Source organism: Podarcis gaigeae (assembly GCF_964106915.1).
Source record: "Podarcis gaigeae genome assembly, chromosome: 2".
Classification (NCBI taxonomy): domain Eukaryota; kingdom Metazoa; phylum Chordata; class Lepidosauria; order Squamata; family Lacertidae; genus Podarcis; species Podarcis gaigeae.
This window is the reverse complement of record NC_139679.1, coordinates 89644504-89788682: the sequence shown is the minus strand read 5'-3', so window position 1 is coordinate 89788682 and position 144179 is coordinate 89644504. Positions and strand designations below refer to the sequence as shown.

Here is a 144179-nt window from a genome sequence, read left to right as displayed (position 1 = left end):
GGAGAAGTGTGTCATGTTTGAGATTTCTATCATGTTTGACTCTGTGTCCTCATTGATGTACAGAGCAACGGTGCCTCCAGTATGCCCTTGTTTGTTTATTTGGTAAACTTAAGATCACTTCTCAGACAATAAATGCCTTCCAAAGCAAATCAATAAAATATTAAGGCCATTTGAGGCATATACAAGCTCCTTCATTCAAAGATCAATAAACAAAACCCCATGCCATAAAATAAATAATACAAACAGTAATAACTAGTCCAAGTACAGCAGAGACAAAGTCAGCCAAAGGCCTAGGTAAATAAGTACCGTAGTTGATGTCATATTTTGGGGTGCAGTGAGTTTGATAGAGTATTTGTATGTCCTGAGCATGCCTTCTTTTGGGTTGCCACATAACAAATTACTGGCAGATGTGGCAAGAGATCCTAATGTCCAGGCAAGTGCCAGTAGGAGAAGACACTCTGTGTGTTTAGGACTGTAAGCCATATAAGACTTCGTGTCAATAATGAGCACTTTGAACTTGGTTCAGTCGCATATAGGCAGTCAGTGCAACTGCTTCAGAACTGGTAGAGTCCCCCATTTCCCTGCCCTTCCCATAAAGTTCATATCCAGAGATAGCTGGTTACTGAAAGAATGGAAAAAGAGAGAGAGAGAGAATTCAGAGTACAAGCACCCAAAATACAGATGTTTGCCCAAGCAAAACTCATTATGGAAATCCCATGATCTCTACTGAATCCAGAAAAATCAGGATTTCTTTCAAAAGGGAGTGTTGCTAATCATACTACATGTTTTCTTAAGGAAGTAGACCACCAATCTGAATGCAGAGGTGCTGATCATTATGCTCACAAATTGTCATTCCAACCCAATCAGCTTACTCAAGAGAAAGCCCCACTGATTTAAGCATAACATACCGGTACTTCCAAGTAAGCATTGTACTGTAACCTGAGCCATACATATGGCTCATCCCTAACCCTGTTTCCTGCGAAGCAAATTCCAGTGTTATTAACGGGACTTACTTCCAAGTAAATAGGCTTGCAGTCTTTTTTTTTTTTTTTTTTTGCATTTCAGATTACTATTTGAAATACTGTCATTGTATCAAACTCATTTATAAGAAAATACAAAACACGGTTATATAGGAAAAAGAAAAAGAATGAAGAAAGAAGAACCAAGAAGACCCTTTATCACATTTATGTTGTACAGTTCATATCATTTATCCACACAAGGAACAGTGCCCTGGTTCTTGCTAGAGTTCAGCAGGCAGGCAAATTACTTGGCAAAATGTCAAGGTTGATGGCTGATAACACCCAGTCCTTTTAGAGTTAGGATATGACTCAGAGCCATGGGACTTCCTATGAGAATAAGAAAAATGGAGCAACAGAATCTAGTTTGCTTGGCCTTACTTTTGCAGCTGCTCCACTTGTTAAAATCCACCAGCGGCAATCTTCAGGTCGGTTAATATACGGTTCAGAATTTCTGCTTTAAGACTGTATCCTCAATGAGTGAAGGTGTATTCTGATTTATTTTCTAATAGCAGTGCATCTTAAGACTCATATTCGAAAAAGCAGTAAGAAATGGCTGCACCAGTGTTTATGCTACTGCTGTGATAGGCAACAACAACAACATGTTGCAATGTTTTATCAGATGAAGTGTCAGATTTAACAAATTAAAGCTTTCGTTGATTAATCAATTAGACTATTTTTCTTCTGACTTGTTACTGTAACAGGGAATGGAATAGATGGACTTTAATACTAGGCTGTAAGTCACCTCAAGTTCCCTTATTATTTGTTTAATTAAAACATTTCTGTGCCACCTTTTTATTTCAAGTTCTCTATTGGTTCACAGTGATATAAATACATTCTGAATAAAATCAATACATTATAATACAGTAAATATATTGACATCCACAGTAAGCTGGATGATTACAACAAAGCTTGTTTTCAATGCCTGTGTGAACAAACAGGTTCTTAGCAAGCATCCTTCAACATTTCAAAAAGATACATGGTTTATCAAGTACAACATTATTAATGGAGTGTCAGCCACAGGGGTAAAAAAAAGAAAGGCATTTGCTGGAATGTTAAAAACTGGTGTGTGTGTTCTTAAGTGATGCACTCCTCCATCTTAAGATCTGTGACTGTGTGTAACTTATCTGTGTGAATAGACTGGGGTCGGTGGCAGAAGAGCAGACAGAAAATGGAACTGCAAAAAAGTTCAGAAAAAAATACTGATTTATGTGGCATCTAATCAGCTTAAGATGGTTTTGTACAGGAAAGTGAGTTCAGTAGTAGCTGGAAACTAGAATGCAACTGTCTGATCAGGCTTTGTGTTGATTTGATCAAGGAAATAGGGGCATGTGCTTCAAGAATAGTGCCCAAAGTTAGATTTGGAGGGATTTGATAATGTGTTTGGATGGCATGCATATTTATGGTAGGATAAAGTAAAGGCCCATAAGGCTTTTAAAAACCATGTAATTAGGAAATCTCTGTACAATGTATGGATAAAATATAAAGATCTCTTAGAAAGGGAGACACCCAGATGGCTCTCTCCAATGGAGGTGAGGGCCCAGAAAAAGCTAAATATGGCTCTCTCCAATGGAGGTGAAGGCCCAGAAAAAGCTAAATATGGCTCTCTCCAATGGAGGTGAGGGCCCAGAAAAAGCTAAATATGGCTCTCTCCAATGGAGGTGAAGGCCCAGAAAAAGCTAAATGTGGATATCAAGTGGTTGAGATTCATTTTTATTGGAGGATAAAGAAGGTTTTAAATTAAAACCATTTGATCAAATTAAAGATAAGATAAATTGATTCCATTATCACTAGATTAATGAACTGTAGAAATTAGATTAGAAAAATGGTTTTGCTTCAGAAAAATCTAAGTTGGAAATGGAGTTTTTGGATTCTAAAGTTAAAAACTTGACTAAAAAGTACAATTTATTATTGGAGTGGCATACAAAGGATGAACAAGTTAAATCAGTGATGATAGATTGGGCAAGAGATGTGGGACATAATATAATGTTTGAAGACTGGGAAAGACTGTGGAAGAAAGGGGTTAAGTTTACTGCATGTACGGTGTTAAAGGAAAATATAATGAAAATGATGTATAGATAGTATTTAACTCCTGTAAAACTAGCAAAGATATACTACAATTGTGATAATTGATGTTGGAAATGTAAAGAAAAAGAAGGTACCTTCTATCATATGTGGTGGACTTGCCCCAAGGTGAAAGACTTGTGGGAGAAGATTTATAATGAATTGAAAAAAATGTTGAAATATACATGTATTAAGAAACCAGTGGCCTTTCTTCTTGGAATAGCAGGTTTGGAATTGGCCAAAAAAGATGTTAAGATATTTTTGTATGCCACAACTGCAGCAAGAATTTTGTTAGTGAAGAATTGGAAAACACAAGAAATCCTAACAGTGGAAGATTGGCAAATGAAGATGATGGATTTTTCGGAGCTAGCCGACCTGGCGGGAAGAGTCTGTGACCAGAAGGAGGAGGATTACCAGGAGGAATGGACGAAATTTAAAGACTATTTAGTTAAATATGTTAAGTTAACTTAATTGGAAAGCGTGCAAATATCAGACTTAGGATTTAAATATGTGGTGTGATTAATTAGTATGTTTAATGCCAAATTTGGAAGAAAGAAAGATGTTAAGTGATTAAGTTAATTTTACAAGAACATTGGTTTTGGAAAACTGATAAAATGATATACATTGAAATTCAACCAAGGGGATATGGGGAAGTCACTTAACAATGTTACTAATATTGGTTTAAATAGTCTGAGATTTATGTTTGTTTGTGTATTTGTTTGTTTGTTTGAAAAAATTATTGGAAAATTAATTTTAAAAAATGGAAAAAAGAAAAGAATAGTGACCAAAGTTCATTCATTGGGGGTAAAAACCCCCGAACAAACAGCCCTTCATACACATTGTGGTTTGTGGAGAAAAAGTATTATGCGATTTTTGAATACTAATTGATTGATATTAGGATGAACTATCAGATTCTATGCATTATCCAGATGCATTTCTGAATGCTCAGGGGTATTTCACTAGCTCCATTCTCTATTGGTAGAACTACACATTACATGATTAAGCATGTTTGCCGAACATGCGTTTCCCAGATGATGTTTCCGGGGAGAGTGAGTTTAATGTCCCCGTCACCCATCATGCTTTCCCTAACATGGTGGGGGGTGGGGTAAAATTTTAATGGGAAGTGAATGTATGTGGTAGTTGGTTAGTGGGAGAAGGGTTAAATATCTCCCCATTCACCCACTAATTTTCCTCTGCAAATGGATTCCCACCCTGCATTACTGTAATGTGCAGATCTGTGCTATTCTGCTTCTATGGGGGGGGGGGGGGCTGCAAGGTCAAAGTGGCTGTTTCCATCAGTGCCCTGACTTTATGACAGTTGAAAACTCTATCCATTATTAGATCAAAAAGATTTGTCCCAACTGCATGAAATTTAGCATGCAGAATCCAGCAGGTGCTATGAGCAGCAGGCTAAATTTCATTGGGGGTGGAGGAAATCGAATTTAAAAAAATACCCGAGAGAAATACCATTTTTAAATGTTGCTTTGATTTCCATCTCCCCTTTTTTGGCACATCCAAAATATACCTTCTGTTTCTCCTTTTGCTGCTTTAAAGAATTTAAGAATGGTGCAAGTGGGGGCGGCGGCGGCGGTTGAGTCTTGACTTTTATGGCTTGGTGAAAATCCATTGTGTTGTGAGGTTTAAATCCAAGTAAGGGCATCCATAGGCTTCTTGCGAGGAGGTGTCAGATAGACGTGCCGGACACTAATAAATCAGTGTCAGATTCACTCTTCCCAGGGAGAGCACAGCTTCTTCAAAACAGAAAGATGGCAAGCATGAAACCAAGGAGGTTTGCAGCAGCAGAATTTGGGAAGTGGTGGTGAGGACAAGTGTATGTACCATGGTTTTTGGTGCATGAGTGAAATTTTAAAAAGCCTCAATTTCTCTTAAATCAAAGGTGTTTTGATCTGTGATGTCAGTATTCCCGTTTACACTTCTCTCATTTTACACAGGCAAGGAGCGATGACAAGAACATTATTATGAATTTCTGGTATTCATTTACTCCTTGCCCTCTTCTGCTCTAACCTGTGGTATAAAAATAGCAACAATTAAATGAAACCATATAATTTACCACACCTCTCATTACATTTTTTTTTTTTGGGGGGGGGGGGAATAGAAACCATAGAGTATTGAGTCCTGACTTTATACCGTATTTTTCGCTCTATAACACGCACCTGACCATAACACGCACATCGTTTTTAGAGGAGGAAAACAAGGGAAAAAACATTCTGAATGAAACAGTGGATGTATCATTTTTGTGCTTCATGCTGTGGCCACAGACATGTGATCTGATGGTGAATTTGGGGTGACCCAATGCAAAAATCCTGAGAATCCCTGTGGATCCATGCCTTGTAACCACGTTTTTGCACCATTGTAGCCCCAGGCAACAGTGGGTGCGTGATTTTTGGGGGGGGGCAGGCTGTAGCCATGTACATGCTATGTGCTCTGATGGTGAATTTGGGCTGACCCAATGCAAAGATCCTGAGGATCCATGTGGATCCATGCTTTGTAACCACGTTTTTGCATCATTGCAGCCCCAGGCAACAGTGGGTGCGTGATTTTGGGGGGGGCAGGCTGTAGTCATGGACATGCTATGCGATCTGATGGTGAATTTGGGGTGACCCAATGCAAAGATCCTGAGGATCCATGTAGATCCATGCTTTGTAACCACATTTTTGCACCATTGTAGCCCCAGGCAACAGTGGGTGCGTGATTTTGGGGGGGGCAGGCTGTAGCCATGTACATGCTATGTGCTCTGATGGTGAATTTGGGCTGACCCAATGCAAAGATCCTGAGGATCCATGTGGATCCATGCTTTGTAACCACGTTTTTGCACCATTGCAGCCCCAGGCAACAGTGGGTACGTGATTTTTGGGGGGCAGGCTGTAGCCATGGACATGCTATGTGATCTGATGGTGAATTTGAGGTGACCCAATGCAAAGATCCTGAGGATCCATGTGGATCCATGCTTTGTAACCACGTTTTTGCACCATTGCAGCCCTGTTTTTGCATCAGATCATTGCTATGTGATCTGATGGTGAATTTGGGGTGACCCAATGCAAAGATCCTGAGGATCCATGTGGATCTGTGCTTTGTAACCACGTTTTAAGTGGGGAGGGAAGGAAAAATATAGAAGGGACAAGGAGCACGAGAGGGGTGTGTGGAGAAGCAGCTGGCTAAGAATGCAGGAGAGGGGTTTAAAGGGGGGAGGAAGGAAGGCAAAAGTCCACCCACCCACTCAAGCCAGCCCCCCCCCTCTCTCATCTGCATGTTTTCCACTGCCTGCCGAGTCCCCAGACGCAGCAGCAGCAGCAGCAGCAGCAGCACCGGAGCAGGGACGCTCTGCTTTCCTCTCTACTTGCCTGGAGGGGAGGGGTTGCCTGGAGCGGAGGGGATTTCACTGCTCTTTGTTCCGTCTGAGCAAACAGCAACCAAAACAGAACAGGGTGGGCAGTAAGACCCTGAGGCAGAATGCAGGAAAGCAGCAGCCTCCTCTCCTCCGTGACGGCGCAATATGATTTTTGCCTGATTTTTGCCATGCACTTGGGACAAACGGCTCCAGGGACCACACATTCGCTCTATAACACGCACAGACATTTCCCCTTACTTTTTAGGAGAAAAAATCTGCGTGTTATAGAGGGAAAAATACGGTATACTTTACAAATCCAGGGGAGCAGGAGGGTCAGTTTAAACCAATAGGGACCGAACAGGGATTGGCTCACATCAGATAGAAACAAACTGGAGTATTTCTCAGTTACCTCCAGAACAACAGAAGACAAGCGTTATCTGGAAAGGCTGATTTGATTTATTTGCCTGATAAAAAAATACAGCGGAGCCTCTAGGCAGCATTAATGGAGCCAAAAGACAACCTTTGCACTAACAGATTGTAAATCAAGATGAATAAATCAGCCATCCACCTTTTGCTCTTGGGACCTGATCCTGTAAGTCAAATGTAAAGCTCAATGAGTTCAGAGGTGCTTACTCCCAGGTAGACAGGGGTAGGATTTTTCTGCAAGAAACTTACCAGCAAATGCCCCACTGAAATCAGTGTAACTTCCAAGTAAACAAAGAGCTAGGCTGTTAGTGTGAGATGCCCCTTAGGGTCAAGCACACTAGATGTGTGTTTCTCCCCAAGGTATAGTGTGATAGAGTATAATGCGCCAGTTACTCTGGGAGTAGTGCAGTGTTACCTTAAGAGATCAAAGACCTTATTTTAAGTTTCTTTTAAACCTGCAGTGGCGTAGCGTGGGTTGCTGTGCAGAGGGGGTGGGGTGGGATGGGTGGGAAACGGACAGAGTGCCCATGCACATTCAACTGCCTAAAGGCATCCATGTCACCCAGGAGATTGCAGCTGCAGAGATAAGAAAATAAGAGGTTGTCTGGAGAGGTTACTTTCTGGTTTGCATGGAGAAGCTGTCCTCAACAGAGCCCAGCGACACAAGAGCACAGCTGTGCTGAGATAGCACCGGGTGCTGAAATTTTGTGCCCAGGGCAACTGCCCCTGTGACTCTCCGGCTACACCACTGTTAATCTGGGACAGGTAGAAAATAAGGACTGCCCCTGGTAACCTGGATGGTTTCAACATATACCCTCCCATTGCTGCTTCTCTGCTTCCAATACAGTGGTACCTCAGGTTAAGTACTTAATTCGTTCCGGAAGTCTGTTCTTAACCTGAAACTGTTCTTAACCTGAAGCACCACTTTAGCTAATCGGGCCTCCCGCTACTGCTGCACGATTTCTGTTCTCATCCTGAAGCAAAGTTCTTAACCTGAGGTACTATTTCTGGGTTAGTGGAATCTGTAACCTGAAGCGTATGTAACTCGAGGTACCACTGTAGTTTGCTCCCAAAGCAGTCTCTCCTGCTAAAAGGAAGACATCGTGCTATTGCTACATACACTCAGGCCATGCCCTAATTTTTCTTTCAGCTCCAGAGCCTAAATTCAACTAGGTCTCCCATGTTAATGAGCTAAATCTATTTAGTTTGAAACCTAATTATGGGATTGGAAGTTGAGTCTTGCTCCCTGTTAGCTGTGAGGATTTTCCTTGCGTTTTCCTTGATATATAGGTTGCGTGTATGCTATGGAAGGGAAGGGAAGTGTCTTGTCTGAATTTTCCAGGACTTCCAGATACTATGTTTAAGAATCTAAACATCTGGGAGCAGCCTCCACAACAAACTAAAACAAAGCCAACAATAAACGGAAGCTAGCCTGGCTCAGCTTCAGAAACCTGGAAGTCCAGGTGGGGAGAATGCTCTCTGCATCCTGGTTCCAGCTTTTAAGTCCTGGCCGGGGAGTTACTTAACCTCTTCACCGGTTGCAACAGAAACAAAACAAAAGCATGTTGGGTGGTAGGTAATCTGCCAGACATTTGGATGTGAGGTCTATTTTAAAATTCACCAAAGAATGAAAAACAACAAAGAAGGAAGTGAGTCATTGCCAAAACACACACACACTAATAGAGATGAGAAAACAACAAGGGGGGGCAGTTTTATCTGGCACTTCAGCAGACAAGGGTACCACAGATGGAGGAATGGAAGCATGGCAAAGGGGGAAAATGTTAGATGAATGTGTGACATCCCTGCCACCAAACTGCTTCCACTGCTTCCCACAATGCCACCCTATGACGGAGCCTAAAGGAGTGACTGAATACCAGAAATATATATTTCTTATCAGAAGACAGCAAAAGTGTGCCTGACATGGAAGCTGAACACCATTATGCTGATGATATAAACACAGTTGAAGGGAATATAGGGGTGGCAGCACTGATTTGCCTATGGCGATGAGCTCGGCCTGCCCTGGCTACATCTCTTTCAAAAGCGCTAGCATTTTACTTCAGCAATAAGGAAGCGGCTGCCCTCACTCATTTATTCACCCTTAAACTCAGTCCACATTTGAAATGTACAGGAGGGGAAGATCTTAAAAATAAGGATGGGTTATCACTGCAAGAGCTGAAAACCATCCCAGAGACTTTGAAAGAAGTCTCACTAGTGCGCTTTTGTTCCACTGAGCTAGACAGCTGGTCAAACAGAAGATTCTGAAAGCTTTTTCCAAAAGTGTCCAAACAAATGCACTTCACTCACAGCAGGAATGGGAACCTGTGGCTCTTCAGATGTTGCTGGACTTCAACTCCCATCATCCCTGATCATTGGCCCTGTTGACTGGGGCTGCTGGGATCTGAAGTCCAACGGGGGGGGGGGGGACTGCAGGTTATCCATCACTGACTTACACTTTAGCCATCAAAATATATATAAAAATAAAAATATTATACAGTAGCACCTCAGAGACCAACTATGTTTGTTCTTGGTATAAGCTTTCGTGTGCTACTGGACATTTTTTATATGGGCTGTGCTCTGCTGCCCAGGAGGACTCTCCTGTGTGAGTGTCTGGGGGCCCTGCTCCTTCCTGCCACTTACCACCTGGCCCAGGGCAGGGCCTGACGGGCCTCACTAGGACAGTTGCTGTTACTGCTGGAGGGGTGCAGAGTGCTTTTAAAATGTTTTAAAATTTTCTTTTGAATTTTTTGTATGTGGGGGGTGGATGTTTATTGGGCCTGGGAATTTGTTTGATTTTATGTTTTTGTAATTTTTACTGTTTTTTGTTTGTATTGTTTTATTGTTTTTTATTGTGGTTTTTTTTAGGTGTTATTTTGTTCTTAAGGGGAGGGGTCAGGGCTGCCGGGGAGTAGGTCCCAGCCAACAAAATGGCTGGGGCATGTTCCACAGGGGGGGATGCACTGGGACAACCGATTTCAGTGATCACGGGTAGGAGGAGGAGTTACGCTAAGACCAGACCATGTCATTACAGAGGAGGCAGGTTTAGTCGTTGTCTGAGGACTATCCCTGCCTCCGGGTCTGGTCCTGACCAGATGGATACTAGAATCAGCAAGGGATACCCACATGACCTGAAGGTGCTGCTGTGCAATGCCAGGTTAATGATTCATAAGACCACTGCCATCCATGACTTGATCATGGATGGAGGACTTGACCTGGCATGTGTAACAGAGACTTGGTTGGATGAAGCAGATGGGCCTGTCCTTGCCGCTGCTTGTCCACCAGGTTTCTCTTACACACAGCAACCCAGGTCATGTGGGCAGGGAGGGGGGGTTGCAGTGATTTTTAGGAAGTCATTAGTTTGCACCAGGCGTCCTATTGGGAAGACCCAGTTTTCCGAGTGCATGTTCTGGAAGTTGGGCAATAGGGGCAGTACAGGATTCCTTTTGGTGTACCGACCTCCCCGCTGCACCAAGGATTCCCTGCCCGAGCTGCTTCAGGTTGTGGCGGATGTTCTCCTGGAGACACCTAGCTTGGTTGTCCTAGGGGATTTTAACATCCATGCCAACACAACCTTACAAGGGGCTGCTCGGGACTTCGTGGAAAGCATGGCCTCCATGGGGCTGTCCCTGAATAAGTCTGGCCCAACCCATAGCCACGGACATGCCTTGGACCTGGTGTTTACCTCTATGGATGTTGGTGATCTGACACTAAGTAAAAGCGAAACGAAAGAAGTGCCATGGTCAGATCACTTCCTGGTGCAACTGGACTTCTCTGCGACCCATCCCCGCTGCAGGGAAGTGGGACCGATTCGGATGGTCCGCCTCCGCCACTTAATGGATCCAAATGGTTTCCAGAGAGTGGTAGGGGATGCTTTATCCCATGTTGATGGCCTTTCAGCCGATCTCCTGGCGGCCCGCTGGAATGTGGAGTTAACCAGGGCTATTGACTGTTTGGCTCTGAAGCGCCCTCTCTGATTGCATGGCAGCCCCGTGGTTTTCTACGGATCTGAGGGCAATGAAACAATCGTTGAGACGGCTAGAGCGCCGGTGGTGGATAACTCATTCCGAATCTGACCGGACACAGGTTAGAGCTCAACGTCGAGCCTACCAAGTGGCGATAGCGACAGCGAAGAAGACTTTCTTCACCGCCTCTATTGCATCTGCAGAAAACAGCAGCAGGAGACTTTTTCAGGTGATTCACAATTTAGCGGAACCACCTGCGACATCGGGGCCCAGTACGGGCCACATGATCTCCTGCAATGATTTCGCAAAGTTTTTTGCAGATAAAATCGCGCAGTTTCGGGAAGAAGTAGACTCCACCGTGGGAGCAGGGCCAGGGCAGGAGAGTGCTAGAGTCCTGTCTAGTCAAGTTGTGTGGGATCAATTCCAATCTGTTACCTCCAAGGATGTGGACAGGCTGCTTGGACGAGTGAAGCCAACCTGTCTCCTGGATCCTTGCCCATCCTGGCTTATAAAAGCTAGCCGGGAAGGACTGGGCGATGGGCTTTGTGGGGTGGTGAATGCTTCCCTCCGTGAGGGAGCCTTCCCAGACCCGCTGAAAGAGGCGGTTATTAAACCGCTACTTAAAAAACCATCTTTAGATGCGGCCACGATGGCCAATTATCGCCCAGTCTCAAACCTTCCATTCTTGGGCAAGGTGATTGAGCAAGTGGTTGCTGAACAACTCCAGGCACGCCTGGAAGAAGCGGACCATTTGGATCCCTTCCAGTCGGGATTCAGGCCTCATCATGGGACGGAAACTGCCTTGGTCGCACTGGTTGATGATCTCCGGCGGGCTAGGGACAAAGGTGAGAGCTGTTTCCTGGTTCTGCTGGATCTCTCAGCGGCGTTTGATATCATCGACCATAACATCTTTCTGGACCGTCTTGAGGGGCTGGGAGCTGGGGGCACTGTCCTACAGTGGTTCTGCTCCTTCCTCCTGGGCCGTGTTCAGAAAGTGGTGGTGGGGGGATGAGTGTTCAGACCCCTGGGCTCTCACTTGTGGGGTGCCTCAGGGTTCTGTCCTCTCCCCCATGCTTTTCAACATTTACATGCAGCCACTGGGAGAGATCATCAGGAGGTTTGGGCTGGGTGTTCATCAGTATGCGGATGATACCCAGCTCTACCTCTCTTTTAAATCAGAACCAGTGAAGGCGGTGAAGGTCCTCTGTGAGTGTCTGGAGGCGGTTGGAGGATGGATGGCAGCTAACAGATTGAGGTTGAATCCTGACAAGACAGAAGTACTGTTTTTGGGGGACAGGAGGCGGGCAGGTGTGGAGGATTCCCTGGTCCTGAATGGGGTAACAGTGCCCCTGAAGGACCAGGTGCGCAGCCTGGGAGTCATTTTGGACTCACAGCTGTCCATGGAGGCCTGCAGACTATCTGCCTGCAGACTGTCTCGCCAGAGTGGTGCATGTTCTGGTTATCTCCCGCTTGGACTACTGCAATGTGCTCTACGTGGGGCTACCTTTGAAGGTGACCCGGAAACTACAACTAATCCAGAACGCGGCAGCTAGACTGGTGACTGGGAGTGGCCGCCGAGACCATATAACACCGCTCTTGAAAGACCTCCATTGGCTCCCAGTACGTTTCCGAGCACAATTCAAAGTGTTGGTGCTGACCTTTAAAGCCCTAAACGGCCTCGGTCCAGTATATCTGAAGGAGCATCTCCTCCCCTATCGTTCTGCCTGGACACTGAGGTCCAGCTACAAGGGCCTTCGGGCGGTACCCTCACTGCGAGAGGCCAAGTTACGTGGAACCAGGCAGAGGGCCTTCTTGGTAGTGGCGCCCGCCCTGTGGAACGCCCTCCCATCAGATGTCAAAGCGATAAACAACTACCTGACATTCAGAAGACATCTGAAGGCAGCCCTGTTCAGGGAAGTTTTTAATATGTGACATTTTAGTGTATTTTTCATCTTTGTTGGAAGCCGCCCAGAGTGGCTGGGGAAACCCAGCCAGATGGGCGGGGTACAAATAAATTATTATTATTATTATTATTATTATTATTATTATTATTATTATTATTATTTAGTGTGTGTGTGTGTGTATATTGCCTGTGTCAGACCTACATGACTTTAGCCATCTTCACCCATCTTCTGTTGATGTTTTATATGACTGTACATAGGGGTGGGAGAAGCACTGTGGTGTCAGGCTCCAACTCCCGTACGGGATGCGTATTCCATTGTACATCTGCAGGGTTGCCAGCTATATGGAACGATGCCTGCACACACAGACATGCTGCAGACACGCAACGAGAGGTGAATATGGTGTGGCATGTGGGCAGAGTCTGCTGCCACAGTGCTGCCTCCCCACCCCACCCCCATAGGTTTGCTCAGCGTATGAATGTAGGAAGAGGGACTGGTTTATTCCCCTGCTTTGAGCCACTTTGCAAATTATGCCTTTACAAATAAGCAAAAGCAGGGACCTGATCTCTTCCATCCTGCTGCTTGTAAGTGTTTTGCAGTGGAAAGCCGTTTTGAACCGACGCCTTCTGAAGCCGGAAGTTCAGTTTTCTGAGACAATTATTGCTCTGGAATGCGTATGGAGAGTCATTCCCCTCTGACCTTTGATGATTGTGCTGCTTCGTTCAGCACTTTCTGGCAGGAAGAGCACCGGTGTGAAGGTTGTGGATTCAGCATGCCCATCTCCTCTTTCCTGACCCTTGGGCTGGGATTGGTTCAGAATCACATGCCTTCTGCCCTAACCCCAGGAAGACATATCCATTAAATGGCTAGCAGTTGCAACTCTCTTTTGTTTTTCTTCTGTCCTGCAGATCTTTTGGAAACTGGAAGAGATCCATGCCAGACACAGGGCCAAACTAGACATGACAGCCACAGTCCAGTTTCTTGAGCCCCATCTCTGCTCCATAGGTGCCAACTCCCTGGGTCCTTGGGTGCCCGAGCACCCACAAAATTCCTCATGAAGGGGTCAGACACCCACAAATTTCGGTGCCAGGGCCATACATGCTGCATGGCACCCACAGCCCTGGGTACTTTTCACATGAAAAGTTGGCAAGCAACATAAGCAGGAGGAGCAGCCCCTAGTAGTAGATATGTATTGCATATATGGTCATTGAGAGTCATTAGTTAGCATGCTTTTGTGCTTATTTTATTAAATATCTCATTTTATGATTCCTTCTGTTCTCCTTAAATACATGTTCAGATGTGCCTTGGGAATTTGGTGTATCTGACCTGAGTCATCTTGATTCTTCTGTTGTTTAGTTCTATAGCTTTAGCAGTTGAATGATGAAAAGGGCACTCCTTTCAGGTTCCCTGGTTTGTGTTTCCAAAATTTAGGGTTGCCATATGTCCTCATTTCATGGGTATGTAAAATGAGAGTTGTCATAGTGATCCATAGTTAAAAGTTGGCAAATGTGTCCTCTTTTTTGATCTTCAGAATATTGCAACCCTACCTTTACTCACACCTGGGAAATATGCAGTAGTGGGAGCAGCAAAACTATACATTTATGTATAAGTATGACTTTGTTTTAAATCTATTTCTGTAACTCTGCACTGAAAGTCTTTCCTCATTTGGGTCTTAATCGGAGAAAAAACAATTTGGCTTGATTAAACTAGGTACTGGCCTCCTAGGTACTGGAGACAGGGGGTAAAAAGTATTCTAGTTTCTCTCACATCATTTATCCTCCGTCATTAGACATACACACATTCTACTAAACATTGATTAATATTTTTATGAAGTATTTTTTAATATAAAATCCATTTTCAGTCAAGCATTTCACCTGTGAAAGTCAGTCTCAGTCTAACGTACCTTGCAGCATTGTTAAAAAGATAAATGAGGAAAAGATATATCATTATATGTACTCACACTGTGCTCTTAAAATACAGATTTATATGTGCCAGCTTCTTTGTAATATGTCTTTTGTGTCTGCATGATAATTTAAGAATGAATATTTTACATGCCATTGCTGAGGCCAAAGACTATTAGCACATCTTGGCTTTGATAAATGCCTTGGCGTGCACGTCAAAGGTCTAATATTCCGTGGAAAGTTGGTTTTCAGAACAATTGGGGTAAGTGGGTTCAGTGCCTCCAACGCTACAAAAATATTGGGCCTAAAGGGTCAGTTTCACCTCAGGAAAGCCAGCCTCCCATTGACAGTATTATGGCACTGTTGGAGCAACCTACAGAGATATCAAGGGTTTTCCGGTGATTTTAAGTCTAAGAGAGGAAATGAACTAAGAGAGACCACTTGATACATTTATTGATGAGCTATACCATCAGGGGATCAAGACCAGGGACCCCATATTAAATACTTTCTAAATATCAGTGCCTGCCATCAGGAGTCAGCATCGCTGGATACTGGTCAAGGAGCAGCGACCAGGCAGAGGGCCTTCTCTGTAGTGGCGCCCATCCTGTGGATTCCCATCAGATGTCAAGGAAATAAACAACTATAGTGGTACCTTGGTTTACGAACTTATGGAAGTCTGTTCTTAAACCAAAGTGTTCTTAAACCAAGGCATGCTTTCCCATAGCAGCGGGGGACTCGATCTACAAATGGAACACACTCAACAGGAAGCGGAACATGTTCTGCTTCCAAGGCAAAGTTCACAAACCAAAACACCTACTTCCGCGTTTGCAGAGTTCTTAATCCAAGTTGTTCATAAACTAAGCTGTTTTTAAACCAAGGTACCACTGCATCTGACTTTTAGAAGACATCTGAAGGCAGCCCTTGTTTGGGGAAGTTTTTAATGTTTGATGTTTTATCGTGTTTTTAATATTCTGACCAGAGTCTCCCAAACCTGACGTCGTTCCTCTTGTCACTACTTGCTAGGACACTCTGACATCCGGCACAGAGGGAGAGTGCCAGCAAGCAACGGGAGTGAACAGGAAGAAATAACCACAGTTGCTGCTGCCTCTGGTTCGCTACTCTGCCCCCTTTTCACTAGGAAGCAGTGGGGACTGGCAGGTGGAGAATATGGAAGGTTGCAAGGAGAAAGCTCACTGAGAGCATCTAGCCCAAGCTTGCTCTCTCCACAATACTAGGAGCTTGCATTGCTACATATAGAAGATGAGTTCTTCAAGGCAAATCTAGGGTAGCCTTTTCCTGGACGTGCAAGTTTTGTATGCGTAAGGAGTTTTGTTCAAATGTGCGTGTGTGCCGGGTGTGGGGGCAGCATCCTGCCTCCCCCACCTGCAGTGGTCTAGCCCAGCACCAGATACATCATGCAATGTTTCTACTCATTTGTTTCGGTTCTAATTTAGGATTTAAAGCATTCTCTGTCAGAGGCGACGTTGCACAAAGTTATGTGGACTGCGAGAGAATACAAGAAGGAAGGGGGCCATCCAGCTTAAGAATGCTGAATTGATGAATTTTCTCCTTTGCCTATAACTCAAAGTGAAAGATGAATAATCCTCCTAATTTGCACTTATTTGTAAGGCACCTGTTATTTGTAAATTGAAGCTCTGCGCAGGAGACCAGCAATTCATTGCGGACACCTTCCGTGAGATTAATTAAAGCGAAGGAAGCACGACAGCCTGTTTTAAAAATAAAAAAAAATATGATATGGAGCAACCTTGCCAGGTGTTTCTTCTTTAGAAAAACAGCAGGCATTGCGGCAACAGAGGTGGCAGGGCTGCTTATGAGATGTTTTGTGTTTTTTCTTCCTCCACAATGCTGTCTTGACATTACAGCAACCTTGTGAGGAAGATTAGGGAGAGAGATAGTGACCCGATTAGCTTCATAGCCAAGGATTTGAACCTGCATTAAAAGGTAATGGTAAAGGGACCCTTGACCATTAGGTCCAGTTGTGACCGACTCTGGGGTTGCAGCGCTCATCTCGCTTTATTGGCATACAGCCAATAAACCGGCATACAGCTTCCGGATCATGTGGCCAGCATGACAAAGCTGCTTCTGGTGAACCAGAGCAGTGCACGGAAACGCCGTTTACCTTCCCACCAGAGCGGTACCTATTTGTCTACTTGCACTTTGACGTGCTTTCGAACTGCTAGGTTGGCAGGAGCAGGGACTGAGCAATGGGAGCTCACCCCGTCGCGGGGATTCGAACCGCCGACCTTCTGATCAGCAAGCCTTAGGCTCTGTGGTTTAACCCACAGCGCCACCCGGTCCTGAACCTACATTACCCACATCCAAATCCACTTCCCTATTTGCCTCTAAATGGAACCATATATGAGAGTTCCTCGCTTTTATCTAAATCCTCAGGATTAACAGCGTTTGAGTTGGGAAGTGCACCATGTGCTGAACATGAAGCTGCTGCTGCAAATGGCAGCCTCATGTCAAGTCCTCCACACACACCATGCCAAATTCAACCTACCTAGTGCTCTGATAAGAAGATAAGAGCAGCCCTGCGGGATCAGATCAATGGCCCATCAAGTCCAGCATCCTGTTCTCACACTGGCCAACCAGATGTCCATAGGAATTCCATAAGTAGAACCTTAGCACAACAGCACTCTGACCACGTGCCTTTCCCAGCAACTGGCATTCAAAGTCACCATGCATCTTAATCTTTGTATCATGGGTTCAAGCCCCCTGTTGGTCAAAATATTCCTGCATTGCAGGGGGTTTGGGCTAGATGACCCTCATGGGTCCTTCCAGCTGTACAGTTCTATGATTCATGTACCTGCATGCATGACCGCAAGGAGAAGTACAGTAGCACAGATGGAAAATAGTACCAGAAAATAGATGGAAGTCAAGTTAGAAAGGTTTTACCCCTCCTTTTCTGTACATTTGTGAGAATTAGGTCATGTCCTTACCTACTGCTCCAGCTGCTTGAGCTATTATTGCCAGTAATGAAACTCCCCCCCCCCAAAAAAAATGAACAAAAGAGCTAAGATTTTATGGTACTTTATGCCTTATAATGCAGGAGTGATGAGGCTGGGCCTTGGCAGCGCTGACACTGTTCCAGATCTCGTGCCATGTCCAGAAAGTAGAGATCGTTCAGTTCTGCGATTCAGATTCAGAGGTTTTTCCTGCAATGTAGCCAATGGAAAGTGATTGTGCATGCACCCAGGGATTCACACTGGCTCAAGACATGCCCTCTTCACTTGTGAAAAGGAGAGGCTTTGTCCAGCAGCATGAATGGATGGTGTCCATATAGACATCCCTCGGAGGCCTCCCTGCTTGCCTTTTATGTGCCAAGTAAGTGGATAATCCCAGAAAATGCCTCTCCCTCAGTTTCATCAGGGCTTGGAAACAGTGGAGCAGCATTGCTTGGTGGATTGAGCCCAGCGTTCCTTTTGGATTCCACGAGCTCCTCGATGGCTGGGCCAGCTTTCATCTACTATCACAGAAACACACTGTCTCCTTAGAGATAAGATGGCTTCAGCTTCCAGCCCAAAGGGTCTGACTAGCAGGAGCTGAACATTACTCAGGCTTTATCAATGGGACTCTTGTTTCGGGTATTATTCTTGATTCTCGCCCCCGCCCCCATCAGAGTTGTAATCTCATGATGAGGTTACAGAGCTGAGCCGAGCCAAGTCAAGTCAAATCAGAGAAGTTTCTTTTGTTGTCAGAATTATGGTGTGTGTGAGGAGCTTTTCCAGTGATGAAAGTCCTTAGGTCACAGCAGTGAAAGGGGATCTGTATCAGGAGGGGGAAATTAGCTCTGAAGTGAATAGAGATATTAGAAACCATCCCCCTTTCTAATCTCTAATATTGGTTCCCTTGGGGGCTTTTCTTTCTTTCTTTCTTTCTTTCTTTCTTTCTTTCTTTCTTTCTTTCTTTCTTTCTTTCTTTCTTTCTGAGATAGGAATATATTGTGGTCATGGCTGCCCTATCAATGGCAACAACTGCAGCCACCTTTCATTGCAGATGAAGGGTGCTTTCACGTATGGCACGAGCGCGTTTCAAGGGTCCCGGCATGCGGTGGTGATGCACCTGGGAAACCCAATTAGCTAGGCTGTACAGTCATTCTAAGAGCAGCCAGCTCCTTTGTGCTCTCCTCTCCCTCATTAATCATGTTTGCAAACGGCACAAGCCCAAGAGGGCCAGAGGTTCCCGGCTGCTTTTCAGCCGTACGTGGCGAAATGGTTTGAGGGGGGGGGGAATAAGGGCCAGAAGGGCTAAGAGAAAACATACCCTGTGCCCCTTTGAAATGCCCCCCCCCCCCCGGCCATGAGAAGGACCTGTGCAGGAAGGAGACTGTGTCTAACAGCCAAACTTCAAGAGGGGAGCAGGGTTGTTTTTTCCTGGGGAAAATTGCCGCAAATGGTAGCAGCACCGCTTTTGAAGTGCTTATGGCTGTGGCAATGCTTCTAATAGTTGAGAACTTAAAAGTGGGGAAAGGCTCGTTTTTCAGAAGCCAGCGACAGCAGCTGAAAAATACGTTTCGGTGCTGATGGTCAGGGAAACCTGCTAAAGAATTCAAAGGCATGTTCACACTGGAGCTGGGTCTCAAATGGAATTCGTGTTTTCCCCCGTTCAGATTTGACCTCCTCGTTATTATTCTTTTATTACTATTTATTAAATTTTTATAACACCCTGATGATGAAGGTTTGGAGTTGCATTTCAAAATTTATTGGATTATCCCCGGATGAGAAAAATCTGAATTTACAGGGGAGAACCATCATGATAAGAGTTGTTTATGCAGGCAATACTACTTAAATGGGAATGCAAACCCTTTCGGTTACCCACTAAAATCAGGTGTGGACAAACCCCAAGTGAGCTTGTTGCTCCTACCCTTACAAACACCCCTCACACAACCTATTTTTGGGGGAGGGAGAAGCTACATTCAAGGGCAGAATATGCAGTTCAGTTTTCTGGTTCAGTTTGCATTCCAACCCCCCTCCCCTTCTTTTCAATATGGAAACAAAAATCACTGTGGTAAAAATAATAATAACAACAACAGAAATCAATGGATTTATTGTGAAATTTTGCAATTTCTCACAAGTTGATCCACATCAAGCGGTCCTAAAGTAGCGTTGCTAAGGGCGGGCTCTGTTTGGCCTGCATTGCAAGCTCTCATCACAGCTTCTTATCTCTTTCTCAGCCCACCCCCCTCACAACAGACCACCAAATTTGCTTGGGGCAGGGGAGGGCAGGGCCAGCAATTGTGGGGAGGGGATGTGCAAAAGGGCAATCTTTTGCCTGTGCGTGGAATGCATGCCCAAAGGCCTGGACTGCGTACCTTTATGGCAGGTATGGGGGCACTGGAATCCCTCACTGGAAGCTCTCAGGCAAGACACAAAGGTGACAGCCGCCCTCTGTTTTCTGTACCTCAAAGGATCTGGCATTCAGAAGGATACTACCCTTGCATGTTTCCATTTAACCATCATGGCTTGTAGCTAGAAATATACACCTCCTTCTGTATAATTTATTTACAGGATCTAAGCCCCCAAACTGTTCCTTCACCACTAGACCACAATCCCTCTTTGATATGGATGCATATGGTTTATATGCTAGGAAAGGTCATCAGCCCCAAGTCTGTTTCTTTCTTGAACAAGACAAAAAAATTAAAACCCAACCTCTTGTGAGAGCCTGCCCTTTGATCATATTTCTGCTAATTATGCCCTATTTTATAAAGCAGGCAAGAAAAGCTACAAGCTGATCCTGCTCAAGTCATGATTAATTTACATGTAACTAGTTGCGCGAGAATGTCGATGCTCACGCCCTCATGCAACCCACAGAAGGCCATGCAATGCAATACAGAATTACAATGCCCATATGCAAAAGGCACATTTTCAATGTGCATTTGATTTAAATCCATAGCTCCTAATCCAGCAAGTGATGAATGAGTGACAGCTTGCTTCTGCACGGGGATCTTAGCTGGGCTGAGGTACCGGGAAGGGTTTAGAGGCAACTTTCATAGTGAAAGTGCACAGAACATCCTGCCCCAATTGTTCTTTCAGTGACGTCACTACATATAGCCCTGGAAATGATAAATCAGTGGCTAAGCACAGTTGATAATTTCATTTGCATGGATAGCAGGCAAAAAAAAAATTCACGCTGCAGATGTGTGTGTTGAGCCTTGACTGTTGAATTCAGACTCCACACAGGTGTTTGCAACTTGATTTATTTACAAGGTTGTATGCAGCTTCCTGGCAGGCTCCGAAGTTAGCCTTGCATGTGTTTTCGTCTAGCGAGAGCCTGGAGGCTGGGCTCTGCTTAAGAGGACAGAGCACAATTCAATCACTTTGCTGGAACAACATGGCGTAGATATTACAAAGGGCTGAAAAAAGGGAGCGGGGAGTTCAGGAACACAAACTCTGTAGGTTATTATTTCCACATAGCCCAGCTACAATTTATATTTTACTGTCTTGTTAGCAAGCCCCAGGACTAGAGGAGTACAGAGCTTTCAGAATGGTTTGTCCACCTCCTTAGCTCAGGACCTTCAGGTTTCCTGTGGAACCCTCTTACCACAAACACATTGAGCGTTTAGAAACAATTTAGTCACCTGCCTCTTGCTTATTACGCAGTTTATATTCCTTTTACCCTTGGGGAAGAACGCTGAGCTTCCAAAATGTGGAACGGCTTAGGCAGAGATATGGATTCTACCATACACAAACAATGCATTTCATGGCTTATTAGGAAGGCATAAGAGTGTAAAATGGCCTCTCCACCAAAGCCTGCAGGCCAAGCTTTGCGGAATATAAGAGAGAAGGTGGGAAAAGCTCGCTGCCTTCAAGAGCTCTTTGGGATCAGAGATGGGAGAGCCCAAAGGGGCTGCATTCAGCTCTTGGCAGGCTTATAGCCGAGGAGAGTCAGAACTCCAAGCTGAGCTGGAAAGAGAAATGTAAATTAAGAAATATTTGGGAAGGGCAACAGATTTGGAGTCAAAAACTCTATCAGCACCATAATAAACAAACAAAGATGGTCCACCAGCAGCTGCAAGTGGAACTTCTGCAAAACAAGGATTTGGGGAGCAATATATGGGGTACCTGTGGACCTTTAGCTGTTCTAGGAAGCTGTCAGACCCTTTTTTTTAAAATATATTTTTATTAGGGTTTTTATACATAAATGCAAAGATAAAAAACGTTATAACATATTTCATAACATACTTTCTTAACATCTTTGGACTCCCTCACACCTCCCGCTCCCATTTGCATCATTGTCAATTCTTGCCCGCAATTTATCATCTTGTTTAGACTCTTGTGTCAGATTCATTTAAATATAATCTAATTAATTCTCCAATAAGTTTATAATTTTTCCTCAAATTTACTTATCATCTTAATTCCATCTAATTTAGTGGTGCACAATTGTTTATGATCTAGCAACCTTTCTTAACATTCAACCAGATTACAATATTTTTTTAGATAGATCTTGAATTTCTTCCAATCTTCTTCGACCCTCTCCTCTCCCAGGTCTCGGATTCTGCCAGTCATCTCGGCTAGTTCCATATAGTCCATCAGTTGCATCTGCCACTCTTCCAGTGTGGGTAGATCTTGAGTTTTCCAATTCTTAGCGATGAGTATCTTTGCTGCCGTTGTTGCGTACATGAAAAATGTTCGGTCTTTCTTTAACACCTTCTGGCCGACAATGCTGTCAGACCCTTGATCCCCACAGCTCAGCATTGTTTTCGGCCCACAACTCCCATCACCCCTGATCATTGGGCATGCTGGCAGGGGTCCAACAGTATCCAGATGGCACCATGTCAGCTATTCTTGTGACCGTGTGGCCTAATGGATAAGGAATTAGGATCAAGACCCTTCGTGGTCAATACGTTTTGTAAAGGTGGATAGCTCACTTGGTTAGAGTGTGGTGCTTGTAATGACAAGGTTGCAGGTTCAATCCCTGTATAGGACAGTTGCATATTCCTGCATTGCAGAGGGTTGGACTAGAATCCAGTGGTTCTCAATCTGTGGGTCCCCAGATGTTGTTGGACTACAGCTCCCATCATCCCTGAGCTCTGGCCTTGCTAGCTGGGGGTGATGGGAGTTGTAGTTCAACAACATCTGGGGAACCATAGGTTGAGAAAGGCTGGACTAGATGATCCTCAGAGTCCCTTCCTACAATTCTAGGATTCTATGCACTGACTGGCAGCAGCTCTCCAGCGTTTCAGACAAGCACTGGCACCTGCAATAACACTGGGGATCTTTGGCATGCAAAGTACATGCTCTACCCCTGAGCTACAGTCATGTGGAAAACGTACGGAGAAGTTTATAGGCAACAGCCACAATACGCTTTGCTCTGTGCTGTACTGACAACCATGCAGTGAGAAAAAGACAGCATGGGACAGGGCATTTTGGGAAGAACTAACGGCACAGGTTCAAAGTACCTGAAGGAAATAAATGTATGTCCTGCCGCTTCCTTTTTATTGTGTATACTTCCTAAGAGGACACCCACAAACTTGCTGCACATGCAAACCTTTATGTGCTGCAGTCAACAAATACTCCCATACCCATTAGAAAATGTGATCATTAGTTGTAGCAGATGGGTAGTTTGGGGGAAGAGGAAGGGCAAGAGGAATATCTGACAAAAAAGAAGCATGTGGTTTCAGGGATGGTGGGAAAAGTGCTGAGCACCATTACACCTACACATGTTGACCCTTAGGGTATCAAGTGCTCTCTTTAGACAGAGTCAGGCGGCCATCTCAGGCAGCTGATTGTGGGTGTTGTCAAAGGGCAGCAGGTGTTTTTTTCATTTTTCATTGTTGCATTTTAACTGCCCTGAAAAGACACTTGGGGGTTTTCTGCCTCAGATGCCAAAATAACTTGGTCTGCTTCAGATAGGGTGCACTGTGACTCAGTTGTGGTGGCTGGGTATCATTTGCTGTTCTGCCTCAGGCAGCAAAATGCCTTGGGCTGGCCCTGTCTCAGAATTAAGGCAACCCGTTTTATAACTTTCTAATGTATAGTGTACGATGTACCTTTATTATGTCCCACACTCAGGTTTTCTTTGCCCATTAGTGTTTCCAGCATATTTTTCGGAACACCCATTGTGTGGCCTAGTTTCACAATAACCACCACTTCTGAGGGTGTGTGGGAAATAATGTACTTCCTGCCCCATCTCTCTTCCACTCCCAGACCGGACATCAGCTTGCTACACTACTGTACTGGAAAACCTCCTTGAGTTCTGGTGGCTGGGTGGAAACTGCCTAGGGTTTTTTTTTTTGTTCCCACATGCTGTGGGGCAGATCCCTGCCCAGCCAATCAACAGGAAGCAGAGTTTCCAGACATGTTTGGAGAAGTGAGAAGGTGGCAGGACCTGTGGAAACAAGATGTTTGGATAACTAATGGGTCAAGGCTAGAAATGTAATCTTTAGTCTCACAGCTCCTGAATCCAGAGGAAGAGCATGTTATAAACAAGGAGGAATGGCTCTGCCGGGGAATTTGGATTTGCTCGGGTGTGCCCGGATAGAAACAGAGGAAAAAGTCTGCAAGCTCATGCACATTACTTCCTCTGGCATTGTGGCCGATAAAGCAGAAAAGTTTATTTACTTACCCATTTACTCAACAGATCTTTATCCTGCTCTTGGACACCAGCATTCCCAAGGCAGCTGAGGGTCACAATTACAGTAATAAAATACAGTACAATAATATAAAATAAACAAGTACAACGCCTGGTAGTTCACATGGGGAAAAGTAAGGGTATGGTGATATTATTAAGAATAGAAAAAGAGCCCTGCAGGATGAGGCCCATCTCGTCCAGCATCCTGTTTTCACAGTGGCCAAGCAGATGCCTGTGGGAAGCTTGCGACGGAATCTGTGTATTGTGGGACTTCACCGTGATTCAGCCGCTCAGCCGCACACAAACAAGCACCAGAGAGCACAAACAGCACACACATATAAGGGAGATGGCAGGGCGTATGAGACAGGCATGCCTTTAAAATGTTCGTGCCAAGCAATAGGAGTGTTAACAGAAATATGATGAAAAGACAGACTGGCAGAAGAGACGGCCTTCTGTTTGGTTCAAAAGAAAAAGAGAGAGAGAGAGAGAGAGAGAGAGAGAGAGAGAGAGAGAGAGAGAGAGAAGCAGACTTTGGGATGGTGACATTTCACTATATATAAATCGTATGTATTTATTTGAAAGAGGAAGCATGATCTAGTGGCAAGAGAACAGTTTGAGGAGCAAAGGCTGTGTAGTTGAATTAGGAACCAGGAAATGCCTGTTGTTAGCCGTTGTGAGTCATGAGAGCTAAATGGAACCATTCAAGAGGCAGGATATCTCTGGACATCAGATTCTGAGGTCAGAACATGGCTTAGGGAGAGATCCATTTGTTTACCAGTCCATGTCTCTGTTGCACGTGCTTATTCATAAATCTGCTCTCTCCAATTAATCTGTGATTCTTTTTATTTTATTTTTTGACCTTTTGGTGCATTTTTAAAGCGAGAAATGTATAACAAAATTCAGAGGACTGTGAAATCCAAAGGATCCTTATGCTAAATCTGTGTCTTAGTCCAGGAATCAGGTCGGTTCACTAAAAATGTGGAGCAAACAAAATTCTCCCACATGGCTTTCATGTCCTGCCTGAGAGCATCTAATATTAGGGATGCACAGGTGTTCCTGTGCTTGACTGAAAGGGGCTCCCGCTTTCATGTACATTCCAAGTGCACATGTGTGCAAAATAAAGATCTTTTGCATATTCCCCCTTTGCTACCACTGTCTCCCTCTGCTCTTGACCTGGTAGTGCTATACATTTGTATGCACTGTGTTAGCAGAGGTTAGGATCTGGCATTTGTTCAATCCTCCAAAAGCTACAGCTAGAAATCTCAGATGGGGCAATCAGAATATAAATCAGCTACATTTGCCAACCAAACCTTTCCTACTTCTCCCATCTGCAACGTTTGGAGTTTGACAGTAACTGAACGTTTTGGATTGACTTGGAAAGAAACAAATAAATGCCTGAATAGCTCAGTCGGTAGAGATTGAGAATCTTATTCTCTGGGATGTGGGTTTGAGCCCCACATTTGATTAAAGATTCCCGCATTGCAGGGGGCTGGACTAGATGACTCTCACGGTCCCTTCCAACTCTACAATTCTATGAAACAGGCTAAAGCTTCGGAGCAGTGACAATGACACATATGTGACAAAGGAGTCACAGTCTCTGTGAGGCAGACAAATGTCACAACTGAAAGGCATATTTCTAGCATTTGGGCCTTCAGTGCAGAGTAATTCATCTCCAAACCCCCCTCTCCTCTACTACCACCAAGTCTAGACTCTTTTGCTTTTTCAAAATGCAAGCTGTGGTCGTTAAACTTGACTCCAGTGCATTCACTGTTACACAGATTCTTAAACCATATTTCTATGAAGCAAAACGGCCTGAACTCAAGAAGATACTTCCTGTTTGTGTGCTCGACACATTTTCTCGCTCAGAGAGAATGGGGGATCATGACACGTCCTTCAGAACCACCACCACACAGCCTCTGGCACAGATAAGGTGACAATAGCGCTTCACCTCACAACTATTCACACAAATGAAAAACGAGAACAAACACAGGAATGCAACACCTTGTGGTCCCTCTCTTAACAGAAGCATGTCTTCCAGACAACCAGTCCATCTGTCATCCTTATATTATGAATTCTTCTTCCCAACCTGAGGAAGAGAGCATTTGGACTACGTGGTATACTCAAGTCCCTTCCGTGTCCCTAATTCCCAAGAAGCAACAAGCTGAAGTTCTGCAGCAGTGACCCTGAGCCCTGGCACTTGGATTAGCATCATTTCCTTTGAGGTCTTGTGGCTGAGGCCCTTTAGCACAAAACCAAGCAGTCTTCCTGCTGCCCCTCTGCTATCTCACCAGCCCCAGAAAGACCCTTATCACCCTCGCCATTGTTATCAGCCATTCACACCACCCAGGCAGGGGAGGAAGGGGGTGCTGCCTGGCCCCTGACTTCCTCACCGCCCTCACCCAGTTGTTTCCTCCAAGATAAAGAGTTTGCAAGTGTCAGGAGAATGTAATGGAAATTTGCTTTGTGAAGCAAGGAGGCTGGGTTTCTTCTAAGATTTGCGGTTAACCCCGCAGTCCATGGGGAAGTGTCTGGGCTAAGCTGGTCCGCCAAAATTATTCAAGATAGCGCAGAGCTTTCCATCTCTCGGTTTAAAGGAGGAGAAGCACAGAGCAGAGCCTGGTGGTAGAAAGCTCAGTTTTTGGAGCCAAAGGCTAGATTATTACCTCTTCCCAGAGGATAGAGAAAAGCTGTGTTTCATTAGCATATGCTAATCATCACAGCCAATGATTGATGCCTCTGTTTCTATTTTATTATGCATTGGCTTGAATGCTATCAACTGTTGCTTTGAAATAGGGATATGCTGATTTATTGTTGGTTTGGGATATATCAGAGCGTATTTGGTTTTTAGCACACTGCTTTGGATTAAGGCTATGAAAATCCAGGTAAAGAAATCAAAATAATTTCATACGTATGTGAATTTAATTCTTGACGATGTTACAATGTCAAGCCCAAATCCTCATGCTGCAGAAATTCAGGGGTGTGGGCCTGCTCAGCAGATGGAAATTAATGCAAAGCCACTAAAAGTCTCACCAAAATCAAGAAAGAAAGCAGGCCTTTAGCAACTCAGTTCTCTTTTCTCTGGCTTCTTTTCTCCAGAATTGGAGGGAGCCACATTTCCACCTGCACAAGCGGCCCCAGTGGGATAATACAAAGAAAACAGGTTGTGTGATAATGAAAAGACACAATGTAAGACATTTGGTAGCAATAAGCAGGCCACCTGCATTTAACAGCGTTGGGATTCACATACCCAGACAGAACTTGGAAAACACAAAATAAAAACACACCCACCAAATTAGCAGCCGGCCGGTTTACGAGTAACAAGTGTGGGTGGTCTAATGTCTAGGGAAAAGGTCAGACGAACGCTTGTTCACACTGCATTGCTCATGAGGGTCCCCATGCATTTTTATTTTATTTTTACATATACTCTATATTATTCATTAATATATAAATGCTTCAAGATGTGAACACCACAGTTCTAACTTCAACATTATTTTCCGCAACTGTGCTGTAGGTTGTAGTTAGATTGCAGTGCAGTCCCAAATCCCAAAACAGAGTTCACTTAGTTGGTCTGTTAGGAAGATATAACGTCTAAAGATCTGCATCTCTTCAGTATGACTTTGGCTTTCCTTCTGAAAAGTTTTCATACCACTCGGTGGCAAGGTGTAGTAACGAATGACCGGCTCCTGTTTCCTCTCACGGGAGTCGTTTACCTGAACCATTGGTGTAACGCACGAGAAGGGAGCTCCCATCAACACAGAGATTTTAACTGCTAAAAGCTGTTTGCAGAAGGTCTCGGGTTCATTCCTCAGCATCTATAGTGAAAAGCAGCTCCTGGAGAAAAGCTGAGAAAGACCCTCTCGCTTACATCCTAGGAGTACGACCACCACTCAGAGCAGAAAATACGGTGCTAATAATAATAATGATGATGATGATGATGATGATGATGTATTTATACCCCACCCATCTGACTGGGTTTCCCCAGCCACTCTGGGCAGCTTCCAACAGAATATTAAAATACAATAATCTATTAAACATTAAAAGCTTCCCTAAAGAGGGCTGCCTTCAGATGTCTTCTAAAAGTCTGGTAGTTGTTCTTCTCTTTGACATCTGGTGGGAGGGCGTTCCACAGGGCGGGCGCCACTACCGAGAAGGCCCTCTGCCTGGTTCCCTGTAACTTGGCTGTAACTTCCCTGTAACTTGGCGAAGCAGAGCCAGGCCAAGCCTGCCAATAAATAGGTGAGTCACATTTGTATTTCTACTACCAGGATGTGGGAGAGGCCCTTATGGGATTTTCTGCCTTTGGCGCTTAAGTAACTTAGCTGGCTTCAGGTTTGACTGGGACATTTTGACCCCACCCTTTGAGAAGTGGTGGTTGGTGGGCGATGCAGCAAAATGTACTGAATTCAGAATTTAGTTCTTAGGTACGGGTTGGGTTGTACCATCAGTCAATGGAAGTAAAGGAAAATGATATGACTGCAACCAGGCCCATGTAGGGAGGTGGGGCGGTGGCAGCTGGGTACACTTGCCCCAGGCCTCGGAGGGCTCAGTTGCCCACCAGTGGGATGCCGGACTTACAACTGTCATGGCAAGAACTCCCTGTGCCTCTCACCTGACGGGGGACTTAATGGGGAAAATGCCCGTGTCTCTCCGTATGCACTGCAAGCCTTCAATGGTACACAGTGTACTAGCCATGTTTGTGGGAATGTTCAGGGAGGCAGGAGAGGATATATTGTTTAATGATGTCCTTCCTAACTTGCGTTAGCAAGTTCTATGTCTTAGCAGAGTTTAAACATTCCCCTTTAAATGCACAATGGTTTGCTTGTTGCAGGTTCATTTGAACCTCTTTCTATAAGATTCCTGGTAAGATCCCTTCTTGTCCCTCTTAAAAAGAATATACACAACAATCTTATTAAAGTGAATATAAAAGTAGTTTAGTCACATTCATTCAGTTCACAGTTAGACCCCTGAAGTCAGACTTAGGTTACAAAAGTATATATACATGTGGAACTATCCCATAAGGGAGTTAGTCCCAAGTGACTACAGACAGGCAGTCACTTCTGCTCACACACAGAGAAAAACAAAATGGAGAAGAGAGGAGCAAAAGAAGAAGGTGTGCTCCTCTTTCTCATATTAGGCCACACACACACTCTAGTCACATGCAGAGGAAGTTTGTCCCAGCTCAGGAGGAAACAGGAAGTTTTCTCCTGGCTGATACAAAGCATCTCCTAGCATGGCCATTCTAGGAATGTTGTACTTGACTGCTATGTGTTTCACATCCCATAATGTTGCCTCAGGTGGTGCATCTCATGGACTGCGAGTCTGAGGGTGCCATGTGTATGCTGCCAGAGTTACCTTGCATCAGAAGGGCTTGGGTAAGAATGAGGTGTGTAGCATTAGTTTTGCAAGCAAAGTCGAGAATTGCACGATGACTGAATAGATCGGCATAGAATAGAACGTCAATAGTTTTTGAACTTTTGGAGTTTTTTTCTGGGTTGGGGCACTGAAATGGGACATCCCCCCCAAAAAAACCCTGGAAGCCATCATGCCACAGTTATGTGTGGGCCTTTGGATCTTTCTATCTATTCCAGCAAGCGTCACATCATGTGAACGAAGTTTCAGCAAGTTGGCTCTCGTCAAGAGCTCACTTCCGTCAGCCATGGGTGATGAGCACTTTAATGATCTTCTTGTTCTCGGCATCAAACTTCCATCCTGAATCTTGTTGACCACAGTTCCATTATAGAGTTTTTTTGCTGAACAGAAAGCTAGAAAAAAAGAAATTTCAGACTGAGTTGGTATTTATGTTAATATATTATGCCACGGTGAACCCAGGGAAATGTCCACTGAATACTGAATTCATGTACGTTAACATACATATTGTATCCATCCCAGACATTCCCTATGTGCTTCTGTTTCTAATCCTGAGCTAGTCAATCTTTTATCGACAAAATGAGCTCCTCTTTGACTAAAGGTTGCACAGTAGGTGGGTAGTCTGGTAGGATTGCTTAGTAATAACTAACTTTTGAGCTTCTAATGTATAAACAGCTATGTAAAATATACTGTGCTGGAGATGTTGCGATAAACTGGTTTATCTGAACTCTCTTGCCTTCTTATGTAACTGAACTGGCTGTTTGCTTTTTGAGCTTAAAACTTTATTCTAACAAGACTCCCACCCTGGGCCTCAGACAAGCTCTGCAGGGGCCTGACTACAACTCTAACTAGACCACCCTCCTTCTGTTTTTGTACTTCCTACATGATTCCCTTCTAAACAACCCCATGTTGAAAATATGTTAGTCTGTACAGGATGTTAAGAACTCTGGCCTCTGTTTTCAAGCAACATAGATTACATGTACCGAGACTGCTGGCTTTCCCAGGGGCCAGGGCAGGAAGCACCTCACTCTGCACAAACACCTTCGGCCCATGAAAGAAGAGATGAAAAGCTGGTCCTTGGGACAAGAATAACTATGACTCAGTGGGAAGGAAGTGGTGGAAACTGACTTGACTGAATACACACACACACACAGTGGAAGGAGGATCTGCCCATTGTCTTCAGATGAGTTCTAAACTATGAAAAGGATTATTAAAAACATGTAAATGATTGCTTGTGGGTTTGGTTTTAACTGCTGACTAAGGTGGGTGGTGGAGCACTTGCCTAAGAGAAGTCCGTGTATGCCTTTTGAACTAGCAACATATTTTGCATTGCTGTTTAGTATGCTTTTAAAAAAGAAGATCTACAGTAGTACCTCGGGTTAAGTACCTAATTCGCTCCGGAGGTCCGTTCTTAACCTGAAACTGTTCTTAACCTGAAGCACCACTTTAGTTAATGGGGCCTCCCGCTGCCGCCGTGCCGCCAGAGCAGGATTTCTGTTCTCATCCTGAAGCAAAGTTCTTAACCCGAGGTACTATTTCTGGGTTAGCAGAGTCTGTAACCTGAAGCGTATGTAACCCGAGGTACCACTGTACTTCTTTTGGGTCATTGCTCATTTAGCTTGTTTATTTTGTTTACATTTTATTCCACCTTTGTTCCAAGGAATTCAAGATGGCATACACAGTTCTCCCCCTGCCCCAGTTAACCTTGCAGCCCTGTGAAGTAGATTGGGCTGACAGTGAATGATTGTCAAGGGGCAGCAAATGAAAATTTGATGAATTTCCATGTGGGTTTCTCTCTCTCTCTCTCTCTCTCTCTCTCTCTCTCTCTCTCTCTGTGTGTGTGTGTGTGTGTGCAAATTCCCTCAACATTTTGGAGAACTGAATTTCGGATGGAAAGAATGAGAACTTGAGCAAAACTGAAACCTGCTGATTCACTCCTCACTACTGATCCATTTCTTGGGGAGATACTCTGCAAAAGGTTTTCTTGCCTCATCAGCAGCTGTGGGGAGTGGCATGTTGCAGAGGTGGCATGAAGTTTCAGGAGAAAGGGGAAATGTGTCCAAGTTATGAACTCCTTATGGAATCATAGACTGGTAGAGTTGGAAGGGACCACAAGGATCTAGCCCCCTGAAATGTGGGTCTCAAACCACGACCCTGACATTAAGAGTCCCATGGCCTCGACCATAAGGTCACCAGATTTTTTTCAATGAATCTGGGGACACTTTTCAACTTCAATGGATTTTGTATGGGGACTGATTTGTAAATCCGAGGACCATCCCCAGGAAATGGGGACGTCTGGTAACCTTACTCTACCAACTGAGCCTCTCTTATCACACTGGTGTAATATGAAAAGACATTTGCTGCTAAATCTGAGATACTGGGACAATGAGTTTTCATGACCACTAGGTGTCAGCCAAAGCCCATGTTTGAACAGCAACAGACAAGGAAGATCAGGCTGCACAGAACACTAAAACGGGATTTTCTTGATAGGCAAACTGGGATTGATTGCAAAGTTAAAGCTTGATAAAGGTTTGCAGATACAATACAATAACTAAAACACAGGCCAAACTATAATGAGATCATAAAGGTAAAGGTAAAGGTACCCCTGCCCGTACGGGCCAGTCTTGACAGACTCTGGGGTTGTGCGCCCATCTCACTTAAGAGGCCAGGGGCCAGCGCTGTCCGGAGACACTTCCGGGTCACATGGCCAGCGTGACATCGCTGCTCTGGCGAGCCAGAGCCACACACGGAAACGCCGTTTACCTTCCCGCTGGTAAGCGGTCCCTATTTATCTACTTGCACCCGGAGGTGCTTTCGAACTGCTAGGTTGGCAGGCGCTGGGACCAGCGGGAGCGCACCCCGCCGCAGGGATTCGAACCGCCGACCTTTCGATCGGCAAATCCTAGGCGCTGAGGCTTTAACCCACAGCGCCACCTGCGTCCCGAATGAGATCATAGTTAAAAGCAATAATAATCACTTTGCAAAGTCCACCTAGTCCTAAAAGCTACTGGGAGGCCTCCTGGGGCAGGTGGTTTTCATAATTTCTGATGGACAAAGAGAGAAGATGCCGATGGACACTCATCTTCCTTAACCAGCCTATCAAGGCTGGAGGAGGAAACAGGAAGTGACCCAAGTAAGAGCAAAAAGACGGTGTGGATCCTTGCAGCTTGGACTCAGTATCAGCTTGCCGAGAAGTTGGGTCAGAAGGACACCAAATTTTACAGATATGAACAACACCCCATCCTCACTTTGAATCTTGGGGTTAGGCTCACAGTGAAGTCCAACCCTTCCCAAATTTACCAGAATGGGGTCAGCGCAGATAGCACTGAGCAGCCATTAGCCTTAAGACCAAGGCATGGATTACAGCACCCAGGGACACTGGGAACTTTCCTGCCACCAACAGATGTTGTGGCACATGCTCATAGCAGCACCCAGAGCCTCAGGCTTGAACCTGTGGCTGCCACAAATGCTTCACCCTCCCCTGGAACACAAGTTTATCAAAAACAATAACATTACAATGCAGCGAACATCTTATAGAGAGATTCTGCTTCAACTAGAGGGCCTTGATCTCATACTCTCCAATGCTTTGAAGCCCAAATCCAGGATGCCACCTTCCCAGGTGCCATCTTCCCGTTTTGTTTTGTTTTGTTTTGTTTTAATCATGACAGCATGGTGGCCATTTTAGTTGCCCTGAATTTGCATCATCCGCCAAAAAAAGCATGGGGGGTGCATCTCACTGCAAAATTGTGCAAGATCACAGCAACCAAAATGGCCACCATTCTCTCAGAATAAAAAAATGTTTTTCCTAGGAAACTTGCGGGATATGTGATCTCAGAGCAGGCCCAAGATCTTTTGCTGCCTGAGGTGGAAGAGAAGAAGGCATCTCTCCTTGATCCACATACAGAAGCACTGGTGTTTGAAGCTTAGTACAATGCTGGTGATGGGATAGCATTCCTTGTGCTACACCTGAGGTAGAAGGCTGGATCAGGAGGCAGTACATACTGTGAAATACACACAGCTCTGCTCCCCAGGAGAGGGCATAGCCTGGGGGCTTTTAAAGGAGCTGCCTCTGAAGCTGGCTCGGAAATTTGAGCTGGTGCAAAATGCAACTGCCAGGAGGCTAATGGGGGCCAGAAAGTCTGAACATGTGACTCTACTCCCCCCCCCCCCGCCCACCAGTTGCATTGACTGCCAGTGTATTTCCAGGTCCAATTCAAAGTGCCAGTATTAAATTATAAAACTCTAAATGTTATACTACTACCAGATTACCATAAGGCTCACCTACATTGAATGGCCCTGACTATACTCTTAAGATTTGCATCTGAGGCATGTGTGCCTGTCAATGATTGGGTGACTACTCAAGGCAAGGCCTTCTCGGTGGTGATTCACACTTGAGGACTCTCTTCCAGTTTACATGCATTTGACCCTTCTGCTCTGGCATATAAGGTGCCCTTAAACCAGAGCTTTCCAAACTGTGTGTCGTGACACATTAGTGTGTCGGCTGCAGTGTGCAAGTGTGTCGTGCGAACGTGCCCCACGCTCCTCCTGGGGCTGGAACGGGTTAGTTTAACCTTTGGTTTGCTACTAAAACTGAATTACGGTGTCACAAAATGATGCATGTCCAAAAAGTGTGTCACCAACTTGAAAAGTTTGGAAAGCTCTACCTTAAAAACATGCCTTTTTACTACTGCAATTCCTCAAGATAATTTTGTTGATGTACTTCAGTTACTCTCATGCATCTATTTCTCTGTCTCTTTTCACTCAGTGCATCACACTCTGAGGTTCTACTGTTTTTATATCTGAACAAAAACACATTAAGTTATCTAACTCAGACAACGGTAAACAAATCTTTAATTATTAACAGTGGAGGGTGGTCTATTAGGATGAATGGAGCATTGCCCCACCATTCTACTTGCTCCCAGCCAGCCCCTGAATGCCTTCCTTACAACCGATCCAGGGGTGGCATCCTCTGTCAGCTTCCTCTTCCTTTGTCTCAGTGTTGCCCTTGTAGAGTTCAACAGGGAAGATGATGGGGACAAACTAGAATTAGCTTACTCTTGTCTGTAATCTATGGCTCCACCTACTGTTAGCCTCCTGCCTTAAGTCCCAATGGGCACCACCCACCATTTTTGAGGAATGGAGGAGGAAGCGTTTGCAGCAGGGACATAGGCAGCACCTGAGGGATCTTTACTCTCAACAAGTATCCCCCGCCCCCCGTGTATTTTGTCCATTTGTCCTCTCTTATGTCCAGACGACTCTCAATATAGCATTGTCAAACTTAGCACAAGGGTTCCTGAAGAGAAGCGTGGCAGTTTTTGTCAATGTTCAAATGCTGGCTGCCATTTTGAATCAAGTTGGTGGACTGAAATGTGACTTGGGCATGACTTCCTGTGATTTTCAACTCAATGGGTCCAAACTTCGCTGAGCTCACCCAGCAGCTTCATAACTTGATGGTATCAAAAGCCAATGAGAGATCCAGGAGAACCAATGGACCACACACTTCTGTCTGTCTCCCAGAGAAGTTTATCTATCATTCACGGCAACAAAGACCATTTTGGTCCCACGCCAGAGTCTCAAACCTCTGTGTAAATATTTGCTACTAAGTTCATTTCTGCAAACAGAAGGAACTGCTGAAATAAGATCAAAGCAAAATAGATCAGTCCGCCACTAGGTGGTGTGCCAGACCCACAGTTAAGAGTACAGAAAAGTAAGATGAATAAAAATAAAGAGTGCCTACCCAGAAGGCTTGTCTGGTAAGATGCTCTTTAGGAGCTATAACTTCCTAGTGTTTTATGATGCATATAATGCTTATGTGTATATGTGCGCATGCACACATACACATCATGGGCCAAACCTAGAGAAGGGCAACACAATTCCTCATACACCTTTATAGTTTGTCACAATTTTAAAATTTCAAAATGTAGATTTTTATTTCACATAGATTAAGACCTGTTTTTCAGAATATAATGGGCATTATGTTTTGTTTTTAAAAATAAAAACTGATTTTACACGCACCCCACAGGGCTCAAACATCCAGCCAGGCACATTTTGTAAATGTCTTCCAGGTTTTTTAATAACTTAAGTGGTGTATACATTTTCTGAAATAAATGAAATGAGATAGCCTGAGAAACTGGGTCCTATATGACTGACCAGGGGTGGTGTGTCCCATTTCACAGCTTGAGGCAAAGTGAGAAGTGGCACCCTGTCCTGCCACTGTTCCCACCATCACCTGGTTATCCAAGAGGATACAAGAGCAAGAAAATACTTTGAAAAATATGTTTAAGTGGCAGTAGACCCCGCTGCAGTTTCTCCATACGAATCATAAGCTTTTCCCAAATTGCTGGAGAGGGTGCAATGTTCTGGGATACCTGATCCATACGCAGTGAGGCTGTGTCCTGATGCAATCATTTTGCCAAAACATGCTTTCTCTGAAATTCCTATTATAACCAATCATAATTTGATTTTGAATCCTAAATTAGCACTTCTTGTCACTTGAGAGCAGCTCTTAACTGCGAGGTTCCATCTCACGTGTCTCTTTTCTCTTAGCTACAGCCAGGATGGAGAGAAAGGTAAACAGTTTATCTACCTTGCCAGAGGAAAGACGACAAATGTGGCAGGTCCTGAAGTATGCTAAATCTAGGATGGAAAAGGCTGTCAGATCAGCCAGTGTTGCCCAGATCTTGTGTGATAAACACAGAAGGTAGCAGCCACTGTATTGGCAAGTCTTCCCTAGATAAAACCCCCCTGTGACATGTACATCCTTTCCTTCTTCCAAGGATCTCCAAGTATATTTCAGCCTTAAAATTACCCTGAGAGATAGTGTAGGCTGACATTGGTTTGCCTGAGTTAACCCACGGTCCTCTTGAACTTCCTCTGTGGGCAAGGAGACTTGTTGCTGAACCCCAGAGATGCAGCCGATCACCACCATCTTAGGATTCCCCCAACCATCTTAAGGTACCAAGTCTGAGCTGAACGAATGCAGCTTTGAGTCCCTTCCCTTCAAGTCGCGATCATGTGATTGCTTCATTGCCTACCCAGCCCTCCAAGGTCTATTGCAAAGAGTCAGTGTTGGAAAGGGCTGTGTGAAGACAACCACACTGGAAAACTTTGTACCACTTATCCTTTATCAGTCCAGGTGTGTGTGTGTATGTGTTTCTCAACTGTGCTCTGGAGCATTTGTGTGGCCACAGGAATTTGGGGTATGCACATAGCACAGTAGATGGCCGTCAACAGGGCTTTAAAAAAAAATCACTTGGCAAATGATGTGAAGAAGTTTATTGGAAGACAGATGGGTGTGGTTAGGGTTCCTGGAAGGTGGAAAGTTTGAAACCCGCTGCTGGGGCAGCACAGAACACATTGCTTTGTATACAGTAGGTCTCAGCTTGAATTTCCGGCATCTCCATTGACAGGTTTTTAGGCAGCTGGGCTGGGAAAAAGACCACTGCTTAAGACTTTGTCAGTCAGAACAGACAGTACTGAACTAGATGGACCAATTTTGACTCGCTATACAGCAGCCTTGTATGCGGCCAAAGGACTTGATAATGTAAGCACATGGCCAAAGGAAAAGGCCACACAAACTTTGACAAAGATCAACTTTTCGCCATGCTACTTCGGCTCCCTCCCCCATTTCCGGGTTGGATATTCCTTTCCCTCACAGGACCAAAACAGCAGTTGATAGCTCGAATATCGTCACACCATTGTGTTGGTTCCCTGCCCAACCCCTCCCTAGACAACACTGAAGTCACACAGCACTTAATATCTGAGGTCTTTATTTAATTTTATATACAGTGTAAGCCACAGACAAGCCTGTGACGATCAGACAAGACAAATGTCAATCCCTCTCAACAATTAGCAGCTTAAAATACCTATAAACTACAGTGTTACGTTCACAAGTGTCATTTCTGTAACTCTTCCTCCTGTGCAAGTGAGTTTTTAGTTTTATACTTCTTAAAAAACCACACTTACAGCTATGTCAGTTGCCTACTGATGCACGGTACCACCTGGCATACACAATACAGACACACAGACCTCTTTTAGCCACATTCAGAATTCTCTTAGGAACTGGCAAGCAATCCAGCGAGGGCAAAACACCTGCCTGCCTCCCTCCCTCCGTCAGGAGCTGGCTTCTTGGTTTCTACTGCTTGCAGCTTTCATTTCTTACAAGTCCTACCCCCACCCCATGTAGAAGAAAGATTATGACCCAGCTGGCCAATGCGCAAACCTACAGACCTCCTCAACGACATCAGGTTTTTAGGTGTCCACAAAGTTGGAATAAACTAATTAAGTAATCACTGTGAACACAATGTTATCACTTGAGGATACGCTCAGAACATATGAGGCATCATATGCAATGGTGGGAGGTATGAAAGAAAATCAAAACATGGTTAACTTTTTACTTTAGTTAAAAAAAAAAAAGGCAAATAGGGTTCTTTCCAACCATGTTGTAATCAGAGCAGAGCCACAGAAATTTACAGGCATGGTTAATTTATGCCCATGAATTTCAGTGGATCTACTCTTGAGTAGGACTGAAAATGTTTCATGAAGTATGGTAAGCTTGTTAAAATATCACATCTTTCCTTCAAGGCAGTCTGCTACATTTATTCCTTTTTGTGATCAGCTGATATGTGATTAATATATTAAACACTTCACCCTCTCCAAATAAGAAATTATATGGAAAAATAATTCTGTAACTCAAGGAGGTCCACAGCAGTAAAAAGAGCAATAGTAAGAGTAATGTTACACACACACACACACACACACACACACACACACACACACACTCATTCACTGGCAGACACTGCCTTTAAACAAGTCATCCAGGAATGCTTCACCTTCAAGAAAAAGAACACAGCACTTGCAAATGGGATGGGAGTTTTAAAGCTAGTTCACATTTCTGAAATTATTAATATCTCTTAAACAATTTGATGCAGCCACAGCCCTTCAGACCAACGGTAGGGAGAAAATGTATGATCTGCTAACCAAAATAAAATAAAGTAAAAATACAAATGGCAAAATGACAAGACAGGAGTCAGGTTAGGAGAGTTGACAGATAGGATTCAACAACACAAAGCACTTTTGGCAATCTTTCAGAAATATGATGGTATTGAGAATCACTTATAACTTTAGCCAAAAAAACCTTCACAGAACAGTCCTGGAGATCAGGGGTTCTATCAATCATTTTCCTTCTGGTAAACAGGACAGTTTGTTTATGGTACACTCAGAATTCAGAAACCATAAATGCATTTTTACAAGGGATGGAATTAAGCGCCACCCCCTCCTTTTAGACTTTAATGAGTAATGAGTAACAAAGTGCTCATTCATCATCCACTTTGTATTGGTTTGTATCCTGGGCTAAACAAATCTACAGTGAATTCAGAGTACCATCAAAAACCTGAAGGAGATGCCAGGATACGAGTTCCTGGAAGAGGCTCATTTCAAGCACTTCAGAATGCAGACCAAAGCCTGCCCTTGTTGCTTCCTTTAGTATTTTTTTTAATGAAATACCGTGGAAATTGAGAAAGGGTGGAGAGTTGGATGCTATATCAGGTAAAGTGGGCATAAACTTAAGATAGATTCTTGTCATGGCAGATCAGTATAAATGGGAATGGGAATACTAACAAATTCATTCTGTATCTGCAAGTCTAGGGAAACAGGAATGTTTGTTTATTTATTTTTTGGCTTGAGTCTGTTGAAACTGGCAATTCCTTAGAAGGACAAGCAGATATTTGCTCAGTGACAATGAGGTGTAATGTTATTAGATTGAGGAACCTGAGTATATAAAGAGCCGTGAATCTGAAAAGTGATACGCTGAATCTCTTGAACCATGACTAGGGCAGAGGGAAAGTTTCTCACTGCCGGAAGATAGCAATCAGAAATCAAGCCCCATTCAGGAAAGCAAGGGAAATGGTTACGCAGTTCTAGAGGATAAAGCCCTAACAGCAAGAGTTCCTGGACTTCATATTCCACATTATTTCAGGTCACTTGGGCATTGTTAATTTCTTAAGATGCAATACTGACCAAGGGTACGTTACAATAAATTATTGAATTCCAATGATGTAAAACAGTCTTTTAACAAACAACGAACTTGTTTCACAATGAGTACAGTGAGCCAGAATTAAGAATGAATCTGAATTCCAGAGATATAAACCCTATTGGCCAGTGTAAAAAAGAAAAAGGCTCCTGAAAGAAACATGTCACAGTCTTGTTCCAGTCCCAGGACCAGTTCACATGTTTCCAAAAAGGAAAGCAGAGAAACAAGCGGTCATTTCTTATGACACTTCTCCCCTAACTGCATGTCTTGCCCAGGACAACATTCTCTCTCTCTCTCCCCTCTGGGACATAATCTTGACAGTCAATATGAATGTGGGTGGAGAATGAACCAGCACAAGCCATTGGCAGTTACAATACCCCCCATTTCTTGGTAATGTACAACCATCAATCAGTAAAGCTGTACAATATATTATTACTTATAGAGGGAAGGAGACTCTCTCCATCACATACTATATGAGAACAAGATGCACAGAAGGGCTCTAAACACAAAAAAACCTCACCAACAGTGAACACTGCCAGCTTGCTAACAGGATAACTTTGGTTTCCATTATCAGGGGTTTATTTGAACAGTAAATTAAATCTGGGAATATCTAAGGGATTGGCCTTTCGATCTGATGTTTCCTTAAGTGTTTTACCCTTCCCTTAAAGATACAGGGCAACTTTCAGAACAGACCTGAAGTTGACTGGATGTAGGCTATTCAGCCACAAGCCTAGCTTTGGTATGCAAGAATCTAAACTGAAAATATAAAACCTATGGACTATCCGTGAGATTACGACTTCCAAGTACCAATTTTATTTTCGGAGCAGAACTTCAGCTCACTCACTTGGCAGTTTCAAAAGTTAGTTCTCATCTCTCCTTACGTCAGAGAAGGATTTCTTTACTCTCTGGAAAGTATTCAGTTCTCTATATGTAACAGACCTGCCCACCACACACCTTTTAAAAGAAAAAGACACTATGCGAAGACTAAGAGGAGGAGAGAGAGAGCTCTCTTTGTGATGCTGCATCGGCTAGTTAGGGAGAATACAAATCACACCTGAATAGGTCTGCACTCAAGATACACTTGAAGCTGTTTCCTGCCTTCTCCAAAACTGTTTCAGGATAAGACAGCTCACACTTATTCACACATTTCTTCATTTCAGAACATCACTTCTTTATTTTAAAGGAAAACAAAAAGAGAGAGAGAGATGATGACCCTGCCCACCACTAAGTTCAAAAACAACCCCCAATAAGAATAATAAAAAATCCTATTAGAAACAATAAGGAAGCACTGAGAGTTTGAGTATTACACTCTTCAAGTATGCCATTCGGATTTTTAAATCTGTGACTATACATATATTAAAAAACCGTAAAAGTGCGACCAAGGGCATTTGCTTAAAGTATTTAAAGGGCTACTTCAAAATACTGTAGTACAACTGTGCAGTAACTATGTCTGGCATAACTTGTCCACTTCGTATAGCTAGCCAAAAAGTTTAATAGGCCTTGCAGAAAGAGGGTGGTTAGCAGAAGAGGCCAAACCCAGCGACAGATTGAGGGACTTCCATGCATTGCACTGGTCTTCCATTAGAGAAAGCCACCCTGAAGCTATACATTCGGACATGGAATGTGGTCAGGTTTCACAGTAGCATTATGGGATCGTCACGGTGTCACTGTGCACTAGATTAATCTTTATTACGCGTTATGTAACTGTCTTCTCCTCTCCCCCAACAGGTTTAGTACAGTAGTTTGCCATAATTTAAATTGCCCATTGGTGTGCTCCAAATTGGTGTTTTATTTTTGTACATTTAAGGAAACTTAAAGATTTGCATCCAAAGAGAACCATGCTACATAAAAAGTATCCAGGATTTTTTTTTTTTTTTTGCCAAAAAGAGCTCTTGAATAAAATCTAAAAAATACTATTGCCAATGTGTCTCATAGAGAGAAAATGTTATTTTAACTGTAAACAAATTCACACTCTGACACTTTAAAACTTCAGCAGAGGAAGGAGTGGCTGATTAAGCTTTGCCATGCTCACTTGCCAGAGCAAACCGGAGTGGGTAGGGCAACAGCCAGCTCTTCTCGACATCATCTAGGGGGAGAAAAGAACCGTTCCAAGTAGCCAGTGATGGCGTCCCAGTGCTTCCACAAAAAGGCAACGAAGACCACTATAAATAAAGTGCTGAACGTCCTGCTGCGAGTTTTCATGAGGGGGACAACACAGTTGGCCACGGTGGAGACAAAGACCAACAGAACGGCCATGACAGCCAAGAGGATGTTAATTAGTTTGCCCAGGAGGTTTCTGGCAGTGGCATTTTCAAGACCTTCCAACTGGACAACTTGCTGCTGTTGCTGCTGCAGTTCCATCTTTGAGATTCTGGTTTGACATGCCTCCAGTGCCTCCTGTTGAGAGTAAGAGAATGAATCAGTAACTGCACAACACCTTATCTCATGCATATGCATGTTGGTTTCATCCAAAAATGGGGAAGGGAGAGAGGCTGGCCTTGTTCTGTATTGCTTCCTACTCAAATGGGTCAAAAATTGCAGTGGGTTCCTGGACACATTTGGTTGGAATCACGCCAGTCTGCTGACAGTAGGATCAGGTGCCAAGGACACGGATGAAGAACTGGTTTTGCATATCCTGAGTCTAAATAAAGTTTGGGAGTTCAATACCTCAGGCATTCCTGCAGCCTTACTCACACTGCACAGGATATGAGTAACACTTGCTGGATTCATGTCCTGTAGCAAAAATTCCCTTCGTGCTGCATAGTGCATACAGGCAATTCGCAATGCAAACAAGCAGATCCAACCACAATGCAAGTTGCTTATTGCATTTACAACAGTACTTTCACAAGCCTTGGTGGCATGATAGATTCAGCCTCAGCAATAGTAGAGGACAGTGGATCCTACCTGTTTTCCATTTCATGCTTTCATATCACAGGCCACTGTTATAAACAGTGCAACTCTGGGATTGAATGAAGAGACATAGCTCTTCAGGAAAGGTAGACTAATACTAGTTCCCAGCTCAATTTCAGCTACCTGCCTGAACACCACCCCACACATCCCAGCATGAATACTTGTGTCTCATACAATCAACACCCTAAACCTACACAGACAGAGGGCCTTCTCGGTAGTGGCGCCCGCCCTGTGGAACGCCCTACCACCAGATGTCAAAGAGAAAAACAACTACCAGACATTTAGCAGACATCTGAAGGCAGCCCTGTTTAGGGAAGCTTTTAATGTTTAATAGATTATTTTAATATTCTGTTGGAAGCCGCCCAGAGTGGCTGGGGAAACCCAGCCAGATGGGCGGGGTATAAATTATTATTATTATTATTACTACTACTACTACTACTACACACCTGGACTGTTTTTGTCGCAGAATTTTGAACACTGTTTCCCCCAGCTGGAATAATAACAACAACCCTGTAAGGGATTACTTTGGCTTTATAACTTGGGTGAATGTGAAACAAGTAAGAAAGTATTTCACTGTCGTCTGGCAAGGGCTTGGGTACTTGTTCTTGGTGTTTATTTTGCAGCTGCAACTCTCCAAGTTCAACTTTTCATACTTCTGAATTTCAAATACTTGACATACCCAGACCAAAAACTTCCCCCTCAAAACACATCCTTATTTGGGAAAGAAAAATGGAATAGGTTGCTTCCTGAAAGGCCTGAGAGGATATACAAAGCCAGCTACTGTTTTTAATTCAACATTTGTGCAGATATGATTCAAATTAGTGACAGACACATCCTGCCATCAGCTAACTAGGAAAAATACTATAAAAAAACTCTTATGCTTCACAGGGCAGCATTTTGGCCCAAACACACTTGGAAAAGCTTTATTATAGCTTCCCTCAAATATGGAGGCAAACTCTCATTTGAACTTTTGAGAGTACTGTAGATGGTTATCTGGCTCCTGTTAACAAAGACTCCTGCAGTAAAAACAATGAGATAAATGTAATTCAGAATACAGGGCACAAAATCTGATTCCACTATTAATGGAAATTAAAGCGGAAACTGAACCAGCTCAATAGTTAAGAAAAATATAATCAGTTGACCATTTTCAATTTGCTTGTCACTTTCACCAACCTGGATGTCTCTGGCACGTTCATAAGACTGATAAGCTATTTTTTCCTCCATGCTGGCCAATTCCTGCTTTAAATTAAGGATCTCATTCTGGTGGAGCTCAGTCAGGTCATTCAGCTGCTCTTCTAGCCGTTCACATCTAGAACAGAGTAATATGGCCGTCAAACATATTTTAAAAGTATCTACTTAGCATTTCTTTGCAAACTCAGGCTCAAAGAGATGACCAACCATTTTGAAAACCAGAGTTGGTAGCAGTGCTGGATTTAGGGTGGCGTGGACAGTTTCCCCAAACAGGGCACTGAGCTGAGGGGATGCAAAATTTTGGCCTCACTCAGGGTGCCATATTACCAAAGACTGGTGGATTCAATGTGATGGCAGGAAACTTAATACATATTCCCACACCCGTGTAGGTCTTAAAGTGCTCTAAGACAGTAAAACTGAGATTTTCACTGGTAAGCAGCTAAATCTACCTCATTTGAAAGTCCTGTAGATTCTGCATGTTTTATGGACTTTTTAAAATGCAGCTTTAAACTTACAAAGAAAGGCAGGGTTTAAATTTCAAAACAAATTAAATATAGGAAAGTGTATCCTAGAATTCAACGGTTTCGATTTTCTTTGTGTAGTTTCACATCAGGCTTTAAATTTCCTGCTGTTCACATGCCGCACGTGGGCATAATGACACGTGGGAAAAACATAACTAGGTAACCTTGCACAACTATAATAATATATGTTCAAAAGGAACCCTGGGTTGCCTCATCAACTGTATTCTTGCTCTGACAGGGCTATTTAACATTCTTAATCAGATTCTAGAGAGGTCAGCCCTTTGTGCAGCTGGTACAAAACATTATGGATGGCTTCTGGACCAGGAATCACTTCACACCAACGTTACAGCACATATCAGTGGACTTTCTATAGCCTTCTAAGCATAGATTTAAAGGCACCCAGTATAATGAACTCAAATAAGGGCATCTCAAATTGTAGGAAGTGCCACAGAGGTGTCCAAACATGTTCGCATGACAAGGGCCTTTTCATATTTCTAGGGCTGGTTTCCTTTTCACGACAGCACACTGTTACTGTTATGCAGCCCCTTTAAGAGACAGCCTCACTTGCTGCCTCCCCTCTATGCAAATACAGTGGTACCTCGGGTTAAGTACTTAATTCGTTCCGGAGGTCCATTCTTAACCTGAAACTGTTCTGAACCTGAAGCACCACTTTAGCTAATGGGGCCTCCTGCTGCCGCCGCTGCACAATTTCTGTTCTCATCCTGAAGCAAAGTTCTTAACCCGAGGTAATATTTCTGGGTTAGCGGAGTCTGTAACCTGAAGCGTATGTAACCTGAAGCATATGTAACCCGAGGTACCACTGTATAAGCTGCCTAGGTATGTATACTAAAATGGAGGAAAAAATACATGTCCTGAATTAGCAACTGGTGTGATATTCTTATATTTGCAATTATAAAGGGGGTTGGGGGAGGGAATAGTACTTAAAAGGTAGCATTAGTTGACAGGTGGATCCCAAAAGGTTGAATAGGTTTATATGCAGTTTTCACTGGAGAACATATGCAAACCACTGGCTCACAAGGGAACACTTTGCCACTCCTTGGCAGTGGAGAAAGGTTGATTCTGCTCAACATCCTTGAAACATTCAGAGGGTCCAGGGGCAGAATTTGGCTTGGGTGAAGTATACCAAAGAAATCACTCTTTCCAAGCCAAGTATTTCCTCCCACCTCTGGGTGATAGCTTCACAACAAAGGAAGGATGACTTTGCTCAACATCTCTGCATCACAGGTGCTTTCACAGAGCGAGTGAGTATAAAGGATAGAAGGAAAATCTGGCTCAGACAAACTGACACTAAAAAACAAAATTTGGCACCGAGTCCTTCTCACCATAGCGTGTAAGAGAACCTTAAGGAGGCTGACACCTTGTAATCTCTGGATGTGGCAGAGCCTCCTTACCCTTTTCCTGCCCAGAAATGACTTCTGTTCAGAAACTAGCCATGCTTGCCTGCCTTTTGCCAATTAAACCACGTTGTTATCTTCTCCTACCAGTGATATTCTTCAACAGCAGAGGAATGGACACATTAGGGAGGTTTGGGGAGGAATTTGCAGAAAAGGCAGGGGTTATTAGTCCAACCTGTCAGTATTTTTCTGTAAAGGCAGCAAGCCTCTACCTTGAGTAGAAACCTTCAATGACCCTACAGCACCCTCAGAGCATGCAGGCACTGAAGCTTACTAATATAGAGTGATATTTTGGGTTTATTGTGTCCTATATTGTGAGATTATTGTGTTTTCGGAAACACTGCAGTCCGAGTACCAAGGGGATCAGTTATAAATGCCAATATAACATTTAAAAAAAATATTCCTGCAATTTTTGGCTCTCTCCAAGGCCTTGTATCAGAGGGCAAAGAATGATACCAAATATGTAACATGTTACCATGCTATCAAAACATTCCTTTATTTGTGGTGCCTCACTCAGGGAATTTTCTTCCCAAGAGGCTTGCCTGGGGGCTGCATTAATGTCTTTTTGGTGCCAGGTACAGCCCATTTTATTTCCCCATGCTTTGAATTTGATGAGATACTTTAATCCTTCTCTTGTATTGATTGTTTTATAACATATTTGTTTTTTCTGCCTTGGATATATCAATTCATTAAATGAACTGAAGGTTGAACTGGGCTGAGCACTGTGATGTTATTCAGAGCTGCAATCCCACACACATTTAAGTTCTTTTGAGCTCAATGGGGCTTACTGCTGAGTAGGTAATGCATGTGCTGCAACTCCCTTAACATTCTGAATTTTAACTGACATTTTTGCAGTACTCTGGGTGCTTACTGCCTCGGTTCCGCAGCATACATAGAAATTTGCTCATGATCTAATAGTTGGGGGCGATTTTAATTTGCTGCAGTGCAAAGAAGACTTGCTGCCTCTGAAGGGGTGCCCAATTTTCTCTTTAATGATGAAACATCCAATGCTCCCTTTAGATGTCACAGCACTGCTATGGGAAACTCCTGCACCACCGCTTTAACATCTATAGGACACCCAAGACGTAAATTGATTGGAACATGCCATAACGATTTTTTAAAGCTGGTTGTTTTGATCTTGCAGTAAGAGGTATCAAACCCAGCATTTCACTTGAATCGTAGAATGTGGAGTTGGAAGGGACCATGAGGGTCATCTAGTCCAACCCCCTGTAAAACAGGAATCATTTTGCCCAACTTGGGGCTTGAACCCATGACCCTGAGATTAAGAGTCTCATGCTCTTATTGTCTGAGCTAGACATCTATTTTGAAGTAGCAAATGCACACCTTTGTATACAAAATAAAAATAAAAATCACGTGTGTGGTACAGGATGTGCCTGTATATTTTGTGGTTAGTATAAGTACCCACTGTTCTAAAGCTCCACATAATATGCATCACTTTTTACATCATGATTTCAAATTGAGACTATAAGAGAAGTCTCCAAAACAAAGTTCTGCATATCACAAGCCAGCAAAGCACTAAATGACTGGTCTCAAGGCTATCTTGGTAGACTAGAATTAAACAGCAACAGAATGGAGATCAAAGGGATTAAACTTGTAAAAACTGAAATACAAATGCAGCACAACACACTAATTGAGCTTCTAAGATGATCACATGAAGACTGGCAGTCTGTGAGTGAACGGAGTGCATCTAAGCTATCTAAAGTCATATTTTGCTCTGTAAAGAAAGCTTCGGGCATAAATTGTAACAAGAGAGACTCAGTAGAAACTGATGACAGCACATAAAGTCCTGTTTTATCAAGTAAACATCAGCTATATTCTCAAAGTTATTAAGCAACAGGCTATTTTGGAGTTTGGTCTCACTGATAAAGGATCGATTGCAAAAAGAACAGACAGGCAGATAGAGCTGGATTACCAAAGAGGGAAGTAAAAGGAGTGGCTAATCAGTCTGGACTATGAGGCCACATCAACTGCCCAATGGACAGGAGGCACAGCTTCTGCCAAGGCTTCTAATAACTTCTGACACTACAGCACAGGGCAGAAGTGACTTGCGGAAATCATACTGTCATCAAAAAATGCTGGCCGGGTGGAATGGGAGGCGGGAATCAGAAGATGAGACAGCTCTAGCAGCACCAAGTCTCAGCGAACAAAGGCAACTACAATGCCATCAGCAAGAAGGAAGGCTGCAGACAAACAGGGAATGATAAACAAACTACATGCAACGCCAACTACTCTAATTAGAGCAGGAATCGCTAACATGGTGTCCCCTAACGATCACAGGAATCTAATTCCCATCAGCCCCAGCTAGCATGATCAACGGCCAGGAAACTGAGGTCCAATCATCTATGAAGGTTACCACACTGGCTACCACTGCATTAGAGATATAAAATTTTGTACAGGAAACGGAACCCTTTGGTGTAACCCCCTGACTTTCATACTGGGGTCATTTTTAAACACAAGAACGGAGAAATGCCTGCCTTGAACTCCCATACCGGTTCTACCTATGGCCTTCAGCAAACTACCATATGCTTTCTTGGCATCAGTTATCACTTCACCAAGGCCAAGGGAGAGCCCCATCTTTTGGGTGTCTTAAAGTGGATTTTACTAATCCCTCAGAAAGGAACCTTACACAGTAAAAAGGGCAATGAGAGTTAACGAATAAATCTTTTGACGCAATGCTCTTTGTTTTATCTTCAGTGCTATAATGGCAGTAACAGCTACAAAAGCTGCCAGAAAGGGAACTTCCACACTGCTGAGGGGAAGGAGGGAGAGGGAAGACAGCATGATTTTAGCTTTAGCTTTAGAGTAAAGGAATGTAATTAACCTCCTTTCTGTTAGGAAACATAACTATTTATATAAGCAACTTTTCCTTATAAACAAAGTAGAGGATGGCGGCCAGGTATCTGCCAAAACTCTGTGTCTAGCTACAGAATCTTCCTGACAGAGGGGCTCTGCACACACATACAACTCAGACGTGTGACTGACATAGGAAGTTGCCTTATACAGATTCGGGCTATCTAGCTCAGTATTGATTGGCAGTGAGTCAGACTAGGGTCTCTCCCAGTCATATCCTGAGGTGCTGGGGGCTGAAACTGGGACCTTCTGCATGTAAAAGAGGTGCTCTACCACTAAGCCTAGACCCTTCTTACCATTTTATGGTGCATAGGAGATAAGATATATTTGACAACAAGTGTACTTTTTCCCCTCCTTGCAGCTTAATGCTACAGATATCAACTATAAACTGAACTAGTTTAACACATAAAAACATAAAGAATAGCAGAAAGTGGTTGGAGATCTTACAGCATTAGAAAATTACAATTCTCAAGGTTGGGGGCTATGGTGCTTAAACCAGTTTAATAAATTTGGTGTAGATGTACGTTACAACAACCAAATGCAATGTGAGTGTTTAAAAATCATGAATACATTCCCTCACCCTAGGGGAAAAAAGAGTCTAGTCATAGGAACATCTGAAAAAAACTGATCTGGGAAAGGGCCACAGCTAGTGGAAGAGAACACAGATTGCATGCAGGAAACTGTGGCTTTAATTAGTAGCATTACTAGTTAAAATCACCTTAAGTAGCAGGATTAGGAAAGACTTGAGATCCTATGAGCCACTTCTGGGAACAGGTAACAATGGCCTAATGAGTGTATACCAAGATGTCTAAAAGCTAGTTTCATGTGATACAGAAGGGTGATGAGGAAGAACTCTTGGGACAATGCTGTTATTTTGCAATCAGTTAAATATCTCTATCTTGATTACTTAAGGATAATGGTTTTTTAACACTACCCTTAAACCCAATGAAGCAGATATAATCTCAAAGTTACAAATACAACAAAGGGAATAAAAAAAATACACTCTGTGCTTCAATGTCTGCAAATGGCAAAAAAGCAGTCAAAAGCAATTAGTGCTGCCTTAAGTTATATCGTATCCTAAGACCCATATGCCAAATGATACAGTAAGTTATTTTATTCAATAATAAAACACGGCCTGCTCATGCTTGCTCTAAGCCTGAACAAATACTATCAGCATAATATTGTATGATTAGAGCCCTCCCAGTTTCAATATGGAGTCATGGACCAACAAGTCCAAATATCTGACATTGTTTTTTTCAATATGTAACTCAAGGTACAATTTTTTGGAGGAAACGAAGAACAGCAACTACCAATATCATAATAACAGACAGGGTGAAGTATTCTCCAAGATTTGGTGGCCCTGAAGGTATCACAAACCTTTAGAAAAGCATAGCACTGAAGCCTGCAAAGTGCATTTTGTTAAGTGTTGGGTGACTACAAGACCAGTATTACAACTACTGCACTGGCTCACAGCTTCCAGAGGAAAGTCCTAGCTTTGGCCTTTAATTTTTTTTTGGCAGCCATAGAACATTCTTGCTCCTAGAGCCCTCTGCCTTCCACCCTCTCCCTCTATGTAGATCATCGGAAAAGGTTGTGCTCAAAAATCCCTCATCCATCAGGATGAGGATTTTGAGATGGGCAGGGAACTGTAGCACAGGGCTACTTTGGTTTCCAAAACTGGGACAGACACTCAGAATGCATGGGCTGTGAAAGTAGCAAGCTGAAAGAGGTGAAGGTCTGGAAGAAGAAACCTGAACATGTAGAAGGGGACAATTGTGCATGTGTATATATATTACGGGGGACGCAGGTGGCGCTGTGGGTTAAAGCCTCAGCGCCTAGGACTTGCCGATCGAAAGGTCGGCGGTTCGAATCCCTGCGGCGGGGTGCGCTCCCGCTGCTCGGTCCCAGCGCCTGCCAACCTAGCAGTTCGAAAGCACCTCCGGGTGCAAGTAGATAAATAGGGACCGCTTACTGGCGGGAAGGTAAACGGCGTTTCCGTGTGCGGCTCTGGCTCGCCAGATGCAGCTTTGTCACACTGGCCACGTGACCCGGAAGTGTCTCCGGACAGCGCTGGCCCCTGGCCTCTTGAGTGAGATGGGCGCACAACCCCAGAGTCTGTCAAGACTGGCCCGTACGGGCAGGGGTACCTTTACCTTTACCTTTATATATATTACGGGTGCTGCCTGATACCTGTGAGACTGTTAGCGCTGAATGAATGCATGCACCTAGGTGTGCTTTAACATCAGTAGTATCAGTGAAAAGTTAGTCTGAAATTCTCACCGGTATCTTTCTTCCTGCAGAGCCTGCATTATCAAGGAATAGTCCCTCTGATAGTGAACCTTAAGGTTCTCAAAAGATTCCTCCAGCCGTCCTTGCATCTCTCTGATCTCTTGAATCTCATGCAGTATTGCATCAAACCCTGAGCTCTGCATATCCAGAGTGTTCGTTTTGGAGCTTGGTGCTCCCATAGGGATCCCTGTGGTGCTGTTGGCCCCCACAGAGCCTGATGTGGCACTGGAGCAATCATCCTCGCTGCCATATTTGGGGCTTGACTGAAAATTATGAACACCTAGAGTTTTTCCCCCAGTCCCATCTTCTTGACCTTCTTCCAAGGAGTCCTTCAGATTAGCAATATTGTCTGCACTCCCAAACCTGTTCCTAATGAGTGAGGCAATCTCCCGGGGTTTGGAGACGACAGCTCCTGCTGCCGAATGGGTTGCTTGGGAGAAACTGGAAAGTCCACCCTTAACACTGTCTACCACTCCTTCGCTGAAGCCAGTGACCTTTGCTCCCACATCTTTCAGGCCCTGGTGCATATCCCTCAATACATCTTTGGGCTGTCGAGGGATACCATTCTGTTCGATCTCTCGCAGCTTCCGATGGTAGTGCTCTAGCTTCTTCTGCAACTGGAGGATTGTCTGGGCTGACTTCTGGTTCTTCTTCTCAAATACCTGCTTGATGCGGGCACTCTGTTGCTTGTCCGCATTATTGGCCAGTTTTAGGTATTCAGCCACATTGTCATCCCGAGCTGTTTGCTCTATTTTGATCTGCTCAGTCAACTTCAGTATTTTTTGTTGCAGGTGGGTGATGGCCACTTTTGTGCGCTGAGGATCTGGCGTTCCATCAATGGAATCTGCGTTGATGCTGCACTCTGTGCTTGAGGCCACTGCACTGGATGTTTGTGCTAGACTGCTTACATCTAATCGCTCAATCTGGGGAAAGAATAAGAAAGTGAACATTACAAACTGCTTACAAACATTACAAACATGCAGCCTCCACTCAAAATGCACTTTGCTTCATTTACGAAGCAAACATATACTTCTTATTCTTATTATTCTCTTGTTTCTTTAGGTATTGTTCTTCAATGTTCAGGTGAAACCTCTAAATCAGTGAGAAGAATACCAGCAAGCCTCTCCAGTTTTTGGAGAACTTAAAAGGATGAGGGTCAAGAAATTTCATCCAGACGCTAGCTTCAATAAAGTGAAGAGCAAAGGAGTTAACTGTGCTGGGTCATATGTATTATCCTGTACAACGGAGAGAGTAATGTGATACTTCCAAAAGCTCTATATTTCCAGCACACATAGCAAGCACAGTAATAGTATGTATAGCAAATAAACCTTTAAGTAAATTCAGTCTCTTATTGTGTGACTGTGTGTTCATGCTTCCTTTCCACATACACTCCTGGGCCAGCACGGATCCAAATTTGTTGTAAACCACTTTGTGAAACTTTGTTTGAAAAGCAGCCTATAATTTTTTTAAAAAAATAAAAAATACAGTTGGAATGTGGGGGCCACATCCCCCAGAACAGGAGTATGCATGTGCAAATGGCTGAATAGGTGAGGTATCAATATCATTACTGTATCTAAACTTCCAGGATGATCCACCAAAAATTCCATAGCAGCCAGAGATGCTGAAACTCTCCCAAACAAAACATACTGGTATGTAGCCAAGTCTTTAAAATGTCACATGAAAATGAAATTAACATTTAACTTTCTCAACATATTGACTACTTTGAATAAGTAAACCCTTAATAAAAACTTAACTACAATTCTTTTTTTCTTTTTAACGGGAAAGAAAGGATCCCCCTTTCTCTAACCTACCTTGGCTTTTCTGAGCCGCAATAGCTGTTCCCAGTGCATGACTTGAACAAAGGAGCAACATGCCTACAATAGCTCTGCTGAAAGCTATTCTACACTCACTCGCTGCATGCAGTAAAATGAAGTCTTAAGGAAGGTGGCTTAATACAGAAACCAATGAATCATTTAATTACTCAGCAGCTCCTCCCCAAACAGGGAAGGCATTAGTTCATGAAAAATAACAGCATGACATCATGTGAGCTGTGGACTCTTAACACACAGCCCCCCCCTCTTTAAAAGCAGTCCAGAGAAAACAAAGGAAGCTGTAAAGACTTGCCAGCAGATGAAACATGATTCTGCCCTACCTATCACACATAGTTGAGAACCCATGCAAAGGGTGAGTTGAAGCCAAAAGGTGTCATCTGAGGTGGAAGGCACCCAAGGAGGAAGGGGCAATCTTTAAACCACACCAACCTTCACAGTGTGTTCTGCCAATGGAGCAAGTTAAGCTATTTAAACAAAATGAAGAATAGAATGGTTTAAGAGTGACTTGACCCAGTATTAAATTCAAGTGGTGTAGACATTGAAAGCACTATAGGATTTTCGGGGGGGGGGGGAGTATTAGTAATCCCCTCCTTTAAAAATGGAAGGAAGTTAAATATGTACACATTTATGTTCCACAACTCTGAGGGGTCACAACCCTTAACTACTGACCGCATGTCCCATTAGCAGCAATCACCAGGGGGTGATGTAGGTAGGAAAAATAAACTGCACTATGCCTACTATAGATAAAGGCTGTCCAAGTGCTATAAAAGGTAAAGGGACCCCTGACCATTAGGTCCAGTCATGACCGACTCTGGGGCTGCGGCGCTCATCTCGCTTTACTGGCTGAGGGAGCCGGCGTACAGCTTCCGGGTCATGTGGCCAGCATGACTAAAGCCACTTCTGGCGAATCAGAGCAGTGCACGGAAATGCCTATTTATCTACTTGCACTTTTGACGTGCTTTCAAACTGCGAGGTTGGCAGGAGCAGGGACCGAGCCACGGGAGCTCACCCTGGCGTGGGGATTCAAACCGCCGACCTTCTGATTGGCAAGTCCTAGGCCCTGTGGTTTAACCCACAGTGCCACCTGCGTCCCCCAAGTGCTGTAGATAAGGCTTAAATTAAGATGTACCAAAATAAGGCGCACTCTTGGGCAAGGCTCATCTACAAACACACACACACACACACACACACACACACACACCCCTCTACTGCAATGAGTACTTGCTCCTGGACCTTGAGTTTTCTTTGCAGTTTGCAAACTCGACATAGGCAGCAAATTTCATTTTACATGTAGCTTCTGTGTGTGCTATCAGACTTTACTCTTTTTAATGCCCTCTTCTGTTAAATCTTTGGCTGTGAAGCTGAAATCAATTTTTAAAAAACTTTAGACCAGGTGATACTAGGAACCTTAGTTAGCCCTTTAACTGAAACTCTCAGCTAGTGGGTAATTATTAATCCTACTTTTTGACTAAACTGAATTGCTTCCTGAAAGTGGAGCTTTCCAACTGTAAACAGTTTTATTGCTCAGGACAAGCAATAAATGATCTCAGTTCCTCAACTGAGCGCATGGCACACTAGACACTACGCACACTTACAAGAGTTACACATACAGAGAGGGGGGGAAAGTATTAGATCCCCTGCTAAATTTGCCCGTTTGCCCTCTGAAGAAGAAATGACCAGTCCATAATTTTAATGGTAGGTTTACTGTAGCTGTGAGAGACAGAATAACAACAGGAAAACCCCCAGAAACCCAGAAGACAAAAGTCAGAGACTGATGTGCATGCAAAGAATAAAGCTGGTTTTAAAAGGGTTTTAGATAGCCATTGATATTCTTGTCCTCGATAACTATTGTCATGCTACAATGGCCATGTATCAGAGGTGGTACCCCACTCAATTTCAGTTGCCAGGGAGCACGTGGGGAATGTTCTGTTGTGTTCATGTTCCTGCATGCATCTGGTTCCCATAGGCCAAAGGTTTTCAACCTTTTTAGGTTCACGGCTCCCTTGACCAACTACATTCTTTCTTCGGCACCCCTGTGAGGCTCAGGAGCCTAGTTATGTCATCCCTTGCCTGCAGAGCTGGCAGCCTCTCACCCCTTTTTGACCACCCTCCCTTGTGGAGTGTTCCCCCAGCCTCCTCTCTTCTACCCTCTCCTTGGGAGTCCTCTGGGCAGCCGCAGCTGCCACCGCTGGTCTCTGAGCTCCCCCTCCCGCCCCAAAGATAGGTACCTCCTCACACGGCCACACAGAGGTCTGGGAAGCACCCCCTGGCCAGTCCCAGAGGCACCATTTGCCTGGGGAGCTTGTAGCCACAGCTGCTGCCACAAACATCTGTGCAAGCCTTTGGGAGGCAGAGATGCAATAGGGCATCAGAGGGAGGTAGGGGAAAAAAGAGGGACAGAGATCAGTGTTGGCCACGGCACCCCTGACCATGATTCAGGGTACCCCAGAATGCCACGGCACACTGGTTGAAAACCACTGCCATAAGCATCCTGTTGGCCACTGTGGCTACAGAATATAGGACTAGGTGGCCCTTTGGTGTAATCCAGCAGGGCTTATGATCTTAAGTGGCTTTTTGTCTGAATCACTTATTTCAGAAGGTGTGTTTGAAATTTCTCATGAGAAATAGCAATCAACACTATAATTAGTCTGACAATGTGCTACTCCTTACAGTTTCAGGTTTTTTTCAGAAACAGTGCACAGAGTGGCGAACAAGAAAATGAAGTTTCTCTGTGCATGTGCACCTGTTGACCCATCTATACCAATAGCAAGTGCTTTCAGATATCAGAAAACTGCGTCAAGAGCAGTGCTGTGTCTTTATCCAGGGAGTAACTGCCTTGGATTGATGTCATAGTGTATGGCTATATAGTAAGCTGCATTGCCAAACTTGGCTCTTAACCATTAGCTAATAACTATTTACGTTGAACTTACCAGCTGTATTTCATTTTACAGCTTTGATAATTGTAAGTTCATTCAAATAACCCTTATTTCAACTATAGGGCAGGTTTCAGAGACAAGTTTGGGAAGGTGATGGAGGTATTCTAACTCTGTTGAACTCCAAAAAGGTGTTATCTGGCATGTGATAAGCTTTGACTTTTAAAGCAGGGCTGCAAAAAAAGACATGCACATTCCAAATCTAGTTGAATGAGTTTACTGATCTTTAAAGGGGAGGCTCTACTTCTTCCAGTCACTGTGATTTTCTCTCTGGAATTTTGAGGACAGCCCTGCTTGAAGATCTTAATAGGCAGCCGCATCACACAAGGAGGGAGGAGTCGTCTTTGAACCATGCAGGTATGTAGGGCTTTAGTAGTCAATAAGCACCTTGAATTGGGCTTGGACACAAACTGACAGTCAGTGTAAACACTGTAATGTAGGTTGTAGATGGGCGTACACACATAGCCTTATCAGTTACATTCTGCATCACTTGAATTTTCTGGACCATTTTCTAGGGCAGCCCTTGAGGAGCACAGCTTTGAACATATCTTACCATGGAACAGTGGCAAACCAGGTTTAAGGACTCTCTGGCCCACGTGCCTAGTTAGGCCCATAAGGCCTTACCATTTTGCCTCACAAGGCATTTTGGCCCAGCCACCTACACCTGCCCTACACCTGACATCAGAAATAGGTAGGTAAAGACCTGGCTCAAGCCAATAGGGAGTTTGCAGGCACACCTACAAAGCCCCAATGATCATCTGATTAGTGCTGATCACTGATACTTTGCCTGCATAGTTTGATTTCACGTGGGCAAAATAGGGTCACCTCACATCATTGTGACATCAGGGGAATGACAGGCTCCACCAACCTGCCAAACATGGTTCACAGGGCTTGGGGAAAATAATAATCTGGATTACCGACCAGAAACAATACAGACTAAAAGGCATCCCTAATTAACTGAGCAGCACACTTTTAAAAAGAATTTATTATTATAGTAACTGCAGACTGCAGGCACCATTTATTCAAAGCAGGTTTCTTAAATCCTAGCAGATAAGAGAAAGCTGTTAACATTATTGGCTATGCGTTTCTTGATGGGTTTAGCTACTAGCTGCACCCAGAGTGTGTGAGGGATGGGGCGCACAGAGGGTGATGTTCACCCTCGTGAGTCCTGCCCGGCTGCTGAGCACTTGCCCAGCAGGGCGGGGGAATGGGGACTGACAGTGGGGTGTGGCAACATCCTCAATATTGGGGGGGCTGAGTCCTGTGCCCCAAAATATTGAAGTTGGCTGAAGCCCCCTCTGCCTCATATACTTGGTGCCGTTGTGTTGGAAGAACAAGAAGCATATGTATTTGGGCCCAGAGAAGAGCAGTGATGAGTTTGCCCTGTACCCAGACAGAGCAGGAGTAAGGTGATGCCTTCATACAGCAGCAAGAGTAACCAACCTTCACCAAGGCCTGAAGATTCCCTTTGAAATCCCATGTAAATACAAGTCCTGCAGATGACCTAGATGTTCTCTGATCCATATATAATGGGTACATTTGTTGTACAGCTGGTTTTTAAACACATAAATTATAAAAGAATGTTTCTCATAGGATGTAGTGGTCACTTTAAAAGAGGGACAGTTCTATGGAATCCTTTTGTAGAATAAAAGGCAAAGGGCCTTCTTGGTGCTCGCCCCCGCTTTGTGGAACACCCTCCCGTCAGATGAAAAGGAAATAAACAACTATCTGACTTTTAGAAGACATCTGAAGGCAGCCCTGTTCAGAGAAGTTTTTAATGTTTGATGTCATATTGTGTTTAAATTTGTATGAAGCCACCGAGAGTGGCTGGAGGAACTCAGTGAGATGGGAGACGGAGACATATACATATACATATACATATACATATACATATTATTATTATTATTATTATTAATACTACTACTACTACTATTACTATTAATTCTGCAGACCGGTTTCTGAAGATTATTTCAGTTGTGATGGGAAAAGAGCTCTAATTCCCAAAATGCTTATATTCTGGTGAGGTTAGACTATAGAAAACTTGATAAGCAATCTTAATTACTAAAACTTGCATGAAAGATTTTACTGATGCTTTAAAGGAAAAAATCCATTTCCCTAATTATGGGTAAATTACATTTCTTCTGGCTCTGTTAAAACAAAAAATATGTAGTGTTGCTGAGTTGTAGTTTAAAATTTTGTTGCTTTTTGTTGATTGCAAGGATGATTATTTGCCCAGAAAAGCACCCTAAACACATTTCTGATAAATAAGTAAATAATAAAACAAACTGGGATATTTTTTCTGCACCAGATAGCTTATAACCCAGTGCTGTTTTGAGGCACATTCCACCTTGAGTGATCATGTTTATAGTCTGCTTGTTAGAAGAAAGCTCCGCAGTTATTATCCATTAGTATGTCTGGAAATGAAACAGAAATTGGATGGCTTTCTGTCATGGGCTATTTAGTTGTGATTCCTACATCGCAGGAGGTTGAACCACATGACCCTTAGGATCCCTTCCAGTTCTATGATTCTATGAATTCTGCACTTTCACAATTGTAATTTAACTACATGTTGTCCATCCAGTGTTTAGAGAGACCCAAAATCCAAGCCCTGTATAAGAACTTACATGATTCATGATGAGTACACAGAGTTGAGTGTACTTTGCAAATCTGCATGTCAGTAAAGCAAATGTCCTAACTTGACATGCAGCCGAGAGAAATCAGTAAAAACTATGACTGACTGCATCAGGTCCTTAAAAGATACCTGAATGAGCTAGCCAACAGCTATTCTGCACCATGTGGATTAGTATCTCCACCGGAAATTATTGGTGCCCTGCTACGATGCATACATATAATTCCGCTGACAACTCCTCTCATCTGACATCATCCTTAACATAACACTGTTTACTCAGCATGCTGGCAAGTTCATATCACTGTTTTGGTATTGATTACTCTAGATAGCAAGCTGGCGTTTCTATTAGCAAAAGTCTTATCTGAACATTTAAAACTGCTGTTAAAGTTGTTTTTAAAACAGCACCAGCACATTAATGCTAAGGTTCATAGAAGCACAATACAGTAACCACAACTTAAATGACTGAACCCTTAGATCGAACTACAAGTATCGGTCAACATTGCGTGAATGCAAGGATGGCTTTATGTGGGGAACCAAGCAGAGTGTGTGTGTGTGTGTGTGTGTGTGTGTGTGTGTGTGTGAAAATGCCCCTAACTCTCCCTATTGGTGGCTTATTTTCAGTATTTTGAGCTCAGCTGGGAGGAAAATAGGTTAATAATGACCTGAGAGGATAATGGCAGGAAGCAACAGATCAGTGGCAGTTCATATGCTTTACATCAGGGATGAGGAGCTTCTGTCAGCCTGAGGGCCACATTCCCTTCTGGCCAACCTTTCAAGGGCCACAGGCAAGAGTGGGGCAACAATGAATGCTAATTCTAACTCTGTACAGTAGGCTAGTTTCTACACACTCATCAGTGTTAGAAACTCAAAATATATAAGCTAATCGCCAAATGGCACCCTAAACCTAGGTTACAGTTGCCACAATGGAATGTCTAATCACCATTGTTATTACTATTAGCATTATTACTCATTATATTTCTATACCACTTTATATTTTAAAGGGGGGAAAACCTCAATGTGGTTTACACTGGGAATGGACAGGCAAGTCCCAGGCCCCTGTGGAATGGTGTGAGAAGGCACCTCTCTTTGGGGCAGGGGGGTGCAGCTCAGAGACCAGGAGTGGCAGCAGCAGCTGCCCAGAGGACTCCCAAGCAGATGGGAGAAGAGAGGAGGCTGAGGGAACACTCCACAAAGGAGGGTGGTTCAAGAAAAGGTGAGAGGCTGCCAGCTCTGCAGGCAAGGGGTGACATAACTGGGCTCCTGAGCCCCACAGGGGTGCCACAGAAAGAATGTACCGTATTTTTCGCTCTATAACACGCACCTGACCATAACAAGCACATCGTTTTTAGAGGAGGAAAACAAGGGAAAAAACATTCTGAATGAAACAGTGGATGTATCATTTTTGTGCTTCATGCTGTGGCCACAGATATGTGATCTGATGGTGAATTTGGGGTGACCCAATGCAAAAATCCTGAGAATTCCTGTGGATCCATGCTTTGTAACCACGTTTTTGCACCATTGCAGCCCCAGGCAACAGTGGGTGTGTGATTTTTTTGGTGCAGGCTGTAGCCATGGACATGCTATGTGATCTGATGGTGAATTTGGGGTGACCCAATGCAAAGATCCTGAGGATCCATGTGGATCCATGCTTTTTAACCACGTTTTTGCACCATTGCAGCCCCAGGCAACAGTGGGTGCGTGATTTTTTTGGTGCAGGCTGTGTGGCTTGTATAAAGAACTCCAGTTTTGAATTACTAAATCTGCTGCTTAGAGACTATTAGCACCACTTCTGTCATCTCTTAATGAAGTGGATCTGGGCAGCTTAATGCTGAAAATATTGTTATATGCCACCCTATCTTTGAGCGGTGTGAGATTCCAGAGGTACCAGGCACACTTTAACCCAGGGGGACACAGACTCTGGTGTCTTTATGATGTATGGTTTATTTACACACATATATAATCTGAAGCCTACAATGGAAGGGCCCCCAACCTTCCTCCCCCGGAAGTTTCTGTCTCTCTCATAGACACAGCAGCATCCTTGCCTTTTTCAGAGAATGGTCGTATCCCACATGTTCTAACCCAAGACCAGGTCTTTTGTAACACAGAGAGAGGCCCCACTATCTGCATTCTCACACTTAGTTCTTTGATGATTTGTTCTGCTAAGGCTCACTCATCCCAGGCTATTACCTCAAACAAGCTTTTACAAGGGTTGATTGCCTAGGATTAAAGGGGGTGCCAGAAACACAATTTGGGAAGTTTTCCGAGGTTCATTAACTCTTCACATGCTAATTGCAGGGGCTTTGAAGTGGGTCTCACATGTTCATACAGACTTATCTGAAGACAGAAGGATCTGTCATCCTGTTTTAACATACCAGTTCTAAAGTCTAACACTGATTAAACCCAGGCATTAAGCCTCCCACCAAAAGACCTGGTCTAGGATTAGCAAGGTTATTAATATTAAGATACTAGCAGTTAAATGTTTATTTCTATTGGCAGAGACGGGTAAAAATATGCAAGTATTTAAAAATGCAGCTGATACAATACAGCAATAAATTATTTGATTCATTCCTCCTGCTCCCATCCTTTCACTTCAGTAGACAATGAGTAGACGCTACCTCACCTTTAATGTTAAGATTATTTCCTGTTATTATTGTAGGCCAGCTCAAACATGTTATGAAATTTGCAAACGAACAGTGACTAAATAAATATTACTAGGATGACAAAGTTTACGACACCAGACACACATACTCACATGTGTGGCACAAACTTCCTGCAGATTTAATAGATTCTAACTGACATCTCCACAAACAGCAAAGATTAAAAAAGGAGGGCCTACAGTGATATCCACCTAATTATCTAGCACTTTATCGCTTCACTTAATCAGTAAATATGGAAGAAGCAGGAGTATATGTGTGTGAACATCAGGGAGGTGTTAAGAGATTGTTTCCACTGCAGGTGCAGTGAGGAATGTTACTTCCGCTGCCACAAGGCCTTAACCTCAGAGCACAAACATTGGCCCCTCAGTCTAACTGCTCCACATTCACTTTGTGGTGAAAAGGGGTCCCAATAAAAGCAGGGGCTCTGCATAGGGCAGAGCAACCTCTTTTCCAGGATTATAGAGAGCAATAAAATTCCTGGCAGATCCTCAAGAGTAAAGATCCTCATCTCCCCTTTTTCTAGTTCACAGAAAGGACAATTGATATTGTTTAATAGAAGACACTCTCTACCCAAAATATAAACAAACTGAGCCAATAGAATGGTGCTTTTTCCTGCTTGAATATTCTGCAGCCATTTCTACCACGTAATTATTGTAACCAAATGCTCTGGCTCATATTACTAGAGTGCCCGTTCCACATATGAATAAGAATGAAGGGGGAATTTCTTGGATCAACTATTTTTTAACATGAAGTTATCAAAGTGTAATGCAAACATTTTATCTACTCTCCTCTGCATACCAAACTTGAGGGATAACAGGTATTAATAACTTAATAAGCATGTGCCTCTCATACTTCCGCCATTTACTGAAACGCAGATGCATAGAAAACCTGGGATTTTCCACATTTGTTTCTATTCATGTTGGAATATGATGCTTGATGTGGCAGCTTATAAAAACCTAAAAAGATGGCAAGTTTATTTCTGAAGGTCACTGGTTTAATGATAAGGGCATGTGCCCATACAGGCCGCTTTTTCCAACACCAAGGATGATTCTGCAATATGTTCAGGCTTCCCATGAAATGCACATTGTACAACTGAAAAGCAAAGCAAGCATTTGCATCAAAATATGTGGCTGACCTAGGCAGCCATGTGACACATCAATTTTACTAATATTACTCCTCATAAAGAATGTGCCATTTATATTCAAGATTAACACTCACTCAGACGGGAGCTCTTACGCTTCCAAGCTTCTTAACTGCAGATGTTAAAAATGACTCAAGGATTATAAAAAGCCAAGCCAGCAAGGGAGGGGGGAGGAGCATATCTAAGAATATTGCTTATTAATGAGCCACTGGAGTTGTAAACAGAGCAGCCAAATCAGATGCAGCAATGCTTTTCTGCAGGATCTCACCTTGCCAGGTTCACTGAAATGATTTTCACAGCACACACAGGTACAGCAACACCACATAAACATTGCCGCATGGCCCGTCTGCAACGCCCTGCTCAGTGCTAGGTACTGCTAGGACTGTCGCCCAGACCAACTACTCTGCTCCCTACATCTGTGAGACTGAAAGAGCTCTGGGCACTTGCTGTATAAACAGACCATTTGCCAAAACAAGCAGCCCTGTGTGCTCCACTATCACTGATGCAAATGAATAGTTACACTGAGCTCACGCATGGTATATGCTTTTCCTTCAGCAGAGAACATTTTAAAAAATGCAAGCTCACCGTCGCTTAAATTTAAAGCTACAGAGCACACAACTGTTATGCCCATTACAGCTCCAGGTCAATTACAATTCACTTTCCTTCTATATGCTTCTCTGCCCCTGGGTGTTGGAAAAAAACTTATGCTAGCTACCCAGGCCTTTGGCTCCTCCTCCCACCCCAAGTTTACAAGCTCTGCAATGCCTTGGAGCAAGGGTGAATAGGTGCATAGGACCTGGATACAAGGACAGTTAGAGGGAAAAACTTTCAAGTGGTTTTGTGCCAGATAACAACTTTGCCCTAGGAAAAGCAAAACAGAAACACTAGAAAAACCAAAGGTTCAGACAACTTTAAGTCACCCACAGCATAACAAAGTTTATCAAGGCTGGCATTAATTAGAGTGAGGAACTACATGGGCATATTTTTCAACATATCAATGCAGATCTTTCAAGGGCATCAAAGATGTTTTTTCCCAACTAATCAATGAGATCTCAGGAGAAATTCATCCACATAACCCAGTCAACTAATTTAATGTAGCCCTGCTCCCCTACAGTGGTAAACTGGATCTCTGCACCTGACTAAGGGCAAGAGTGGAATGCAAAATAGAGGACACTGTTGTTGGTACAAGTGGCAGAGAAGTTTTGAATGCAGAAATGCAACTCAAGAGTTTTACAACTTTCTCATTGTTCCTTCACTGGTAACATCTCATCATATTGTGACATGTGATTGAGGTTTCCCAATAGAGATGCCAGATTAAGACACTGTCCCAATACAATGCATGATGTTCGGTTGTGAAATCAGTAGATTGTAGTTTTATGATTTTGTGTTATTTTTTTCATGGAATTTATTGTTAGCCACCCTGATATCCTTGAGGAAGGACAGAATATGAATTATTTTTAAAAATAAAAAGCTAACTAAGGTAACTTGGGTAGAGACTCCAACTTTCCAGAACATCTGTCATTGCCACAGTAGAAAAACCAACTGTCCATTGTGAACACTGCTGCTGTAAAACAGTTTGGACATGAGCTGGATCTAGATTTACCAATTTAGAGGTGGAAAGGAGATTTCCTGTTGTTCTCTCTCCCCCCTACAGACCCCAGTACCACTTTCTACATTGTCCTGGACAGTTTCCCCTCCTTCTGAAGCAGATTTTCAGGAGAACAGGCAAAAAACATCTCCCCTCTGCCCCTTCCAGCAGGAGATCCAACCTTGCACCTGTGTAGTCAAGCTCCTGATATCTTTAACCTGGCAGAGACTTATCTCAAAACATTGGGAAGGAACTCAACATGCTCATTTTATAGGATAACTCATATAGTAGGCAACGGCAACTTGGAAGAAGTTCATTCCTGTTCTAATGAGATTCATTGTCTGATACACAGTGACCCACGAAGACTCTCAAAGAGATACTGTAACTGTCTACACTGCACACTGGGACACTTGAGACATCACAATAAAGCATGGTTTATCATTATGGGAGGGAGCCATAAGGAATCTAAGGCTGGCATGTGCTCCCTCACATACACACTCCTGCAAAGCTATAAAGAGGAGACTGGAAGCTTTGGCTTCCAGTTTTGATTAACTGTGGCTTGTTGTTTCATCCAAACCTGACAAACTGGTTACTCTTAGCCATGTTTTGTTGAAACAAACCAGCTCCATAACCCACAGACTACACTACAATAATTAAGGTCAACCAGTTTATCAGGTTTGGATGAAACATCAAGCTGCAGTTAATAATAATAATTAAAAAAAAAACTAGAGCAAAAGCTTCCAATCTCCTTCTCTTAGATAAGCTGGAAACATGTAAGCTCAAAACTTGTTGGATGCTCATAACACCTGCAGTTAACCAAGGCTCCTTTCCAAGTCTGTTTGGAACCAAGAAGTTTAGACAAATGAGGAAGGAGCAGCATAATGTCCTTGCCAAAACAATGCTAGCAGAATAAGTACTCTAAGATTTAAAGTTGATAGACGCTCTCAGAGCAGACATGGTGAACATCCCTGGATTTCTCTCCAGGGATGCACTGGGATTGGTTGAACATGGCACAAGTATAACAGTGTGTGTGTGTGTGTGTGTGTGTGTGTGTGTGTGTGTGTGTAGGCCAGCTAAAGAAAATACTGCATTCCAAAGCACTGGCAGAATAATTCAGAGATGGAAGAATAGATTCATCAATTAATTTGGTGAGCTGAGGATTCCTTCTCACGTACAGGACAGTAAGTCAACTTAGTGCCTGTTAATGTCACATGTAGAGCTTCCTCAAGCTTGATGGGGACAGATTCCGTTGCTTATTCCTCTCAATTTGGTGCAAGGTGGGGGGAGAGAAGAGTGTGGAAATTGTTATATTGGAACTCAAAACCTTTATCCAGCAAATTCATATATATGATTATCCATGTACTTATAAACCACATTTATCTATAACAAAGAATAAAAATATTTCAGTGGTACATGAAAGTACACTGGCAGTCTAAAAACTGATCATATTTCTATATATTGAAGACTGTATATTAATCTCAATATAAGTTCTGGGCTAAATTGGTTTCGCCTGTTTTCAACACAGCCCCCGCTGCCAACAAACAAGAACCCCTCTTATAAAACCTATTTCAATTGAGACCATAGCTGTATTGGGGGGGGGGGGGGATAGCATGCATACCTATGGCCAACAATGCAGCCTTCAGGTCACTAAAAGACTATTTGTAAAAAATAAAAAATCCCTCTTAGTTATTATCCTTAAATAGTTCAGTTATTGTAGTTTTGTTTCCAATATATTTGAGAATGTTTCTCCAAATGAAAGGATTTCTCTGTATAAGCCAGTTTTCATGCAGCGCACTTGTGTGCATACATAAAAGTGTATAACTATTTGTGGAATGCATGGCCCTTCAAAAGGAAGCTTGTTATGTAACTGGGGAAAAGCACTATGAATGGAAGAAAACAGCAGTACGGGTAGGGGGAATGATATGCATGACTATTTCTTTATATATTGTTGCAAGGAACAAACACCCAGAAGAGGAGAGAAAAAAGGGATACTAAATTTCAAAATGTGAACAACATGCAGAGAAAAGTCAGCTAAAATAATTTTGTAAGTTCATTTTATGCAAAACATCGATTCCAGGGGTAGCCCTCCAGATGGTGTTGGATTACAATTTTCAAGCTAGTATGGCTGAAGGCCAGGTATGGTACATACTGTAGCGTAATAGTATTTGGAGGGAACCACACTGGCTACCTCTGATTTGTCTATAATAAAGACAAGTTAAGATCAAGGGGATATAACTGAAGGATGAGATTATATGTAATATTCAGAATCAGACAGAAGAATATCCCTATAGAGGGTAACCATATTTTACTGTACTGGCAGATAAAACACACCTGTCTCCCAAATGCCTTCCAATGCATGTGCAGATGGGGGTTCACCCATCACCATTTGCCACTGGACCAGGCCCTCTCAGAGGTCCAGAGAGGCCCATGCAACTTCCAGTTTTTGAGGCCCCTAGCCATAATAAAAATAAAAAAGACAACACATGAAAACCATATAAGGCACCTAAAAAGCATGGAACATAATTTGATTTTAAAAAATAAAATAATAAGAAATGTTTTTATAGTCTTTTTCTTTGCAAAAACACTAATCATTGAGGAAAATTTAGCTTACATACACTGTCACAGTCTACATTAAACATTGCAACTTTTCTCTAAACTAAGAGGTCCCAAATGCTGGATTTTTTTTCTCATAGAGAAGTTGCTTCATCTCCTTAATTATTTGAGTTGCCTTTTTATTTAAGAGCAATTGTATGTCCCAGCAGCCTTGAGGGTTTTCAAAGCAAAATCCATTTCCCAACTCCTTTACGCTGCAAATGTCTGGCACAATGGGGACCTGCCTAAGCTAAATGGCTTTCAAAAAAATTACAATCTCTGCTATAGGTCCCTAACTGTGTCCCCAACTCCATACTTCTGTTAGAATCTGGTGAATGCCCAATCTCAATTAAAGCATGGTGGGCTGCCCTAAAACATTGGCTCAGTATTTCAGTGTTTGATCTAGGGAAGAGTTTGTATCAACATCTGACCAATGAGGAGTTTGTCAGCAAATGGCAGAAAACCATGGCTAGAAAAGCCACCTCTAATGGTCTGTCAACCCCCCCCCCCCATCTTTTTTACCTGAGTTATGAAGGCGCCCTAAAGACACCAAAGCAATGATTATGGGATAATACACATAGTGACTTGCAATCTCGATCGCAGGCACTCTGTAGTCCATTGGCTGTAGGAGTACAATATAGGCATGTCTTTAAGTTAACACCTTACACTAGAAACTTTACAGTACCAAATTATCGAAGGTTATTCACCAAAGCCAGACTAAACATTTCCCCATCTGCAGTGTTGGATGGCAGGTTGAGAGGAGTTCCCTACCAGGACAGACTTTGCTTGTGTGCCCAAGACATCGATTCTATAAAACATATTTTGCTGCACTGTGCAAAATACAAGCAAGCCAGGGTTGAACTGATATTGCCCTTGTTGGTACTTTCCCCTGGAAAATCAGAGGCTCACTATGTGAGGCTCCTATTGGAAGACCAGACAAATGCTAGAAAATTAGCAGTGGCGAAGTTTTTATTGGTGGTTGCAAGAACCAATGATACCTATTCTCTAACTCTAAACAAAATACTAAATTTTATCACCACAAGTGACAGCTGAGTGCAGCATGGGAACCAAAGGTGGACAAACTACCCCAAAGGAGCACAACATGTCCCCCACCAAAGTTAGTACTCCTTCCCTAACACCCCATACACCCCAAACAAGGAGCAGATATCATGATATCAGGAAACTTAGAACCAACCCTAGTAATTTCTAAGACAAAAGTAGTCACATCTCTTCTTGAAATTTCATCACCATCACAATTACATTATCTGCTTTGCTTGCCACTCTCTATGAGCAGGAGATGAACTCAACCTGCATGATACAAGTTGCTTATTAACCAAATCGGTTTCTTACAGTTCCAGGGAGAATACCAGAATCTTGAGACACCCGAAAGAACAGCAGATTTATTGCAATGAAAGCTTTTATCTAAGTCTGGTATCTTTACAATGTCACTGGTGTTTTTTTCTTGTTTTTTCTTTTTACCATAGAGTAGCATATATATAAGGGACACGGGTGGTGCTGTGGGTTAAACCACGGAGCCTAGGGCTTGCCGATCAGAAGGTCAGCAGTTCAAATCCCCGCAACGGGGTGAGCTCCCGTTGTTCGGTCCCTGCTCCTGCCAACCTAGTAGTTCGAAAGCACATAAAAGTGCAAGTAGATAAATAGGTTCTGCTCCGGCAGGAAGGTAAACGGCGTTTCCGTGCACTGCTCTGGTTCGCATTTCCGTGCACTGCTCTGGTTCAGCCAATAAAGCGAGATGAACACCGCAACCCCAGAGTCGGCCACAACTGGACCTAATGGTCAGGGGTCCCTTGACCTTTAGCATGTATATACCTTTGGAATCTTTCATTGTGAAAAGTTCCAGGAAATACACCTTGAAGTCTTCAGGCTTTTCTTACCTGGGACCTCTCTTTAGGCCAAACACACATTTGTGGGCATATTTCTTAATATTATACCATATGTTTGCATGGTCTTATTGTTCATCCATGACAGATGGCCATCCAACCTCTGCTTAAAAACCTCCAATGAAGGAGAGTCCACCACCTTCCAAGGGAGTCCATTCTACAGTTGAACTGCTTTTACTGTCAAGCTGGGGCCCAACCCAAAATTTGGATACAGCACCATTGAATGTGTGGACTAGGTGACATGGTTTACATGAGAAAAGAACCAAGGATATCTGTGGGAGGCAAGGCTCTTCAGCTGAGATACCATGTTATCGAAAATCAAGTATTTTTTATAACCTTAATGTAATTAATCTGCTTTAAACACTTATTGCCTTCAGGGGTTCAAAAGTGTAGATAATAGAGATCTGCTTCACAGCAAGCCTGCTAACAACATTTTTTTCATTTATTAGTCATAGTTCATCATATGAACTCTGAATACAAGTTAAGACATCTAGCATAATAAAAATATATACACTTGGTTAAGTACTTCTGCTTCTGTCACATGTTCTGGAAACAAAAGCAAGTTTGTATATTTCCTTAGCCAATAAGATATGTCAGTAGTTTCTACAGCATGTTGCGCACGCGCGCACACACACACACACACACACACGACAAAAGCAATATTTAAACTGAACCTTAATTTCCCACAAGATGAAGTGGGATTTATAGAGCGCCAAGTTCACCTCTGAATGGCAAATACATCTATGTCAATTTACAAAACATGCCTGTTTTGCACAACTACACATTCATTATGATTGCTTGTGGATTAATTTTTGCTTATCTTTTACAAACAAAAATTAGCTTACAATATAAAAAGGTAGTAATTAGGATGAATAACTTTCAAGTAAATCATTGGCAGATTTACTATTTCTAGCTATACAGCTAGAGTTGACAGCTATGAAACTACATAGAGAAAGAAAAGACTTCTAACATAGGAGAATTTCATTTCTGGTTCAGGGAACCCTGTCAATGGTTCAGCTGGGTTTCTTCACTCAAGTCCTCACCAGTTTACCTACAAACAGGAAGCTTGCCTCATTTTCAAGTACACAGTTATATTGATTTATTCAGAATATGAAATGCTTACTTACCATCTACATTTGCTAATCGGCTTGCAACCCAGGCTAGACCTCTTACACCTAGAGTCTTGATGCTTAAACCCTGGTATCACTTAGGTTGAAAGGGAACTTAAGAAAACAGGACTCTTGCTACAACAGAATAGTCTAGCCTACTATACTACAGAGCATGTAAACCCGTAGCAATGGAGGCAAGGTTAATGGCAGGTCCTCTGATGAGCTTCACATGAACTTATTTAAATAAGCTAATAACTGAGAGATTTTTTTTTTAATTCCAACTGCTCCCCAGCACCTGAAGTCTTTAATGATACCAAACATTGGTTCAGTGCTGTTTAATTGTGGTGTGTGGTTTGCCACCCTCATAGCAGTAGAGATGTCTACTAATCAGAAGGATCTCTGTTTGACCACAGAACCACTCAAACAAAGTCTGTTTCAGCACGTATACTAGCAAAAGCTAGAGAACACACTGGGTAACACATATACTTTAATCCATATTTAATTTATTCCAGTTTGGTAACCTAACATTCCTAGCCCAGTCTGCATGCATATCAGGGTTTATTGCAGACACTAGACTTTGTCCAATGGATATATGCATTAGTACTGTTCCTGCTAGAGAACTGAAACAAAGGAGATATTTTAGTGTGATGGATTGTAGGACTGGGAGTTCTTGCCCCCCAATTCTATCTACTTTCTTTGCTCCATTTAAAATGGCTTATAATTGTCCCCACATTTGGGGAATGCACTCCTAGCATTCCACCTCCCCCTTGTATAGTATCCAAAATATGCATTTAAGAAGTTCAAGTATGCATTAGCTCAAATTACAATGCATATAAACTTGGCCAAACTAGATATTTAGTGAAAAGCAGCCTTGAGAAGTTGCAACTGGAACAATAGCATGGGAAAGAGATGGATCCTTTTGTCCTCATCAGATATTTTAATGCTCAAAATAGCCCCCACCCAAACTTCTTTTCCCCTTTAAGGGTACAAAACACACTTTACCAATCAATACACTGAATAAATCAAGCTTGCTCTACATATCCTGTTTGGCTATAGTTTAGCCTGCAGAGGGCACTCTAGATGAAGGTAAAACATTGCATTTGTGAAATCTGTATTCATAGATGGATTGTGAATTTTTAGATCAATCTCTTATCTTAGATTGCCACAAACATAAATGTTAATGCATACTTAGTTATATTATGCATATTTACATGATTAGAAATGTGTGGATCAAATAGATTTTACATGAATTAATTTATAGGTAATTTTAAACATAAGTTCAAAACTTAAAGATGTTCATACTTGCAGTATTAACGAAAATTATGTTTCTAGTTGTGAAAACAGTTTTTGCTCTGGAATAAAAAGGGGGGAGGGAAGTGACATGATGCTAGAAAAAGCAAAAATCCATTTAAAGAAAGACCGTAGTGTACACAGCACTTGTTATTTATTTGAAGGATGTACACCACATTTCTCCACTTCAAAAATGAAAGCACTCAGATGCTTATGCAACACCAAATAAAAAAAATCTATAAAATACAAAAAGTAGCACTTAAAAACACTGCCATTCTTTATATGCAATATACATTCTTTGGGGGGGGGGGAATGCATGTCATTTCAGAACACTGTATGACCCACTCTACTAACAGCAAATATATAAATCCCTCTCCACTAACACCAAATGTAACCTAACTCTTTACATGTGTAGCATTTACAAGCTAAAGCTATAATTCAGCAAGAGAAATATGTCTATTCAGATTCCAGTTCACCCAGGGGCTTAGCTCAATCTTCATGTTGTACTGTGATTTTTGGGTGAAGTGCAGTATACAAACCAAGTAAATAATAAATAATTATAATTATAAAGCCAGGCCCTAAACAAATCCTACTGCTTGTTGCTAACCACCTCATCTGGAGAGAATTGTAGGTACTTGCAGCTGTAGAAATGAATGAATTTGGTGTTGTTAGGATAAGCAACTATACTACTGATTTCAGGGTAAGCCCTAACATTACGTGGGATGAGGCAGCTACCTCAGGCTGTGTATGCTGGAGGGCAGGAAGCAACAGTGAGGTGCTGGAGGATGGAGCTGTGGCCTGCCTTGAGCGCCTAAGCTAGCCGCCTGTCCTCAAGTGCAGTGATGGATGCTGTCCCTTCAGTAGGTGAGATCCAACTGCCAGTTTGGGTGGTTTTTATACATGAAGCAGGGCATTCGCAACAAGCAGCAAAACAATTTGACAGATATGAATATAAGAGATGAAGTATGTGCCCTACATAAATTGGGTTGATGGCAAAACCAACTTGTTAAAAAGGCAGGGTGTGTGGCCAGTATATTGTAGGGACCACTAGGGGAAAAGAGGCGCAACATGCTTGTGTATTGAGTGCTTTCTTCACAGGTCCAGAAATTTAGACAGGTGCAGTACAGTACTTTGTTTCTACATAACCAATATTGCATCAACACTACCTGGCCCTTAAGATTCCTCACAATGGAGACTGTAAGCATTAAGAACAGGCCTTGCTCCCACAACATTGGAGTCCCACTGGATCAGACAAAGGCCCACCATTCTGCTTTACCTAGTGGCCAACCAGGTGCCTCTAGAAACCACAACAATGCACCTAAGCACAATACTTAGGAGAGGAAGTTATAGCCACATATATGGGTGGCAATGCAACCAATATACTCAAGAACATCACTGAACCAGCTGAACTGCTTCCTGGCAGAACAGGACAAAAGAACAGGTTGTGCCACTTCCAACAGACTTGCCAACTGTAACCTGCTCACTTTATTCCACAGAACTTAGTGGGAGCCACTAAGAATCAAATGTATTCCTGTCTGCCAAGTTTTATTTATTATTTATTATTCTTTATTTACTGCATTTATATCCCACTTTTTCCTCCAAGAAGCTCAAAGTGGTATACTTGATCCTCGCCCCCTATCAATCCCCATAAGAACCCTTGTGACTGAGAGGTGGTGACTGGCATCACTTTATGATCATGCTAGAAAGCAAATGTCAGCAAATCAGTGGGGTCTTATGAATAAATAAGAGTGTTGGGCTTTGACAAGGGAGACTTGGGTTAAAATCCCACAGGACCACAAAATTCACTGGTCTTGAGCAAGTCACTAATAATCAGACTAATCTGCTTTGGAGATGTTTGTTGTATTACAGTTACCTTCTCCCAATTTAATCTCTTACTACCCATCTTTAATTTGCAACGATTATGCATTGTATTTTAACTACCTAGCACTCATTCCACAGCAAATGAAAGGAACTTTAAATGCTCTCTATTTTCACTGTTTAAGCCCCAACAAAGCAGCTCTGTTCTGGGAACAAGAGCACAGAGAACAAATACAGTATGTCATTCTCTTATTTTCATTCCTATGGATTTCTTATTTGAAACTACTCCCCCCCTCATTTTTTTGCATCTCCTGATACAACTGGTAGCTGTCTTTAAAGCTGCACAATGCCACAAGCCACTGAACTTTTATAACCCCTGAGCAAACAAACTGTGATTCAGCCATGCTGACAAAAAAACAATCAAATAAACAAAAACTTTCTGCAAACTCAAACAACAAGGAAAGAGTAACCATAGGACAAAGGAAATAAATTCTCTCTGGAGTCACGGAGGTGGGAAGACATTCAAATGGCTGTGTTAAGGAATATTAACAGATCTAATGTAAGCTGATTAGGAAACCAACTTTTACTATATTAAGAGCAGTGAGGACCAAACATTCCAATTTCATAATCAAAGTACCTCATTCCATATTTGCCTGTTAATACTACCAATAAATGCACGATCTAGATAGACAGAAGAGAGGCAAACTCTGTTTTAACTAAAATATAAATGCTACTCAATGACAAACCTATGTTTCACCCTTCTGAAATTCTAACATGTTCATGCAGGTTGAATTTCAGTTTGTTGCTAAAGCAAAGACTGACCTCAAAGCCCTAAGGGGGGGAAATCACTTTGCATAACTACAAACAGCTCTAATGAGGATGAAAAGGGACAAGAAGCTTTTGTATTATGATTTATTTCATAGAAAAGGGCAGCTTTATGATGCCCAATTATTCTTCCATCATAAAAGCAAGCAAAAAAAATGTGCACAAATACACCATTTATTACTGGCACTATTTATATGACACAAATGGAACAAAAACCACCACCATAAACCATTTCAAGCCCATCTCATTACAGTTCCAAAACAGACCAAGCAGGCATGCACAACAGAAAAGGTATGGCTAAAGTCATTCATCCAAGCCTCCCACTTTCGAATCCTTCTACATGATGAATATGGTTTATGCCTGCTATATATTTCTGACATATTTCATGCTCTCGATCAGCCTGGATAACCAGGACTTGTAAGTCTACGACAGAATGAACAAAAATAGCAGACAGCAGCTATTTCAGAAATGAATGGAGCATCTTTTGAAGGAATGCTTCAATGCATGTATTCAATTCCTATCTGCATGTTGAGCTTTCTCTCACTAGAATGTTAGCAAAAGCACCACTAAAGAAGGGAGGGTAACAAAACATACTGTATCAGAAGAGGATGTTGAGGTTTCCATGCTGGCTCTGAAACAAGCAAAAGAACGTGCAGTAAAGCCGAAGGCTTCTCCCTAGCTTGAACATGCTGTCCTAGAGAGTAAGGTTAAGCAGAATGTTGCTCTAGCCTTGTTAGACTGAATTCTGTCCTGCCAATGCAGTATGAATAGAATATGAAGCAGGGGCACCCTAGGCATGTTGGCAGAGCTCTGAGTGGATGTTCCAGAAAGAGAGGGCGACTCCTAACAAGCAAACTGCTCTGTGTGTCACATGAACAGTCTTCAGCTGTGTCACGAAGCCCACTAAAAATATTCCCAGCCTCTGACAGAGAAAAACAAAACTGGAGTTCCTTTTTTTTGTAACAGTACTGCAAGCAAGGATGCTTTCTTCCTTATAGATATAGGAAGAACAACACCATGTTTGTTTTTTACCCAGAGGGAAGGCAAAAAAGCTACACCACAGACTAATTACATTTTAACTTTAATAGTGGTGACTCCCCCCATCGCATATGAACATACCTGCCTCCATCAACACCCACACTTGGAGTTCTGGGTTTCTGTGTCTCCATCTTCTAAAGGAGATCAGAGTGAAATGCTACACGTGTGGACGTCTAGGCCATATGAAGAGGGAATGCAGATATCCCAGGGCCAAGACTAAAGGTGGTAATTTGGGGCAGTGGCATCAAAACTGTGCAACTCTCTCCATAGGGAAACTTACTTTACTTGTCCTTTGATGGCCTCATGATAGCAGGCTACCTTATCTTCTTTTTAAGAGAAACTTTGAACTTGCCTGAGTGATCTTTCATGATAATTTGACTGCTGCATTTATTATCAACCCTCCACATTGCTGCTACTAACTGCCCCTCAATAAACACTGGCTGTGTTAGCACATCATGTTAAACCAGGGGTCATAGCCCCTTTTGGCTCATAGGCACATCTGCAAACTGGATAAACTGTCATAGGCATCCCTGCCACCCTGCAACTAATCGCATACTGAAACCTGGTCTATTGGCTAAAACAGACTGCTTCTTTCAAGCCTAATTTCATGGGTGGGAGGGGTGTGGTGGGGAAGTGGCTCTGTGGGCACAATGGAAGGCCTCTCTGTACACACATGCAGGTACCATGCTGGTAACCCCTGCAGTAAACCATAGTTAACATTTGACTATGGTTTAGTGTGAAGGAGTAGTACATTGCTCAAAAGTGTCTGCTTTGGCGTTACCTGGGCCACAAGGAACAAACCAGAAAGTTTTGCTTCCTTGCAAACAAACCATGAGTGGTAGCCAAAGTTTTTTTAGAGAAAACTACCTGGAGTTTAGATGACACAACATGCCCAGGTTTGCTGCTCCTGAGATGGCAATGGATTTTGTGATGTATTTACCAGCAAGCTGCACATTCACATTAACTATAATAATTCACAGGACTTCGGTTTATGAGAGCTTTTTTGCAAGGAATTTTTTTGCCTATGCAGCTAGTGACAATGAATCAAGCTTGTTAAATTCAACTACTTCAAGATCAGAGCAGCTTCCATCTCCTTCTAGAACAATATTTTTAACCAGTTTCTATTCTTGTTAGATCAGAAAACCATGATGAGGATTGATGAACCTGCTTCTCCACCCCATACCCAAATAAGAGTAATGCTTACTGCCAAGTCTTCAGGACCAAATTTAAAGGCACAAGTGTTTAGTTTACTTTTATCCCACTTTTAAAAAAGGATTTAACACAGTTTACAAAATTAAATATGCTGCAACAGAACAGGCACAGGAAAATAAATATCAACAATTCAGAATATAAAATTAGCACCAACCAGATTCTTGGTACTGTTCTCTATATTCGTAGTGTTCTCTCTTGAAGATATCTAATTTAAATTTTGTCATGTGTTTTAGCACACATACCTATGTTTTCAACTCAACTGGTCATTCAATTTCATCATGATTTTACAGAATGACATAGGACTCCTTTGGAGCCCATAAATCAGGACCACCTTATCAATGATCCAAAAAACAGTCACTAACAGGGTTTACCACACCTATCAGTCAATCACCAATTCCTACCACTCTTCTGAGTAATACCCCTCCCCACCCTCTCACTATATATAAGAGTCTGGTAACTTCTGTTTCAGTGTATCTGAAGAAGTGTGCATGCACACGAAAGCTCATACCAATAACAAACTTAGTTGGTCTCTAAGGTGCTACTGGAAGAATTTTTTTTATTTTGTTTCGACTATGGCAGACCAACATGGCTACCTAGCTGTAACTAAAAACATGGCTTTTTAAAAAGACCACTGAATTTAGAAGAGATGTTTTGAATTCAAGTATAGTAACACATATCATGCAAGCACTCATTCAGTTCAGCTGCTAAATTATGAACTCTAAATACTGAAACAATGTTAGAAACATCCACACTCGAACAAATCAGGAGAACACCTTAAAAACAGCCTTCTCAAGTTAAAGAAGGGTTTCTTCAGTTGTCTGAAGCAGAACTAATTCTACATCAGCAGATGGAGCTCTAGTCTAAGGGTGGGATTCAATGCTGCACTAAGGAGCTCATTCAGGCATTGCAAGCATTTCTGCTTGCCAGATGGAACAATCTCTCCCCTCCTCACACTGTGTGCTGTTCTGAGGTTTCTCCCAACCCTCCCAAACAGATTTCAGGAGGGGCAGGAGGACTCCTGTTAGAGAATTCATTGTGCTGGCTTCTCCTAGTGCAACAACTTAGTTGCATTCAACCCCCACTATTCACTGCCTCCACCTATGTAATTGTTCCTTTGCGTAATTGTTAAATCTCAGTGTAATTTATTGTCCCTTTTGTTAATGTAATGTGCACATATATGGCTCAATACCCAGTAACAATACTAATGGGAATAAAAGGCACATATCATTTCAGAATTTGCATAAGAGCCCTTACTGAAAGGCTCTAAGGCTCCCAAAAGAAATAAGATTATTATTAATCATGCAAGAAGCCTTTAAAATAGGTGTGGCTTAATAAAAATAAAAATAATCTTTTCAATAAGCAATAAACAAGGTGTACAAGTTCTATACTAGCAAGCTTATTCTTGTTCTGTAGCTAAAAAATACTTTGTCTATCAGTGGCGTAGCATGGGGGGTGCAGGGGGGGCTGGCCGCACCGGGAGCAACATCTGGGGGTTAGGGTAAGGGGGCACAAATCCACGGGTTAGGGGGCGCAAATTACTTGCCTTGCCCGGGTGCTGACAACCCACGCTACGCCACTGTTGTCTATTACAGATCAAATACAACCCAGGAACACATGATCCAACCAAAGTAAAACTTGCAGTTCCTTGATCACAGAGTTAAAGCACATACAAGTCTTCCATTAAAATCTATCAAATCTAAAAATGTTCAGCCAACTGTAATAAATCCAATGCACTTATGACAATGCAAACATAGAAACAAAGAACATAGAATTGTAGAAAAGACTCTGAGGATCATCTAGTCCAACCCCCTGCAATGCAGGAATATGCAGTCATCCCATACAGCAGGCATGTTCAAAGTTCATTTTGGGGGCCTAATTTGGCCCCCATGGCAGTATATGTCCTGGGAAAAAATTCTAAAAAAAGCTCAGCAACTTCAATCCTAAAAAAAAGCTCAACAGCTTTGGTCGGTCCTCCCGCATGTTCACTTCATCAAATAATCTGGCCCTCTTTGAAAAAGGTTTGGGCACCCCTGCAATACAGGGATCAAACCAACAAACTTGGGCATTATCAGCATCACACTCTAACCAATTGAGCAATTCAGGCTGCTCATCACAGATTGAGTTTGATGGGGGGAAAACCCTTAAAATTAGTTCAAATGACTAGCTAAATACCGGCCACACATTTTAAAAACAATTTATTGGAATTAATCCTGCAATAGGTTTATACACTGGTTTTATTTATGACAACTAGTTTGCCAGAACACACAATTTAAATTTGGTATGAACAGGTAGACAAATTCTAGCCATCTGTATTAACCAAATCCTTACTGGAGACTATGTTTTTGCAGCAGTGTGACAAAATACTAAATACACTTTAACACAACATAGCCTTCTATTTCTGGCTTTGCCTCCATGTTAAGGAAGTAGATATGAAATAATAAAGGAAAGTGTATTTCAACCAATAGTCTACCCTACACTGGATGCCTTCCAGGACAGATTGAGTTCACACCAAGCATGAACCCAGACACCTATTCCCTTCAAAATTAATCACTGCACCCCTCTTCACAATAATTTTATTTTGAGTCTTTTAAAGCTGATTGCTTATGAAGATCCTATCACAACTTTAACTAATACTCTGTATCTGACTATCACATCATTTTCACTACCAAAAGGTACTGAGGAAGCAGGAACCCTTTCTCAAAAAGCCTTGTCTACAAACTAAGGTATCAGATACAAGCCTTCTCAAGTTACTATACTATTAGTTTAAAAATTCCATCTGGTTAATTAGGGCTGTTAGACTGGAGGGATGGAACAGCTTGCAGCAAAGCTGCACAGAGCTACAGTAAAAGTTTTTGCACCAGATCACATACTAAATAATTTGTGGTGAATTTTGAGCCATTTGTAAAGTCATCATTACTGCTCTTCGATAAAAAACATATATTCTATAGGGAACCTCCTTTCGGCTGTTCTAGAGAGAGAGTTGGGAACAATGTACGTTAACAGATGCTTACTTATGGACAATAGTTTTTTTTCCTGCTGGCACATACACTATTTTCTTGCTTTCACCAACAGTGTATAGCAGTTAGAGGGGAGGGACTAAACATCCCCATTCACCTGTGCTGTCCACAGCCTCTCATATAAATTAAGCAGGCATTTATTTAACAGAACTAGTAAGAAATCTTGCATTGACAGTAAATGATGGCTGGAGTAGAACTAACATAATTATTCAAATATTAATTAAGAAACATAAGGAGAAACTTATGAAATATATATCAATAAAGATGAATAGTTCACGTAAGGCAGAATTTGGAAAACAAGATGTCATCTGAAACACATTTGCCAAGATATTCATTTGCAGCTAGAGCTTTCTGGCCAAATGTTAAGCTAACTTTATTCCCAAGTGCAGCACAACCCCCAAGGCAAAGATGAATTGAAACAAACAGCAGGGTATGAAACAGTAAGAGAGGTGGAAATAATACACATTAGAAAGGCCAAATTTGACACATTTTAAAAAAGTTATTAGAATTTGTAGTTTCTAGTGACAGCTTTATTAAAATATATATTCATGCAGCTACAGCAGACCCACTTCCACATTCCATTTATGAGGTATATGACTAATGTTGCCAACTTTTCAGGCAAAGCTCCTGTATCTTTAACAATTGCCTCACATACAAAAATACTGGAAGAGAAATTGTCCCACAGAGAAAAGTGATGCAATCCTTAGTGGGTGAGGCTTGGGACTGCAGTCTGCAGCTGAGCTTTCTTGCTACATTCTGCATATTGGATCTCTGTTAAAAAGGCATAGGAGCCATTCCAAAACTGTAATTTGGGCTAGCATATTGGAGACTCTGCTTGAGTGCCTGAGCTCTGGAATGAGCTCACTTTGCAATTTAGCATTTATTAACTGGACTTTTATTCTCATGGACAACAGAGGCAACAAATGCAAATGAACTGGCTGCCCAGTTCTTCAACTGCCCACATTTTGCTGAGACAATCACAAATTTAAAACTCCTTTTTCAGGGAAACGCCCCCCCCATCTCCAATAGTCCTCATTTGCCTATGATAGCTACTGCTGAAGCCCAGAGTAGAAACACAAAGAGGTTTCCTACTAGAGTTGTATTCTTGATATTATTTATTTACATCACTTTACTATACAGGATTACAGGTGGGGCTGTAAACTTAGTGACAGGGCACATGTTTTGCATACAGAAAGTTTTGGGTTTAATCCAGAGCAGGTAGGGCTCACATCCTACTCTCTCCACTTCCAGTGTGGCTGCAGATGAGTTTGGAAGCGTTTACTTCCACTTCAGATGAACCACACAGCTTGCTGCGTCACCTGAACCCAAACTGCAGTTAAGACTAAGTGGTAAGTGGAAAACTAATCAACCATAATTTACAAAGCTGATTTCTTTCCACTAACCAGTTTAAAACTAACAGCAATTTAGAGTTTGGACAACACACTACATTGTGGTTAATCTAAACTTCCAATCTCCATTTTGTGGCTGTGCTGGAGGCAGAGAGGGCCATTATGTCTTAAACATACATAAATACATAATTTTATTTATTTCCCACGTTTTCACAGTTCAAACATGCTCAAGATAGATTACAACATGGAAAAATATGTAATGATAACATAACAAAAGTAGTCATAAACAATAAATAAAACATTAAAAATACACAACCAAACTGAAAAAAAATCCACATAAATCACAATAATATATGTAATAAAGATCCCAAAAAAAGCATTAACAACACCAACACCCCCACAGCCAAAATCCCCCAAACAACACCCCAGCCCAAGAGTCAATTCAGCAGCCTCAGCTACATATTTGTAGCTGGAGTCAGTTAGGGCCCCATGTCCCCAGGCGAGGTGGAAAAGGCCTACAAGGCAGGGAACAAGTTTTCCAGGACTTACAGGCAAGTTATCTAATCCTTGTAACACTAAACCATGACTTAGTGCTACATGCAGGCTTGTGTGCCATCTGGAGCCAACTGCTTGCCTGCACTTTTAATTTCCATTTTCAGCTTGTGGCCCATTTGAATCTATACCAAGCTTCCTCAAATTCGGCCCTCCAGATGTTTTTGGCCTACAACTCCCATGATCCCTAGCTAGAAGGAGCAGTGGTCAGGGATGATAGGAATTGTAGTCTCAAAAACATCTGGAGGGCTGAGTTTGAGGAAGCCTGATCTAGACTGTGTTGCCCACATCACACCAGAAGGCTGAGCTGCCCCACCCACCCACCCATGTATAGTCCTGATGTTTAAATATGTTTGCTCATGTTTGCTGTCTCATCAGCAAAGCGTAGGAGGGTATGTTCATGTAGGGTTTGTGGAGAACATCTATAAATAATATGGTTTCTAGTTTACAATTCCAGATTAGTATTATTATCATTTGGTCTTTAGATAGTTGTGACTTGACAGAGGGTAAAGGAAGAAGTGGTAGGAAACAGGCAAAGATGGCACAGCAAATAGCGCTAGCTCTTAAGTAAGGCATAAAACAAAACTGAAAGGGAAGGGGAAACACCTGGCATTTTTAAATAAGAAAGTTCCAACTCACCTCTCTTTTTGAAGGGTTGGTCTGCATGGCTTTTAAATGCAGCCTCCTTCTGTTCCTCCAGTCCTCTTCTTGGCATAACTATGCTTGAATCTACATTGCTGTATTAAAATTCCCAGCCAATGTTTCAAAGCACATCCTTGCTCTGCACTACAGAAGTAGCTGAATTGTTCAAGAAGAACATATAGCTACAGCGATCAGTCCCTAGAGCAAGGTTGCCAGACATCCCTAGTCCTGAAGGGTTTGACTCTCTTGTCACTCTCTCACTGTTACACATATCACCACTCTGAAAATCATAAAAGCTTTAGCCATTGCTTTTGTTGAAAAAAGACAGAAAGAAAAATGATACAAATATATGTACCAGGGGCCGTGCGCTATCCATTTCAGGTTCTGACCTTAAGAACCTTTAATTCGGAACTCCTCTTTTCAGCAACTGTTTTTGTTTTGTTCCTTTGTTTGGATTGTTTTTAATAAAAATGGATCAAGGATGGTGGAATTAATGGGAAGGTGGTTTTAAGTGGGGTGGAAGATGAACGGAAACTAAGGCAGGGAGTGGAGAGAAACAAACAGCTGAGCAGGATATGGAAGACTTGATTTATTGGTTAGTGAAAGTCACGCCTTGTCTTCCTTTCCCTCTAACATCCTTTCCCTCTAACTTCTTACTTGTCCCTCTAACTTCTTACTTGTCAAGATATAACATTAGCAGACCTCCAGTATTTTCTCCACAATCAAAGTCTAGATACATTTTGGAAAAAACTCTTAGGATGCCAAATTATGTGGTGAATGAGATTCTGAAGAGCGGAGTCACAATCTCACACTTTCTAAGTTACATATATGGCCCTCTAAATTTTGACTGTGATTTATAGAATAAAAGTCTTTTTGAGTTTACTTATCTTTTACGATATTGGTATTCCACCAAAAGAAACGCCATTAGAAGTTAAGAAATCAATCGCTTCTGAAAGACCCACCCTTCAAAGACAGAGCTTCACTGGCCAATTCAACTTAACAAATGAAAACAGGGGCTCTTTACAAGCCACCAAAATATAAATCAACTTGTCTCCTTAGGATATACAAGAGTAAACCTATCACTTACTGAAAAGGAAAAGCAAGGGAGAGAGCTCTTAAGTGTAATTAGGCATAAAACATGTTTAAGAACTCAAGCCAGCAGCCTAAACAGTAGCAACCTAGGTCCATGGAGGCTTTGAAAGAAGCAGAATGGCATCTCCCAAGAGGTGGATTATGCATAAAAGCAGAACAGCAGTTTGAACATACACAAGTTGTTTCAGGCAATTAGACAGCAGATTGGAAAGGAGTGATATGTGCTATTGGCAGAGTTGCAGTGAATACGAGTGAATGATGATAAAGTACAGCCTGATACTTCATGTGTGCAAAGGGCACACCTGTGCTGCAATCTCATTAAGAACTATCTTGTTCTGTTCTCAAAGCACCCCAAAGCTAACATGGAGCAGGATGAGCTTGTTAGAGGTTTGAGTCAGCTTCTAGCTTTTTGACATCTATCTGTCTTGGGAGACAATGGAGCAGTGCACCTTTGGGGGTGCAGTCATAAGGGTACCAAGTAGGCAAATTTGGTACAGTTGTCAGAGAGCTGGACTAGAATGAGGGAGATTCAGGTTGAAAATCTCACTCCACCATTAAGTTCTCTGAGTGACCTTGCACAATTTTCTCTCACAGTCTAACCTGCTCCACAGGGTTTGAGGATAAGATTGGGGGAAACTATATTTGCTACCTTGAAGGAAAAGTGAGATATAAATGTATATGCCTACTGGATTCCAGCTTCCAAGCAGATGGGGAGCTCTCATTTATAGTTCATGTGGTCACTCTACTAGAGGCAGCTGTAATCCTGTTGAGGCTTTCTCTATGGAAATGGCTTGGAGGTTACTTTCATTGGTTCTGCTCAAACAGCTTGTGTGTAGGAGCACACATTTGTATTTGTAGTGGGTGCGAAGACTGGTGCAACAAGAAAGTCAATTTAAATTGTGAGGGCAAAGAGAGAAAGCACTTATTTGAAGCTATGTCTTTACAAAAATATATCTTTCCGATTTCTGTTGTAAAATTTACCTCAGACATATGCCAAAAGACACTAACCCACTTGAAGGATGAACAACTAATGAAAGCAACAAAAGATGATTGTGCATTAGTATATACTTTATGTTGATTATAAGGCAATTTCTTGTTTTTTAAAAAGCCAGTATCAAATTGCAATCTATTCAACTTCTGATTTTTTAAAAATAGTGTTTTAAATCTCCAATGTTATAACAGAAGAAATAATCGGTACAGTGGAACCTCGGGTTGCAAATGTGGTCCGTGCAAGAGGCATGTTCACAACCCGCAGCGTCGCGTCTATGCGGGTCGCGATTTAGTGCTTCTGCGCCAAAACCCGTAAGTAACCCATTCCAGTACTTCCAGGTTTGGCGCGGTGCGCAACCCGAAAATGCGTAACTTGAAGCATCAGTAACCCGAGGTACCACTGTATCTTGCTTTAAATGAGTTCTCAAAGGCAAGTACAAAGAAAGCCAATCTGAAGTCTTTGCATACAGATTATCTCAGGTGCAGCTTGTAACTGAATTTTCAACTCCAGAAAGACATTCTTTACCAAGCCTTCCAGTCAAAACAAAGTGGGTGTTTGGTTTCCACAGTGCTCAACAACCCCGTTCTACACACCAATGCAACTAATAATGTAGTTGAAATATACAGTACTGGGCATTCATATCACGTCACTCAACCAAGGTTTTACATTAAGATTAATGACAAAAATATTCAACTGAGGCCAATGGATCTGCCTTTTAGTAGTGACAATTAGGGCTTTACAGTGGTACCTCAGGTTAAGTACTTAATTCGTTCCAAAGGTCCGTACTTAACCTGAAACTGTTCTTAACCTGAAGCACCACTTTAGCTAATGGGGCCTCCTGCTGCTGCCGTGCCGCCGGAGCACGTTTTCTGTTCTCATCCTGAAGCAAAGTTCTTAACCTGAAGCACCATTTCTGTGTTAGCGGAGTCTGTAACCTGAAGCATATGTAAGCTGAAGTGTATGTAACCCGAGGTACCACTGTACTAAATTTCCAACATAATTACTACCCATTATATATAAACATTTCTTCCAGCTTATAATTGAATTGCAGGGATCTTGTATTTTCCCAGCCCTGGGGTTTTGTTCCTATGAAGAAGTGACTTTCTCCAAGCTGCATATCCTTTGGTTCTGCAATGCTGTGCAGGCATGTTACATTGGCACTTGTCATTAATGACATCACAGCAATACCCAGGGAATAACAGCCACCTCTCCCTCCAGCAAGCTTACATCATTTTATGAACTTTTTGAAAAGTTTACATACTTGTTGGCTATGAATTGCTACACTGGGTTAACACAGCACTTCCCAGAGTTAGTTTAAAACAAAGCTTCATCTCTCTTTCTTGCTATGTCATCATTTCAAAAATACTTAAGAGTAAAAATTTTTGAAATGTTGTTAAGAATGTAGGAGCAGCAGCCCAAAAGCCCAATGTCCTTTTCTCATAGAGTCCAGACAGATGCTTGTGGTAAGTCTCAAAGCAGGAACCGAGAGCACCAGCACTCTCCCCATTTGTGATTCTCAGCATGTGAGAGGCATGCTTCCTCCAACAATTGAGGTAAAACAGGCATCGTGGTTAGTAGCTATTGATAACCTTCTCCTCCATGGAATTGTTGAATCCTCTTATAAAGCCAACCAAGTTGGTGTCGGTGCATTCATTCTATTTCATATAAAAATACTAGTCTTCCCACATTATGAGGGAATGTAGTGCTATGTTAATCAGAGCTAAAATACAAAGGATAGAAGACCAACTTGGGCCCTACATCTATTTATTGTGGAGGAATGCCTTATTATGTAGTGGACAGTTTATCCACTATGTGCTCCTCTGAAGGCCCATGTCCAAAACTGATTCCCATTTTTGGAGAGCTGTTCTAGTTTGCAATGACACTTTTGCCATTTGCCCTTCCAACACTATTAGTGCCATGCACTCGCTTGGAAGTTCTTGGAGAATAGGCAGGAAATAAACATGATAAATGAAATGTACTGGAATGTGTACCTACCATTCATAATCTACCCGTCTGATGTAGAAAAGGCTGGTGTAGTTTGGACAAATGCTACTGTTCTATGAAATGCCCCTTAGGCTCTCAGTACTGGTAGGCACATTTGCTCATCTATACCCATCACTATAAGCTCTCACTAAAGCTACTTGCAAAAGTTGTACTATTGAACCTGTATTGTGATGTTAGTCTACCACTATAGCACACAAGGAAAACAGTAATTTGAAGAGGCTATGAAAGCAGCTGTGATTGCAGCACCCTATGTTTAATGCATGATTTCTGTCTGTGCATATTTTGTTTTCTTGTGATATAATTTGTTCCTCTCTTCCATTTGGAAGGGCTTTAAGAGATAGCTTGAGGCTACACCACTTCTTAGAGATGTCATAAGCAATTATTTATATCTAATACTCAGCCACAAAAGTATAATCAAGTCTCAATAAAGATGCATTACTGGCACACTATGTGCGATCCCTGTGCATGAGAATGTTTAGAGTGTATTTTTAGCAGAACTATGGTTAACTCTGCATAATACCACATTTTCTCATTCGATTAAATGGTATTATGAAATGAAGACATGCATTAGAATCCATCAATCCTCTTGGATTTTCAGGGTAAAGAAGACCTGATGCTCAAATAATTTCCAAGGGGTGGTTGTGTTTGTCTGTTGCACTAAAACTAAGAGTCCAGTGGCATCGGACAAAGTGGACTATAGTCCATGAAAACTAACATCATAATAAATCCTAAGCCTTTAAGATGCAACAAGGTTCATTCTGTTCAAATGTATTTTCCAGTTTAAGTCTTCACTTTTTGGGGGGGGGGCTGAACTCCACATGATATTTCCTGGGGAGCAACTAAAAAGCACCAGATGTTGTAAACTTTCCCTACAATAGGGCTGCCATACACCCGGATTTTCCCAGACATCAAGATTTCAAATTGACATCGGAGGGGGAATTTCCGAAATGTGGTGTTTTGCCCTGGATCTTAGGCAAGCCAATAGAAAAATTCCAGCCAACTATTTTTGGCGTGGCCTGGTTTTTACTTTTGGAAATATGGCAACCCTACCTTACAGGGAAGTTTCTCCAGCTTTTTGCTCATTTTGATTGCCTTCTCTTCCAGCTCTACAATATCCTTTTTAGGTGCAGCAACAAGAACTGAATACAGCATTCCTAGTGTAGTAGCAACCATATTATTTTTTAAAAGGTATTATTATATTCAGTGTTTTATTTGCAATGCCTTTCCTAATTACCCCTAACATGGAATTTGCCTTTTTCACAGCTGTTGCACTTGATGGAATATAACTCTCAAGCTGAAAAGGCTTTCCACCTTTTCATACCTGTCCTACTCAATTTATGTGCCATCTGAATGCAAGGATTTTGGCCCCCACCTCACCTAGAGGACTTTTGTTCATAGCTATTTGTGACTAGCTATTTTCATGTTATTATGTTTCAAGAAGTTTTGAATTTTTTTGGGGGGGGAACAGTTTTTAAAGGCTATATTTTGTTTCAAAGTACCAGAAATTCATTCCTTTTGAATATAATTCCTTTTGTACCATGGTGGTTAATACGGATTGCAAAAGTGCTTGTACATAGTTAAGTCTTCAGATATGCTTGAAGGGTGGTGGGAGCTACTGCAACTAAATTATGGAGTGCAAATTAGAACACAGTATCTATTCTGGTTACACATTAAGTCTATTCTTTTACACATTAAGTTGCTTAAAAGGAAACATTCTAAAACTAAAACCAGTCATAGTTTCAAATAATTAACTGGCTGTATAATACAAAGTATCTGTGCTGAGTATCAGAAGAAATAGGCTTTGGTTGGAAAGTAAGACAATTTGCAAAAAGCAATCCAGAAAAATAAAATATAGTAACCTACAATTGTGCACACTGCAAATTATTGCAAGCAAGCCACATACAGCATGGATATCATATTGTAATTACATTCTAAACTGCAATCTTTCCAAACACCTAACAAAAGTACCATCCATGTAATTTCAGAAGAAGAGGTTGTGAAGAAAAAGCCTGGTGTCTGGCCATTCCATTTCCATCTACCAGAAGGTATCCACAGTGAGTCACAGATATAACAAAAATGGGCCTTCAGTAAGAGTAAGGATACGTATTTAGCAATCTGGGTTGCAATATCAACCTGCAATAGCAACCTAATCTCCATGCAGCCTGATCTAAGATTGTGTGATCAACAATATTTGTAATATTATTTGAAAGCACTGGCAGTTAGTCGTGGATATTCTGGGTGAAAAGCGTTTGCTGATTGCACATAAAAGAACAAGAGTTTGCTGATTGCACATAAAAGAACAAATCTTAAAAGATTTGTTGATCCACAAGTGCAAGACTCTGTGGATATCATCTGTCTGGATACCACACTTACTACAAATATCAGTAAATGGTAGATGTTTATTAATAGAGTAGATAGCAAATCTTACATCATTCAACACTTTTGCACCTTTGCACATGTAGCAGCAGACATGAGGTGTATGTTATCAAGATTCCTTGCAAAAATTTTTTGCGGAAGTCAAACTCAAAGGACCCAAAGGACCACTCAAGAAACATATAGGTAAGCATCTGAGTAGCACACATAATTTTTAAAATAGTGAATCATTTTGTGCAATAAGATCACTGTGCTGGAACATTTCCATCGTTTTGTGGGGAGATGGCCAAGGACAGAAAGAAAATTTGATCACAAAAAGTTGCAAGGAACATTATCTGAGCAGCAGATATTCAATGTCTTCATTTAGACCATTAGCAGAAACTAACTACAGTGGTACCTCGGGTTAAGTACTTAATTCGTTCCGGAGGTCCGTACTTAACCTGAAACTGTTCTTAACCTGAAGCACCACTTTAGCTAATGGGGCCTCCTGCTGCTGCCACCCCACCGGAGCACGATTTCTGTTCTTATGCTGAAGCAAAGTTCTTAACCTGAAGCACTATTTCTGGGTTAGCGGAGTCTATAACCTAAAGCATATGTAACCTGAAGCGTATTTAACCTGAGGTACCATTGTATATGTTTTGGATACGGTTTGTTTCCACTAATGGTCTAAATGAGGACCCTGAGAATCTGTCACTTTTTAAATTTCCTCTATGACAATTTTCATAAAGTGAACTTAGACCATAGCATTTCTGGGCAGCTACAGTCAGACACAGAACTTCAGTTATTAACAGCCTACTATACATCAGTTTCATGATGTGTAGAATAAAATGCAATCAAGCATTTTTTGAAAAAGGGCTTCATCCCATGATCGAATCCATAATTCCCGTGTTTTTCACCAACTTATTTATTTATTATATTTATATCTCACCTTTCCTCCAAGAAGAAAGTGAATCTTAGATAGGTAATCAGACAGGGATGTTTTTAGAAAGCAAAATCACTCCCAGTTGCTATACTGTCACTGGTTATGTCACAGTATTTCTTCGTTTAAGTCCTTTGTGCTTAAACGCAAAAGAGATTCAGATTGCTTAACTCAGGGGTAGGCAACCTAAGGCCCGTGGGCCGGATGCGGTCCAATTGCTTTCTCAATCCGGCCCACGGATGATCCGGGAATCAACGTGTTTTTACATGAGTAGAATGTGTTCTTTTATTTAAAATGCATCTCTGGGTTATTTGCGGGGCCTACCTGGTGTTTTTACATGAGTAGAATGTGTTCTTTTATTTAAAATGCATCTCTGGATTATTTGTGGGGCATAGGAACTCGTTCATTCCCCCCCCCCCTCAATATAGTCCGGCCCACCACATGGTCTGAGGGATGATGGACCGGCCCACAGTTGAAAAAGGTTGCTGACCCCTGGCTTAACTTCTATTCAAGGGTTAATTATAGGAAAATAGAAAACCAGTTTGCGGACAACCCATAAGGCAGGAAATAAGGTGAGAGGTGGATAATGGAAAAACATGAGCTAGGAAAAAAACCAGCTGTCTCAAAAGAGAATTCCACTCTTGATTGGATTTAGATAAAAAACCTGCAATAGAATTAAGTATTGTCAAAATTTTCCAGTATGTGAACTGAAATGAAGAATTGGATTTCAAACAATCAAATCTCAAACAATTCAATGTGGCCTCTACTCCCTTGTCTGTGTCAATTACTCTTTGTAATTCAGAGAATACTGAACAATGAACAAGCCCAGGAAAGGACTGAATATGCACTTTGTATAGAAATAATAGCTTCATAATGTAAACATTTAGTACTATTTACAGTAGCACAAAATGCAATTATACTAACTTTCCTTTTCTGGAAAGAAAGATCCAATTCAATTGTCTCCAAAGGAGTTTTAGAGAAGAACAGACAAACTTCATGTTCACAAACACAATCCTAAAAAGCTATAACCATCACAGATAAAACTACTTTTCTTTATGCTATCATTCAAATGGCATCTCAAAGAACAGTCATTCAAATGTCTTTATAAACATTCCTTGATGATGATGATGATGATGATGATGATGCTTGTAAGCCATATGCAAAACTGTCATTCTAGTTAACAGAATATTTACTTTTCATGAAACAAATGCTGTTTTGGTAGCTTTGTATATATGCCACAGTATATGTAAATCACAGAGATTGCAACTGTGCTTATTACACTTGAATCAATTTTACAAAGACAAAGCAGATGAGGAATGGTTCTATTTGCTGAAGTATTAACCTCAGTTAATTATCAACCTACTAAATCATTACAAAGTGCCAATGGAAAAATCTCACTGGAAAAAACCTGTACTTCTTAGGATACAAGGAGGGAGGGGGAGTGTGAAGTATATAAGTAGGTACTGTATTAGTGCACAGTCTAAATGTGAAACAATTAAAAGAGCACTAAATCCAAAAATACAAGGAAATAAATGTGCAGTTACCTCAATTCAGAGCAACCATCAATTCCCTTTACTGCACTTAAAAGTATGAAAGCTATTTACATACAACTACAATCATTTCAATAAATTGAAGAATTTGAATTTAATATAAATTGAAGAATAAATCAGTTGCTCCCACTGATTAATCTGACACTAAGAGAGGTATTAATATGCAACTGAAAAGATATAAATGTTAGTACGACAACAACAACCTCCAAGTCCATTTGCTATACATACACCTATGGCATTCTACCAGGTAAGGAATACTAGGTTTACTGCAAACAAATAGCTTAAAAAATTGTTTACCTCCTTTCCATAGTTTACACCTTGCTCAAGGAGGTTTTACAACATAAAAAATACATAATTACAAACATAACAATAATAGTCGTAAACAATAAAAAAAATCAAAACGTGCACGACCAAATTGAGCAATTTCCACATAAATAATAAGATGTAAGATAAATATACGAAAATGTGGTGGGGGGTGTCAATGGGTAAGGCTTGTTGCTGCCACCAGTGATATTCCCATTGGCAGCCTGGGCCTGACTATGCAAGGTGCAGGGTGCAATCCACCCCAACACCTAGTGGATGTTGATGAAGGTCACAGGGCCCATCAACAGCATTGGCCCAGCTCTGCAAGGCACGAGGTGACATCCTAGCCGAGCAGGGTCATTTGGTGCTGCTGACTTGCATCTAGTAAATAATGAAGTGTCTGCTCAGAAGAAAGCCATACTGAGTTCAATGTGCCTTACTCCCTGGTAAGCGAGTGTGGTGCTATGGTGTTTTATACAGGCATCCAGGGTTGCTCCGGATGACAAGATGCCCCTCCTAACAAAAGCCTGCCCCCCTAACAAAAATCCTGGCTACACCCATGTGCGTTTAACAATATATTGCTGCAGGATGCTGGGTAAAAATCGTTATCGTGGTGTGATTTCGAAACCAATTTTTGCCACTATATTGAAAATTTGCATAGTGCTAAAACAGATAATAAAATTTGTGATGTTATCATGCAAAAATGATGAAAAATAGTTGGGAGGAGGCAAAGGGAAGGGCCATGGACCCCCGGGGTCCCTATTGGTCTTATGTGATCAGTTCCATACAAGCTAGAATTGACATTCAAGAAATAGCTGTTTCTCATCTCAACAGAACAAAATTCCATATGCAGGGATTCTTCATGCTGCACAAGTGCCTAGAGGTTTGAAGCTGCCAGCTAAAAATATTTTCTTAAACTCTGTATGGAAGTATCACAAGAGATTCCTGAACTAAGAGGTACTGAATACCACTGATGAAATCACTCCTATTTAAAAAAGAAATTGTTGAGGACAAGAGCATCAGACATATTCTAGAACCTTTATGCCCCTGGTGTTCGACAAAAAGAGAACCAGTGTGGCATAATGGTTAGTGCTGGACTAGGATCTGGGAGAACAGGGTTCAAAAACACCCTCAGCCATGAAGCTCACTGAGTGACCTTAGGCCAGACACCATCTCTTAGCCTAATCAACTTCACAATGTTTTTGTGAGGATGAACCTTGAAATCCTTGGAAGATAAAGGTTGCATATAGATGTAAATAATAATAAAAATAAAATAATAATAATAATAATAATAATAATAATAATAATAATAATAATAATAACAACAACAACAACCACCAACAGGCATTTCTCAAGTTCATTATTCCGAAGGAACAGAGCAGGAAATGCCACACAATGCCTACCATCCAGAATAGTTGAAGTAAGTCCCTGAATGCCAAATTGTATTCCTGTAATTGAAAATTTGGGAGCCGGATGTATGAAGCCTGCTGTTTTCCCAAAAGGAGTGTGAATTATGCTGTAACCACCAGTTCTCCCACAAACGGCATTAAATACATCAGAACCAAGAAAGATGTCAAGGAGACAGCTGAATTGGAAGTGATCTAGCCAGCTGGCCCCTCCCTGCATCTTGCTCATAGTTTTTAATCATAGTTTTAACATAATATGCTAAAATTTCCAAGTAAAAGTTATTCCTCTTTGTCTTTAATACTACTATTATCCTACATAGTATATACCTCCAGTGGGAAAGAAAAAAACAGATCGTATACCCCAGGTAGACAGGGAGTGCACTTTAACATCTTCTGCTTGCCTGTAACTCTGTATGACAAATTAATAACACTGTGTATATATTTCATACATTGCCCTGGAAAGAGACATGATTTGTGAACTTTCTAGCCTTTCCAAGGATTTAGTTTTGCTTTCTTTTACAATTTAAAATTCACATGCAGGGATGGCTCAAAGGGGAAAACTGGTGGTATCCAATTGGTGACCTTCAGTGAGGGAGGCAATTTTTGATCACCTGCAATCCCATTCCCTTCCCCACCCCTGCCAAAAAAGAGAGCCTGCTCTGGAAGATCTGGAAAGAGATGAAGCTAATTCCCTCCCTCCCTCTGTTCTGCCTTCCTTCAGCAGAGGGACATCGACCATATATTATCGTTTATGTTTCTTCTTTTTTGGAGATCACTTGGAGCCGACTAAGATTGTCTTCCATGAATGTGGTATTAACGGTGTCTCTGTAAGTGACTGTGGAGGCCGATTCTATGTTTAGGACAAACTCTGCCAACCAAATGCCTCCAGAATGATGTTTTGTATTACAACTCCCATCACTCCCAGCCACCAGTTAGTGAAGGCTGGTTTGGGGAAACACTGGATCTTGGTAGTACACTTAACAGTACAGTGGTACCTCGGGTTATATACGCTTCAGGTTACATACGCTTCAGGTTACAGACTTGGGTAACTCAGAAATATTGCTTCAGGTGAAGAACTTTGCTTCAGGGTAAGAACAGAAATTGTGCTCTGGCAGTGCGGCAGCAGCAGGAGGCCCCATTAGCTAAAGTGGTGCTTCAGGTTAAGAACAGTTTCAGGTTAAGTACGGACCTCCAGAATGAATTACCGTATTTTTTGCACCGTAACGCTCACTTTTTTCCTCCTAGAAAGTAAGGGGAAATGTCTGTGCGTGTTATGGAGGGAATGCCTACGGGTGGCATGCCTACGGATTTTCCTCCTCTAAAAACTATGTGCGTGTTATGGTCGGGTGCGTGTTATAAAGCGAAAAATACGGTAAGTACTTAACCTGAGGTACCACTGTATCTGAGACTTCCACATCTAAGTTGTTACTTTCTTCCTTTTTTTGGCGGCCCTTGGCAACGCTTGATACCCACTGCACTAAGCCCTCGTTCTGCCTTCCCAAAACTAAGCAATCAAGGGTCTGGGCTTTAGGAACTCTAGGACCCTTCCCAGAGCCTGACACTTCGCTTAGCTGACTTTGAGAAGGCAGTGCAAGGGCTGTGAGGGGGGCGTAAAATTTTGGCCTTCTTCCTCTCCTCTCATGGAACAAGGCAGTGTGCAGCCCATGGGTTCCATGTCCAAGTACTCTTGTGGCCCACCTTGTGGCTGGTATAAAAGTTGGGCCACCCTGCTTTAAGAGAATAAAGAATACATAACAACTATGTATTTTAAAGTACTTGTTGCTGGGCCTGTTTATAGAAACTGCCTCAAGCAAACACCTAATAAACCTCAAAAAATTCAGCTGTCTCAAGAGTACAGAAATGAAGCACCCCTGTGTATCGCTAAAGGTCAATCCAATTACTACGGGGAATTACAGGAAAGCATCCCACAGAGCTAAATAAACTCATTGTCCCCAGAAGAATGGCTGGAACATCCCAAATCTAGATTCATATTCTTAGTACTGCATATAAACTTTTGGGGACAGGAGAATAGCTCTCTTTTATAGAGAACTCACCTTTCATTCCAATTAAATGAACCAAAAGTTATGCCTCTGTGTTGTACTACAGTAAGTCCCCTCTACACCCTCCCTCCTCCAAATAAAAACCCACAACTGGCAATCTGCTTATGAGGATGAACTGGTAGGCCAGGGCACACCATTCTGTCTACAGAAACCAGAAGCTGTTAGCTTATGTTATTTTATTATACCTCATAGAAGTGATTACTTTGGGAGTGTGTATGAACCATGATCTCACCCATCCTTATTATAAGATCCATTTGTCATTATACACCATTACTCAAAGCAACTTAAATTACTAAGTGTGATCTAATGTTACAAAAGGAGTAATAGGAGAATATCTTAAAGGACAAAGAATGAAGGAGATTTTCCAGGAAAAATATTGAAGTGCTTCCCTAATCAGCTTAGCATTCATGACATACTCATTGCCAAGAAACATGTCCAAAAGACTGGTCATCTGACACTAACAAAGAAAAGGTCTATGTTCTTTAAGTCAGGGATACTTTAGAAAATACAAAAGCTACCAGGAGGCTGCTCTAAACCAGAGTAGGAACTGGCATTACATGCTCTTTGGTCACTTCTGCATGGTTTTTAATGCTGTAGCAGCAAGCCATGTAGCATGAGCAACTTTGCAAGGAAAACAGTTCACCGCATGGAACAGATGTCATGGACAGGTGGTTTCAACTGACCTGCACATGGCAGCAGCTGTCAGACTAACAGCTGCAACTACTTCCCTAGTTAGGAAAGCCATCTACCATTTCATTTGTTAATATTTCATTAAGCTGGCAAAAACAATTACAATACTGTAAATGCTTGTCAGCAATTTTTTCTTCAAGGAGACAGGTGTTGCGTTACTGCACACACTGCAGTCTGGCCTATTTTTTAGCTCAACTCCCAAGGTAGAATTCATATGTCTAGATCATTTGCCCATATGATTTCCATTTAAGGAGATAGTAGGGAGGAAACCTTTAAGACAAACATCAAATCAAATATTTGTTTTTTTAAGGGTTTTTCAGAAAAAGCTGTTTCCAGATCAGTGCATCTACCTAAAGTTTATTAGATCTGCATTACAACTAAGCATTCCTTATACACACCATATACACAGACTGGGTCCTCTACATGCTCCCAATGGATTAGTATAAAAGTAACCAAAGAAGCGCCTGCCTCCAAAGTGGAAGGGTTTGCATTACAAGGACTAAGCATAGGTGTGCTCCCTCTTCCTTCTCTGACACACCCACAAGGACATGATCAAAAACTTCGACTTCTGTTTTAGACTACCAACAGTTTGATGCAATAAAGTTTGCCACAATTTTGTGTAACCACAGTACTTTTTGCTGAACCAAGCCACCTTCTCAAACCATGGTTTGAAGCTAGTGGTTTCAATCAACTATTAGATATTAACGACCACAGTTTGTCAGGTTTGGGTGACATGGCAAACTGTGTTAATCCAACAGAAGTGAAAGTTTCCAAATTCCTCCTTGCGGCTACACTGGAGGAAGAGAGAACATGTGAATTGGAGACACACCTATACTTAGTTTCATAAGTGTTTACTGTTTAGTACAATTTTGTTCCAGAATGGAAGGAAGGGGAAAGGAAGTGTCTACTATGTGGGTTGTTGAATCTTGCCTCCCTGGCGTTTCTGTTAAGACGACACATATATTAAGAAGAAAAAATAAATAAAATCCATTGTGTTGTGGCATGACTGATGTTCCCTTGCTTCCCAAAATGAGTTGCCTATTGTGATATTCACTCAGATGTTCCAAATTATCCTACCTATATAGCTCAGACAGGTTATGAAATAAACTATTTTTACCCTGATAATGTCTTTTCAGGATTCTAGTCCAGCCAAAATCATGAGAGGGACTTGGGTTTGTCCACTCCCTTCCGGTGTCCCACCCAGCTAGGGGAAAGCACTGATCTGAGATATAACTTTTTCCCATAGCAAAGAGGGCAGGGGAGTCCAATGCCAGCAACAACATACAATGAAATGTTTAAGACAATGAATATTGAATACACTACAACTTCTATATAAAACAGGTGGTCAGATGTTCTGCTAAATGAACTGTTCTAGTTATGAAAGGAATTTCCATAGCTCTCTAAGGCCATTTTAAACTTTAGACTGACCCCCATCCCGCCTTCACCCAAAGTTTGAGATTATTTTTCTGGACAGCTTTCAGTAGCCCTTGAGTAACTTCATTTTTAAAAAACTCTGTTATAAAAATCATTGACTGTTTTGTATAAAAATGCTGAATCGTATTAATATACTAAGGAATATACCTGACTTCCTGGGAGCTTAAGCACAGTTAAGCAATTTGGAACATTACTTCTGTAGTCCAACTTGTTTTCATGATATAAAAGTAGAAAGAACTAATTGGGGGGAGGGGGTGATATCACTGATCAGAAGTTAAGCAAATTTAATTTATACTCATGTTGCAAATTCATTACTCCCATCTTCACTTTTCTGAATTTGTCTGTGACTGGAAGCACAGTGGTACCTCGGGTTTCAGACGCTTCAGGTTACAGACTCCGCTAACCCAGAAATAGTACCTCGGGTTAAGAACTTTGCTTCAGGATGAGAATAGAAATCGTGCGGCGGCAGCGCGGCAACAGTAGGAGGCCCCATTAGTTAAAGTGATACCTCAGGTTAAGAACAGTTTCAAGTTAAGAACGGACCTCAAGAACAAATTAAGTTCTTAACCAGAGGTACCACTGTAGTAAGCTCTAACATTGTTGATGAAAGGAACAAAGATGTATTTTCTCTGCAGAACTATTTTGGCTACCTAGTAACACTCATTTACTATAATTGAAATTTAGATACTGTGAGTGTCCTGGATATTAATGCAATAAAAAAGCAATATCCTGCATAACTCCATTAATATAGAGCATGCAGGCTTCCAAGTGATGCAGTATTCTTTATCAGAGTATAAAGAAAATGTATGTTAGTCTCAGGCACACATAGTATCTCCTCATATGTAGTTACTAGATATCATATCTATAAGAGGTTAAACTTTTGAGTTCATTTTTTGAACGTAGTACAAACTACTTTTTTTTAAAGGATAGTAATACTCCATTTAAGATAGACCTCTATAATTGTCTACCAGGCGTTCTACTGCAATTGAATTAACAACAACAACAACAACAACAACAACAACTGAAGAATACCAACAGATATAAATGTGTGACCAATGCCTTTTCCACATGGGGTGTATTCACACAGTACACATATTATATTCATGTAGCGATGATGTTTTTTCAGCCACATTTTGCCAGTCTGTTCACATAATGCAACTTAATAATGCAACTAACTGTGATTAAACTGTTAACTTAAGACTAATGGGAGGTAAGGCAAAAAGAGTGCTACACTAGAAAGGCCATAGATGTAGGCATATCCTATTAGTAGCATTATAGTATTTTTCCTACTGCAAAATATTTATTGGCTACCAGGAGTGTTGCTGTTGAAAGTGTTAATAACTATGCTCAAATTACTGACGCTGGTATAGTTGATGGTATGCTATAAGAGATAATTAGGTGCAACTGATTGTGTACATTCCTATGATCAGAGAACCTTTGAGCACTGAGATGTTCTCCCAGGCACTCTTGCATTAGGTTGGAACTGCTGCATTACCACATTATTGGCATTATTAGCAGCAAAGTCTTGCCCTGACACAGACTCAGGAAGGCAATACGATCTACTCCATACTGTATCATATGAACAGGGCACAAGGCTCTTGTACCTTGCAATAACTGCAGACTGTAGATTCAGTGTACATATGAAATTCATTCACAGGGAAAATGCATTCCAAATTTGGAGAATCCTCAAACACTACCACTTACAAATCAGGAGCAACCCACAGATAGCATCCAACTCCCCAACCACCCATAGAAGCCCAAATTGTTTATGCACCAAAATCTGTGAGGGGGGGATCCATGGAGAGTGATAATGGGTATAGAATACATGACAGAAATGCATGTATTCTGTACCCATTGAGAAATGCAGTTTAGATTGTTTTAAAAAGCAAGTTTTTAGCCCTTATGACTGCACAGTATGGGGAACCATAATATTGGGATCAAATCATATAGAACCTTAAGGCCACAAACTGGCCTCCCTTGACCTAATGTAAAATTCAGAAGTCAGTGAGAATAGGTTTCTTTTGTGGAAGAACATAGCTACAGAAACCATGTGAAGTCATTGTATGCCTTTTTTTTAATTTAACAACAGTAGAGTCTTCATACAACTATTTGAACACACCCACTTCACATTCCCAATAGTGCTCAAACAATGATCATCAAATTTTACAGCTTATTTCAGATGAGTGAGTAGACCTAGGCATAAACCAATTTTAACTATTTCAATGATACTGCTTATTTCCCTTTGTAACAACACTTGGAAGAAAGGTTGAGTATTGATATGATCTATATGCTCAGATCCTCAGCATACTTTCTGGGATTACTTGCAAGTAAATAATTTAGCACTGGGAAATAAAGTCAGGCTGTGTGTGTGTGGACACATGCAAGGGGAGGGAGAAAAATGGGTCTGTTTCCACTTGCCAGCTCCCAATTTTTATATTGATATTTGATATGCTCATCGCTTTGCTATTTCAAAAATGCTGATGAACTCTGAAAAGGGTCATATGGAATGCCAGTTCATTGCAACACCCTAAAGCTTCCCAATAGACTGTCTGCAGGGAGTACATTTTGACCTAAATGGAGCATTCAGCTGCTGATCACTGCATTTAACACAAAAAAGAAAGCCTTTACAGGCATTTTAGGGAAAGAGGTACAGAATAAGGGTTTGTTTCATTTTTTTTCAATAAATCCAAACTGGGTATAAAGCTTGAGGCCCAAGACCCTATAATTCAGATGATGTCCACAGTATTTGATTCATAACTAAATTCTGTCTTATCCAAAAGGTATTTAAGGCCCTCATTTTATTCAGCTTTTAACCTTTTCTGATTTTTTTTAAAAAAGAAAGCAACTAAAGGATAGGTTTACAGAATAAACTTATCTACATGTCCAAATTTGGAAAAATACCCATTTTTCAAAAAGCCATCTTAACACACAAAAGAGATGGAAAATATTAAGCAGCAGAATTTCTTTAGAACAATTCCTTTGTTCTTCCTGACTAATACTTTTGAAGAGGCAGCAGCAGCTTCCCTCTGTTTTGCTAGGTGGTTATCAGTCAAATACTATCCTATGCAGAAAGTCCATGTGTTCCATTCCACCTTGCTTTTTCCATTGAGCTCATATTGTGGTATATTAATATGACTCTTGTTTCTTCTATATCACACAAGTATGCTAGATATTAAGTCAAAAGAGCAGCAGGCTCACCAAAGTCCATAGCTCTGGATTTGCAGAGAGGGGAAAAAACCCTGTCTGCCAGTGGACAATTTGCTCTAAAAAAACCTTTGTGTCTGTTAGAGGGAAGAACAAAAGGCAGAGCTGCTTCCTCTCATACACCAGACCCCCGCCCACCTCCTCCGTACAAGCAGAGATTTCTCTTCTACAAGAGAAATGTGATAATGAGGGCAGTCCTACAGATCTTGATGGCAGAAGTAACCTACCTTTGATAGCTGCCTCCTGAGGCTGAAGCGCTGGACCATGGTCACCTTTTTTCTCCAGACAAAGCAATCCACCAGGGGAACGGTAAGGGAAAAGCAAAGAGCAAGGAAGACAGACTGACAGCTGTCTAAAACTGTGTCAAGCAACACATCCTGCAGACTACTAGACGGGCGAACTCCAAGGGGAACCCTCCCAGTCTTAAAACTTCAAATCAGTTCATTGTTCTTCCAAAAAAACCGAGCTTGTGAAACATGCAGGCAAAGACAGCGGGGAATGAGAGGAGGGGCAGAATCCTGGAGCTGATCACCCTTGTGCCAAGCTTTTTTAACACTTCCTGTGAGTCAGCTGTGAAGGGTCCTGACAGATGGACCACCCCCCTCTCTAGATTCATTAGCTAAATGTTGCCGCGGAACCACCTGAGTCTGACTCGCTGCTCTAGTTAATTCAGGGTGCGGTTAGCAGGCATGTGCCTGAAGTACCGGTAAGAGGGTAAACAGCCAAAACAATCCTCACTAAGATTTAAGCAGCCTCCCTCTTGTGGGTGTCAGCTTTATAAAAACACATGCAAGATCTACTCTTCTGCCCTTGTTGCAAAATGCAGCCTAGCTTGCTCAAGCCTGAGAGGGTAGGTGGGGGTGGGGAGATAGATGGTTAACAATGGCTCAGAGGAAGCAAGACTCTCTCCTACTCTGGGCTCAGCAGCTGCAGGGCTGTGCCTAGTACTATTGGCTACACATTTCCTCTTATTCACATGCTGAGGTCTCACCTCTCTGAGCAATCATCAGGTACAACCACACATACTACAGCAATGACATCAACTTTGCTCAACTCCAAAGCAAATTAGAGGTGTTTGCTTTGCTTCAAGGGGCTAAAAAAAGCAGCAAATGATTAACAAGAAACTGAGGTCTGTTGCAGCACTCACAAGAGCCCAGACAGCATCACGCCAGAGAAAATATTTAAAGAGGAGAATATTTTACCACCAGCTTAAATCTTTTCCCTCTGTTGCTTCAAACTATACCTAACAAAAATCTCACTTGGAAAACTGAATTCAAGAACTGGAACTTTTGACTGATGTCTGTGCTCCACAACTCTGTCTGCTCTTGAGGAAGTAAGCATACAGTGACATTCGCACCACTTGCAAGTGCCAAATTGCTAGACCAGAGACTGCAGACAGAACAGCAGAATGAGGTGCAGGTTACATTTCCAACTACTACACAAGTGCATGTGCACGTCATCCAGAATTATTACAGCCTTTTTGGTTTTGCATGCACAGAGCACCCACATATAGTTCTGCAGCACTAGTTCAAGCAGGGTCATTTACTATGTGTTTGCTTAATAAGCCATCACACAATAGGGCCCAACCTAGTCTAGGCTTTAGGCACTGATGCAATACAAATAAAGGGTTTTCAAAGCTGGAGAGGATGACATTCTTAACTCATTCCCTGCCACCTCCAACGTGTGTAGCTCAGAAGCTATGTTAAGAAACTCTGAATGGGTATGGGAGCTTATTACACGTGGTCTAAGAATTTGAAATCTTTTAACTGAAACACATTGCATGTTCTAGAAATCTAGAATGAAAACAGCAGGGACAAATCTTAAAATATGGCTGAACTGTGTAGCCATTGTGACCATGCTAACCACACTGATTGCAAAGCATACCAAAGATCAAATATTAACTCTTCCAGAGTACAGTGGTACCTCAGGTTAAGAACTTAATTTGTTCTGGAGGTCCGTTCTTAACCTGAAACTGTTCTTAACCTGAAGCACCACTTTAGCTTACGGGGCCTCCCGCTGCTGCCGCGCAGCCACAGCATGATTTCTGTTCTTATCCTGAAGCAAAGTTCTTAACCCAAGATACTATTTCTGGGTTAGCGAAGTCTGTAACCTGAAGCGCCTGTAACCTGAGGTACCACTGTAACTTAACATCCCTGATGTTAAAAACATGGAAACATTTTTACATGCATTTTCTATGGTCCCGCCCCCCCCCCCCCCGCCCCAATGCTGTCTTTCCATTTGTGGAAGATTTTATTTTAGTAAAGGGGTTTCTTCCCCCCTCCCCTCCCCCAAGTTTCCTCTTTCTCCTAAAGCTTCCTGTGTCACCTACCAGGCAGTTCAAAGGTCCCACATACTTTCTGGGTCAGATTTTGAAGTGTACAGGAGGATATAGAGGAGAGAGGGAATCAGAAAGAAAATACTCCCGTTAGAAAACAGCAACACTGAAGACAACCCTATATCTATTCACTCTTTTTCCATCAAACATCTTACTGTATCAGCCATGGAAGCTAACTTTGTTTTCCTTCCTGACATTCTTGCATAAAAATTGAGTTCATCATTAAGGTGGTTTCAAAGATATACTGGTGATAGCTTCTTACTCCATGTTAGATTTTGATACTATCCAAGTACATACAGTATAACTTTGTTTTTCTAAAAATCTTCACCATTGTTGATTGACCAGTTTCTTGCATTCATGATGGATCTGATCAGCTGAGTCACAGACAGGTCTGGCTCAAGCTTTATCACCATTGGAGGCATCAAGGACTGCCATCCATTCATCTCCATCCACAAGAGGAGAGCATCTAAGCTACTCTTACTTGGTGTAGAGAGCATAAGAGGAGGTTGCACTGCTTTTTCACTTTCTGGAAGCTTTGTGTGATGTAGGAATATCAAGTACCAACTCCAAACTTCTGCACACCGAAGGACTGAGGAGCACAAACAATTTGCACAAGTTGACTGGGAAACTAGCAGTTCTTTCACTTGTTTGAGATGCCTAGCATGAAGGGAAACATCAGACCCAGTCTGTCACACAAAGTACTTTTCTGCCCCTATTTTTACATCAATTCATTTATTTAGCAATGTCCAGAACACAAGTATTCTATGCTTTATTACATGAAGTTGAATTACAATTTACTACTAACCCATTTCGGGTGTAATTCTCTTGCCTAACACTGCATGGGGTTAACAGCTGCTAGAACAAGCAACTGTCTCCGCATTAACCTTTGAAGCAACACAGAAGTAGTAAGTCCAGTATAACCTGTTTAACAATGCTTAACATTTTTCAACTATAGCTTGGGAAAGGACTGAATTCAAATGGTTGATAATTAGGTTTCACATTGTACTTGCTTGCATCATACATGCAATCTTACCTCTGTGTATTTCATGATCCAAAGCAGAACTAAAGAAAAAATTCCAGAACTTTTCCCTTCCAACCTTTTTAACATTTGAACCCCCATGAAACCCAAGTCTATGCATATTTATGTGGAGTGACATCTCACTGTGTTCAGTGCAGCTTACTCCTGCACAGGATTACAGGCTTCAATCCACAGCCCGATTTACCTTTGAGAACTCTTACTTGCATACCTTACTTTCTTTTTTAAAAGACAGCTATAATATCATGAGAACGTTGCAAACATGAGCATTTAAACTATTTTAAAGTTCTGAATCACCGTATTTTTCCATGTATAAGACTAGGGTTTTTTATCAAAAAATTAAGTTTAAAATTGGGGCTCGTCTTATACTAGGGTATTGCTAAGGGATGTTTTCTTAATTTGGAGTTCCCCAAAATAGGGGGTGTCTTATACATGGAAAAATATGGTATGTACTTTAGGTTAGTGCATATATTTACTGTACAAATTAAGCTGCATTCTAACTGCTCCTGGACAAAAGGTTGTGTGGCCCAAACTGGGATGGCGGCAGTGTAAATCTTCGTTTTCTGCCCTTCCCATGGGATGGATGTAATTCTCTCTGCATTTCTGGTGGTGTAAATTACTGCAGGCTCTATGGACAGGACCAGGGAATGAAGGTAGTTCATTGCAGAGTTCCCTATTTGGTGGCTCTTGCCTCAGGCAGGCCTTATGGCAGAGGTGAAGTCAGCCATGTCCACCTATTACTTACCTGGCATTGTATGTGCATTCTCTTCCTTCTTTGCAGCGAGGCTTACATTCAGCACGGTTTAATCAGAGGTCCAAAGTGGAGCTGATCCCAGCTGGAAGTGCAGCTTCTACTTTATGCTAAATATAAAGAACATCAATGGAAGCCCACTGCATTCCAGCAGACATGTGCCTATCTGGTGGATACACGTCAGTGACTGCAAGGTGGACACCTATAAAAACTGAGCTATGGAGGATGGTCAGTATTGGATCTTTACAGCTCTTTTCAGACTATGCCAGCCACTACAACTGATGGCAAATATGATTGGATTCCTCTGGTTCAATGGAACTGTCTTTGCTGAACCACTGAGATGGAAGACCTTCCACATATTTTGTCCTATGTACTTTAAATCATGCTTTAAGTGTCTGGGTATTATTTTATTTGGATTTATTGAGATTACCCTCAAAAACCATCACCCCAAATAAGTCTTATCTATTGTCAGATACTGACTTTGACTTATAAGGTGTCTTTTTGCACTGGCTGCTAAAAAGGATGGATGGAAAGGTTCTTTCAGGGGTAGCTATAAATTATCATGGTGATACAGCAATTTGATTATAATTTGATTATTCATTTTATTGCTTTCTTATCCTTTGTTTTATTGCTTGTTCTTTATCCTTTATTCTGGCTTTGCAATGTTTGTATTTGCAAAGTTGATTTGTTGCGGGCCTTGAGCCTGTTTGAATTTTTGCAATGGCCTTTGACCACAGGTAATAAAAATGTGACCTGACTGACCAGGTTGCCACTGATTACATACAAGTATTCTGGACAAGAAAAACACGAGTACTTTTTCTAGTTTTACTCACTGTAAAAAGATATTTAATCACTGTAATATCGTCAAGTGTTTCCTTAGAAATATGAAAAGCATGGAATATGCCAAACACCCACTTGATTTTAATTTGGGTTGACAGGATTTTGCTTTTGCTTGCTTAATATAAAAATCACATCAAAACTAAGCACCATACAAAGAGATGCTATCCAGGTAGAACTGAAAGGATGCAGAACAGCCATCACTAGATGTGCAAAATTTCCAGAAATTGTGAAGCCTTTTCCTGTACCCCCTCCTCCCCTGCAAATAAAATGGAAATTTTGGGGTAAACTGGAAAGTAAGCAATACCTTTTGGCACCCTTTACAAGCTGAAAGCCACTTTGCTTCTTTAGGAATATAAAATCTATTATGGTGATTTTGTAGTGAGCACACTAGTTGAGCAAACACCCAAATAATGCTAGCCTTTGAAGCAGCATTAGCTCGACAAGAAGAAAACATGCCTTTGGAAACCTAGCCCCAGTTCCTTATCAGCCACCTAGATGCAAAGCCCCAGGCTTCTGTCATCTTCTAGCCACCGGTGCCCATTACAGAAAACAATGTGATTTCATTTCACAGTAAATAAACTGGAGCAGGGGTGGCCAACATGGTACCCTTCAGATATTTTGGACTATAGCTCCCATAATTCTTGACCAATGGTTCTGCTTGCATGAACTAGTTACTCATAACTTGGCTTGAAACTTGTTCTGTTCAACACTAAAGTTTGTTTGCTTCTGTCTTCCAATTACATACACATCCTACTTATTCAGGATTACTATATACCACCACTGTACAGCAATTAACAGGGCCACACTATATATATATATATATATATATATGCAGGTTTTGGTGTCCTCGGGTGTCTTCCCGTGTAAAAGTTGGGGTGTCTAGGCGACGTTTCGACGAGGTCTCACTCGTCATCTTCAGGCTGGTGCTTTCGGCTTCTTGTTACTGGAACAGAGCGGGATCTCAATGTTTGAGTTCCTATAAATACTGTAGAGGGGGTGTGGTGTCTAGCCTCCAATTGAGATCCCGCTCTGTTCCAGTAACAAGAAGCCGAAAGCACCAGCCTGAAGATGACGAGTGAGACCTCGTCGAAACGTCGCCTAGACACCCCAACTTTTACACGGGAAGACACCCGAGGACACCAAAACCTGCATTCCTGTACCCGTGAAAATCTACGAAAGCAAATATATATATATATATATATATATATATATATATATATATATATATATATATAGGGAATATATGAGAAATGAATTCACAGGGAGTGGGAGCGTGAAGGAGAAGAATCACAATATGAAATCAACTGGGGTCACTTCAAAGTATGGATCAAGAAGGCCAGATGGGCATCAACTATTAAAGGATCAATCCTAACAGAAAAGGACTACAAACTCCATTTGTCATCTACAACTTTATGCCAAAACATTTTCAGGACAACAACCTATAGTCCCTTCTGAAGTATTCTTTCTTTTTCTTCCAGATCCTGAGTGGTAGGCCTATTCTTGCTTACAGATATCACCTATATCCAAATCAGATAGTCATCAATGGCAGCAGGCCACATAATGGACATACAAATCCAGAAACTGTCCCTTCCAAAAAACCAGAGTGGTCACTCTATTTTCCTATCTACTTTTGCTCGTTCACCTGCAAAATCTTGCTCTTTCCTTCAATGTTGGGTTCATATTATTATTATTATTATTATTATTATTATTATTATTAATCACATATCTCTGCATACACATGACCAGTTCATGCATCTGATAGTGGACTAGGGCAAAGGATTATACCATGCTTTTTCATCAATTACAATACAGATTTACCTTTTTCAGAAACAGGGATCTCAGCCTTTCTTCTTCTAAAATCAGGATACATATTAAACTTCAATTATCAAGATCCACTATATTACATATTTCTAAACTAGTTAGCTAGACATTACCATTACAGGTTTACAGACAGGCACAGAGAGTATTTAAAAGGTTAATAGTTCAAGCTTCAGATAAATAAATGATACTTTTTAATAGGGCATTTAAGCTCTCATCAGCAGCCTGAGAAGGAAGAAGAAGAGCTAAACCAAGGAAATTGTGTTATTTGACAAGCACCTACCTAAATGAAGTGGGATGAGTTCAACATTGCATTGAGGGGATTGTTCTATCAGTGCAAGCATTTCTTCTGGCTAGATGGAACTATCTCCCTTCACCACCACAAGCTGCTCAGGGGGTTTTCCAGACTCTCCCAAACAAATTTGAGGAGGGTGTGGGGATGGACAGCTGATGGAACTCCTGATGAGCTAGCAGGACTTATTGCGATGGCTTCCACTAGGACAACTACTGGGTTGAATCTGGCCCAGGGTGCACTGCTTTCAAATTAAGTGAAGATTCCAAAAGACTGATACAGTGGTACCTCTGGTTGCAAACGGGATCCGTTCCGGAGGCCCAGTCACAACATGAAAAGAGCGCAACCCGCAGTGGCGCGTCTGCACACGTGCGGGTTGTGATTCACCACTTCTGCGCATGCGTGTGACGTCATTTTGCACTTACGTGTGAGCGGCGAAACCCAGAAGTAACCCTTTCCGGTACTTCCGGGTCACCGCAGGACGTAACCTGAAAGAACATCACATGAAGGGGATGTAACATGAGGTATGACTGTACAATGCTACAAAACCCATTAGGCTACTTTCACTAGACTGCCATAGATTTAATACCACAACACCCTCACAGTTATTCCTGAAACAGATTCCAAGTATTTTGATCCGGAAAGTCTTATTGGGTGTAAAATGAGCACTTTATATAAATAAAGCATTCACAGAGCATTAGCACACCATTTCTTAGCTCCATTTCTTTGAGTTCTTGACAACGAAATGCAGCAAGGCATTATTTTGAAACATGCTTTAGGCAGAATAACAAACCCACAACAGATTTCAGTGACTCAGGCAATCAACATTCATGAAGCCTAAGGAGAGTGATAAAGACAGTAATGAGGCTTCTAATAATACCAGCAGCCTAAGGAAGACATATGCAACCAATATTTACAGACAGTCCATCTGAAGGTGCTTCCAGATAGTCTTCATGTTGCAAACAGGGTATTCAGATCCTCTTCACCCCCCAAAATGAGGTGACAGAGTAGAAATTAAGTGTAGAACAGTTGCACTCATACACTATTGCAAAGGAGAGCAGAAGCAATGCAACACATTGCGCAGTCTGACGTTGGCTGCTGCTGCCTTCTGCTGTCCCCACTATCTTCTGCCACCCTTACTCCCTAACCTGCAGGCCCTGTTTGGAGAGCCATCCATGCCACTCTCCTGGAAACAGTCTGGGCCACTGTCCTTGCCAGAAAGTTAAACTTTCAATAGGATTTGCCAGTAGTCAGAAAGTAGAAGTGGCACGGATGATGTCTAAGCCCACCTCATCTACAATTCCTTGCTCTTCCCTCAAAAGTTGCATTGAGTCTAGAGGCCTGCTAGGAGTGTCACTAACTTGCTTGCCTCTTGCAGCAGCAACACTCTTGTGGTGGCAGATACATAAGAGAAGCTCTGCTACATGAGAGCAAACACCTATCTACTTCAGGTGATTCCCGCTTCCCCCAGTGTCCTATGGGAAGTCCACAGGGAAAAAATAACCCTCTATTACTGCTTTCCCCCAGCAATTGGCATTCAGAGTCATGCTGCCTCTGATTCTTAAGGAAACAGCCATTGTGACAAGTAATCACGTATACCATAAATCTATGAATTCGTTGAAACCCCTTCTAAAGTCATTTAACCGACTGGTAATTCCATATTGACCTATGCAATGTATGTATTCCTTTTTTCTGTCCTGAATCTCCCACCTTAGATGACTCTTGGTTTTGTATCAAGAAAAAGTTCATTTTCTAATGATTCCTAACATGCAGTACAGTGGAACCTTGGTTTTTGAACATAATCCGTTTGGGACGTCTGTTCGACTTCTGAAATGTTCGAAAACTGAGGATCAAAGGGCTGTCAGTAATTCAATGGGGAAAATTGAGAAACACGCATCGGAAGCTGTTAGACTTCCAAGGTGAGTTCAAAAATGGAACCATTCACTTCCAGGTTTTCAGCGTTCGGTTTTCGAAACTTTTGGCAGCCTAAGACGTTTAAAAACCAAGGTTTGACTATACGTACACCTTTTTCAAAGGCACAACACACTAAGTTGATGTTTTAACTAAGCTACCCATCAGGACTACAAGATCTAATTCCTGGTTAGCTGCTGTCAGTTTATATCTGATCTGTGTACAGTGGTATCACTGCTTGCGGACGGGATCAGTTCCGGAGTGCCACTCAGATCCCAAGGTTTTTGCTACCTGTTCTGCGCATGCGTGTGGCACAGTAGAGCGCTTTTGCGCATGCGGCAAAACCTGAAAAAATACTTCTTGGTTTGCTGCGTTCACATCCTGAAGTTTACGTAATGTGAGGTACTACTTTTTATATGTGAATTTAAAGCTTTTTGCACCAATGCTCATCACCTTACACTTCCTTACACTGAACTGTATTTGCCTGTTCGCTCATTTTGGAGTTCTTCATAAGCCATTTTTTATTTTTATCATCCTAAATTTGGTATCTTATGCAAATAAGTAAGTTAAAAAGTGACCACCCAAATATAGTGGAACCTCGACTTACATACGCTTCCTCTCGTGGATGTTCCAAGTTGTGTTCATGGAAAAACCCGGAAGTAGACACCGGGTTTGCCGCGATTCGCACATGTGTAGAAGTGGTTTCTGACATCTGCGCATGCGCAGAAACGCGCTACCACCGAATGCGCATGCACACAAGACACCTCTTCTAGCATCCCGTTTCAACCAGCAGACATACCTCCGGAACGGATTACATCCGTAAGTTGAGGTTCCACTGTACAGATTCCTTGGCAGTCTGACTTCTTCTGTTGTGAGAACTAATCACTGACTTCTACTCAGACTCTGCATACTATAGTTTAACCAGTTACTAATCCATAAAGGACTCATTGTCTTATCCCACTACTAAGTAAGTTGACTCTGGAACCCTGGCAAAGGCTTTTGTCAAGGGCTTTTCTGGAAGTCCAAGTACACAAAGTCTACAGCTCCAAACACCCCACTCACATGTTTGCCGACTCTTTTAAAAGTACTTCAAAAGTTGGTGGTAAGACCAACACTGCCTAGGTAGTGGAGGGTGGGCAAACAGATGAGAAAACAATCCCTGTCTCACAGAGCATGATAGAACACCAGCTTCCAATGCACTTGCAATCTCGTGGTCCAAGTGGCAATCCAAATTGGCCATCTTTAGGACACAGGATGCTGCTAAATCACTAGTCTGAACATGTATTATATAGACCTTGAATGTCTAATTTTTCTACATCCTGAATACAGAGTACACATAGATGCACACACTACAGTTAGGACAACTGAAATGTGGAGATAAACACACAACTGCCACCTTTTCTGCCGTGGCTCGCCATCTGTGGAATGTTCTCCCTAGGGAGGCTTGGCAAGCGCCTTCATTATACACCCTTAGGAGCCAGGCGAAAATGTGATTGACACCCTATATACTCTTTTAACTGTGTTTGTGGCAGGTGGTGGTGGGGAGTGGGGGTTATTGGTTTGTTTCTGTTCTTGCTTTTATAATGCCTTTTGTGTTTTTTTATCTTGTGTTTTTAGACTGTGAACCACCCTGAGATCTATAGATGAAGGGCAGTATACAAATTTTGTTGTTGTTAAGTCATTTAGTCATGCCTGACTCTTCGTGACCGCATGGACCAGAGCACGCCAGGCACTCCTGTTTTCCACTGCCTCCCGCAGTTTGGTCAGACTCATGCTGGTAGCTTTGAGAGCACTGTCCAACCATCTCATCCTCTGTCATCCCCTTCTCCTTGTGCCCTCAATCTTTCCCAATATCAGGGTCTTTTCCAGGGAGTCTTCTCTTCTCATGAGGTGGCCAAAGTACTAGAGTCTCAGCTTCAGGATCTGTCCTTCCAGTGAGCACTCAGGGCTCATTTCCTTACGAATGGGTAGGTTTGATCTTCTTGTAGTCCATGGGACTCTCAAGAGTCTCCTCCAGCACCATAATTCAAAAGCATCAATTCTTCGGCGATCAGCCTTCTTTATGGTCCAGGTCTTACTTCCATACATCATTACTGGGAAAACCATAGCTTTAACTATACGGACCTTTGTCGGCAAGGTGATGTCTCTGCTTTTTAAGATGCTGTCTAGGTTTATAATAATTGTCCATTTTATTATCATTTACAAAAAGCAACAGAAGTCCTTGTTAAATGTTATAAATTAATACTGTATTAAATAAGAAAGCTGAGCAATTACGTTACAGAAGTGGAAAACGCTCTACTTCTAAAATTTCAAAAACTACAAGAATCTTGAAAGAGGAATGTAGGGTAACCACTGTCAACAAATAGTGTGCAAAATGAACTCAGTCCGTGTTATGGGAGGTGCATTACATGATTCCAATTAATTCACTGCAAGCGGATTAAGGGCACACAGGATTGCAGCGTAAATCAAATTAGCATACTATAACTGAGACTTGAGTGAGACATCACAGGCTATACTGCAAGCTTGTTAAAGTATTTATGTGTGTTGCATAAATTAATAAATCCAAGGAGTTACTGTAAACGAAAATTCATTCAATGTTGATACTGCAAGAGTATTCCAGGTGGGTAAAAGGTAAAGGCACAACGTAACACCGTGATGGATGCCAGAACGCATGGAAACACCATTTACCCTCCCGCCACAGTGGTACCTACTTATCTACTTGCACGCTAGCTTGGCAGGTGGACAGAATATGAAAGCTGGGTTCTAAGTTTCATAGCAAAACTGAAAATAATAATTTTGGGCAGATATTACACACTGAGGGATCGTGTTAATGAGTCTTCAGAGAGCAATTTGAACGTTGAAGGAAAGGGATTGGTTCCCTTTCAACAGCATTTCCAATAACTGGCCAGCGCAGGAGAACAGCTTCAGAGGCTAACTTACTATGCTTCTACCCTGTGTTCCAAGAGCGGAAAGAAGAGCAGAATGAACCAACATACTGCCTCCACTGCCCAATAAATCTTCCTCAGTTGTTATTATTGTTATTTTATATTTATTTATATCCCAACATTTTCCCTGACAGGGACTTGAAGTTACTGCTTTTCAAAGAAGTGATCTGCCATTTACTCCAGCAAAAGCCTCTTTTATCTAATCTCAATGTAAGACTTGATTATGTGAAGCACTCTGAACACTTGAAATGTTCTATATAAAAGTTAAGTATTATTACTCACAAGGATATGCATTAACTGTATATGAGCTCTATCTGATATTTTAGGCAATGCAGCAGTTGATATTATGAGCACTCTTTAAAATACACAGATCTATATGATGTTTGGGTGGATATTTTCAGTCTGAGTCTGGCTCACCCAAAGTGTTGTGGGGCATGGTTTATGTAATATATACAGACTTGGTTTAATGACTTACCTCCAAAAAAATGGAAAACTGACTACAGCTTTCAAATAACGTAAGAGAAATGCATAGGCATATTTACAATCTGCCTTTATGTGAGTTGGCAAAGAATCACTTCTCCCCAATTTTTTTGAGTTGTTATCAAACCAAATATTGGAAGTCATGATTTAGCTGTATTACCATTCTACATTAGCTATAACATTAGTCTTTTGAAATACAGAGATCAAAAGGTCCACAGCACCCTCTATTGGCAAAATGTTAAAGTTTGAGAAGTCTCTCTGATTCATTTTTCTTCTGTGAGAACAGCAGTCACTTAAGAGAAATGTTCTGAGGCTAGGAAATGGAATTCAGGTCAACTGCCTCATGGCTTTAAGTAAATAATATTTCACATCCAACTTGCGGTAGTAAATTCTGCACAGCAAAATATTCAGTTTACCATGCAGAAACTGCTGTTTCAAGGGGTGAGAAATATCTTTAAACACGCTTCCCCGTTGTTTTGCTATTTATAGCCATTGTTCCTCTGATCCAATACTTTCTTAACAAAAGCCACAGCTTTCAAATATTTTTCCAAATAGACATATAAGTCACAAACTTTAAGAAAAAGTATACATAATAAAATTAAATGATTGGGTATACTTGCTGAAACAGAAGTGTTTTAGTTTGTGTTGAAAACAAATGTTATATATGCACAGCTGCATGACTTCTCCCACTTCCCTCTCTGCCCCCTCCACAAACACTATAGCTAACAACTGAAATTGGTTCTGAAGCCACGTTCTGGTACAAGTTGAGGTCTAGCCTAGGTTTTTTTTTGTTTTGTTTTTTAAACGATTTTTCAACTGAACAAATTCCTCACCAGTCACTCCACACTTTGAAGAAGAAGAAGAAGAAGAAGAAGAAGAAGAAGAAGAAGAAGAAGGGGGGAGGGAAGAGAGGCTGAACATGCTTTACTTCTTGCTTATACTCTGCATCAGTGGCAGTTTCTCCACAGGAGTCCGTAGTTCCTATCTACAATACAGTGGTGATTCATTTATCAATCTGCCTTAGTTCAGCAACTTAGCAGGCACAAAAAAGAATACAAGGATACAAATACAGCAAAGCATACTGGTAATCTTCCCAGAGACGAATGTACAGAAAAGGAAATACGAGCCCAAAAGAAGGAGGTGTTTCAATATGATTGGACAGTTTAAGTATGGATACTGAGCACAATCTACCTTTATATAATTTGTGTACATGCTGCCCCTGATTTTGCCTGTAATTTAAGTGCTTTATAAACGCATATGCCTAATGTGTCTAACCACCACCCCCTTTTCCAGCCGCGCATTATCAGCTTTCCAACTGCACAATTTCCCCCCCCCCCCAAATGCACATTTTGTTTCCAACTGCACACTAATAAAAACCTTGGCCTCGCCAGCACATCAGAGAACATTATACCTCTGAGTGCATTTGTCATGTGTGCAGGCATTTACCTTTTGACCATGGAGCTACACTTGAATTCTTAACTGGCTAAATAGCTCAGAGTCTGAAATATTTCCTACTGTGGGCCTATTTGTTTATTGGCAAGAAAGAATATGGAAAGTCTACCCACACACAACTCAACTATTGCATGTTGTTCCTAATAGCCCATACTTTTACGTCCTATATTCAACTGATCCAGTAATAGTGCCTAGTATAGACAAGGTCTCTTTGCACAATGCAAAGACAGAGATTTATGTCAGCTTGTAATGCAATCTTGCAGTTCTGAGACTGCCTTATCAATATGCAATTAGCCCACGTACTGCCATCTAAACATTTCTTATCTTGCTCCAACACACAACAATGCAATCCTATCTCTGTACAAGGCAACAACACTTCATTTGGGCATTTTAAATAAAATGAACTCTTATTAACCAAGATATCTACTCCAAATTCTGATTTGAAAAATCTGAAGCTTTGTACTGCCCACATTCACTATTACAGGGATATATCCAGTGCTTTTTTTCTGGGGGGACCCAGGGGTACGCATACCCCTAAACATTTTGTGAATCTAAGTTTGGCCTCATTGAGGGGCAGTATTTCAATATGAGCAGGAAAATGAGAGTACCCCTAAACATTTTTTTAAAGGAAAAAAGCACTGCATGTATCTATTATACACATACGTATACAAAGAGAGACACACACAGTGCTATGTTTTTTGGGGTTTTTTTACAGAACTGTATGAAATTTGCGGGCATGGTAGCCACTCAAGAGCAGATAATGCGAGTCAAACACCAGATAGGCTCAGGTAATTTGTAATAGACACCTTTAAAGCTTGATAAGAAAGAAAGAAAGAAAGAAAGAAAGAAAGAAAGAAAGAAAGAAAGAAAGGAAGGAAGGAAGGAAGGAAGGAAGGAAGGAAGGAACCTTTTTTACTTTCCTTCTATGTGATTTACAAGAACCCCTCCTCATTAGAACCGTCGATTGAACTGACCCAAGCAGGATGATTAAGGTCTGTGTGGAGATAAACTTTAACCAAAAGTATGCTTTATGGAGACCGAGAAGCAATAAGAGCTTTTGGAATGGCGCAGCAATTAATTCGGAGTCGCCATCTTGCCAAAGGATTTATAGCCGGGAGGAAGAATGGACTTGTTTTTAGACTGCATTCCTAGTGAATCTCCTCTGAGGTTTTGAGAAAGGAGGCAGATTGGTGAAGATTAATGACGCTAAGACTGTTTTGATGTATGGAAGTGATGTTATATGGAAAACGTCTGGATATGGCTACTGGATAATAATAAAAAAATCCACGCAGGATTACAAACTGTTCTAACCAGCTTGCGGTGACTATCAGAGGTCACAAAGAGAAAGGAAAAATATATGAAAATAACAAGAAGAGATATGGAAAAATAATAAGAAAGGACTGGATAGTACTGTGAACATCATAAGGTTAGATTTGTGGACATTGAAACAGCAGTAAGAAGCAAAAAGTTGATTGGATCCCTTCGGAACTTGAAATAAGGGTACCCCCAACAAAAATTTAAAATTCGGCTGTGTAATTTGGAATTTATGTAATTTGGTTTGATTTGATGTGATTGGTCGGTTAATAAAAAAATATTCTAAGAAAGAAAGAAAGAAAGAAAGAAAGAAAGAAAGAAAGAAGCACTTAAACACAGAAATTTTTAAATATTCTCTTAACTTACATCACTCTCTGATCCTTGGCTATCCCAATCTTCTTCCATGATTCTTCTGTTAGTTTCATTAGTGTTTCAATTCATCACTATACCAACAGAGATTGGCCATTTAAACTTTTCAGACTCATGCTCTAGACTTCGCTTCTTCTCTAGTCTATAGGCAATAAGGAAGTCTAATAAACTTCTAAGGAGCAGCGATAAGAAATAGCACGCACTCATTGCTTTGGGGTTCAATTGACCAAACAGGCCTGTTCTGCAGCACACTGCCAATGCCCAGTGTCCTTACAAGAACTAGTAAAATCCATCATGCAAGTTTTAATAATTAAGATTGCTTATCAAGCTTCCCGTAGTTTAACCTCACCAGAATACAAGTAATTTGGAAGTTAGAGCTCTCTTTTTTTCCATCACAACTGAAAGAATCTCCAGAAACTGGTCTGCAGAATTCTTATTCTACAAAAGAATTCCATATAACTGTCCCTCTTTTAAAGTGACCACCATCTCCTATGAGGAACATCATTTTATAATTTTTGTGTTTAAAAACCACCTGTACAACAAATACATCCATTATACTTGGACAAGACAACTTCTAGGTCATAGGTAGGCAAACTAAGGCCCGGGGGCCGGATCCAGCTCAATCGACTTCTAAATCTGTCGCACAGATGGTCCAGGAATCAGCGTGTTTTTACACGAGTAGAATGTGTGCTTTCTCTGGATTGTGACTGGTTATGACAGTTTTTGACACAGTATTCCAACTTTTAAGTCCTTTGTGCTTAAAAGCAAAAGAAATTCAGATTGCTTAACTCAGGGGTAGGCAACCTAAGGCCCGTGGGCCAGATGCAGCCCAATTGCCTTCTCAATGCGGCCCGCGGACGGTCCGGGAATCAGCGTGTTTTTCCATGAGTAGAAACGCATCTCTGGATTATTTGTGGGGCATAGGAATTTGTTCATCCCCCCCCCCCCCAAAAAAATAGTTTGGCCCCTCAAAAGGTCTGAGGGACAGTGGACTGGCCCCCTGCTAAAAAAGTTTGCTGACTCCTGATCTAGGTCAACAAGCTCCATAAAATCAAGCACAGAAGTTTGGGCTTATGGTTCCCAATCAAGAAGTCTCAGAACACTTCTGGCTAGTTCAAGGATCTGGTAAACAGTAAACTGAAGTATGTAACAGAAAATAAAAGTATTAAGAAGGCCTCACTACGGGTGGGGGGAGTAAGCAAGCTCCCTCTCCCACTTCGTGAAGCCCGTTTGACCCCACCCCCAGTATACTCCAGAGCTTAGGGTGAGGAAACAAGCTGGGAGATGGCTTGAATGCAAGAAGAAAGATCTGAATGAATGCAACTGAACAACGGTAAGGGCTCATTATCGAGCCTACCTAGTGGCAGTGAAAGCAGCAAAGAAGGCATACTTTGCTGCCTCCATTGCATCCTCATTATGGCATCTGGCAGCGCTTTTCCAGGTTGTATGGGGCCTTTTACAGGATGGTCCAAAGGAGGTGATAGAACCAAAAGTAGCTTGCTTTGACTTGTTTGCAAAGCATTTTGAGGATAAAATTGCTTGCATCCACTAAGGCCTTGTCTCTACTGTTATAGCAGATAAATCTCTTGGGGTATCCCAAGAGCACAGTCTAGTCCTGTTGTGTTGGATGAGTTTCAGTTGGTAAGACTCAAAGATGTGGATAAGGTGCTCAGATTAGTCAGGGTGACCACTTGCGCTCTAGACCCTTGCCCTTCTTGGCTGATAAAAACCAGCAAGAAGGGAACAGCTGGCTGGCCAGGGAGGTGATCAGTGCCCCTTTAAACCTCCAGGTATAGGGTGGTATATTAATAATAATAATAATAATAATAATAATAATAATAATGGTGTGGTGATGATGTCATTTTAGGTGTTACATAAACAAAGAACTGAATATAGGGGAGTTTTATATTAATTCATACTACACACACATACAGGGAAGAGACATGCTATAAGCACTAATGGCATCATTTTAGATTACCAAAGGAATCACTCTGGAACTCGTAGGACAAACACCACCAGATCAAGGCCCTTCAATTGTTCCAATCAGAAAACCTGCCACATGGTTCTTCCTTTGCCACCACACTGTTTAATAGCCAGCCACACCACAGACACAAAGGAGACAACAAGTTCTCTTTCATTAATGTGCCTTGACCAGCTTTTGTCAGATATAAGCTTCCTAAAGATGACATTCCAGTTGAACCAGCAGAAGGGTAAGCATAGAGAGTATAGCTCCTTCCTGTAGACTGCTAGCACCAATTATGTGCAACACTACTTGAATGAGTCACTTTGGCACTTCTTGTATGAGTCACTTTGGCTTTATTTCTTTAAAATGCCGCTTTCATGATCACCTAGCATACTGTCTTTTCAAACGTTAAATGCTACAGATAACAGCCAACATTAACCATACTCCAAATACATAGAGATCAATAAGTCCACTGATTTCAAGGGTCTGCTTCAAGTATGACTACAGCTTGGCATCACCCTATGGCTGCAACCCAATATAAATATATTGGGTTGTAAGTCCCATTCAACTCAACAGGATTTACATTTGAGTAGTTGTGCAGGATTGTGCTGCAAATCAGTTTACTGCTGCACAAAGCTTTGTAAGCAAGAGTAAGTGGATTATAACAATTAGGGTAAAAGTTTAACTCTCTGGTGCTTATCAAGCTTTAATTAGTACAAATCAGTTAAATTTACAGGGCCACAGGACTCTTGCTGTTGCTGGAATAGAATGCAGTTAATCTGCTGAAATCCATCTCAAGTCCAGGTTAGTTTAAAGGTAACTGGTCAAACTTTCTGGAACTGGTGTTGTTTGCTCAAAGTCAATGGTTCATGGTCTTCAAGTTCCACTGTATAACTGTGCCGAGCATCAATAATGAACACTGGTTTCATATGTATGCTAGTGCATAAAACAGAAAACACAATGAACAACAAAGAAAATATCTCATATTTTCCATAAAACATTAAAGATAGTGTGAGAACAGCCACCTACAATTTGATATGTATTTTTGATAAGAATAAGTTTTATCTGAAATTCAAATGCATTTCAAACACTTCAAGCTCAGTTGGTACAGCAGGATAATCTTACTTCAGGGTTGTGGATTTGAGCCCCACACTGAGCGAAAGATTCCTGTATTGCAGGTGGTTGGACTAGCAGGTTTCCTCAACCTCGGCCCTCCAGAGGTTTTTGGCTTACAACTCCCATGATCCCTAGCTAGCAGGACCAGTGGTCAGGAATAATGGAAATTGTAGTCTCAAAACAACTGGAGGTCCGAATTTGAGGAAGCCTGGACTAGATGCTCTTTGTGGTCACGTCCAACTTTATAATTCTATGATTCTATGAATACTGCTCGGTTCTATCTTATACCACAATTGTTTAGAACTCTTTACTGTGCTGAATTAAGATAGCATGACATAGTTATGTCACTGTCAATAAAGAATGCAAAATGTCTTTTTCTATTCTTTTTATTATTCTTATTTTAAATGGCTACCAAGATGGGTTCTGTCTAATGCTTGCAAATTATCTTTGTTCCATATTGATGTGTGGGTTTTGATTTTGATTTTGATTTTTAAAAAAGTATTTCTGTGTTAGCACACTAAGTTTTATGGAGCTGCATTTTGAGGGGGAGGGGACAGAATTTAATGTGAAGCATTTCTTTACTTACACAATATACAGTGAGGAATGTCTCACTTGGCCAAAATCCACTCAACACTCTGCTACTAACCAGTTTGCCATAATGTCTTTGGAAGCACAGAATCAACTTTTGTCTTGGACAATACAAGACTACACCTAGCTCTTCATGAATTTGATGATGCCATTATAGTTCATAAAATATAACAAGACACAGAGGAACAAAGTTTCCTATAGACTCTGATTTGTTTCCCTTAAGACAAAACTAAAACTAAGAATTACAAGATTAGATGAGATACCTTATGAGCATATTCTGCTTTAGATATACAGTCGTAGCTTGGTTCTCAAATGGAATTTGTTCTGGAAGTCCATTGGACTTTCGAAAACATTCAAAAACCAAGGGGCAGCTTCCGATTGGCTGCAGGAGCTTCCTGCACTCAATCGGAAGCCGCAGAAGCTGCATCGGACTTTCAGCTCCCAAAAAACGTTTGCAAACCGGAACACTCACCAAAACATTCGAGTCACAAGGCGTTTGAGAACCAAGATATGACTGTACTGTAACAGTGCTATAAAAGACAGTGATCCCATTACCACTAACTACACATGGGCAGAGAAGCTGATGGGGATTCCTCCCCCCTCCCCCAATAATGATGATGATGATGATGATGCTTCTTTCCTGGGGCTGCTCCTAGAGATGTTTGAGTCACATATTAATCTGCCTTTTTAAATAATAATTTTCATGTTAGTTAGGGATCAATGGAAGTTCTTCACTTAGTACAAGTGGCGCACTGCCCATCCTAACCCCAAGCCCCTCCCCCCAAGCTGTAGCCCAATCTCTTATGTTCCTTATCATTCATATGCAATATAATGTATCACATTTGGATACAGTCTGTTCTTGTTTCATAGCATTAGGCAAGAACTATGAAGAGCCTTCCCAACCAATCAGAAGAAAGCATTTCAATCTGAGCCAACCAGTTGCATGTTACTTGATGCTCTTTTCTGAGGCTGAGGTACTTTTTCTTCCATTTGTAAGCACAAGATTAAAGCAGCCACAAGCACAAGGCTTTCTTCTTTTCTATGGCTAGCCAGCCAGCCTACCAGTCTTTGTAATCAGCAATGTATCTATGTGAGTTCATTGTTTAATTTCTACGTTCATCATTGCCACACACTTGCACACCCAAACACACAATTCAATGAGAGTGGTGGCAAACTATCCCAAAAACACATTTGACTGGTGGGAAGGAGGGCAGGGAACCTGGTTTTTTCATGGGCAAGACTGGGCCCTTTTTATTGTTGAGGGAAAGGGAGGGGAAAGTGTTTCCTGGTGGCATGTTTGGCTGACATCATAAGCATGGAGTGGGGGAAGAAAATCTGGTTTCCTTCATTGGCTGGACCAGGCCTTTTTATTTATATTCTCTTCACAATCAAAACCAACCACCTTTACAAAATGTTAGCAGTTAAAGTCTTGTTTTGCTACTAAAAAGTGGTGAGGAGGGGTGCCTACTTTTGGGTTGTAGATATGCTTAAACATAAGACTTTGTTTCAGTCCTCTCCACTCCACAAGAGCAACTCAAGGAAATGCTAATGTCCATACTTTCATGATTCATAAAAAGGTGTGCAAAACACAGAGCAGAGTATCTTTACCTTGCCAAGCAAGGCTGATGTTCATAATTACTGTCTCACAGTGACCTTCTTTTACTGAAGAGATGTGTTCCATCTCATCTATGCATGCATAAAGAAAACCTCCACACACACAAGTTAACTTGGAATTAGTACACTTCCATATAATACACACAACAGATCAGAAACTATGAGTCCATGCTTTAAGAGTCTGTTCCACTCCAACCTGTCCTTGTCCCAACTGCAACACACTTGCTTCTTCTCTCCTAAATTCATTAGCTTAATTTCCTGTTTCTTCAGTTCTGCTTCCTCCACCTATGTTGAAGAGTACTGATGATCCCCATATCAATGCACCCTACCCCACAGGCTTCCATGCCTCATCACCTCACTCAGTCTGCTGTTTTACTTGCGCAATGTCTCCTGCTGTGATAGCCACTGCCATGTTACAAGTTTCCACCATATCCTTTTGTAACTTTTCATTAGATATCTGAACAGGAAGCACTGCTCATTAATTAAACCAAATGGAATTAATTGGGAAACACAGACATGACTGCACTGACTTTGGGGCTAACAGTTCCATTCCTCAATTTCAGGAAGACATAGAACCACCACTCCCTGCCTCTCCCTCAGAAAAGAACTGTCACATAGATCTTTCTGCATACCTTCTATACTGCAGACCAAAATATTTCATACCCAGAACCAAGTTTATCTAATGAAACAGTAAGCTTCAATATGGCTCAATACATTTTTTTTCAATCAAATGTTATTAAAAGTTTTCAACATAAAATACAATAAAAAACACACTATAAAGAACACTATATACTGCAGCAACTTGCACAGTTGGAATTGCATACTACCATTTACCTCTTGGCCATACAGATCCTTACATCTTAAATTTAATCCAATGCTGGACTTACTGAAGGGAAAAAAATCAATTATTATGTGCAAAGCAGTCTACTTGGGAGATTCTGCTACTTCCACAAACTAAACAACTTCCAAAAATAAAAAGGTAAGTCAGCATCTACTGTTCTTTATTGCCAACAAGCTGTTGCATTAGAGAGCTGGTTTGCAGCCATCTTCTCTTATTACCAGTGCAGCAAGAACATTACACTATGTTCTTCTTTACTCAGGTGCATAGCTTTCAAGGAAATATACATATAGACACACACACACACACACACACACACACACACACACACACATTTATTGCCCTTGCTATTATATTCAATGCTCAGATTTTTTCAAAGAAATGCTTCAGCATCCAACAAGAAAATACACTTTGCTATAAACAGAACTCACCCGATCTGCTGATGCAACCTCTTCACCAGCTAGACAGATAGGAGAGGCCATCTCCAGCACAGACATATTAGTAGGGGCATCAGTAGTTGATGAGGATCTGGGCCGGCCTGAATGAATATCTTGGAGTGACTTCCTGTTGATTTGGGGGCTTCCCTTTGGAGGCTCTGCCTTGCCCCGTCTGCTATGCAAGCTTGTTCCTCTCTTCATTTTAGGTGGCACTCTGATTTGTTGTAGAACTCTGTTCAGAGCTGTGGGGTGGGTAGAGACACCATCAATTTCAGCACATGTGCTTTGATTTTCCAATTCCGTTTCAAGCTCCAAATCAACCTGAGCTTGCTGAACATCATGGGGGGACACTGAGGACCTCCTACGTTGATGCTGGAAGAGATGCTTCAACCCTTGACCAATCACATTAATATTCTCCAAGGCATTGTGGGTAATTTTGGATAGCTTTTGCTCCGATTCATGCTGCCTTTTGGTCTCTGGATCTTGAGACTTTCCTCCAAGGTCAGGATCATCATAGAGTTGTTCACTACCAGAAGGCTCCATCAGATGACACCAAGCAAGTTTATTTGACAAGTCAGACACAGATGTTCTGTGCCCTTAAAATTTGTTTATACTGAAAAATGCCAAGATTGTCAGCCAATAAAGTGTGCAATTGCTTCAAGAGTGAATACACATGCAGCTGTGCCGCGGTGGTCTCATGCTTATCTACTGTTAAAACAAAAAAACTAGGGTTACACATCATGCACAGATTAAGGTTATTCACATTGAAAAAACATGCAGCTAGTTTACTCTCTTCTCAATCCTAAACTTTTCAAGCATTTTTTTTTACCATGGAGATTAAGTGCATTTCCACTGCAGGTGGAACACAAAGCTTATGAAAAAATATTCCAAAACCAAATGCTATATTAAATATAGAAACTATACCTCCCTACCAGCAGAGCTGGTATACTGGAAGGCAAGGAAGATTTTGTCAGAGCCGTAACAAGCATACCCCAATTTTAATATGTGTTGTGCTACATGACGCTGGATTTGGCAGCTTATCACCATGGTATTAAGGAAAGGCAATGTAACTCAACACATTGCTCTATATTTCTAATAAATTTTATGTTATTACAAACTATAAAAAAAAAATGGAAAAAAGCAAAATATCTTCTTTCAGGCAAGGACCAGAAGCAGGGACCAGATTCCACATTGCCAGCGCCAAAATATTTTGTAGGTACCAAAGGCCATTAGCAAAGGCTCTCTTAGGAATCTCAAATGTCTAAAATGACTGGTTCTTGTAGACGTGAGCAGCAGAATGGCAGCAGCATTAAAAGTGGGTCTTGTTCAGACTCATAGGAACAGATAATAATAATAATAATAATTTATTATTTGAACCCCACCCATCTGGCTGGGTTTCCCCAGCCACTCTGGGCAGCTTCCAACAAAATATTAAATAACACAACCCGCTCCTTCAGGTATATTGCTTCGGGTAAGTGGAAAAGGCAAACAGCTATAATTATGTCACACTACAGGCAGGTAGCTGAGGAAGTAAGCAAGTGAACTCAAAGCAACTTGAATATTAAGAAAGGGAGCATTAATAAAGTTAACAATAACTGAACAGCCTTGTAATACGCTTGTTGTGATTAAGTGCGAATCACATGCATAAGCTGTGTAAGATGATAAAATGGACCATACAAATGAAGCTCAGTCTTGGCAGATCCTGCATGAATTTTGAGAGAAGTTGATAGAGATATATGATGTTTAGACTGGAGAAAACATCCAACAGAACATATTAAGAGCCATTATAATGATCAGGACACATCTAGGATCCAGTTTGGAAGTCTGTTTTGCCAGTCCTAATACTTGAACCCATGACCCTGGGATTAAGAGTTTAATGCTCTACCAATTGAGATATCCTGCAAAAGCAAGCAAATATTGTCTGTACAAAAACTCTAGCACCTTTGCTACCCTTCTCAGACACTGCACAATATAGTGACCCACTGGAAATAAAGCCATCCCAAATTCTACCATTGTGATGTAACATGTTGCAAGTTCTGTTAATAGACTGAAAATTGGGCTACCACTATTTTACCCAACAAAAAATAAGCAGGTGCATCGTACACATTTGAAAACTTAAAGATACAATAAATGCCTCCAATATTAATTCCCACCATTAGTTTATATAAATATATACTATCCTATTGATGCGTAGTAGTATATTTCTGTGACGTGTATAGCTAGGAATAAGGCAGCAGTTCTTATGGCCTGCTTTTATATGCTTTTCTGTGGTAACAGTTTAAATCACAATAATCTTATTTCTCCACGGACAAAAGACAAATTATGGCAATATAAGAAGTTATGCACAAGTGTCAGGAATCCACATGCAACAGCATCATTCCTCCTTTCAGGTGAGTAAGCAAACAGACCAGAAAGTATTTAATGGGACGTCCAAACTGGAAAATATGGGTACTGGCATCCAAACAAGTCAGGATATGAAACCATAGTTTGAAGTCGGCTTTTGCATCCTGGCTTGTTTGGCATTAACCATTATTTGCTTCCAGTATATTTCCTGACCCAATTTAAAGTTCCTGTCTTAACCTGCAAAGTCCTAAGAGCAGGTTACTTGAAAAGATCACGTCCTCCTTTGTATGCCTACCTGCACCTTAAAATTCTCTTCAGAAACCTTTCCCTAGGTGCCTCCACCAATGAAATGAGGCAGAGGGCAACTAAGGAGATGTGGTTTTTTAGTAGTAGCATATTAGCTATGAAACAGACTTCCCAGAGAGCCACGCCTGACACCTTCTTTATCTTTTTTCAGTGCATTTTAAATTGAGGCTGTACAGTAAATTATTCTATGGTGCCTCTGTGCAATGAAGCTTTTTGCAGTATTATTATTGGATATTACCTATTACTGTAAATTGTGTTTGATGTTTTTATTTATTTATAAAAACATTTATATACAACTGTGTCATGAAAATATATCACAGTGGTTTACAACATTATAAAAACATAAAACCACACAATAAAGTCATAAAAAGTTAAAAACCAACATCAACAGACCATTGTGGGGGATGTACTCTTAATTGCCTGCATAGGCCTGGTGGAATAGAAAAGTTTTAAGCATGTGTTTAAAAGTTGGCATAGAAGGCGCCCACTGTACGTCTCTATTGATAGGGTATTCCACAGGACTGGGCCAATGAAACTGAAGGTTCTGTTTCTCATTGTTGCCAAAGAAGCCTCACCAACACAGGGAACAACTAAATGAGTTTCTGCAGATGATCTCAGTGACTGAGCTAGAATATAAGGAACAAAATAAAAAAATCCTTCCAGTAGCACCTTAGAGACCAACTAAGTTTGTTATTGGTATGAGCTTTCATGTGCATGCACACTTCTTCAGATACACCTGAAGTGCATGCACACAAAAGCTCATTCCAATAACAAACTTAGTTGGTCTCTAAGGTGCTACTGGAAGGAATGTTTTTATTTTGATTCGACTACGGCAGACCAACACGGCTACCTACCTGTACTAGAATATAAGGGTTCAGGGTGATCCTCGGGGTATCCTGGACCCAAATTGTTGAAAGCCACCATGGGAATATTTACTGACGGGCTGTTATATAAATCCAATAAACAACTAGTTCTCATATCAGATACAACAGGATGTCATGGTTAGCTGCAGCTTCCTGACTTGTTTCGCTGCTTATCCAAAGCAAGGAGCAAAGCAGCTGTGAGTGCCTGAAGCTCATGCATATCTTGCCTTATAAAGCCAATATTTGATAATCTGAATGTGACCACAGTCATGTGATGCATAGAAAGAAAAATGATTCCAGATACAGAATTTCATCCCATTTATTTGGATAGAAATGACCTCCAATTCTTAAAGGAAGTTTCTCTATGAAATTCACAACTCCAAGCTAGATACGCCTAGTACCCCCGCAAGCCCCCAATCCATTATAAGGTAGATACAATAGGATGAGTAACTGCAGAGAAACTCAGATTTGTTGCAATTAAAGTGGATCACACATATGCATTAAGGTTAAACTATATCATACACCTGAAACATTCAAAGAATGGGATTCCAGACCTATTCCTATGGTATAACATTGTAAACACTCTCTACAGGCTCACTCCAATTTGTGGAATTAGCCATCAAAATACCCAGGGGGACTGCATTATCTATGGAGAATGCCAGAGGTGGAATTTTTAGTAATAACAAAAAAATTTCAAAACCCTGCTGAGTCATATTAATTCAGGCTGAACAGACGCCTCAAAATCTCATTTTTTAAAAACAGGCAGATTTGGTCCCCCATGATTCTGGGAAAATGTTTTAATCTGATAAACATTTGCTAATGAGAATGGACTCCAGATAGGCCAGAGATAACCTAGATGAATATTTTATTGGCTTGGCGGTAATCATATATGCATGGTGTGACTGGCTGTTATACTGTAGCTAAAGACCTCCCTGTAGTACCACAGATTAGAGTTTTGTGAAATTCCATCCTGCTAGAGAAGACTGCATAGATTCTACAACTAATCCAACAGCCCTTGTCATTCAATGCTTTGCCTATGGGGATCTCACTATGCAGCTATTTCAAGAGTCACTACATGTTGTCAGAAAATGCACTGCATTTGTGGTTAATGAACTAAGTGGCAACTAATAATAATAATAAAAATATTTATATCCCGCCCTCCCCAACTGAAGCCAGGCTCAGGGTGGCTAACAACAATAAAATAATACAACATTCTAAAATCATTTCATTATAAAATTAATTCAAATCAAATTGATGGCAAGCATTGGGCTAGAGCCAATTTTTTCCTATTTCTTTCTACTGTGTGGTCAGAACTTTTCTCATGCTCCCAAACATTTGCAGGTTTGCCCCTTACCCTTGAAATTCTCCATAAAAAATTTTTTTTGTATGTTCACTAAATTGCTTTGAAATATACTACTATAGCAATGGCTAAGTCTCCAAGCTTATTACATGGAGAACTTTCACTGGAACTCATGTACTACCAGTTTTAGGAAAAAAAAAACCAGCCAAAGTGCTACCTAATGCAGAAGAAGAAACAAGCTGCAAAACACCATATATACAGTCGGTGGACATACGTATTTACAAACATTGCAGAACTATTCTAGCATCCTCTCAGGTGAGACTTAACACAGCTATTGCAACTCAGATGCCAAGACACTACTTAAATATAGGGAGGAAAAGGTACTTACCTCCACCACTTATCCTTAAACATGACTGGCTGGTGGGGCTCCTCTGTCAAACAGCAGCTTGGGGGAGAAAAAGTTAGACAAAACTTAGAAAAGATACATACACATCAAGGGAATGTGACTTACTGAGGTTATTTTAAGTCCAACACTGTAATAATATGCCCCTAGTTATGGTTGGTCTCAGCATTACTAATAGGCAACAAAGAAGGAGTAGAAAAATGTGATGACTTCTGTGCACCTGCACATTCTGCTAAACTTCAGCTTACACAGCCATGCCCCTATTCTGTCTCTGCAGACAAAGAACTTGCTGGGAATTTGCCACAGTCAGTGAAAACTCTTGAATATTTGCAAGCTGAACTTTCCACATGCTCAAAGCTATTCAGGGATAGGTTTGCAACAGTGGATTAAGCTTCACTGAAAGGCTTTTCTGCCAAAAATAAATAAGATACCTTTCATTCTTTAATTATTATTTTTTTAATTTTCAGTTTTTTTACAAAAAATAACACCACCAAAGTTACATGAGAAGACTGCTTCTAAAGCAGTAGGACTTCCCCTTCTCCTACCTAAATCAGCTGCTGTGGGTCCCTCAGAGTACATGGGGGGAGACTGGAGAGGAAGCAGGCCCCATTATGTGAGCACTTCTGCACAGACCTCATTGGAGTGCACACTATGATTTATTATTTTTAGCATTAACGAATACTAGAGCAGGAAAAGAGAATTCAAATCACAGAGAAGGCCCAGCAAGCTGAAGGGTTAAACTTCAAAAATGTTTCATAAAAGCATCAAAAATTGGAAGGCACACAACTATCCCATATACAAATTTTAATCAGGAAGTAGTAATTGAAGCAGCATATGGCAAAGCACCTCTTACACAGGGATCTCTAATTCAGATTATTGCATTTTGGCTTGAATCCTAATTTTCCTCCCATGAATGAAACAAAGTCCACATACATGGAACAAGGATTTCCCATCTTCTGCAGCTCCCTATACCCTCTGAAAATGAAAGATTGCTTCTGTTTAGGAGACCCTTGGGAATGGTGCAGAATATGATGTAGGGGGCCTGGGGATGGAAGAATTGGCAGGAATCACTTTTTCCTTTAAGTGAATGAACAACTTAGAATCAAACTCTTTCCAACATCAAAACTTGTGGATGTTTCCACGTATATAAATATTGGGAGATGGGGGAGATTTTACAGGCAGATATTGATTTCCAGTGCACACATACCATGTTGGTGCTTTATTCCCATATTTTGCTCACTGCCATATTTGTGTTGACGATAAACATTTAACTAACTACTGTGGACAGAATAAGTTGCCATTCAGATGATCTGTATAGGAAAACTCTTACCTACTAGAACCAGAATATCAAAATAAGGGTGTGTTGAGGCCAGTGTCCTTGCTGCATTTCAATTTAGTCTTGTCACTATCTGCTCCGATAACTAATGTCCATTATATCTTGTACACTGTGCATTCTCCTTCCAGATTTGTGGGATCCTTAATGTAACACTGGCACACACCACATGCAATTGATATGTTGGGGAGGTTAGGGTTAGAGCGACACAGATGTAGCCAGAAGTTAAGTAACCAGAAGTTAGCAAGCTACTTCTTAAATGGTGAATGGGCATATGAGTACGACAGAACAAAGTGAGCATTTAACATTTATTTTGAAAGAATCATAGAAATGTAGAGTTGGAAGGGACCACGAGGATCATTCTAGCCCAACTTGCTGCAGTGCAGGAATCTTTCACCCTATGTGGGGCTCGAACCCACAACCCTGAGAATAAGAGTCTCATATTCTACTGAGTGAGCTATCCCTCAGTTTGAGTAGAGACCAAGGTAGAAAGGAAAGCATCAAATTGCAAATACAGTATAGATTTATAATTTGGCCTAGTCTAGTTCTCTGTGCCATGTATTGAATTACTCACAACTGGACAAGTTTCTAAACTGCTTAAATTTTAAAATGTCCAAATCCCAGCTCCCTAATATGACATTCTAATTGTTGTAGTTAAAATTATTCCAAGAGGAGGATACAAGGATGAACAAAGCAATTGACATATTATGCCATGTCAGTCCCACGGAATACAAATCATAATCATCATTCATACAGTAGACACACAGCTGCCCTAAACAACATCTGAAAAAACAACTGATAGGCAGCTTGGATTTATTTATATCATATGAGGTAGAATAGTGCAGTTTGTGAACTACACCTGGGTAGCAGCCCAGCCAAGAAGATGGTTCACCAATGTTATCACTATTTTTTTCGATTTGGGTCTATATTTTATTTTATTTATAAATGGAGAAATGGGGGCGCAGAAGAACAGACAAGATAGGAAAGGAGAAAATGGAACAAATATTGTGAAATATTGAGTGGCTCTGTATTGTATTTCCTACAACGCACATCCTTATCCCAAGCTAGTCATAGCCTCTTCAAAATGTAACCAAATATGATGTCCAGTAGGTGAAACACAGCTTGTGGGTGGTAAAATGCTTTCCCCCAAAACACAAAGTGGAAATGTAGACTGCTGTGAGAACTGTCAAAGACACTTGTGGCTTTGGAACGATCTTGAAAATCCTAATGCTGTGAATAGCAGAATAATGCCTTATAACTTTTCAAAATAAAATTACCACAGAAGAATTACGGGCAAGCTGCCTATATGATTTTCCCACCTGCACCCCCATTCCTCCAACTGGCTAATGCCACTGAAACCTGCAGGGAGGGAGGAAAGAGGAAACCTGCATACTTATGCAACTCCTGGAAAACAGATTCCTCTGGTTGTGTCACTCAAGTGCTGCCACTTTGGTATTCTGGCCAGAGGCAGCCAGAACGTCAGCAAGAATTGTAAAATTCAAAAGCTAGAAGCTACACTTATTTCAGTAATTGTTCAAATACTTGGTCAAGTTCATTTATCATTTTTCTGTTCTTTCCCCCCTCTGTGCACCCACACAGAAAACTATGTCTAAAAAGATATATAGATACATGCAAATGAAGTTGATGCCTAGGAGATACGTACTGGTTTATAAAAATCATGAAGATAGCATATAGGTAGGCTAACTACTTGTTTCAGAGTAATGTTGTTCTGTTCATGCTGTTCTGTTCCTTGAGAACAGTTGGCTCCAGTCTTCTTATAAAAAAAAGTTGATCAATACTCTATTTTAGAGCAATTTCCTACCTGTGATGTGGAAGAAAGATAGCATTGACATACGCAGCCATGAGGCAGCTAGCAAACCATTTCAACCATAACTCAAAAGCAGAAATGTGGTCTGATTAATTTTGCTGTATATAGATGAGAGACAACAGTTTTTGCATCCAGCAGTACAAAACAGGTGATGGCTAAAGAAACTATGCCAACTACAGGGCCCTGGCTTTTTCATCACAGTAAGGCATTTGGAAGTCACAAGAACTTGCAACTGGTAAAGAAAGAATCAATAAATCTGATGTCCACCTTTCATAACCAGTACCTAGCATAGGAATCTTAACAACAGCCTTTCTGAAGAAAACTTTTATTCCATTCAGAATTACAGTTGGCACACATAAAAAAATTAATCTAAGTTTACTCAGCAGATTTTATGTCACTTAAAGAACTGGAGCAAGCACTCTTTGAAGTTTAAGAAAACTGTAAAAAACAAAATACCTGCCCCCAAAATAAGTGTTTCAGTAAGGTATGTACTTTTTCATACTTCTGATATAGCACCCTATATCAGGCTATGATAAATATTGTTTAAATATACCTTTTTTATTAAACCAAGTGCATTGTTAAGGTAAGATGACAAACATTCAAGTTATACAGGACACACACATGCTGTATAAGTGTACATATACTGCAAGTTGCTTATCACTGTTTCAGATCTGGTTTAGGTATCAATCCTGATTAACAGTAAGTCAGCTAAGGAACAGGAAGTATATACCTGTACTAAACTTAAGAGTTCTTAAGCAGTTTTCAAATTCTTATAACACATCCTTATGTTTAGATCTGCTTTAAAGCAATCCTACCAGTAAAATTAGAGGATAACTCATGTATACAACTCCAATAAGTTAAGAGCTGCATAAGGAAGACTTCAAAAAAATGCTCCTCACCATGTCAATGGATCAGGCAGGTTTTGGCTAATCAGACAATCCTAGGAGTGTCTTCCTAACACTAGAACTTCAGAGAGGGAGTGTGATCTATGTCCCATCCTCAAACATTGATATAAGGTTGTCTCTGCACCAACCAGGCAGTTGGTGCTCCCAACCACCTAGGATGGTGTTTTACAAATTGCATCACTATTACCAGCTGAATTTCGCTTCCTTCCATTCTTAATGCATTTGATGCATCACTCCTTCTAATGCAGAACTGACTGTGCATTACTCCATCCAATAGCAAACGGAGGTGGCAAGTGCGAAAAGAACTGGATCGAAGATGGAGACATTGAAAAATAAGAGGTTCTCAGTGTGCTTGAGAGAACCCAGAAATTTACAAAACCACCTTATTTGACAGAATTGATAATTATAGGTGACCAGCTGGCTCATGGAAGAGGGGTGGATTGCTCTGCCCCTCCTCCACCATTCTCTTACCTTCCATGCAGAGGAAGGAAAGCTTACCAACACATAATTTCTGTAACAGAAGTACAAATTAATCAAGGGGTGTTTTTTTTTGGGGGGGGGTCAGTCATTTTTAGAAACAATCCAAATACTGTTCTTCACCTCCCCCTTGAACCACCAGCATAGCAGAGTAAGCAAAATATCAAGTATCCAGGTCAGTTGGCCAAGAAATATCCTGAGTTCATATTCTTCGTGTACTTCCAAATATATTTGATAAGGTCAAGTGGGGAACAGTAGATGTATCACTGCACTAATCTTCCATGCAGCTTCCAAACGGTTTTGACACCAAAGAGTATGCCTACTGAACGTTTTAAGTTCAAAATGTCAGTAGAGTGGACCTGATGGCAATCATTACTTTTTGTGACAGCTTCATGTTAAAAAGTGAGCTGACTATCTTCCCAGTTTCTAGGTAGTCAAATCATCCCAAAAAATGTATCCAAGCTCCTATCATGTTGCTACCACATATCACTTGGCATAGCCCAACAAATAAGCAGTGGTTTAATTCCCCACCCACCTTAAAGCAGTACCTTCTGACATTTTAGAAAGGAACTCTGCATCAAATTTAGGGCCATAATACAAGCAGCACAACCAATTTTACCAAAGCTCAATCTCTGCTTAAGTACAGTGGTACCTCGGTTTACGAACAGTCCTGTTTACAAACTATTTGGTTTACGAATTCCGCAAAACCGTAAATAGTGTTCCAGTTTGCGAACTTTACCTTGGTCTACGAACGGAAGCAGGGCACCAGCTGTGGGGGGTCTGCTTAGGGAAAGCACACCTCGGTTTAAGAACGAATTTCAGGAATGCATTACCGTATTTTCCCATGTATAAGATATGGGGTTTTTCCTAAATGTCAAAATGTCAAATATTAGGGGGCGTCTTATACTCTGGGCGATCTCCCCCCATTTTCTTAAATCTGAGACCCCAAGAATAGGCGTCTTATACATGGGAGCGTCTTATAGACGGAAAAATATGGTAAGTTCACAAACCAAGGTACCACTATAGGTTGTGTTGTTGTTGTTGTTGCTCTTCAGGAAGATGTTTTTTAAAAGTTACCTTGCATATTTAAAATCTTGATAGATTAAGAGGTTTAAGTTCTAAAAGGGTATTTAAGGTTGGAGACCCTACAATCTTCTTCAGCTCACAGCTAGCAAGAGGCTGTGTGCCATCTTCTGCTGCCTCTCTGCCTGCCAGGTGGTTGAAAGCAAGCTTTCACTCATGTTTAGAGCAGCCGAATGATCAGGGATCATCCTTCTCCAGTATCATGTGCCCAATAATCTTGGTCACCGGGGCCTAACTGGCTCTTGACATGACAGGGTGAAAAGAGAAGTAAGATCATCTAAATCCTGCTCTTTATGTTTTTAGTTTGCAGTCAACTATTTATAACACAATGCTCAGCAACTAAAGTTACTCTTACATAGTGAAAAGTCAGCCCTGCACAGATAAGAAAACAGACCAACAGAGATCTGTCAAAGAAAGAGATTTATAGTGTAAGGATTGTCAAATGTCAGAAGGGGCACACACATATTAATTTCAGCGTTCTTAGCATACTTCAAGATATGGTAGAACAAGGTAAAACAACTCATAGAAATGACTTTGGGTGTGGCATTCTTCCAAAGAATCTTACCCTGAACCTTGCAGATCTGTGCTGCTATCTAGCTATGGACAAGTTAGCTCTGTACAGTGGTACCTCGGGTTAAGTACTTAATTCGTTCCAGAGGTCCGTACTTAACCTGAAACTGTTCTTAACCTGAAGCACCACTTTAGGTAATGGGGCCTGCTGCTGCCGCCGCGCCGCTGGAGCACGACTTCTGTTCTCATTCTGAAGCAAAGTTCTTAACCTGAAGCACTATTTCTGGGTTAGCAGAGTCTGTAACCTGAAGCATATGTAACCCGAGGTACCACTGTACTGAGCTTTCAAAAGTAGTTCACGTAGTGCTCCAATAATTATCTTTTCTGTGCACTACATGCTCAATAGTAATTGTAGACTGGTACAACATGCATGATTCAAACTGCAGCGCAGATGCTGTAGTGCTGTGACTTGGACCCCTTTCCATGTTTTCTACATGCATACATTGCATGTCCATCTTAAAATATGGTGTAATTTCACATTAATGTTAACTGCTTGCTCTTAAACATCTGCTCTCATACATCTTTGGTGTATGTTCTGATTGACTGATTGATTGATTGATTGATTGATTGACTGACTGACTGATTGATTCCATAACCCTGTATCACGAAACTTTTAATGTCTAATGTTTTACAATTTTTAATGTGCTGTAAGCTGCCCAAAGTGGCTGGGGAAACCCAGCCCGATGGGTGGGTATATATTATTAATTATTATTATTATTATTATTATTATTATTATTATTATTATTAGGCATCTATCTGGCTTTGCATGTATCTGAATACAGATCTCACACTTACAGAATCTTGAAATATACCAAGGCAGAGAATGACATTTCTGGGTATTTAATTTATACTACTAAGCATCATGGGCAAGATATACAAAAGACTACAGGCAAGAATTTCAATGCCGTCACTTCTCCTAACAAACAGCCATATATCATGACATAGAAAATGTTCTGTACAAATAAAGATTCTGATTCTTGATTTTACACATCTCATCATTACAATGGATAGCTTCACTTTTTTAAATCTATTTACTTAAACAAAAGTACATTGTGCAGCACCATTGTGCTTTCAGATTTGGCAGAGGGTTAGAAATAATGTCATTATAAAAGCTTTCTTCTTCACTGCAACCAGTAGCTTATTTTAGTTGGGGACAGTGTTGTAGACTGGTGATGTGTGGGAGGTTCAGATTCTGAGGTTTTGGGTTTTTCTAAAAGTAGATCTAGCCACCTTCAGAACAAAAAGTTACAAAGCAAAATGGGCAGAAAGCATTCCAAAGAACTGTGTTCTAAGGTTCAGCCTGCTCCCAACTTTCAGCGTTCTTAGTCAATGACTAAACACAGAGAGGTAACTGGCAAATACTAGTGAGAAATTTAGATAATTATACACAGTAAAAAACTTCCCATTCAACAGGGAAGGGCTTCATTTTGAAGCATTTTTTGTCTTCCTTGGTGCATGTGTCACTCTAGAATTTTCTCTCTCTTCAGACAATGGAAAGGGCAGACCTGGTGCATTTTAAGGGACTGCCCAGTTCACTCGAAAGCTGCTTTTTTGTCTTCAATGGCAGAAAAGAAATTGTTGCCCCCCAAAATTAACAGGAGAGATCCAGGAGTATAGTGTAGCTGTGACTGGGCAGTAGGATGCCCACCCAAAAGCACAAGTCATGATCTTTGTGACACAGGGTTAATTTCATGCAAAAGAGATTTTAACCCGGTAATACAAATACAAATAAAACGCATCATTAACACATCCATATTCTAAGGGCGAGTGGGGACGCATTGTGATTGAGAAAGTGTGGGTTACATCAGCCCTGAAAATTAGCCCACTGCTGCTGTACTAACTTTGGAGAACAGAGCTGAGACTGATTGGCAATACAATGTCTGCTTTTGCCCTCAATGCAGTATTGCTAGCCTATGTTTAACTGACAAAAGTTCAGCAGGAGGTGTGAACACATGTGGCTCGATCCTCCACATGTTGCTAAATTACAATTCTCATCATCCCTAACCACTGGCCTCTCTTGCTGGGGCTGATGGGAGTTGTAGTTCAGCGGCATCCGGAAGGCCAAAGATTCCCCATCCCTGATCTAGAGTAACATAACCAGAAACTTGAGTTCTTTCCATGGTTTAGGGTGCTAGAGCAGTGCAGAAATTCATACTGTTAAGCTTTTTCTATGGAAATAAAATTATGAGGAAAGCTTCGCCTGCTGACACTTATTACTACTTTGTAAGTAGTAGTAATACACATCTTATTATCACTTGTGTGTAACTCTAGGTTTATTTTTGGACCCTTGGACTCATACCCTCAAACCTAAGTACATCTAACTGTTAAAATAAAGGTAGGACAGAAAATACCTACCAAAGGAACTTCAAATGATACCCTCAGCCTTAAGATATAGATCCTACTATCATCAGCCAAATGATACAGAACCTGAAATAAGTATTCATTAAGGGTTGTAGTCAGGTGATCAAGTAATGCAGCTTATGCGAGAACATTCATTTCCCTACCATATTACACTTGCTGCAATAAATCTTTCATTTGAAAACACGGTTAAAAATAAGTTGCTTCACAAATATAAGCAGACATCACCATTACAGCTGCAGAGCCATTCCAGATAGATTTAAAAAACATATCTTTAAAGATGATTTCACCTACATTTAGCCACAATAAAGCAGCTGTACAAACAGACATCAAAAGAACCAAAGTAAAAGAAATGAAGGTCTGAAGTGTCTATTATTCTGAGAAAACTCAACAAGTAGTGTCAATATTTTAAGGCCTGAAGGCATAGTAAAGGAAACTCAGAACAAAATCTACCATCTTACAAACATATATATTTTCCAGAAGGCATTTTACCTGCTGAGATTATAGATTCTCTGTAGAAAATGGAAATTTATCTGCTGGATCTTTAGACCAGAAGAGGGATAGAAATGTTCTAACAATTAAATAAGTAAAAGTGGTACTTCTGGCATCAGTGCCACAGCCTACCCAGTGCTATTTTGATTCATCATGATCATCAGGGAATAAACATAAGGGGAGAGAAAAAGAAAGATAATATAGGAGGGGGAAGTTAATATAAAAGAAGCAGGGATCAAGGATAAGGTAACAAGTTGAGTGTGAAAGAATAGTAAGAAAAGCAATTGACAGGTAAAAATACTTTTGAAAGGCCTGTTGGGGTAGGGAGTAAAAAATGTAAAAGAAAAATTCTGTGACTGACTCTGTCCTTGAACCACTATTTTGTGACTGGTGGGCCTCAGTGATTTTCAGCTATCTCAAGTGAGCCCTGCACATAGAACATTTGACTATCTTATAATTGTCAGAGAGGCATATGGGAATCACAGGGTTAAATAGCTGGTGGTGACTTGTGGACTCCAATGAATACTTGCCTATTCATGAAGAATCACCATAGCTCTGCAGTGACCTTGGTTCACAGTTGGGGAATAACTGGGTTTTGTGGCAGCTGCTCCTGAGTAATTGATGATGATGATAATTTTTATAATTTGTACCCAGTCCATCTGACTGGGTTGGCCCAACCACACTGGGCAGCTCCCAACAAATATAAAAGCATAATAAAACATCAAACATTAAAAATGTCCCTATACTGTACAGGTCTGTCTTCAAGTGTCTTCTGAAAGTTACATAGTTATTTATCTCCTTGACATTTGATGGGAGGGCATTCCACAGGGTGGGTGCCACTACTGAGAAGATCCTCTGCCTTGTTCCCTGTAACTTCATTCTCACAGTGAATGAACTTTTTTGCTGATAATTCCATAGTAGGGATAGGATCAGGCATTATTCAGTCACCCCTAACATGCTTTTGTCTGGAGAAAATACTTTTCTACTGTGCTTCAGAATCTCAAGCTCTAAACAGGCAATACACCCCCACCTGCCATGCAAGAAAAGCAGTTGTAAAAATTTATATGTACAGAAAGCCAGAGTTCTTTAAAAAATCTTTTAGAAATGTCTAGCCCAGTTCAAGTGAGGTCAGTTATGCAAGCACCAGAATATCAGAATTGCAATGCTTCAGTGCACATGTGCATATTCAACTAATTTCATCTCCAATGTTCTTTACATTTTAGCTATTTGTTTTTAGCTATTTGTATTTAGATGCAACCATGTGTCATTAAGGGCTTTTGGCACTCCTTCGGAGGAAAGAAATGTTGTCAGATTACATTCAATTTACACACCATTTTTTCCCTTCACTGTCCTAGTGTCTGTTCTGCCAGAGAAAAGCAAAACCTAGACAGGGAAAGAAAGCATTTATATATAACGCTTTCATTATCCAAGTGTTCTGGGCTCTTTAACCAACAGTTGCAGCAACAGCACTACTTAAACCTAGTTGTCAAGTGTTACTATTTTAGATATCAGCAAAGAGCACATTTGGTAAGCTATGAGATCTGATCACAAGCATTAAAAAATATTTGCTAAAACACTATCAGTTGCTTTGTTTTTAAATATAGAGGGTGAAATCCAAATTCACTTCAGTGGCATTCCACTCACACAACTGGACTGCCCCTTTCTCCCAGTGCCCCCCCCCCATCGGCATGGAAGAGGAAGGGCATGGCCAATTACTCACACATGGATGCAATTAGGTAAAACTCAGAGGTCATAAGAACAACCTGGGTATGGGTGATTCCCCGTTTCTTATAAAGATGTGGATCCGTCTCAAAGTCAGTCTTAAAGAGTTTCCTTGCACAGGAATAAGTGCTTGTGCTATGATCAACAACACAAACGCATGCTTAGTCAAGTGAAAACAGAATCTGATGGAGAGGGTGAGGATTACCAGTTACATGACCATTGAGCTTTTGAATTAATTAGTCTACTGTCTCACACAGAAACACATACACAGTCTCACAAAAGGTATATACTGCTTGATTGTAAAAAAAAAAAAACCCCTTTAAGCGGTTTACTAAAAACAAAAACAAACCTTAAGATTATCAATAAAAGACTGTTAAAAACAGCTATTTAAAAACATTCAAAAGATAATAAAATCAACTAGGGCCACAGGGAAGATATAGCACTATTACTTACAATCCAAATCCATCCAGTTTTGTACGATTAACAAAATAGGAGGAACAGCTAAAATGATTAAGGCCTTGTGTTTATCTTGACACTAATTACATATCATAAGTTCCACAATACTAGTACCAAGAGAAACTTCCTCCCCAGCAAGGGTGCCAACTTGAATAAAATATTGTGGGGGCCCAGTTAAACCCCGCCCCACATAATTGAACACATGATGCAGTGCACACACACCATTTGAATGGGAATGCCCATCAACTTTGTAGAGGCCCAGCCCCCTCAAATATTTTATTGTGGGGGCTGAAGCCCCCACAGTCCCTTAGGAAGTGGCTCCTATGCTTCCCATGGCAAACAACAGATGAGGGGAGAAATTTCATCGTTTTTAAGGCCACACCAATACATTTTGGGTTGTTTAAATACCCTGGTGTATCATTTTTCTCTTTGATCTAGTATATAAAAAACCCGGAAATTTAAAAAAGTAACAATAAAACTGTGCATGCACAGATAAAACCTTTGTGCACACACAGAGCAACAACCCATATACACAGTAAAGTCCTAGTGTGGATGCAGCCTAACACAAGGTTGCTTTACTCAGTGAGAACTCTTTCCTTCTAAAGCAGGGGTGGCTAACTCCCAAGAGACTGTGATCTACTCACAGAGTTAAAAACTGGCAGGGATCTACCCCCTTTTGGGGTTCAGGTGAAAGTTGTTGAGTTTTTTTCAGGGAGAAGGTAAAATGTTGAGCTTTTTTAAGGGGAGCCACAGTTGTTCAGCTTCTTTGGGGGGAGCCAATGATCAACCAGTGATCTACCACAGATGTCCAGTGATCTACTGGTAGATCACAATCTACCTGTTGGACATGCCTGTTCTAAAGCAACCAACTCAGTACATCAAATCCAAATCAATGAATGCCACATCACTTTTTCAAAGCTGTCTCCCATGGTAACATTTTCTGTTCCAATTCTTTTAATAGCTTCCCATGCTAGAGACCTATTAAACTTCTAATTCTGCTTGGAGATATTATTACATTTATTTTAAAAAGGGAAAGGTTTGCTTAGGGAGCAACAAACCAGGAAGAATTAAGGTAACCAATTTAATAGAAGACACTTTTACTCTGCAGCATCACTTGAGGAGGATCTTCTGCTCTCCCCTAGCATGATAACTGGAATCAACAAGGGTTTTAAGTATTTACACATCAATGGTACACCTAATGGATTACAAATGCAAGGAACAGTGTAGGCTGTTGGTTAGCAAACTATCAGAAGACACTGACAACTGTACAAGAATCCCTCCCACTCAAGTTTTTCCAATATCTGCAACTGTTCCATAATACATCCCATGATACAGTCTTTCCTTCCACTCAGATGCAATGTGAGATTCTGTTCCTAAGAACACAAAAAACCTGCAAGATCAGGCCAATGACCCAGCTAGACTGGCATCCATTTCTCAGTGCAAAAACCCTCAGTGCAAAAAAATTCCCAGCAACTGGTATTAAGAGGCATACTGCCCCTGATAGCGGAGGCAGAGCATAGCCTTGTTCTCCATGAATTTGTCGAAACTCCTTTGAAAGTCATATTAGTTGCCTCCTGCAGGAGCAAGTTCCATAGTTTAACTACACACACTGCATGAAGTACATTATTTTATCTGTCCTGAATCTTCCAACATTCAACTTCATGGGATGCCCACGAATTCTAGTGTTATGAGATAAGGACAAAACATTTCTCTATCCAATTTCTTGGTCCTTGCAGTACCTTTCCTGATCTGCAGTACAGACTCAAGTTAAGCATCTAATATTGCATTTTTAAACATGTTCCAAGCATTTTGGAATGAAATGACCCCCTTGACTTTTCAATTTCCTTTTTTTCCAACCCCCTCATCTTGTGTTTCCAACTGTAATCATGTTGAATTTTCTTGGCAGCTGGCCATTTACAAGTATGTTTAGTTTAATAGCACTATGGTCACTGCTCCCAACAGCTCTGACTACACTTACACCAGGTCCTGGTCCCATAATCCTAATAATTCTTTAATAATTCACAGCAAACCAGAATACAGCTGTGCCAGTATCTTAGTTTTTTGAGTTAACCACTACCCCACTCCTTGGCAACGCTACAGAGAAAAAGCACCTTCAAATGGTGTTGGGGGCCCTCTTTCCCACACTATTCTACTTAAAACAACAACAGCGACGAAAAACCAGACCAGCAACTGAAAAATAAACCGGCCCCTGCACAGATGCAATCTCAAGTCCGGCCGCCTAAATCTGTTTACTTTTGCGATGGTGGCATGCTGCAAAGCAGAATCTGAAGGCACGGGAGAGGTGGTGGTGGGAGAGGGGAGGAAATCAAAAGAACCCGTTTAAAACACAATGCACCGCTTTAGCGTATGTCTGGTTTAAAATAGAAACTATTAAAAACGGCACCCTGCCTAAAAACCCATGCGTGCAAGGGTGCGTGTGTGCGTGTGCATACACACACTGTGTGTGTACACATATACAGTATACCCACAACCTTAAAGCAGCAACCAACATCACCAAGAAAGAGATCTAACTTTGACTTTCCCCAACCCTGCCCGTCTTTTCCTCCTCCCATGGATGCGATTAATTTCGGGGCAGAGGGGATCACTCAGAGAAGGGCTGCTTTGGAAGTGGGGGGGGAGAGAAGAGGAGGAGGAACAAACAAGCCCCCTCCACCCCGCAAAGAGTTCTGAGGGAACGAGAAGGGGCAGCAGCAGTTAGGGAGGAGGAGGAGGAGGAGGGAGCACGAGAACCGGCCCCAACTGACGAGAAAGGGGCCTCCGTGGGGGTTGGGGGGTGCATTAAGACCCTCCTCGCCCGCGACCCCGTCCCTGAGGGTGGGCGCTGAGAAGGGGGAGCGCAGCTGGGCCCTGGTCGAGGAGAGGAGGCGGCAAGAGAGGAAAAGCGGAGGGTCGGGAAAAGGAAGACGCTGCTGCTGCTGCTGGAGGGTCGCTTACCGGCTGTGGGAGTCGCGGGAAGCGACGCCCCAACGACTCCTGTGCTGCTCCTGCTGCTGGTGGTGGCGGCGGCTGGTCCTCCATCCCAGCCGGGCTCCCAGCGCCGCCGCCGCCGCCAACTCTTCTTCCCCCCCCCCTCCTCCTCCTCCTCCTCCCGCCTCCTCACGGCAAAGACAACGACGCCGCGTTATTGCGCAAGCGGGGAAGGAGGAGGAGGCGGGCGCGAGCCACAGAAGCACATAACTCTCGCTCTCTCTCTGACGTCACGCGCGTAGCTCCAGGGGCGGCGCGAGGAGCCCTTCGAGCGGCTAGCCCCGCCCCCTCCCTCCTCCTGCTGACATTGGAGGAGGAGGGCGGAGGGTTGGAACGCTGGGGATGCGGTGGAGGGTTGGCGGGAAGTGGGCGGGGCATCCTCGCGCCTCTGCGGCGGGTTCGGCCTCTGTGGTTGAAAGCGCGGATGGTGCTTCCTCTTTCCCACGGTTGCCAGGGAGCAGGCACACGCTTGGCTGCGCGCCAGAGCCACGTGCTCGGTCCGAAAGAGGGTTTTTTTTCGGGGGGGGGGTGTGTGAGATGGTAAGCAGCTTCAGAGGCGCACGCGTTGTTTTTCTTTGCTCTGACATAGAGGCTAAATTGCACGTTCGTTGCCACCTCCTCTCCGTTTATTATTGTTTTTTAGGTCATCCATCGCTTACCGGTAATTTTCATTTTATAACTCGGTGAGCCTTATTTCTGAAAAGGCGTGCATAGGATTGCACTGAAGGCACGCTTAAAAATAAGAATCCCGTATTTCATCTCAGAAGCTGAAGGTGGCTTACATTATTCTCCCCATTTTATCATCGCAACAAGATCGTGACTGATCCAACATCACATCGTTGACTGTGGAGTTGAATCCGGTTCTTACTAGTCCTATTCGGATACTGCCATGTTGATCTGAAGACAAGGAATCAAAGTTTTGCCTTAAGTCTCTGCTGTTGCAATGAACTCTATTGTAATGTATGCCCCAAAGCCGTGACAAGCCAATTTAAACACTTTCAAATCCTAACTTTTACAGAAGGTATTAGATATCCCTCGAGATTCTACACACCAAAGCTTTCAGAGCTAAAAATGGTGGCTTCCATTCATGAATCAGTGCACCTATAAAGAGTTAATGGGAAGGGATTCATGATTCGTTGAGGAAAGTAGACCAGAGGAGGCAGGCCTTTTACCAAAAAAATCTCACCCCAAATGCACACACAGGAGCTCATAATACGTTGAATAACATTTTGACATTTTCAAAAGATTGTACGAGTGCATAAAAATCAACTTGGTATTGCATGCACTTAGGTAGCTGTATTTTAAATCAGCCCCAAATATTGAAGCTTAGTTGGCTATAGAACGGTTGTGGTCAAGGAGAAGGGAAGGGGGAAATTCCATTCCACAAACAAAAGAAGCCTCTTGCTGAAGCTTGTCAGATCAGAAAAGTAATCAAGTGTCAGAAGAGGAGGGAGACAAATCAACATCGCAGCATGAAGCAAATCTGTCATTCAGCCACAAGAGTCTATGAACCTAATGTTTAGTTAGTCTAAAATTTGGACAACAACAAGCAATAGTACACGGAGCACACTGGCCAATTTGTGTGTGTTTAAAGCTCAGAAGAGCTAAAACTTCTTAACCATGATCTTGGCAACCAAAAGGAGCATACCTCTTTTGCTCCACATACCTAATTCTCAGTCCCCACCCTGCTCATTTTGTTAGCTACCAAAAGAGACCCTTTCAACTTGTTCACTATCCTGGGAAGCACTGAAAATTAAAGCTTTCTCCCATTGCCAGGGAAAGGGGCAGACTTTCCCTGGTTCTCATTTGATAACCTCTTCCTAGGGTGGGTAGGAATACCATCCTCTATTTGAACGGCAGTTTGGTCCAGTTGAAATATGCAAACCTTAAGACAAAAGGGCGGGGACCTTTAAATTGACCATCAGCTGTGAGCACCAGGCACACACTCAACAGCCACACCCTGGTCAAAGCCTTCCTCAAGATGGCCAGATTCCTGCTATTTTGAATTTTGTATCTATTGACATATGCAAATCTGTGCCCTCCTTTAATGACATGTAAGCAGTCCTATCTGTTCCTCAAGTTTCCTTTCAAACTTTGGTCATGGACAAAGGAAGGATGAGGAGAGAGAGAGAGAGAGAGAGAGAACACACTGGGGTGTTTTTGCCTTCAGTGTATAGATTCTACATTTCTTGCAATGCTGTTAGTAGGACTTACTGTACCTGACATGGGTGTGGTGGGAGTGTGAAGAGTATTAATTGGTACAATTGCACAACATTTCAACTTGTTTCAAGACTGTTAACAAAGCCTAAGCCAGTCTTCTGCTGAGCCTCTGATATTTATCCAATGTGACTGGTCTTGTGTATTTTTAGAATGCTGCACCCCTTTGAGTGGAAACGGATTTGATATGGGGAAAAGAGTGCCCTTGATCCATTTGTCTCATACAATTAGTTTATCAGAAGTGGGGGAGGGAGGGATTGTCTCAGATAAAAGTTGAAGCCATTCTTCTGATGCTGACTCAGTTCATTTGTCCATGTAAATCACAGCTCTGTTCATAGCTTATTAATTTTTCCCAAATAGTTACACAATACAGAAACACAAAGCTACTTGACTTCAAGTAACCTTTCAGAAAAAGGAATTGACCGTTTATTTTTAAGCAAAATGCTGAGTCCAATGCATGCAGAATGAGACCAGTGTGGTCCATCTAAACGAGCATCCTGCTTTCTTCCCAAAGACGACAGCTAGATGCCTACAGGAGACCCATGAGCAGGACATGAAAGCAACAGCCCTCCGCTGCTGTTGCTTTCCAGCAGCTGATCTCCAGAGGCATTTCAACTGTTTGCCATTAGCATCTTATAATGTGCATCTGAAGCCATGCATGAACATGACCAACCTGGAAACTTGCCAATAGTTTTTCCCCCTTTTCTCTTTTTGTCCAATAGCAATAGCTTCCTATTTAAGAATATAAGAACCACCCCACTGGATCAGTCCAGCATCCTGTCCTCACAGTGGCCAACCATACGACTCTCAGACGGCTTTCCGGGTCATGTGGCCAGCATGAATAAACTGCTTCTGGCTCAACAGAACACTGTGACAGAAGCCATAGCGCACGGAAATGCCGTTTACCTTCCCACCACAGTGGCACCTATTTATCTACTTGCACTGGCGTGCTTTCAAACTGCTAGGTTGGCAGGAGCTGGGACAGAACAACAGGAGCTCACCCCATCATGGGGATTTGAACCACCAACCTTCCAATCAGCAAGTCCAAGAGGCTCAGTGGTTTAGACCACAGCGCCACCCACTCCCCATAATTCTATACACCTCTGTTATGTCCTCTCTTACTCCTTTCTCCCTAAGCTAAAAAGCCCCAATAGGGGAGTTGCTCCAGCCCATTAATAATTTCCATTACACCATTCTGGATTTTTCAAGCTTTTGGGAGTGTGGAAACCAGAACTGGACACCGTATTCCAAAAGCAGTCACACATATAATGGCATTATGATATTTGCAAGTTTTATTTTCAACCCCTTAACCAATTATTCCTAACACAGAATTTGCCGTTTTCCACAGCTGCTGCACACCGGGTCAACATCCACAGCAAGCTATCTGCCATGACCCCAGTACAGTATCTCTTTCCTGGTCAGGCATTGCCAGTTCATATGGGGAAAGGGTTAAATTAACAGGATCCCTCCCTGTTTTTTCA

At 41.7% G+C, this 144179-nt stretch overlaps 1 protein-coding gene and 1 long non-coding RNA gene across 8 annotated transcripts; one reads left to right on the top strand and one right to left on the bottom strand.

Moving 5' to 3' along the window:
- Positions 1-37329: 37329 nt before the first annotated feature.
- On the bottom strand, positions 37330-140720 carry TMCC1 (transmembrane and coiled-coil domain family 1). 7 transcript variants are annotated; one of them, XM_083724652.1, is made up of 6 exons: positions 140449-140720; positions 126255-126311; positions 121049-121296; positions 50796-51727; positions 43691-43826; positions 37330-42004 (listed from the first exon to the last, which is right to left on the bottom strand). In XM_083724652.1, exons 3-6 carry the CDS (start codon positions 121253-121255, stop codon positions 41690-41692), a joined length of 1590 nt encoding a protein of 529 aa, XP_083580778.1. In that variant the 5' UTR covers positions 121256-121296; positions 126255-126311; positions 140449-140720; the 3' UTR covers positions 37330-41689. The 7 variants fall into 7 exon arrangements, with proteins under 7 accessions (XP_083580778.1, XP_083580779.1, XP_083580782.1 ...); XM_083724653.1 differs by having other exon boundaries at positions 121049-121762; positions 140449-140715; XM_083724656.1 differs by lacking the exons at positions 121049-121296; positions 126255-126311; positions 140449-140720 and adding an exon at positions 114496-114866.
- On the top strand, positions 52887-75701 carry LOC310838261. The gene is made up of 3 exons (XR_014560863.1): positions 52887-52988; positions 67529-74306; positions 74380-75701. It is a non-coding gene; the product is annotated as an uncharacterized lncRNA (long non-coding RNA).
- Positions 140721-144179: the final 3459 nt, after the last annotated feature.

What these genes read in the sequence shown, in the direction of transcription:
- TMCC1 (XM_083724653.1), bottom strand. Translation starts at nt 121,597, where the DNA reads ATGGAGCCTTCTGGTAGTGAACAACTCTATGATGATCCTGACCTTGGA. An exon ending in CTGCAGGAAGAAAGATACCG is followed by an intron (nt 43,827 to 50,795) that starts GTGAGAATTTCA and finishes ACTCTGTTCTAG; the next exon opens with ATGTGAACGGCTAGAAGAGC. An exon ending in AACGTGCCAGAGACATCCAG is followed by an intron (nt 42,005 to 43,690) that starts GTTGGTGAAAGT and finishes TACTCTCAACAG; the next exon opens with GAGGCACTGGAGGCATGTCA.